The 142,391-nt window shown below is 46.3% G+C and overlaps 5 protein-coding genes and 1 pseudogene across 9 annotated transcripts; 4 read left to right on the top strand and 2 right to left on the bottom strand.

The window, feature by feature from the left end:
• Positions 1–41,507: 41,507 nt before the first annotated feature.
• On the bottom strand, positions 41,508–47,815 carry EXO5 (exonuclease 5). 2 transcript variants are annotated; one of them, XM_081088547.1, is made up of 3 exons: positions 47,633–47,815; positions 46,760–46,816; positions 41,508–43,347 (listed from the first exon to the last, which is right to left on the bottom strand). In XM_081088547.1, the coding sequence occupies exon 3, from the start codon at positions 43,319–43,321 to the stop codon at positions 42,209–42,211; it is 1,113 nt and encodes a 370-aa protein (XP_080944673.1). In that variant the 5' UTR covers positions 43,322–43,347; positions 46,760–46,816; positions 47,633–47,815; the 3' UTR covers positions 41,508–42,208. The 2 variants fall into 2 exon arrangements, with proteins under 2 accessions (XP_080944673.1, XP_080944672.1); XM_081088546.1 differs by lacking the exon at positions 47,633–47,815 and having other exon boundaries at positions 46,760–47,191.
• Positions 47,816–50,423: 2,608 nt separating this feature from the next.
• On the bottom strand, positions 50,424–62,536 carry ZFP69 (ZFP69 zinc finger protein). 2 transcript variants are annotated; one of them, XM_081085252.1, is made up of 6 exons: positions 61,922–62,536; positions 60,256–60,687; positions 58,351–58,436; positions 53,770–53,896; positions 53,348–53,446; positions 50,424–51,833 (listed from the first exon to the last, which is right to left on the bottom strand). In XM_081085252.1, the coding sequence occupies exons 2-6, from the start codon at positions 60,380–60,382 to the stop codon at positions 50,716–50,718; spliced, it is 1,557 nt and encodes a 518-aa protein (XP_080941378.1). In that variant the 5' UTR covers positions 60,383–60,687; positions 61,922–62,536; the 3' UTR covers positions 50,424–50,715. The 2 variants fall into 2 exon arrangements, with proteins under 2 accessions (XP_080941378.1, XP_080941379.1); XM_081085253.1 differs by having other exon boundaries at positions 53,348–53,443; positions 61,922–62,425.
• Positions 62,537–77,295: 14,759 nt separating this feature from the next.
• On the top strand, positions 77,296–96,122 carry NSUN4 (NOP2/Sun RNA methyltransferase 4). Its single transcript, XM_081087339.1, has 6 exons — positions 77,296–77,621; positions 81,401–81,744; positions 87,086–87,240; positions 89,866–90,026; positions 93,629–93,753; positions 94,349–96,122. The coding sequence occupies exons 1-6, from the start codon at positions 77,529–77,531 to the stop codon at positions 94,623–94,625; spliced, it is 1,155 nt and encodes a 384-aa protein (XP_080943465.1). The 5' UTR covers positions 77,296–77,528; the 3' UTR covers positions 94,626–96,122.
• LOC308516396 (sperm head and tail associated protein-like) lies at positions 78,052–80,529 on the top strand (the record flags this gene model as incomplete). The annotated part of the gene is made up of 1 exon (XM_081087338.1): positions 78,052–80,529. One exon carries the CDS (start codon positions 78,052–78,054, stop codon positions 80,527–80,529), a length of 2,478 nt encoding a protein of 825 aa, XP_080943464.1.
• Positions 96,123–99,545: 3,423 nt separating the features above from the next.
• Positions 99,546–101,264, top strand: LOC308515552 (protein disulfide-isomerase A6-like; annotated as a pseudogene). Its single transcript has 2 exons — positions 99,546–99,576; positions 99,943–101,264. The product of its transcript is annotated as a protein disulfide-isomerase A6-like (transcript).
• Positions 101,265–110,412: 9,148 nt separating this feature from the next.
• LOC308515217 (fatty-acid amide hydrolase 1) lies at positions 110,413–137,767 on the top strand. 2 transcript variants are annotated; one of them, XM_081085783.1, is made up of 15 exons: positions 110,413–110,961; positions 121,021–121,134; positions 125,897–126,031; positions 126,268–126,401; positions 126,482–126,688; positions 126,938–126,978; positions 127,232–127,356; positions 132,372–132,497; positions 133,017–133,114; positions 134,258–134,357; positions 134,663–134,703; positions 135,583–135,622; positions 136,114–136,222; positions 136,734–136,879; positions 137,361–137,767. In XM_081085783.1, exons 1-15 carry the CDS (start codon positions 110,767–110,769, stop codon positions 137,487–137,489), a joined length of 1,740 nt encoding a protein of 579 aa, XP_080941909.1. In that variant the 5' UTR covers positions 110,413–110,766; the 3' UTR covers positions 137,490–137,767. The 2 variants fall into 2 exon arrangements, with proteins under 2 accessions (XP_080941909.1, XP_080941910.1); XM_081085784.1 differs by lacking the exon at positions 136,734–136,879 and having other exon boundaries at positions 110,704–110,961.
• Positions 137,768–142,391: the final 4,624 nt, after the last annotated feature.

The raw sequence follows: 142,391 nt of genomic DNA, 5'->3' as shown, positions 1-142,391 counted from the left end.
GGGATGATCATGCCGGCAGGGGAGCAGTTAGGCGTCAATCAGGCTGGCAGGGGAGCAGTTAGGGGGCTATCCGGCTGGAAGGCAGAGTGGTTAGGGGCAATCAGGCAGGCAGGCAGACAAGTGGTTAGGAACCAGCAGTCTAGGATTGTGAGAGGGATGTCTGAGGGGTCCCAGATTGGAGAGGGTTCAGGCTGGGCTGAGGGACACCCCCTCCCCGTGCATGAATTTCGTATACTGGGCCTATTAAAAGCACTAACCCTAAAAAAAAAAAAAAGAGGGAGAGAAATTGGACTTCATCCAAATTAAAATTTCTTGGGAGAAACTAAGATGGCGGCATAGATAAACACCGGGAAATAGTCGCCTCCCACAACAATTGAGAAATATCCCAAAGGACGGAGCAAACATCGTCCAGAACAACAGGAAGGCTGGCTGAGTGTAATTTCTACAACTAGAAGAAAAGAAAAGCACGCTGAGAGCCAGAGGAGCTGCGGAGGCTGAGTGCAGAGGTACGGCGGCAGCTCACGCGCGCGGAAACGGGGTGGCACCTGAGGACGCGGCTGTCTTTTTGAATCACAAGCTCCCGACTGCTCTGAACTCCGGTTCTGGGAAGTCTCTGGGGACCCAGATCTCATACTGGGAGAGGCTGCTCTGTCAGGCGGCAGCGGGCGAACTTGAGGGCGGATTTCCCTCAGAGGTGCTTGCAGCCGGGACACTGAGATGCGCAACTCCGGGCGCGGAGAATCAGCCATTGCTTCTTTCTCGCCCTTTTGACTCCCTGAGACCCCGCCCCACCCAGGCTGCGGCAGAGGCTTTTGCATATGAATGTACCTAACTACAGCCCAGCCAAGCAGACCCGGAACTTCCAAGAGAAGGCCCAAGGCCCCACAGCGGCTTGCATTGCTTCACAGCTGAGCCTCTTCGTGGCTCCTGCTGTGTGGCCTCAGGCAGGGGCTGACTTAGCACCTCCTTAGATCCAGGAGCCACTGTACCCAGTGGTCAGAGGGGGACCATTCTCCCACTTCAGACACAGCTGCTTCCCACAGCCAATTGGCCTGGAGGTCAATTCCTCCCAGTGATCCTACAACAACCAAGGCACCAAGAGTGCACCAAGAGTGTCCACCCCAGGTAACTGGGGAGGCTGAGCCACTGGGCCCTACAGGACACCTGGCACGCAGGGCCACTCTATCAACACAAGGAAGCAGCCAAAATGCGGAGACAAAGAAACAGGTCACAATTGGCAGAAACGGAGGAGGACAGGCGACTGGATATAGAGTTCAAGGCCACGTTTATAAGGTTTTTCAAGAATTTTATGGAAACCGCCGATAAATTTAATGAATCCCTCAAGGAGTATAGTGAGACCATGGAGGACATGAAAAAGGACCAACTAGAAATTAAGCATACACTGACTGAAATAAAGAATAATTTACAGAGATCCAACAGCAGACAAGAGGATCCCAAGAATCAAGTCAAAGATTTGAAATACAAAGAAACAAAAAATACCCAACCGAAAAAGAAAAAAGAAAAGAGATTCAAAAAATATGAAGAGAGTGTAAGGAACCTCTGGGACAACTTCAAGCGTACCAACATCAGAATTATAGGGGTACCAGAAGGAGAGAGAGGGCAAGATATTGAAAACCTATTTGAAGAAATAATGACAGAAAACTTCCCCCACCTGGTGAAAGAAATGGACTTACAAGTCCAGGAAGCGCAGAGAACCCCAAACAAAAGGAATCCAAAGAGGACCACACCAAGACACATCATAATTAAAATGCCAAGAGCAAAAGATAAAGAGAGAATCTTAAAAGCAGCAAGAGAAAGACAGTCAGTTACCTACAAGGGAGTACCCATCGACTGTCAGCTGATTTCTCAACAGAAACCATGCAGGCCAGAAGAGAGTGGCAAGAAATATTCAAAGAGATGAATAGCAAGAACCTGCAACCAGGATTACTTTATCCAGCAAAGCTATCATTCAGAATGGAAGGTCAGATAAAGAGCTTCACGGATAAGAAAAAGCTAAAGGAGTTCATCACCACCAAACCAGCATTATATGAAATGCTGAAAGGTATTCTTTAAGAAGAGGAAAAAGAAAAAGGAACTCTTACCATTTGCCACAGCATCGATGGAACTGGAGAGCGGATAAATACCACAAGATCTCACTTATTTGTGGAATATAATGAACAACATAAACTGATGAACAAGGACTGATCCAGAGACGGAGAGGCTTTGATTGGACTGTCGGGCCTTGGAGGGAAGGTAGGGGAGGGTGGGGGCAAGGGGGAAGGATCAACCAAAGGACTTATATGCAAGCATATAGGCCTAACCAATGGACACGGACAACGGGGGGGGGGGGGGTGAGGGGATGAGCGGGGGGGGGGGGGGGTGGGGGGGTAGAGGGTACACATATGTAATATCTTAATCAATAAAAAAATTAAAAAAATTTCTTTTTGAAAAAAAAACATTATGACTCATAATAAGATGACAATTTAATTAGACAATCCAAGTAAAAAATTTGAATAGACATATCACAAAAGGAGATAAGTAATTGCCAATAAGCACGTGAAAAGATGCTCATCCCCCAAGTTCATCAGGGATCTGCATAACTCTAGAATGCCTAAAATTGAAGACTGGCAATATCACATGTTGGTGGATCTTTATGCATTTTTAATGGAACTATAAAATGCTACAACTACTTGGTCAATTTCTTATAAATTTCTTATACACTTACCACATGACCCAGCAATTCCACTCCTTTATCAGGAAAAATGAAAACGTATGTCCACCCAACGACAAGAATGCTCATGACAGCTTTATTCATCAACTGCCCCAACTGGAAGCAATACAAATGTCTAATGTGTCAATCAGAATGCAGAAACCACACAGCAATTTAACCAAGGAAATTTTAATGCTAAAAATTAACACTAGCAGGGGAGTAACTATGAAGGTGTAAGGGGACAGGAGAATACTCAAGGAAGGAACAAAATGAAAGGGGGCCTCTCCTTTAAGCTGGGAATCAAATCTTGTTGGGATACGTGTAATGTGATGTGAAGTGCGTTAGGAGCCCAGGCCAGGTCCTGGTCCAGGCTCCAGGTCAGCAGGAAACATCTCTAGGGGGAGCTGGTAGGCCAAGGTTGGCAGATTGGCAGGTTGGTGCCCAACGGAGTCAGTGTCAGGAGCCTCTCACCATTATTTACAGAATGCAAGCCTGAAGTGTGCAGAGTCCGCGATGGGAGTGAGGCGGGCACTGGGCGAGGCTGGGGCTGTGAGCTCACAGACATTGCGGGTTCTGGACGCACAGCAGGGGCGGAACGCTAATGGATGTCCCCCTGCACGTGCTCCTGGCAGCAGTGCAGTCGGAAGAAAAGCCAAGCAGCAGCAGCCTGTACCAGCAGTTTCTTTCTTCTCCAGCAGTGCCACTCCAGCGCCATCTACTGACAAAGCTCAATACTGTTCTCACTGCAAAGGAGAAATGTTTCAAGTGGCTATCCCACTATCGCTGGTAATGGAAGGTAGATTTGGAGTTTGCGAGGCAACAAGTGGATAACAGTCATATCTATCAACAGGCCCAACGTGAGAACAATCTGTGGTACATTAGTACAATGGGATACCTCTCAGCACTAAATAGAATGAACGACTGATATATGCTATAGCATAGATGGATTGCAAAATCAGCATGCTGAACGGAAGAAACCAAACATAAAGGGTAAATACTGTTACATGAAATTCTAGAATACAAGACCAATCTATAGGGACAAAAATGTCAATCAGTGTTGTCCAAGGATTGGGGGTGGATACTGATTGCAAAAGATCACATGGGAATTTGGGAGGAGGGTGGAAATATTCCAAATCTGGATTGCGTTACTGATTACATAAGTGTATACATTTATTAAATGGATGCATTTTATATAAATTATAGTAGTGTATATTATTAAAATATCATTTGTACATGAGATGCCTGTGATTGTGTAGGATCTAGACTACCATTGTCTTTGAAGCCCTGGTGCCTTGTAAATTCCAGGCCAAGGGCCAACTGAGGGGCACAGCTTCGATAGGAGCATCGGAAAACTTCTGTCTTGCTGAGGGAGATTGATTCTCTGACCTGGAAAGCCTCAGTGGTCGTGCAGGGTTATCCTGGATCATTCCTGAGATACCGATGAGATGGTGCACCTGGAAGTATGGTGAAGAGGAGGTTGAATTTCTGCAGGGGCCTCGGTTGAGAAATGAGGGTCTGTGCGTTGGGGTCAGTGTTCTGCATTCTTTCTTTGCTTGATTCCATTATGACTCAGATTCCATTAAAAGGGAGTCTAAGATTCTATGGCATTTTGACTTGGAAGATACCTTCCAGCTTCTTGAAGACAGGTTTTTCCGTCTTATAAATTAAGGGGCAAAGACACACAGGTTGTCCAGGTCATCCAACAGTTCATTAGGGGCACAGTTTGGGCAGAATCCAGCCCAGTGCTCATAAGAAAACATCAGGCTGACCGGCCGTGGATTAAAATGCAGACTCTTCAGGGAGTGAAGGGGGCCCCTCTGACCATCAGAGCTCACCCCAGATAGAGGCAACGGAAGGGATCACTCTCTCTCATCCTAAAAGGAGCCTTGAAAAGCACCTCTATTCCTGTCTAGCCATTGCCAGAAGCTGCAATAATCCCCTATTCCCTCACCAAGGGAAAGCCCACTGTATATACTCAGGGAGGAGACTGGACATGAAGAAGGAAACACCAATACGGACTTGCTCATCGAGCAATAATTGAGTTCAAATCCAGGCCAAGGGTATGGGACATAGGGAAGAAGGTTCTGGAGCAGGAAAGTGGTCAAGAAGAGTTTGGAGCTTTCCTTGAGGGTTGGTGGCCTTAGACACACCCTCAACTTTCTCCCTGTCTCCCTAGAAGTTCAGAGGGCAGGGATGTTATCTTCATTTTAAGGAAAAAGAAACTATGCCCAGAGAGAGGTAGACATTTGCCCAAGGCCAATCAGCCTTGGAGTAATAATACCAGGGCCAGAATTCCTGGCCCCTGGCTTGGTGCTCTTTCCATTAAATGACTACATTGGGAAATGGGATGGAAATATAAAGACTGTCAAGCTCTGCATTTATCAAGATCTCACAAATGAAGAAGATCACGGGATCGAGCAAAAGATCTCATCCGATGCTTTTGTGCTTCAAAGGGATCATATGACGCCTGTCATTCATATCAGCAAACTTTTGGGCCTACAACTATTTTTTTTTAAAATATTAGCCTTCTAGTCTATAATGGAAATTGCATATATTTTTTTAAATATATTTTATTGAGTTTTTACAGAGAGGAAAGGAGAGAGATAGAGAGTTAGAAACATCGATGAGAGAGAAACATCGACCAGCTGCCTCCTGCACACTCCCCACTGGGGACGTGCCCGCAACCAAGGTACATGCCCTTGCCCGGAATCGAACCTGGGACCCTTCAGTCCGCAGGCCAACGCTCTATCCACTGAGCAAAACCGGTTTCGGCGGAAATTGCATATTTTGATAGAAATTTTTTTCTCCTTTGGCTAAACTAGCATTACCTAAAATGTGTTTAGAAAAAAAAATAAGGAAACTACAAAACTGTTATTCGCTGAAGCATTTGAGACCGTGTTTTGGCTCAAATAAACTCATAAAAATTCTCTACAGCTTTGGACATTTCTTATGTTGATGAAAGCACTTAAGAGGTCTCTGTTCAATCATTAGTTGACTACTAAGCAAGCCAAGCAGAGACTTCAGTGGTCACACATCAAAAGTGATTGTGCCCTAGCAGGTTTGGCTCAGCGGATAGAGCATCGGCCTGCAGACTGAAGGGTCCCAGGTTCGATTTCAGTTAAGGGCACCTGTCCGGTTTCAGGGCTCAGTCCTCAGTGGGGGGCATGCAGCCGATCAATGATTCTCTCTCATCATTGATGTTTCTAACTCTCTCTCACTCTCTCTTCTCCTCTGAAATTAATAAAAATATATTATAAAATAAACGTGATTGTTCGTTCATTTAATGATCTGGGGGAAATAGGAACTGAAACTACCCATTTGAATGTGAAATAACATCTAGAAGTCATGTGGGGTGGTAAAATGCCTGAAGCTGGGTTGATTTTGGGTGTTCTAAGTCCAGCGCAAGCCTCAACATATAGGTGGAGATCACAGTCCAACAAGTCATTGAGCAAACATGGAAACAAGCATCTGGTGCTAGGCATGCCCACCTGATAGCAGCCCCACCTGAGGCTGCTTCCACCGATGTTAAGCAGAGTTTGAGCACATGTTCAACTTACCCGGCATTAGGCCCCTCCTTTATCCTGTCTCAGATCTTAAGAGCTCAGGCACCTAAACGGTCTTCCGTTTCATAATCAAGCACCTGAAGTTGGTACACTGAAGTTGTGGCTCAGCTGAAGTCACTAACAAGACCTTTGCCTGCAGCGGAAGGGCCTTCAGTGAATTCACCTTCAGCTGGGACTCCAGGCAAGTGCAGAAGCCTAACTAGAATGTCCTGACCCAAGCAGTGCACAGTCTGTCATCTTGTGGGGAATGTTTCTCTGACCTGCCAGAGAAATGGGAGTTTAGGAATCTGCAATCAAGACAAATGAGCATAAGTTAAAGGAGAAAGCCTCCCAGTAGTCTCGCTACCTAGTGTCAGAAAGCTCTCAGGAAGAAGCTGGCTTCCCCTTTCTGACTCTGCCTCCCCACTCTGCACAGACTCACGTTTCCCCATCCGTGGCCAAGGGCACTTCCAACCCAGTGATTCTTTCTCCAGCAGAGTGAGGGCGACCAGCTGGTGAAACCATTTCAGAAGGGCTGATTGATTCTCATGGCCCGAGGTGCTGTGAGACTTGTAACAAGTGTAGAGACCTCCGTGGAAATCTGGCTCATTTTTCTTATCGCCCACATATAGGTTTTAAGGTGAACAGATGACCGTGTGGAGGTGATTATTTGGCAAAGAAGGGACATCTGGGCTCTAGTCACAGCAAGTGAACCTCTTTAGCTGGTGAAGGGGGAGAGGAGACACACTTACCAGGATTTTGGTGGGAAAAGAGCATTTTGGGTTAATTTGTCTCAACAGGAGTTTCGCTAACTAAATATTCAAGTGGCAGCGTTTGAGAGCTATGATTCTAGAGTCTAGTCCAGGGGTGGGCAAACTTTTTGACTCGAGGGCCACAATGGGTTCTTAAACTGGACTGGAGGGCCGGAACAAAAGCATCGATGGAGTGTTTGTGTGAACTAATACATGTTAACACTGTTGCTGGTGAAGGAGCGGAGGGGAGAGCAAGAGAACCCTCCGCTCTTTCGGCTCCGCGGGCCGGATAGAACAGCCGAACGGGCCGGATCTGGCCCGCGGGCGGTAGTTTGCCCACGGCTGGTCTAGACTCTCAAAAGTTGCCTGGAGAAATCTGTCACCCTCTAGAATGGCTATGTACTGTAGCAGCTCCACCCCAGGGAGCGCCATACTGTCTTTGCTAGATCTAGATAGAAAAAACCAATGTGGGGGCGAGGGGGGCAGAGGGAAAGACATAGCCTTCATGACTTATATCTGGGGAAGACCTGATGGCCACCAGTTGGGTGAGTTTCTACCTTGGACCTGGATAGACTAGGGGCTTAACTAGCAGAGGGGAGAAGGGAGAGGGGAAAGGGGAGAAGGGGGAGCTGAGCTGGGAAAGGCCTGTGTTCAGACCAAGGACAGAGAGCCTGGTAAAGCTTGTTAGCCATCAAGGACGAGGGAAACACGAGGGTCTGTGCTGCCCTGCTCCTCATGGACACTGACCAGGCAACACCATTCCCCTGACTGGGAGGTGGAACTGGGCTATACCCTCGCTTACCCTACAGGCTACACACTTCAAATACCCAGCACTGAGAATAGTGCCAGGCTACTCCCCACAAGCATGTCAAGGAGAAATCAGTCTGACTGAACTTTTAAAAATATAAGTGTTTATTAAAAACCTAACCAAGAACAAACCCTGGGACACTGGAAAATCAGGGTTCCTTCTGTAAGTCAGCAGCAATCACTGGTGTTGGCACACCTGAGAAGTTACAGGTGCCTCAGTCCAAACGTCAGGTCTCAAATAGTCTTCTCAAATGCTAGTGGTCAAAACTAGTCTTCAACAATTGCTCAGGTGTGTGGGCCCTGATTATTGGCATAGACGACTGTTACAGCTGGACAGCTGGCTGCCCGATGTCCACTCCCACAACCTCAGCCACTCCCACAGCCTCAGCAGTTACACATCCTCAACCTTCCACTTGTGGGCCAGTCTCTCCGTCGCCTTCCTGCTGGCAAGCCTGGCAAAGCGCTTCTGCCCAGATCTACTGCGCCTGTACGTCCATCCCTGTGATGTCCAGGACAGAGGGTGAATCTGTCGGGAGGAGGTGCTGGGCAGCTGTAGTGATGTCTCACTTTCTTATTCCTGTTCTCCGTGGCATTATTCTTCCTGGTAAAGGTGGCCATGGGGTCCCCCTCTCTTTCTTGTTCTCTCAGCATCTGATCCACATCTTCATCACCCAGACAGTGGGCTGGAGGCCTTTCATTTTCTCTATTGCATCCTCCACATTTTGTTGCTGCTGCCGGCTCTGGACCAGCCCTTGTCCCCACTGGGCATATCGAGCATGTCTCTGAGGCCGTCTCTGCTTCTCTCCTTTGCTCTAAACTTTCCAGTTTCAAGTTTCTCTTATGACCAGGCTAATCTTAAAATATGGTTTCAGTAAATTGGAATTCAGCTTCAAATGCCATGTTTCTTGAATTTCTGCTGCTCTCGCTGTTTGTCAGTTAACACCAACCCAGTGCTGGCCCCAGAACACACCCGTGCAGCCTTCTTTCCCTGAGGCTGAGCGCGTCAAGGTGGAGACGGGTCTGGATCGGAAGAGTTGGCCCTCCTGTTTCCTCCCTGGTGGAGAGGGGTCAGAAACCGAGCTCTAGTCCTCCAGGTCTCCCTCATGGAGGTGCCATATCTGAATCAGAATCCTGGGCCCTGAACTTTGTTTCTTCCATGGAGTAGAGACCCAGAAGTGGGATCGGTGGACACACACACAGAGACAGACAGGGATGGAAATGGAGAGAGAGAGAGAGAATGAGAGAGAGATGAAGGGAGGGTCCCAGCTAGCTCTGGGCTGCAGGCACCGAGCTGGCGTGACTTTCTCCAAATCCAGTTAGGCAGCCTGGCTGGAAGGTGCTGGGATTTCCAGCTCCCTCTCTCCCTGGTAAAACGATAGAAAGGCCTCCCCAGTCCCCTGAGGGGTGGGAGGCAGGGTTTACAATTAAAATATATCAAGTGATGACAAGTCCTTTGGCCCAAAGAAAATAGCCCGGAGAAGCCCGGCTAGTTCTCACAACAGCACCATGTCTTCCAGTGTGAACTATCTGGTGGTTGAAGTTGGTTTGGATGGCTTCCTGGGGAAGTGCAAGTGGCTCTGGCTCAAGAGATGGACTCAGGCCTCTGTGCATCTGTGGGCGTGTGCACCTGCGCACGTGTGGTGTGAACGTGTGTGTGTGTGTGTGTGTGTGTGTGTGAGTGTGTTGCTGTTCGTGGCTCAGAATGAAGGACAGGTTCTGACTCCACCACCCTCACCAACATGGGCGCTGACAGTTTCCATTTGCATAGCAGTGCCTTCCCGTCTTCACGTTGATGCTCTCATCTGCACATCCAACCCCAGGAGATAGGCACTGAGACAGTTTTATAGAGGAAGAAACAGCCCCTCACAGAGGTCCCTTCAGGCACAAGCTGGGACGCGGTGGCCAGGACTGGTGCCCAGCCTCTAGGATCGGAGCCTCTGCTCTTTCCTCCACATGCTGCAGGCACATCCTGCCAGGCACTCCGCTCAGAAATAAGAGGGTACCTGTGCACGCAGAAAAGAGGATTTGTGAGCTAGAATTTAGCTTTGTCGGGAATACACAGACTGAAGCATGGAAAGGACATGGGATGGACAATACAGAGAAAGAACATTAGAGAAACATGAGGCACTGTGTAAAAGTGGAACACGTGTGAGATTCCGGTCTTGGGAGGAAAGGAGAGGATAAAACAGAAGTGATACCTGAAGAAATATAGCTGAGTGTTTCCAAAAGGCATCAAGCCTCAGACTCAAGCAGCTCTGAGAACCCCTGAGCGTTCCCTGCCAAACTGGTGAAAAATGAAGTTAAAGAGAAAATGTTAAAAGTAGCCAGCAGAAAAGACACCCTTGTGTTAAATGGAGCAAGAAGACCTTTTAGAAGGGAACATGAAGGGGTATCAGGATTTCTCACCAGCTCACCCGCACTCAAAATAAACATTAAAAGTTCATCAGGTAGAGGGAAAACTGTCCCCAATGAAGGGAGTAAATAGAGTAAGAATAAAGAGTGCCAAAGTAAAAGGTGGATAAAACTAAATTAATATGGACTGTTTTAAATAATATCTTGTGAGATTTAAAACATATAACCAATAGACATAATTAATAAAACAAAAGGAAAATTGTCAATGAGAACTGGCACTCCTGGAATCCAAAGTCTCATCTGAGACCTGGGTGAAAATAAACAGAGCACCTCCCCAAATACTGCGGTGTCTACTGCCACCTGGTGGCAGCGTACAATAATTGCAGGGAAACCTAGGAGAAAAGATTTACAAGGTGCAGTAACCAAAAACCTAGTTCACATGGCAAGCTGGCATCGAGCTGTTCAATAAATATTTGTTGAATGAATAGGTCACTGCTATGTACTCTTCCTATATTTCTTTTTAAGGAAAACACTGAAATAAAAAACTGGCATTTGTTTATTATAAAGAATTCAATAAAACATGCAGAAATCTCAAAGATGGAAGTCAAAAAGCACCCAGATCCCACCAGCCAGAGCAACCCAATAACATTCGGTGAACACAATGTAGGACAACTTAATATGCAAATACAAGAAGAGGAGCATGGATAGTGAATAGGTGGGTAGAGGTACTTTCATAAAACCATAACAATCCTATTTTGGATACAATTTTAAATTTAATTTTACTTGAATTTCGCAAAAGAACAAGACATTGATGTAATTGCTGAATTTATATACATCTGTGGTTCTCAACCTCCCTAATACCGCAACCCTTTAATACAGTTCCTCAGGTTGTGGTGACCCCCAACCATAAAATTATTTTCGTTGTTACTTCATAACTGTAATTTTGCTACTGTTATGAATCATAATGTAAATATATGATATGCAGGATGTATTTTCATTGTTACAAATTGAAAATAATTAAAGCATAGTGATTAATCACAAAAACAATATGTAATTATATGTGTGTTTTCCAATGGTCTTAGGCGACCCCTGTGAAAGGGTCATTCAACCCCCAAAGGGGTCGTGATCCACAGGTTGAGAACTGCTGATATACATATTTCCTCTAGGTAAGGGATACTTTCCCTAAAATATCCCTTCAAGATTAAAAAGAAGAAGAAGAAGAAGAAGAAGAAGAAGAAGAAGAAGAAGAAGAAGAAACTGTCAGAACATTAAAGGTTGAAGTCATTATGATTTTTACCAAGGACATATTTTCATTTTTGTTGGTATAAACTGACTTCTCGCTGTGAAAGATGAGTCTAGTTTCCTTGTGTACTTGTTTATCTTTAATTCTATACTTAACATTTCTATGAAAACTTATGTGTAGGAATAATTTACGGCCTACAATTGTAATGCGTTCCTCCAGAGATGATTTGTATTTGCTTTTGCCACGCATCCGGAGGCCTCAGTTTGAGACCACCTAAACACAAGATCAAGACTTGAGCCAGTTTGGCTCAGTGGATATAGCGTGGGCCTACAGACTGAAGGGTCCTGGGTTCAATTCCAGTCAGAGGCATATTCCTAGCTTGCGGGTTCCATCTCCTTTCACAGGGGTCGCCTAAGACCATTGGAAAACACATATATAATTACATATTGTTTTTGTGATTAATCACTATGCTTTAATTATGTTCAATTTGTAACAATGAAAATACATCCTGCATATCAGATATTCACATTACAATTCATAACAGTAGCAAAATTACAGTTATGAAGTAACAACGAAAATAATTTCATGGTTGGGGGTCACCACAACATGAGGAACTGTATTAAAGGGTGGCAGCATTAGGAAGGTTGAGAACCACTGTCCTAAGATGAAGGGAGCAATCAGAGAGGTGGAAGAAGGATCTTGCCCTTCACCAGAGGACGGTGAGAGCCATTTCAGTGCATGGTGGAAATGACTGGCCCGGGCCTAGGAGTGACATGTCCAAGAGCTCCTCAGAGGGCCTGTATCTTGTTGCTTTTTAAAGGGGCGCTGAGGCAAGCTGCTTTACACTCAAAGCCAGCCTACACTGGTGCATTAAAGAAAATTAGGCCCTATCGGCTTTGGCTCAGTGGATAGAGCATTGGCTTGAGGACTGAAGGATCCCGGGTTCGATTCTGGTCAAGGGCCCAAGCCCAGTTTGCGGGCTTCATCCCCAGTGGGGGATGTGCAGGAAGCAGCCAGCCGATCAATGATTCTCTCTCGTCATTGATGTTTCTAGCTCTCTCTCCTTCTCCCTTCCTCTCAAGAATCAATAATAATATATTTTAAAACAAAAAGAAGGAAGGAAATTAGTTCAGTGGATGAAATACTCCATTAAGCTACTTACCCTCCTGGGTATGTTTTAGGTAGGAGATCTGGGAGACACCCATAATCGAATCAAGTTGCTATAATCCAATCCAATTCAATCCAATCCAGGGCCGCCCTAGAATTGGCAATAACTAGAGCTGTGCAGAGCAGCGTGGGAGGCTAGGAGCCCTGGTTCAGCAAAACCACCCTCTGTGAGTGCCCCGCCCAGCTGTCAGCGGGCTCTGGGCAGTGTCAGCCTGGAGGAGGGGCCCTCCCTCCCCGCTTCTTTTTGTAAAATTATGCTCACTCTGCACAGATTTGCTCCTTGTTTTAGGCATGAGAAGGTGCCCAGAGAGGTGATTAGAAAAAACAAATACGGTTTCTCAGTGCCTTCTGGCTTGAATGGATTTCGATGAAAATGAATTGGAAGGTTTCTCCACTTAGGTCCCAGAGTAGCCGAAGTTAGGGATGGGGGGTGAGGGTGGGGGTGAGGGAAGGGGTGCGGCTGCTCCACCATGAGCTGTAGGTGCTGTGAGCAGGCTGGCTCTACCTGCAACCCGAAACCCGAAATATAGTCCTGGCACCCGCTAACCTGCGGCCTCACACCTCTGCTCACAGTGGATCGCAGGGCAAAGCACCTGGGTCTCGGTGACTCTTGTGTTTGGGCGGAGGCAGCAGGAAGGGCCGGGCCTCAAGGAGTACCTCTTCTTTCTTTTCTTTTCTTTTTTAAAAAAATACATTTTATTGATTTTTTTTACAGAGAGGAAGGGAGAGGGATAGAGAGTTAGAAACATTGATGAGAGAGAAACATCTATCAGCTGCCTCCTGCACACTCCCTGCTGGGGGGGTGCCTGCAACCAAGGTACATGCCCTTGACCAGAATTGAACCTGGGACCCTTGAGTCTGCAGGTCGACGCTCTATCCACTGAGCCAAATCAGTTAGGGCTGCACCTCTTATTTCTTGCTGAGGGGTTTCCACCTGCGGTTGTGGCAGAAAGCGGGGTTCCTGAGTACCAGGTGGGGGGAGGGGGAGAGCAGGAGGTTCCTCAGCCCCTCCGCCAAGGCAACGCCCCTCCCCACTCCCCCCCCCCCCACACACACACACTCATTTAAGTCACAGGGAACAAGCCAATGAAGACCTTTGGTTCCTTCAAAAAATAAGTAAAATTATTAAATACCTACAGCCACAGACTCTACCTTCATGGCGCTTACAGTCTAGTGGAGGAGACATAGGATAATAAATAAAGGAATGAAATAGTGTTGTGGACCAACATTCCCGAGAATAAGACCACCGACTCCAATTAGGTCTTAAACAGCAAGCGAGGATTTATTGAGCTGGCCAGCAACTACAGTTACAGCACCCTGCCGGAGCAGAGGCTGACTACAGGAGTTACATTTTATTATTAAATTCTGTGGAGGCCCAGAGAAAAATGTGTCTTTCCAATTCTGGGTCCCCCAATATGGAGGAAACTCTCTTTATTTATACTTTTTCCAGTCCTTTGTCTCCCAAATTTGGAATGAGACTTCCGGGCCTTCTGAGAAAGAAGGCCTGCGTGCTGGGAAGGGGCCATGAGACCGTATCTCAAGGCCTGGCCTGAGGTCAGTACCTTCCTATCTATGTGTTTTAGGAACAGACACTGCACAGCATGACCCGTCTGGCCAAAGCGCCAGATATGCAGCCCAGCACAATAGGAAGCATCAAGTCTATATCGTGTTGACTGGCGCTCCCGAGAAAAGGGGGGGAGGGTAAGGGGGGGGAGCGGGCGGTCAGGGACGGCCTCTCTCTAGGTGTCAGCGAGGGCCTGCAGGAGTGTCTGCGGCCTAGAGCCCCTGTGATGTCCGCGGCTACGGGAAGGGAGGTCCCAGCAGCTGGTTTTGGTGTCCTGCCTCCGCCTTCATCCGTGCCACCCACGCTCTGCACCCTCAGCTCCGGCCCACTTGGCCTCTGGAGGCTGCAGACGGAGACCCACACCCCGAGCAGGAGCCTGGGCTTGAGCGGAGTCCAGCAGGAGCAGCCCATGTGGCTGGTGAAGGTGCCCGGGTACCTGCCGCAGCCGTGGTCTGGCGCTTCCGGGAGCGGGCAGGTGGGGAAGCTGCAGGTGGCCCGGAACCCAGGGAAGTCCGAGTTGTTCTTTACTTTGCACGAGGGACTCACGCGCTCCCGGGGAGCATCCGGGGCTCCTGCGGGCCGAGAGGGCAGGCCCTCGCGGTGCTGGACTGGGACGCAGACCTGCCGCGGGTGAGCGCTCCTGGAGGCGGAAGAGAACGCGCAGAGAGCGGTCCCGGGCTCGCAGCCTGGCCCGCACCGTGCAGGTCCCGTCACGTGCCCCGCACGACCAATCACAAACCTGTCGCCAACCATCCGCGCGCACATGGAATATGAGAAAAAGAAAGAAAGTGGAAAGCGAGTGCGGGCGGACAAAGACCAGGGGTTGGCCTTGCTCTTCGCTGCCTTTGCGGAACGCCAGCGTTACTGCATGAAGGACTTGGTCGGCGTCACTCTGCAACCCGAGCTGTACCCGAAGGGAATCTTGCATGAAGTAGCTGTCCGGGTTGCACAAGGGCCCCACAGGAGCGCATGGAAGCTGAAGGCCGAGTACAGCGTTATCCCGCAGCAGCCACTGGGGCGGGAGACCACCTTCACCCGGGGAAGGCAGCACCACCTCCGACAGAACTGAGGACAACTAGCCTTCTTCTCATGCCCGCCGTGTCTTGCAAGTCCATGTTTGAGTTCGCTTTTCTTTCCATGATGCACGAGGCAATATGCGGGTGACAACCTTCCAATAACAAAACCGAGGCAGTGAGGTGATGAGTTGGAAGGGGTAGGGGACGAAATATCTTTTTGTTTTTAAGTATTCACTTTAGGTTGTAAAACAGGGCAATAAAAACAAGGGCAAAATGAGAAAACATGGTCTTTCTTTTCGTTCTTTAAAGTTCTCAGCTTATTTACATGCTAGTACTCACTTTGAGTAATTCTGATATGGTGGTCTGCAAACCACACTCTGAGAAACAAGAATATCTGTGTAAGAGATGTTAAAGTAGAAACCGTCACATCTCAAGACAAGATTTCACACAAGGCATAGACCGCCATCACCCAGGAAAAGCAGCGCTGGGGACCTATGTCCCTGAGCACTTACAGTCTTGGCAGAATCTTGTGCCCTTAATGAATCATGGTATGAACCCAACTCTTTTTTAAAAAATATATTTTTATTAATTTTTGGGAGAAGGAGGGAGATGGATAGAGAGATAGGAACATTGATAAAAGAGAAACATCGATCAGCTGCCTCCTGCATGCCCCCTATTGGGGATCAAGCCTGCAACCAAGGTACATGTCCTTGACAGGAATTGAACCCGGACCCTTCAGTTGGTTGGCCAATGCTCTATCTACTGAGCCAAACCAGTGAGGGCTGAACCCAATTCTTGATGAGTTTGGTTTTTTTTTCTCATCCAGGGACCATGATGGTTCACAGTGATCACTCTTTTAAACTCCTGTAACATTTCTCTCCTGAGTAGACATATCGATGAACTCAAGGCTAGTGCTCTTTCCAAAGCCCTTACTACATATATATATATATATATATATATATGGTTTTTCTCCTGCGGGAATTCTGCTCTGACTGAAGAAGCCCTGAACACACAACGTCATGTTGGTAGACTTTTCTTCAAGTGAGTTATGTGAATTTATCTTACATTGGGATCCCCAATTGTTGCCTAAAATCTCTTTTAAAGAGATTCTACTCTGGCAACAAGCACTGGAATAAAAATTTACACTCATAATAGCAACAACAATAATAATAATGGCTAACCTTTATGTGCTTGCTGTACACTAGATGCTGTGTACACTAGATTTGTAGGGGATGACATCATTTATTAGATAACTAGAGGCCCAGTGCATGAAAATTCATGCACTGGAGGGGGGTCCCTCAGCCCGGCCTGCCCCCTCTCACAGTCTAGGAGCCCTCAGGGGTGGGAGGCAAGCCTTGGCCAACCCTGGTTACTGCACCTTAGGCCAGCCCTGGGTGGCTGGGGTCTGAGGGGACTGGGCACCGCCATCTTGTGGCTGTGGGCACCACCATCTTTGAGGGTGGGGCAGTCAATTAGCATATTCCCTCCTTATTGGCTGTAGTTGCTACCATCTTTGCGATGGCGTGAAGGTCAATTAGCATATTCCCTCTTTATTAGATAGGATCTTTTTCTCTTAGTAACCCACAAGGGAGATATGGATTCTCTCTTCTGCTCCCCCCACCCCATCCTTCAAAGGCTGCAAGGGATGAGGGATTGAAGAAAGGTTTGGGGTTTTACTCTTGTTTTAAAAGATGTCAACATGCTGTCAACTGGGGAAACCAATGATACTGGAAATAAGGGAAGTCAGAGAAGTCCTTGAAGGTAAGCAGGCTGGGATCTTTAACCACGTTGGTGTGGAGGAGTTGGCAAAGATATTTTTCATGAGCAGAGGACAGGAAAAGAAGTATTAGTACAGATGCAGGCAGGCTTATAGATTTGGTAGCAGGAAGAAGAGGGCTTACCTTTCTGGTTGTCTTATTCTTGAATAAAATATGGGGCAGCCCTAGTTGTACTCTCTCTTCTCATTGTATACTGCTAGGTTAGGGCTCCATCAATCCATGACAGAAATACTAAATTTCTTAATAGCATTTACTGCTGCCACTCATGTTCTAAATAATCTTAATGTCTCTGCCAAATTTTCTACCTGAAACATCCAATTTTATTTGTCCCATACCTGGTATAAAACCTTAGGTGATTCTTTTAAAATATATATTTTTTTATTGATTTCAGAGAGTAAGGGAGAGGGTTAGAGAGATGGAAACATCAATGATGAGAGAGAATCATGGATTGGCTTCCTCCTGCACGGCCCCTATTGGGGACTGAACTCACAACCCCAACCTCTATCCTTGACCAAAATCCAACCTGGGACCCTTCAGTGCATAGGCCAATGCTCCATCCACTGAGCCAAACCAGCTAGTGCCCTTAATTGATTCTTTATTCATGACCTTAATTCCCAGACCTCTACCTATTTTTCTAGGCCATCCATACTCTATCCTGCCATTAATGAGCACCTTCTATGACATCTGAGTTCCAATTATTTGTAGGGGATGAATATGGGGAATCATGCTCTAAGTGATCTCATTGATATTCTCCCAGATGATAATTCTTATTGGAATTTCAGAATGCTCCAAGTGACATATAGAGTGCTGGCCAAGCTAGGCTCACTCACAGAGAGCACTGGCATTTCCAATTCACGCACAGAGGCACATGGAGGAGTAGTGAGCAGGCCAGCTTTTACACATCAGGTTGCCTGGCACAGGACCAGCACCCAACGAATGCTTTTTAAATGAATGAATGACTAAATGCAGGAACATTTACTAAATATAGCCATCCAATTAGACTGTCAAAGACAATTCATGCTTGAATTCAAGTCCATTTTAATGGATAAGTGAAGCTCTGGAAATTTTAAGCGCAAGTGAGTGAAGTGGCTCCAAGGACTTTATGGCTGGAAGGTTAACAATATTTGAAATGAAATGAATAATGGGATTATACACATTTATTTTTTAGGATTGCAACTCATTTAACTAGCACACTATAACTAAATTAAGCAAAGCCTGGCTTTGTATCCCAAATGTAGAGAGATGCTAAAAATTATATTCAGGCCTTAGTCAGTTTGGCTCTGTGGTGAGAGCATCAGCCCAGCGACTTAACAGTCTCAGGTTCGATTCCAGTCCAGGGCACATAACTCAGTTACAGGCTTGATCCCTGGCCCCAGTCAGGGTGTGTGTAGAAGGCAACCAATTAATGTGTCTCTCTCACATGATGCTTCTCTCTCTATGTGTCTCTCCCTCCCTTCCTCTCTCTCTAAAAATCAATGGAATAAATATCCTTGGGTGAAGATTAACAAAAAATATTCATATTCAGAACTGATGAAGAAGGAGATTGAATGGCTGGAAGAGATGGACAGCTAGCTGGTACCACCAACACTACCTTCTATACTAGTATATTATTTTCCTCTACTTATACCATTAAATAAGTAACTAATTCTATGCTTATTATTTTCTCCACTTAGACTCTTTGAAATAAGCCATGGTTATCCTTGATGTTTGGGAGAAAGAATTACAGTCAGAATTCCTGATGATGAAGGGACCAAACATAAGAAGCTGATCAAGCAACCAAAGGACTTACATGCAAGCATATAGGCCTAACCAATGGACACGGACAACGGGGGGGTGAGGGCATGAGCGGGGGGGCGGGGGGGGGGGGTTAGAGGGTAACGTGGGGATAAGGACACATATGTAATATCTTAATCAATAAAAAATATATTAAAAAATATTCAAGGAATAAATTAAAATAATTGAAAAATTTAAAAAAAAAAAGCTGATCAAGGATTACAGGAGCTACCCCTTTGGGGTGATTTAGAAGCAGGACAGCCCCAGCCTGCAGGATGTTACTCATTTCCAATGCTGATGGGCAGTGTGCAGGCAAAGGGCAGATGAGAAAGAGATCAAAAGTAAAGGTGACCATCTTAGTCACTTGAGAGTGACAGTTCCAAGATTCAGGAAATAGGGACAGTGGGATTTGAGAAAAGTAACTCCCTCAGTGAGACCCGTCAGCCATTCCAGAGCTCAGGCATTAATTTGACAAGGTTTAGCCTAAATGGAGATTTCAAAAATAACTGTTTTCTATTTAAGAGGAAATGTTAAGTTAGGAGCAAGGCTTGATAAATTGCTTGAGCTGTTTGTGGATGAATCTGAAAGGATGTTTTGGTGTTCCAGATGGGCCAGGTTAGCTGGAGGGATCAGAGGAGGGTAAGGGAAATGGAGGTCCTCATGCTCCATAATCTACCCAGGTGGACTGACCAATTAGTTGCTTAGTGGTAGATCATTAAAATAAAGGCATAGCCCTAGCCGGTTTGGCTGAGTGGATAGAATGCCAGCCTGCAGACTGAAGGATCCCAGGTTCCATTCTGGTTAAGGCACATGCCCAGGTTTTGGGCTTGATCCCCAGTAGGGAGCATGCAGGAAGCAGCCAATCAATGATTCTCTCTCATCATTGATGTTTTTATTTCTCTCTCCCTTTCCCTTCCTCTCTGAAAGCAATAAAAATATGTTTAAAATAATAAATAAATAAATAAATAAATAAATAAATAAATAAATAAATAATAAAAGCATATTCATTGGGGTGCAGTGGCCCTTCTAAAATAGTGACCTCCTCTATCTCCACCCTGAATTTTCCCACTGCTCAATCTTTTTCATCTCTTTGCCCTTCCTCAGCTTGTTTTCAGAAGCAGACCTGCTCCTTATTGAACTCCATTGAATGTCTTTGAAAAAGTAGCAGAGCCCCACCTTAAGGGTTCCATGGAGAAGCTGGGAGTGGGTGCTTGGGTCCTGTTGGTTCGCTCATACCTATGGTACCAGGACCAAAAAAGGGGCCTATTAACCACAGGACCAACAGCTTATTACTTATAAATTGTTCTAGTACCAGAAACATTTTCAGTGGGGATTGCTGACAAGTGCACGATTATTTTTATATTTTTATATGTGGAACATATTCATCATCCCTAAGGCAGGGTGATCAGAGGCTGCTTTAATAATGCCACTTGTCATTGCCTGACCATTCTTATGGTATGAGCACTCTTCTTGTCTAGTCCCTTTACTTCCCTTAATTGCTACCCCAGGAAACTCTGTAAGCATCAGTACTTTATAGGACATCCCAGGTCCCATCTTAACTGCCATGACCAAGATTCCAAATTAGCCAACCACTAGGAAGCCCAGGTTCTATTTTTAAAAGGTGTATAAAGCAGCAATTCCCAAACCTGGAACTCAGATGCTTAGTCAGGCCTTCTCACGGAAATGCTGACTCACAGCCTCCTGAGGTGGAACCCAAGATAGCTATATTTTTAACAAGCTGTAGAGTTGATACTGATGCCCAGCACACTTGGGAACTATTGATACAGATTCAGATTAGGGTATAAATTGCGTGTTTTGCCATCCCATACCACCGTTTGCAGTATATATGCTAGATATAGTGAAGATTATTTCAGGGACAGATTAATTTACCCCAATATTTCTAATTTAATCATTGTTGCACTAGGATAATTGAACCATTATCCTACTCTAGAACAGGAATTTCTCAACCTGTTTTTAATTGTTCATATATGTCAGACGCATACCAGATGGCCTTTATCAAGTTGTATATTCCCATGTCAAACCATTTTTAAAGCTTGTTGGAAGCTTTAGGAGAAGAGCATTTAAAAGCCCCGTTGTGGCTGCGTGTCCCCATTAGTTTTCATTTGTGGTCATCAACCATATCGTCTTGGGTGATGTCGGATAGCCATTTGTTAATATTTCCTTGGGCCAGTAGATACGCATTTTCTTTATCTTTTTTAGATGTGCATTTTCAAGTCTCCTCAATTTTACTTCCTATTTCAATCAATTTATTGGTAAAAATATTTGTATTCAGTGGACACAGCACTATAGCAAAAGTGCCACCTAAGATTTTGTTTTTTTCTTAACCTTATGCAAAAATCCCATAGAGCAGTAATTCTCCCACTGTAATACACATAATAGTTACCTAAAAGGGGAAGGAGGAGCTTTCACAAATGCAAATCCTTCGTCCCCACACTGACAGACTAAGCTTAAAACTTGGCATGAGGCCCAGATATCTGCAATTTTACAAATCCCCCCCCCCCAAATAAGTATGTACACGGACATTTTTGTGCACTAAATACTAAGGTATTATTTACATGCTAGTACTCACTTTGAGTAATTCTGATATGGTGGTCTGCAAACCACACTCTGAGAAACAAGAATATCTGTGTAAGAGATGTTAAAGTAGAAACCGTCACATCTCAAGACAAGATTTCACACAAGGCACAGACCACCGTCACCCAGGAAAAGCAGCGCTGGGGACCTATGTCCCTGAGCACTTACAGTCTTGGCAGAATCTTGTGCCCTTAATGAATCATGGTATGAACCCAACTCTTTTTAAAAAAAATATATTTTTATTAATTTTTGAGAGAAGGAGGGAGATGGATAGAGAGATAGAAACATTGATAAAAGAGAAACATCGATCAGCTGCCTCCTGCATGCCCCCTATTGGGGATCAAGCCTGCAACCAAGGTACATGTCCTTGACAGGAATTGAACCCAGACCCTTCAGTTGGTGGGCCAATGCTCTATCTACTGAGCCAAACCAGTGAGGGCTGAACCCAATTCTTGATGAGTTTTTGTTTTTTTTCTCATCCAGGGACCATGATGGTTCACAGTGATCACTCTTTTAAACTCCTGTAACATTTCTCTCCTGTGTAGACATATCGATGAACTCAAGGCTAGTGCTCTTTCCAAAGCCCTTACTATATATATATATATATGTGTGTGTGTATATATATATATATATATATATATATATATATATATATATATATAGTTTTTCTCCTGCGGGAATTCTGCTCTGACTGAAGAAGCCCTGAACACACAACGTCATGTTGGTAGACTTTCTCTCCAGTCTCACAAGCTGAAGAACAGAGCAGCCATGAATCAAGTCCTTGCCACACCCTCTTCACACGGTACAGTTTCCTGTGTGGACTTTCTGGTGAGCATGAACGCTTGTGTTTTAAGAGTTCCACGTTTAAACCGTTTCTCTTGTGCGGGCTCTCTGATGTGCTTGGAGATCCATGTTCTGACAGAAGCCCTTCCCATACTCAGCACATTTGTAGTTTCTCTCCAGTGTGGGCTCTCTGATGGATGCGGAGATTGGCGCTCTGGTTGAAGTCCTTGCCACACTCCTCGCACTTAAAAGGTTTCTCTCCTGTATGAACGCTCAGATGAACGAGAAGATTTGTGTTATAACTGAAGCCTTTGCCACGCATGTCACATACTAAAGGTTTCTCTCCAGGGTGGACTCGTTGATGATAGTGAAGATCTTTGCTCCGACTAAAGCTCTTGCCACACTCAGCACAGTCGTGACATTTCTTTCCTGGGCAGAAAACGGGATGCTTTGGGATTGAGAAAAGGTTTACAATGATGAAAAATATGATTGTCAAATTTTAAAATCTTAATGGCGGGTGCAAGCAATAGAATATCAGACTAAAAAATGTGGAAAACTCTGTTAAACGATTAAAAGACATATGGGGGGCCCAGGATAGGAAAATTAGAAAATACCTGGATAGAGGATGTTAATGCTGCCTTTTGTGTGCCTTTAATAACATGATCTTAGTGCAATGCATAGTTTAATTTTGTTAGTTTACATCGTCATCCCTCCACTAATCCGTAGTAAATATAGTTTATGGGTTTTAGTCTTCAGGGTAATAGAGTGAATAACTTCCAAATAGAAAAGTAAATAATCTTCCTTGATATTTAATAATATTATGGTTAATTCTAATTTAAAAGTACTTTGAATTCTAATTTTAAAATAAAAGCTGATTATTGTCTAGAACAGTGGTCGGCAAACTGCGGCTCGTGGGTCACATGCGGCTCTTTGGCCGCTTGAGTGTGGCTCTTCCACAAAATACTGACTTCTGTGTATGGGCCAAGAAGTTTCAATCGCACTGTACATATGCGCCCGTACGTGGTTTTTGTGGTATTTTGTGGAAGAGCCACACTCAAGGGGCCAAAGAGCCACATGTGGCTCGTGAGCCGCAGTTTGCCGACCACGGGTCTAGAATATTATGTACTCCTACTGACATGTCATTTATTTTGATAAAGAGCTATTAGGAGAGGAATGTATCACCAGAGTGCCCAAATTCCAAATTAGATACCAAAAGAATATTGATCATGGTCTGGAACCTGGGCATTGGGGGATATGCACAGGAAAAAACAAGCGTCATACCTACTTGAAGGGAAAGAAGGGATCACTTAATGCCTAATGCCCACGGGGCCCAATGATTTAAGTATAATGCACAGTTTAAAATTGTCACAATATAGCTCACCATTCCTCCACTAATTTCAGATTCAAATATGAATTTGAAAGTTTCCTGAGTGTTTAATTTTCAAAGAATGAGTGTATTTTGTAGTCAGTCATAAAGCACTGGGAATGTACTTTGCTGTCCAAAGTAGACTTTGATTCTGTAAACTATGGAGAATAAAAAGATAATCTGAAGGTGTTTGAGTCAAAGGCTACTTTCTCCCATGTATTTTAACCAGAAGTCTATTTGTAACTCTTCCTCTCCAGTCTTCCCCTGGGTTTCATTGGAACTAGCCCCCGCCTAGGACAAAGATGCCCACTTGCTGTGTTGTCCCAGATCTTGCCACATTCAAATCTCCTTGATTGCCTTAGATAGCTTTTCTGGTCAAGGCCTGGGAACATGCCAGAGGGAACAAAGTAATCCTGATGGATAGAACATTTGACTCTGGTTCTCCAAATAAGCCAAAAGCAGGTACAGAAATTTTTGGTTGTTGATTCCTGTGTTCAGAGTGGCCTTGACCAGTTCTGAACTTGATTGAGCACTCTATGTACAGGAAATTTTGAAGTCAGACTAGAATCTTCTTTGTCCTGTGAGATTTCTTTTTAAGGCAGTGTGCTCTTTCTTAAGCACTTTGTGAGTGAATAACCTTATTAAATTAGCTGCCAGTTCTAGAACCTTCCAGGAATTTTAACTAGTATGCTGCATTTGAAGCACTTTGAATGTATATTTAAAGTGACAGTTTTAACAATAAAATGGTGTTAAATTAATCACTGTGAAACTTGAAAGTGTGATGTTCTACATTTTAGGAAGCTTAAGTAGATTATTTTCCTTTATTAATTATAAAATGTGATTTGTATATTTTACTTTTCATTTTTGACAGTGGTTCAAATGATTGACATATCAGCAGGCAATTACTTTTAGGGTGTATGGTAAATCATGGTTGTTTAACTTTTCCAGAGAAAGTGGTGATGTGTTTACTTTTTCCTTGCATGGAGCCATGGGATTGGATTTATTGGCTAATTCATTTCCAGTGTTTCTACAATGCAAAATAAATGTAACCTTACTTTTTAACCTGCATCTAGTAATGTGCTTTGTTTTTAGTAAACAAATATGCAAAAGATAAAAAACAAAAACAAAAACAAAACAGCATAGTACTGGCATAAAAACACATATAGGTCAATGGAATAGAATAGACAGCCCAGAAATAAATCAACACCTTTATGGTCAATTAATATTTGACAAAGGAGGCAAACCCATACAATAGGGTAAAGATAGCCTATTCAACGAATGGTGTTGGGAAAATTAGACAGATACGTGCAAAAAAAAAAAAATGAAACTAGACCACCTTCTTACACTATACACAAGAATAAACTAAAAAATGGATTAGACTTAAATGTTAAAACTTGAAACCATAAAAATCCTAGAAGAAAACATGGGCAGTAAAATCTCTGGCCTTTGTCATAGCAATATTTTTTCCTGATATATTGCTTCAGGCAATGGAAACCAAAGATTTTAAAAATAAACAAATGGGACTGCATCAAACTAAAAGTGTTTGCACAGCAAAGGAAACCATCAGCAAAATGAAAAGGGAACCCACAGTATAGGAGAACATATTCCCCAGTGATACATCTAAGAAGGGGTTATATCCAAAATTTATAAAGAACTTATAAAACTCAACACCAAAAAAACAAAAACAAGAAATGGGCAAAGCTCATCTACAATAAACACTTCTCCAAAGAGGACACACAGATGGCCAATAGACATGAAAAGATGCTCAATGTCACTAATCATCAGAGAAATGCTAATTAAAACCACAATGAGATATCACCTCACACATGTCAGAATGGCTATGATCAATAAAACAAAAAGCAACAATGTTGGTGAGGATGTGGATAACAGGTGAGAATGGTTGGTGGCTATAGCCACTGTGGAAAGCAGTATGGAGTTACCTCAAAAAGTTAAAAATGGAACTGCCTTATGACTCAGCGATTCTGCTTCTGGAAATATACCTGAAGAAACCTGAAACACTAATTCTCAAGAATATATGCCCCCCTATGTTCATTGCAGCATTATTTACAGTAACAAAAATAAAATAAAATAAGGCTGTGTTACATTTAAGCAATAGACTACTACTCAGCTGTGGAAAAAAGGAAATCTTTCTTACCCTTTGCAACAGCACAGATCTACCTGGAGAGCACTAAGTGAGATAAGCCAGTCAGACAAAGACAAGTACCATTTGATTTCACTCATATGTGGAATCTAATGAACAAAAGAAACAAACAAAAGAAACAGACTCACAGACTGACAGCTATCAGAGGGGGAGAGACTGGGGGGCTGGGAGAGAAAGGTGAGGGATTAAGCAACACACACACACACACACACACACACACACACACACATCACAGACAGAAGCCTGGTGATTATCAGATGGGCCTGGGGTTGGGGAGAGTTAGGAGGGTAAAGGAGTGATATATGGTGATGGAAGGAGACTTGGCTTGGGGTCGTGAACACACAATACAATATACAGATGTTGTATTATAGAATTGTACACCTGAAACCTACATGATTTTGTTAACCAACATCACCCCAATAAATTCAATAAAAATAAATTTTAAAATTTGTCAACAGACAAGATTTAATTTAGATTTGTAAGTTCTATTGCGCTTGTTCAAAAAAGCACTATCTCATCTATAACCATTATTCAACATTACTCTTCAAAAAAATGGCTAATGAAGAAATAATGCAACATAGTTGTAAATGAGCTTAAGCCTGTGAGGAAGAGGCTCGATTTCTGAATTTAGGTTCGTTGTTTTAGCACCACTCAAGAAAAGGCATAATATTCCTTGACATTACCAAGGAATATTATGGACAATAAAACCTTTAGCCTAAATGATGGATGTTTCATTCTTTTAAGGGAATATGTGGAACTTACAAAAATGTCACATTGCAGCCCTAGCTGGTTTGGCTCAGGCCTATGGACCGAAAAGTCCCAGGTTCAATTCTGGTCAAGGGCACACGCCTACACTGCAGGCTTGATCCCTAGTAGGGGGCATGCAGGAGGCAGTCAATCAATGACTCTATCTCCTCATTGATATTTCTCTCTCTCTCTCCCTCTTCCTTCCTCTCTGAAATCAATAAAATATATTTTTAAATGTCACATTCCAAAGCAAAGTTGCTGTGCAGAAAAACTTGCTCTTTTCAACTTGATTAATGCTGCCTATGTTGTCATATAGAAAAGTCCAGGCACTCCTAGGAGATAAACCTGTGTCAATTTCTTGAGTTACAAGATATTATGACACCCTACTTTACTAAAATCAAATATAGATGACACTCCAGTTAGAAACTACTTGAGCTATGCTTACCTTATGTAAACACATCAGTGAAAAAGAACAGGAATGTTAGTGTGCAAATGTTTTATTTACATACTTATTTAAATACTTATTTTCCTCAATGGAATGCTTATTGTAATACAGAATACAACTGCTTTTCCCCCCCCTCAATTGGTATCTTGTTAAATTTTGTTTTCGTGTTTACATACATAGGAAAACGTCTCTATAACAAGTTTTATAATTAAAGAGGAGACTCTGGGATTCAGTAACACTGCTGTGCCCATTAAAAGTGCCAGCAAATGGATATAAATATTACTGAAATTCATACTTAATATTAAACACATTTTTCCCCTTGCATGTTATTGTTAGGATTGGAAGAAAAAATGGTGATACTTACTGCAGAAATGCAATAGATATAATTTAATATTATGTATAAACATATTTTATACTCACACATACATAAATGTATAATTTGTTATAAAAATAAAACAATCAGGGATAGTAAATGTAGTCTTCACTGATTCCTTGATTATTTAATTTATGCTTACTTTCGATGCTCTACGCTCTATTACTTATGGTTTAATGATTTCTGTGATCTTTTCTGTAAATAGTTTATCATCACTTCCAGAACATGATTGGGATTATCTTTTTATGGAAATCTACTCTTTCCAAATTCATTCTAATTCTTAGATTTCTCCTCACCATGAAATCTGTATTTAATAAAGACATTTGATATCTAAGACTTTCTCATATTTATAAGGTAAATATTACATATGAATTTTTTGATGCACAATAAGGTTTGACTTCTGGGAAAATGTTTTCCCACATTTGTTACATTCATAGGGCTTTTCTCCTGTGTGAGTTATCTGATGTCTAAGGAGATGAGACTTCTTGATGAAGGCTTTGCCACATTCAATACATCCATAAGGTTTTTCTCCTGTGTGAATTCTTTGATGCGTAACAAGCACAGATGTGTTGCCAAAGGCTTTGCCGCATACAATACAATGGTAGGGTTTCTCTCCTGTGTGAAATCTAGAGTGTTTATAAAGGGATGAACTATACCTAAAGGTTTTCCCACATTCCTTACATTTAAATGAGTTCTCCAGTGTATGAGATTTCACATGTTGAGTAAAGGAGGAGTTCCACGTGAATGATTTCCCACACTGACTGCATTCATAAGGTTTCTCTCCAGTGTGAAGTCTCTGGTGGACCATAAGCTGTGTTTTATGCATAAAAGCTTTCCCACAATCAATGCATACAAAGGGTCTCTCTCCATTATGAATTTTCTGGTGAGTTGCAAGGTGTGCTTTCCTGCTATAGGCTTTCCCACAGTCACTGCATTCAAAGGGTTTTTTTCTTGTATGATTTTTTTCATGTCTAATTAAATGAAACTTCTTTTTGAAGACTTTCCCACAGTCCTTGCATTCATAAGGGTTTTCTCCATTATAACGTCTATTATAACTAAGTAAGTCTAAAGTAGGTTGCAAACTCTTCCCACGTGATTTGCCTTTATATGATATTTTTCTTGCATTTATATGATTTTTTCCAACATGATCTGTGCTCATATTATAACTATGGAGTCTCTCCATAGTCAGAATTTTACTGAATGTGAACAAAACTGAATTCAAAAAATTGTCTTCACTTTCCTGGTGCTTCTCTGATTCATCAATAAATGGGCAGTCAGCTTCTAAAAAGGAGTACAATGAAACATTACTGGTTAATTTTTTCTATCAATAGTTATAGAAAGAAACTTATATGACTTCAAACCTAATCTCTCATTTTGAAACAAATCCTCCATTTGCCTTGCTCCTGAGCTTTAAGAATACTCTAAAAAGGAAATGGGAGCAGATGAATGACAGTAATGAGAACAGATGGCTTAACTTGTGACTTGTGGGAAAACAGTAAAATAGGCATAAGGTTCAGTGAGTAGGATACAAAGGAAGTCAAAGGTTGCTCAACAAGGGTGCCTTGTTAGCTCACAGAATGAAGAGAGCCATTGTGGAGATCGGATTAATGGAAAGGGGTCCAAGAGACAAGTGAGTTAAAGGAAAAAATATCAGAGGAAAAACTAGATTTGAAGGAGGCTGATCAGAATCACAGTCTTCACTACCTAATTTCTAGATTACCATATTAGCATAGCTCCGTATTTCCCTCATTCACATCTCCTTTTCCTCTTAATCACCTGGCACAATGTTACTTTCCTTCAGGAATATTCTTATATCTCTAGTACTCTAATCCCATCCAAACTAGAACTGAGAGATATCTGTAGACAGGGTTCCAACTTAACTATAGCTGGGATTCATTCCCCCATATACTTACTTGTAAGCACAGGAACACAAATATCCAAACGGGTCATTCAAGGGCAAGTTATCTTTAGCCCAAGCATAGATTCTGTCTGCATGCTATCATTTTTATTCTGGCTAGATTTCTATATATGAAAACTATGTCATTTGTATAGTTTTTTATTTGTATTTGACAAGAACTGTTTTTACATCCTATTTCAATCTGCCTAACAAACTAATCCCCAGAAAGCCGCCTTGGTCCTGAAGTCACCCCATAAATCCCAAATCCATTGCTCCATTTTATAAAAGAAGAAAAAAAAAGATAAAACCATAAAGAGGGGGTTATAATTCCGTTTCTGAGATTCCTTCCATGTGGAGTTTTAGCACAAAACCCTTAGCCTCTTGCTCCATGCCTTATCTTTCTCTATGGAGCTAGACTGAGTAGTAAGCTATCAATATTAATACACATGCCTTTATAGAGTGGTTCTAAGTATGGGTATTGGATTTCCATCTTCTCTCTCTTCAAGCAATGGGAAGCAGCATCCTGTGTTACCTCAATCAATAATAAACAACTGAAAATTCCAGGGTAATTAGCCTGATGAACAAACTATGCGATATAATGAGTTCACTCATGGTATCTAAGCATGTATTCTTCTAGTCCTCAACAAAGACTTTCTGTTCCAAGGATTCTACTTTTTAAAAAATGTTTTTATTGATCTGAGAGAGAAGGGAGAGGGTAGAGAGATAGGAACATTGATGATGAGAAAAATATCAGTGGGTTGCCTCCTGTATGCCCCTTTCTGGGCATCGAGCCCACAACTCAGACATGTGCCCTGACCGGGAATCGAACCAGCAACCTCTTGGTTCATGGATCGACACTCAACGGCTGAACCACACTGACAGGGCTGTTTCAAGGATTCTAGACTCTACATAACTACAATCTTTTGCCCTACTTCATCCACTCTCAACCTATCTAGTACTTAGATATTTTTAGGGAGGAGCCATTGTTCCATGACCTCAAAAAGAGACTCCTCCAATCCTTGCATACTTTAAACTTTTAAGCTCCATTTCTCTGAATGTCTAAGATAGTCACTGCTGCTTCCTAAATCATGCATTTTGACAATTAACTAGAACAAAACCGCAATGTTATCATGCATTGAACAAATGTTCCACACTCAACTTATATTTTACATGGCTATGTTTTGCCTTTTCAACTACAATTTACATACCTGGAAAAAGGTAATAGGTTTTTTTCTTTCTTTCTTTCTTTCTTTGAATGTTTCTCAGGAAATAACAAAAAGCTTTCTTGAAAGAAAGAATAAGAAATATCTCCACAATGCCTGACTTTACAACAATGAATTAATTAAATGTTCACTAAATACCCATTATGTGCTCAACAATGATAAAGAAGGAAAAACTGATATAGGTCTTTCTCTTCAGGGTGTTATCATAAGAAAACATGCCTTAGAAGCCATAGGGCTTTTAAGGATTAATATTATACCTATCTTATAAATAAAATTGTGCTACAGAGTAATTAGGCTAGACAGTGATTGGTGGAATAAGACTTCAAAAATCCACACAATCTGACTACCCTCTAAGATAAGCATGTCAAACTCGCGGCCCATACGAATATTTTTGTGGCCCAGCCAATATAACGGTATGTAAGAAGCATTTTAATAAAAATTATGTAACTTAATTTTTACAATATCCTGTTATACATAATTATTGATAACAAACTACAACATTCACTAATGACTGATTACTATAATCATGGTGCATTCATTTCCCTTACGCACCTTATGCACATGCACACCATTTCTCTCCACTAATACTAGCAGCATATATTTTAGCAGCAGATTGCCATGTCATTAGTCTTGTACTGACTTGTTTAGTGTGTGCAACAGGAAATATTTTGCTTTCAGGTAACAAGAAAAATAGGTACTTCCATTATGCTTATTAATTTGTGCAGTTATTCAGTGTCTGGTAAGTTAATGTTCAAGAAAAAAATATTAATTTTTATTAGAACGTTCTATAATTTTATGTTAACGATTACTCATTTATTTCAGCCCTTTGTATTCAGCATGTCTCTATCGAAATAACCTACGTTTCTATGAAAATTGAAGTTTTGTTTTTTTTGCAGCCTACATAAACTTAAACCTTGTTTATTTGGCCTGTGTTAGTCTTTGAGTTTGACATGCTTGCTCTAAGAATTACATGTATGGAAAAGATCTGTGATCATGTTGGGGAGGGAAGGAGAATGACAATTTTAGGAATTAAGAGACCAAAGCAAGGATCTAGAAGCAGGCAGTGTGAGAAGCTAGAGTAGAGAGGAGAGGGCCGTCCTTCGTACAAGAGCTGAGAAAAGAGAAAGAGCAGCTATGTGGGGAGAGTGAAAGTGTCATTTGGGGACCTGATGATCCAGTCACTTCCAAACGTGTGTGGCTTCTAAGAGATGCTTCCTGAAAAGTGTTTCAAAGGTGCCTGCCCCTCACTGAGCAATTCCAAAGACTCCCACCTACCTGGTTTTCTCTCACTCACCTGGGTGGCTCCAATGTGGATTCTCTCTCTCCACCACCTGCAGCTCTTGTCCTTGCTCCATCTTGAAGATCACTTTTGTTTTGGTAACTGCACCCCCTGTTCATGGGAAACAACACAGAACTGGGAACAAGGTGCTAGGGACAAACAACTACCTCACAACTCAGGTCTGCCTCCTTGAGTCTCAGGGCCTGTAAAGGATGACAAACAGTCTTTAGAACAGAAAGACTCTCCCCCTCCATTTGGGAGGTAGAAGCATAAACACACTATCTGACCCCCAAAGAGGATGACAAATCTTTGACCACTAAAACTCAGGGCCAAACCTACTAAAGCTTCAGAATGTTCACAGCTTTCACAAGTCTTCAGGAAGGGCACTATTCACGCATTCTGAGTTACGATGAGAAGTTACCACCCACTGTCCTTACCCACTGAGATGAGGTTTCTAAAGTTCTCCAACATCACATCCCAATATAAGGTCCTCTGATCACAGTCAAGCAGCTGCCACTCCTCCGAGGTGAAGTCCACAGCCACATCCTGGAATGTCACTGATCCCTGTAATAGCACATTGATCTTCAAACTAAAGTGTGAATCACTTGGGACTTCCAAGAGAATCATGTCAGCTTCTTATCGTCATATCATGTTCACTGTTGAGTTTCCAGAAAGTTATATATGATAACTACTGCATGTTTGATTCAGAAATAGGCTGTGATAAAAACAAAAATCATACTTAAAATATTCAACTACTGCCAGGACAATTCAATGAAGACAAGTATAGTCTTTTTAACAGATGTTGTTGGGACAACTGGATATACACAGGCAAAAGAATGAAGTTGGATAACTCTTCCACACACACCTCACATCATATACAAAATAAACTAAAATGGGTGAGACTTAAATGTAAGAGCTAAAACTAAAATTCTTAGAAGAAAAGATAGGAGTAAATCTTCATGAACTTGGATTAGCCAGTGGTTTCTTAAATATGACAGAAAAAGTGCAAGTGACAGAAGAACAAATAGATAAGTTGTAATTCATCAAAATTTTAAAAGGACACCATCAAGAAAATGAAAAGACAACACAGAATGAGAGGAAATATTTCCAAACCATATATCTAATGAGAGATTTATATCTAGAATATAAAACGAACTCTTATAACGCAACAATAAAGAGATAACCCAATTTAAAAATAGGCAAAGGATTTGAACATTTCTACAAAGACATATATAATCCATAAGCACATGAAAAGATGCTCAACATCATTAGTCATTAGTAAAATGCAAATCAAAACCACAATGAGTATCACTTCACATCCACTAGAATGGCTAAAATTAAAGACAGACAATGACAGGTGTTAGCAAGGATGTGAAGAAACTGGAACTCTCATACATTGCTGGTGGGATTGTAAAATTGTGCAGCCACTAAGGAAAGCAGCTTGGCAGTTCCGCAAAAGTTAACCATAGAGTTACCATATGATCCAACAATTCCTCATAGGCATATACCCAAGAGAATTAAAAATACATGCCCACACAAAAACCTGTGCACAACTGTTCAAGCAGAATTATTAATAGCCAAAAAGTGAAATCAATATGGATATTCATAAATTAATGGATTCATAAACAATACAGCATCATGTGCAATAAAAAGCTACCTATAAAATAGAAGAAAATAATGTGCGGGGTGAAAGAAGTTAGTTACAGATGATCACATATTGTATGATTCCATTTGTATAAAATGTTCAGAATAGGTGAATCCATAGAAAAAGTAAGTAACTAGCCTATCTGTGTAGATTTAAGTACACTATATCATGTTCACACAATGACAAAATTGCCTAATGGCACATTTCTCAGTCATAAGTGATGCATGACTATAAAGTTAAACAGATTAATCCATACTTTCCTATATAACAGAATAGCCAATAAGAAAATATGATGGAAAATACCTATACTAGTCTTAATAGCCACACTTATTTATTTATTTTTATATATATACTAGAGGCCCGGTGCACAAAAATTTGCACACTCGGAGGGGAGTGGGGGTCCCTCAGCCGGCCTGTGCCCTCTCTCAGTCTGGGACCCCTCGGGAGATAATGACCTGCTGGTTTAGGCCTGCTCCCGGGTGGCAGAGGACAGGCCCAATCCCTAGGTGAAGCCCCTGGTCAGGCTCAGAGCAGGGCCGATTGGGGAGTTGGGGCGCCTCCCCTTGTCATGCACAGAGCAGGGCGGATTGGGAGGTTGCGATGCCAACCTCAGTCACGCTCAGGTTAGGGCTGATTGGGGTGTTGGGGCACCGCCCCGTCACACTCAAGGCAAGGTCGATGGGGAGGTTGCGGCGCCACCCCGCCACACACAGAGCAGGGCCAATCAGGGGGTTGGGGCGCTGGCCCCTGTCACGCAGAGCAGGGTCGATCAGGGGGTTGGGGAGCTCCCCCTGTCACGCACAGAGCAGGGCCGATCAGGGGGTTGGGGAGCCCCCTGTCACTCACAGAGTAGGGCCGATAGGGGAGTTGGGACACCACCCTCTATCACCCACAGAGCAGGGCCCATCATGGGGTTGGGGTGCCGCCACTATCACACTCAGGGCAGGGCCGATGGGGAGGTTATGGCTCTACCCCGTCACACACAGAGCAGGGCCCATGGGGCAGGGGGGTTGGGGTGCCGCACCCTGTCACACACAGAGCAGGGCCGATCAGGGGGTTGGGGCGCCGCACCCTGTCACACAGAGAGCCGCAGGGCGATCAGGGGTTTGGGGAGCTCCCCCCTATCAGGCACAGAGCAGGGCTGATCAGGGGGTTGGGGCGCCTTCCCCTGTCACAAACAGAGCAGGGCCAATAGGGAGGTTGTGGGCCCGCCCGTCACACACAGAGCCGCAGGGCGATCAGGGGGTTTGGGCACTGCCCCCTGTCACACTGATCCCGGTGCCGGGAGGCCTCGCGGCTCCGCTGATCCCAGTGCTGGGAGGCATATTACTCTTTTACTATATAGGATAGAGGCCTGGTGCACATGTGGGGGTCGGCTGGTTTGCCCTGAAGGCTGTCCTGGATCAGGGTGGGGGTCCCCACTGGGGTGCCTGGCCAGCCTGGTTGAGGGGATGATGGCTGTTTGCAGCTGGTCACACACCCTTCAGGGTAGGTGTCCCCACTGGGGTGCCTGGCCAGTCTGGGTGACGGGCTGAGGGCTGAAGCTCCAAACTGCTCCTTTTTTTCTTTTTCTTTTTTATTCTGGGCCAACTTTAGCTCTGGCTCCAGCTCTGAGGCCTCTGCTGCTGAAAGCAGGTATCTGGTTTGTTTGTGTCCTATAATCGAAACAATGTATAACTCCAGCTCTGAGATCCCAGCTCGCTGAAAGCAGGTTTCTAGGGTTTTGTTTAGCTTCTATATTTGTAACAATGTTTCAAACTGCAGGCTCAGAGGCCGGCAAGGCAGGCGGGGAACGTTGGTTTCCTCCGTCACTGAAGCAAGCAAGCCTCATGTTCGTTTCAAGCTGCCTGGCTGCCGGCCACCAACTTGGCTGGCAGTTAATTTGCATATCACCCTGATTAGCCAATGGGAAGGGTAGTGGTCGTACGCCAATTACCATTACCATGTTTCTCTTTTATTAGTGTAGATATATATATATATATATATATATATACATATATATATATATATATATATATATATATATCTCCTATCTGGTGTCACTCTGCTACATCCATCAGCCAATCAGAGCAACCATGCAAATTAACCCAACAAAGATGGCAGTTAATTTGCATACGCAGGCACGGAGCGAAGACTGAAGGCTCCAGCCGGAGTGAAGACTGAAGACTGAAGACTGAAGAGGCTTGGCTTCTTCGCTGCGGCCGACCAAAGTCCTGGATCCCGGGTGCCGGAGGAAAACCGGTGCCAGCAGCCAGGGGAAGGAAGGCCTATTGCGCGAATCTTCGTGCAATGGGCTTCTAGTGTATATATATAAAAGCCAAGTGACCAGAATGAACGGAATGACCAGTTGCTATGACATGCACTGCGGCTGGCCAATCTTCTATGGCCTCTCCCCTCAGCCAGCCCAGCCCCCAATCACCCCCCACCGATCGGGGGCGGGGCCAACTGGCTGACCTCCCACAGCCCCTCTCCCCAGCCAGCTCAGCCCCCAGTTGGCCCACCCCAATCAGGGCAGGTCAGCCAGACCCCACCCGTGCACGAATTTGTGCACCAGGCCTCAAGTGTAAGAATAAACATTACAGCCCGGTGGCATAGCTCAGTGGTTGAACATCAACCTATGAACCAGGAGGTAACAGTTTGATTCTCAATCAGGGAACATGCCCAGGTTGAGGGCTCGATCCCCAGTGTGGGGTGTGCAGGAGGCATCGGATCAATGATTCTCTCTCATCATTGTTATTTCTCTCTCTCTCTCTCTCTCTCTCTCTCTCTCTCTCTCTCTCTCTTCCTCTCTGAAGTAAATAAAAAAATATATAGTTTTAAAAAAGAATAAACATTACAAAAAATGTACAAGAAATACAATAATAAAACTATAAAACTGTAATGAAGAACCTACAAGAAAATTTAAATAAATGAAGGACCCGTTATTGAAAAGTCATTCTCTCCAAAGTAATCTAAAAGTGTAATGCAATCACAACAAAAATACTTAATACACACTCCTTTAGGGACTTTGACAATCTGATTTTAAAATGCACAAGAAAGAGAAAATGATCAAGAATAGCTGGAAACCCTGAAAAAGGTACAAGGGTACCTTTTACTTATTTTTCTGGATAAACATTATAAGGGTTTATATAGAACTGCTTGGCACTGTGTTCTCTGTTTACTCTAGGGAACATTCTTAGAATGGCATAGGAAATCTGATGTTATGTTTTTCATTGGGTTCTTGCTATGAATGTTTTTAGTATTATCTCTATGAAAGCCCATTAGAAGATACTTTCTTCAAAGAACTGTGCCAGGAAAAACTTCATTTACCTGGGGAACTATTTTGCTTTATCCTCACAGACAATGCCAATACTTTAACTGGTTGGTTATCCATTTTCTATGATGGCCAGAAATATTGCGCACACAAATACAACTCAAATTTATTCCAACTATGTGCAAACCCTGTGACCTGAATATCAACTTACCTATTTTCTAAATTTCCTTTTGGACCTAATCTACATTTTCCCTGACTATACATTTCCTTTTTATATGGACTTTTGAGAGATTTAAATGACCGAATAAAGGAATTTCTTACCTGGAAGTTAATCATCTTCTGCAACTCTTGCACAGAGATCTATAAAAGTAAAAATTAGGAAGTAAATAGAAGGACAGGAAAACCAGGACTGCAATGCAGAACCCTGCTCTATCAGAATGGAGGCACCCACTCTACAGCCTCCGAGAATGCCACCTACTGGGAGAATGTTTCTAGCAAGTCAGAGAAGCCCCTATTTTATCAGCACCGATGTCTACTTGTAATTCTGTTATGGATATATGGATGTTATACATTCCTACTGAACTAAGAGCAGGTTGTTTAACCTTTGAACCAGTGGCATGTTTCCCCCCCCTCCCCCCCTAAAATGTATCCTAAGAAAATAATAATAAACGAGTTAAAAGACTAACTAAAAACCTGGTCTCTGATGCTCAGTGTCTCTGGAAGTCATTCCTTCTTGTGATTCTCTGGTGTCTACTCTGAAGTTGGTGTAAGAGATCTCAAGTTAGGTTGGCTTTATTGAGAAGGCTAAATCCAAAGACCCAGGAACTTTTTTTTTTTTTAAAGCAGTTTAGACTCCAAACTGTTTCTGTTTCTCTCTCTCTCCTCACCTCCACCCCCTCTGGAAACTCACCATCTCCTATGAATGCAGTCTGGGCTTTTTCCAATTCTAACCAGTACATCTGGGGCCCTAGAAAGACTAAAATGTGCAAGAGGGAGTCACGGCTTTATTTACATAATCTTCACTAGAAGATCTGTAGATTCACCTAGTGCCCCTTAAAAAATGCCAACAAATCAAAATTTACTCAATATTCACTGCTCAAATATTTCAAAAGAAGAATAAATCCAACTCTTTGTGTGTTTTTTTTTTTTTTTGCAGGGTGCTATCTTCTAAAAAAGAATGACATTTGGAGAAGGCTCATCTGGATTTAAATCTCAGCTCTTCCACTTACTAAGCTGTAGGAGTCTAGCCAAGTCACTTCACCGCTCTCAGCTTTAGTTAATTCATGCCGTAAAATGAAGATAAGTTACTTCAGGTGACGGATGTGTGAGAATACAGTTTCTCCAGAAACGCTTTCTTCCCAGATCCCCTGACACGGTTTAACATTTGCTACTGCAGGCTCTGGTAGGGCCAAAGGCGCTCCTGTAACCAAGAAAGGTGGTTTGATGCAGACTCCTTCCCACACAGTGAGCTTTACCAGCGAAGGCAGGAATGCAAACTAAGTCTGCGTCTGCGTCTGCCCCTGCCCCTGCCCCTGCCCCTGCCCCTGCCCCTGCCCCTGCCCCAGCCGGGATCTAGGAACCCACTGAGTGGCGCTCGGAGCCCTGCGCTTGCTCTCTCTGAACTACTCAGAACTGGAAGGCACACAAACACCCAGTGACCGCGTGTGCGCATGGCTGAGTTTATCTTCGGCTGGGGAAGCCAATAACCCAGCGCCTGCCATTCTCCCCGCCCTCCCTTAGTCTGCACGGTCGTGCTCGACAGCCTCTCACCTCTCCGCTCCCAGCATCGCCTCGCTCCAAGTCCTACATCAGTTTACAGGGACCTCCCAGAGACTCGGGAGCAACACCCACTGTCACTCACGCTACGCGGGCGCGAAGATAACTGAAGGCTGGCTACCTCCCAGCCGTGCGTACGCGGAAGTAACAGCCCATCTAGGGTTCCCAGGCTCCCCCGCGGGGTAGGCCATCCATCCGAGACTACATTTCCCATAAGGCACGTGGAGCTAGTTTCCGGAAAACCTCGGCTATTTCCAGGGTTGGTATCTCTGGGGCTGCTTGAGAGCCATGCTCATTTTTAAAAGTGTGGGGATCACTCTGGCTGCGAGTATAACTGGATGTACTCACCCCCGGGTAGTATCAGGGTGCCTGGTCAGGCGGGGACCCTAGGTAGTCGCTTGGTCCTCTAAGTTCTTGTCACCTATTGGTTACCTCCCTTGGTTAAATGCCCAGGATTTGGCTGTTTGCCTGGACATGGGTAGAGTCCCCTCAAAACGGGGTCAGTGATGCTAACTCCATGCTCTCTACCAAAAAAAGCAGGTGTGCATATCATTTTTATTTAAAAATATAGACATCAGAATTTTTAAATACTGGAAAATCTAAATCAGCAGTATGCTAAGAGAATAATTTACCCTGACTCAAATTTGGTTTCTTCTAGCAATGCAGTAGCTTAGGTCAGGGAAATGAAGAGGACCCAACAAAGAAGACTGAGAATGAATAATCCGTGAGATAGATGGAAAAGTAGGAGAGTTAGGATCTGAAAAATCAAGGGAAGAAAATGTTCCAAGAAGAAGGGAGTATCCGCTGTGTTCAATGCTACTGATAGGTCAACTAGGATGAGAACTAAGAACTGATCATTGAATTTAGCAACATGAAAGTTGTTGAAACAGACAGATTTGGTGGTGAGAGAATTAGGATTTCCTCTTATGAGTGCTTCTATTTTCTCAGTGAAATAGAAAACTGAAAGTGAAGATAGGAAGGTATTGGAGGTTGGGGAGCTGTGATTAACCCAGAGAGGGAAGGCATGAAAGCTCTGTATCCTTTCCCCTACACCTTGCCCTTATGCAGCTCTTCTATTTGGCTGTTCCTATATTATATTTCTTTGTAATAAACTGATTATCTAGTAAGTACAATGTTTCTCTGAATTCTGTGAGCCACTCTATCAAATTAGTTGAACATGAGGAGGGGATCATTGGAACCTCCAATCTATAACCTATAGGTCAGAAGCACAGGTGACAACCTAGACTTGCAATTAGTATCTGAAATGGAGGGGGAGGGGGAAATTGTAGGACTGAGCACTTTACCTGTATAATCTGACACTATTACCAGGTAGGTGGTGTCAGAATTGAGCTGAACTGTAGGATATTCAGTTGGTGTCAGAGAATTGGTCGGTGGGGGAGGAAAAAAATCACACTCATTGGAAATGGTGTGAGTGTAATTTTAGTTTTGTTCATGACATTGTCTCCAAAGCCTGGCACTTAATGGGTGCTAAATAATTATTTGTGAATACTGAATAAATGTGAAACTGTCTATAGTTTTATCCTTATAAGTGCATTATGGAACTTGTCTGGCTCAGCATCTTCAATCTCTAGATCAATTTGGAGAGAACCATGAGCCTGGTATGTCTCATTTATTTAAGTCTGCTTTAATTTCTCTCAGCAATGTTTTCTAGTTTTTGATGTAAAATACTTGCATATTTTTTGGTCAAAAATATCCTGAAGTATTCCATCTTTTTTATATTATAAACTGTATTTTAAATTTCCATTTGATCTTTTTTATTGCAACTGTACAATTTATTTTTGAATATTGATCTGACACATGCTATAACATGGATAAACTTGAAGACATTATCTGAGTGAAATACTAGTAAGACAGTCACAAAAGGGCAAATATTGTATTCCTTTGTGATAAACCAATAATCTAGTAAGTCAATGTTTCTCACAAGTCCAGCGTAGACTTCCTTTTGTGAACCTATAGCATCTTGTACCAACCTACCACTCTATGCTAGCTCTTATCACATGGCTCTGTCACTGCCTGATTACTTGTCTGTATTCTCTGCTAAACTATATAAAGCAGGAGGGCTGGAACTGAATCTCTTGGCTGGGTCCTCTCAAACCTGCTCTCTTCTTGGTGCCACAGGATGCCCAGAATCATTAGGTTAAGCCTCCAAGAATTTCATGTTCTTAAGGACCTGCCTCCTGCAGGCCTCCAATGGACTTGTATCAAATTCTGAAACTTGACCCTTTCAATCTGATGCTTTTGCCCCAGATTATGCAAGACAGGGAAAGAGTTGTCCAGACTCCATCTAGCAGATGACATCAGATTTTTAAAATTATGAGCCTTAAACTAAATGTTCTAACACATTTTGGTGCCGGGATGGGGTTGTGGGGACCAATTAAGGACTAGTCATGTTCATCTTTCCTCTTTCCCCCTAGGGCAGTGATGGTGAACCTATGACACACATGTCAGAGGTGACACGCGAACTCATTTTTTTGGTTGATTTTTCTTTGTTAAATGGCATTTAAATATATAAAATAAATATAAAAATATAAGTCTTTGTTTTACTATGGTTGCAAATATCAAAACATTTCTATATGTGACATGGCACCAGAGTTAAGTTAGGGTTTTTCAAAATGCTGACATGCCAAGCTCAAAAGGTTCACCATCACTGCCCTAGGGTTTAGGGTCCTTAGCAAGGCAAAAATTGCAAGCTCTGTTCCTGAAAATCTCAGTGGGGCAGAGATGTCAAGTTGTCACTCAATATCCATTCTCCCTTTTTTATAGTTCATAGGATTTTCAGTTTTTATCTGGATATATGCTTTCCCAGACAAAATTTACATATGGAGCTAGCTATGACCAGGTAACCAAGTTTTGGCCAGTGGGATGGAAGTGGAAGCAGTGGTACAAATTTTAAGGAAGTGTCCTTAAAATGATGCCCTTTTCCTATTTCAGCTCTATACTGAATGTGTAATGGATGACTGGAGCTTGGGCAGCCATTTTGGACTATGAAGTAGAAAGATACCTGCTGATGTTAGAGAAGTAAGAGAGAAGGAATTTGGGCTCTGAACACCATGGGGTGCCACATCAGAACTAGACTGTCTTTTTCATGAGAGAAAAAAATTCTATTTTGTTTAACCACTATTGTTTTGGAAATTTCTATTATGAACGGTTGTACCTAATCCTACTATCCTACTTAAGGTACTCAATCCATTCTCTGGCCCAGGAAGCATGTTTTTAAAAAATCAAGAAATAGCTTTGTTGTCACATCTCTTTTTATTTAGCCATTCATTGAACAAGCATCCAAGAGGTCCATAATTTGGGGTTTAGACACCTTAGGCAGAATTCAAAAGGGAGAGATAAAATTATTTAGACATGTCAAGGCTGAAAACCAGGGAAGTATTTGTAGAAAACATCATTAGTGATCCTGAGGTGATTCCAATTACAAATGCTTCAACTATTTTGTAAGAAACCACAAAGTGCCCAGCCGATGATGGCTCAGTGGTTGAACATCAACCTATGAAGCAGAAGGTCAAGGTTAGCATATACACAACCATTTATAGTGGTTACCTATGAAGGATTGAGATTATGAAAAAAAAAAAAACAACCATCAGTTAACCAATCTGGACAGTATTTCATTTTATTTTATTATATAAAATGCAGAAAGCCTTGATTGAGAAAAAATAGGGAAGAGACTTAACAGAAACTGAAGAATCTTCTTAGGAAGGCAATGATTGCTGAAGGATACTGCTCTTCCAGCCATGATGAGCATCTGTCTTCTTGGCAATCTATGGTGAAGCTCCAGGTACAGTATAATCCCAGATCTCCCACTCACCCAAGCATTGGTCCTAGATTTGAGTGGTTAGAGGTTGAGAAAATATGAAAGCCAAAGATTGGCCCCGTTTTACTTTGTGAGTACATCAGGAGCAGGAAGGGTGAAAGTTCCTTAAGGCACACCTTCTGTTCATTTGGCTTTTTTGGCTTGGGGCTCTCGCGAGGAGCTGTGCACCCCACCGCCCTTCCTCCACTCACAGATATCTGCATAGTTGCATGTCCGGCATTTCCAAGCCTCCTCCACATCAACCCCTTGAGGCTCTCGGTGGCCTACCCAGTAAGCCATACAGTGCTGCACTTTGCTTGTCAGCTCCTTCTCTTCAAAGGCCACAATCTCTGAACCCAGCACAGTGGCAGTCTCTTGGTGGATATACTCAATCTTCAGAATATCAATGACTGGAAGGTCACACAATGTTAGAGACAAGATGACCAGCTCCATGAGGTCACCCAAGGACGTCACAGAGAAGCCTCCCTGTTGGGCATGCCTCAGCACTGCAGGCCCGAGTGGCTTTTCTGGATGCAATTTTGTGTGGTGGATTAGGCTAGCCGTGGTCACCTTCCCTTGTACCATGGCATCAAAGATATACTTGTATAGGCTGACTTGAAAACAGTCTTTTTTCTTCTGAGCCTCCAGAGGGAGCACAGGGCGTCTGCGTGTCTTGAGTTCAACCAGTTCCAGTTCCCCCTTGAGCGTATAGTGCAGCTCATCAATCACTCCAACAAGAAGCACCCCCTCCACTTCTCCAAACACTGGGAACTCTCTGATGCGCCCTTCTGACTGCAGGGTAGGAATCATTGATAACATATTCAGAAACTTAACTGCCCACGCATCTTCTTTGCTAGTGATGGAGACAGTCACAAGATCATGAAGTTCTAGTTCTCTAGCTAGGTGGATACTGGCACCAGTGTCCAAAATAGCTGCCTTCTCAGGTGCCAAGAAACCAGGAAGTTCCCTCCCATATACCATTTGCTGTTCACACCAGTTCTGAGTAGACAGGTCAGTCACATACAAATATTTAAGGTGGAATCGCTCCATGGGTGATAAGACATCCAATCCCTTTTTCCACTTTGGTAAGCTTATGAACTTGCCATCCTTCCCAGGGAGTTCAGAAGAAGGGCCAGGCTTGCTAAGTGGATCACTCAACTCTTCGGTATCCTCCAGATCCAAAAACTCCGAGTCACTCAAATCCGAGAACCCTGAGGCCTCTGCTGACACCTTCTCCTCTTCCTCAGTCTCTGCCATGGCACAGCTCTGGATTGGTCTAGGCCCTGCACATCATGTTAAAGAAATGTATTATCCAAATAAAGAAACAGAATTATGACTATTTATTTACATTCCTTAAAGAAGCCTATTTGTTTATAACCAATTAGTAATGCTACAGAGTTGTAGTACAGGTACAGTTTACAATATGGCTCCTTGTATCATCCATACATGAACACTTAAAACATTTTTTAGGTGCAAAATGGTTTTATTCTTGAATCTGGCACTAATACATTATGTGTGACTTTAAGCAAATTACTTTCCTTGGCCTCAATTTCTTCATTTAAAAGATTTGAGTTTGAGTGGGTGGGGAGGGGTCAATGGGGGAAAAAGGAGACATATGTAATGCTCTCAACATTAAAGAATTTAAATTAAATTTTTTAAAAAAGACTTGAGTTTGTCTTTTCTACTTCAAAATTCTACTGACTTGAGCCCTAGCTGGTGTGGCTCAGTTGGTTGGACGTCTTCTCCTGCACCAGGAGGCTGCCGGTTCATTCCAGGTCAGGGTACATGCCCTGATTTCAGGCTTGATCCCCAGCAGGGGGCATGTGGGAGGCAGCAATCAATGCTAGTTCTCACACTAATATTTCTCTCTCCCTCTCCCTATTCCTTCGTCTCTCTCTAAAAATCAACACACTATTCTTTTTTTAAAATCTATTTGTATTAATTTCAGAGAGGAAGGGGGGGGGGAGAGAGAGAGAGAGAGAGAGAGAGAGAGAGAGAGAGAGAGAGAGAAACATCAATGATGAGAGAGAATCATTGATCAGCTGCCTCCTGCACACCCCCGATCATGGGATAGAGCCCATGATCCAGGCATGTGCCCCAACCTCCTGGTTCATAGGTCAACCCTCAACCACTGAACCACACTGGCCTGGCTATAAACTATTCTCTAAAAAAAAATTCTACTGACTTGGGACATTATTTCATTATTTTAAGTGTATACAGATCTTTGTAAATGTTGGAACGATGTTTGAAAGTTTACCAGGGATCACTTCTATAATTCCATGGATACAAAATCTTTGACTATGAAAATAAATCTCAATTACAAACTGTTTCTTGAGAAAAATCAGCTCTACAATGACTGTTTTCAAATGTAGTTTGCAGGATTAAAATTTAAAACTAACTACTGATACAAATAGATCTACTCATACACAAAGTAATAGCATAAAGTAATGAGAGAGGATATTCACAGAGACATGTGGAAACTAGTTGCTTTTTTTATATTTGAGATGTTAAGGAAATGGCAGACAGAAAGCTCTTTTTGGGTTTAATTTTACCCTTACTGACTGTGATTTATACTACTAACATTTTTATTTGGTCCCTCAAGACATTAACTTATGATGGAAAATATCTGTCAATAAGCACTATTAATATTAATAATATAATCAATCATATAAATAGTGATATTTATTGTGTAGTTATTGTGTGCTAGACACTGAGACAAGTATTTCACAATGCAATATCTGAATATTCTAGTGTAGGACAGGTACTTTAAAAAATTTTACTATGAAAAATTTCACATACAGAGAAACAGAACAGAACAATGAATGGCCATATACAAGCCAATTAGATAAACAACTATTGACATGTTGTTACATTTGTTTCTTTCGTGTGCACTTTTTTTTGGCTGAACTATTTTAAAGTACATTATAGACATCATAACACTTCAAATATAAATATGTATATTCTCCCACATTAACTACACTATTATCACATCTTACATAATTGGTAATACCCTAACATTCCGGTCCTCATTCAAATTTCTCCAACTGCTCTAAAATGTCTTGGATAGCTTTTCCTTAAACCAGGAAACAAAGACCACACATCTCATTTGATTGTTCTGTTTCTCAAGTATTCTTAATCTTAAAAAACCAGGCAAATTATCTTGTGAAGACACTCTGTTTACGCCTTCCTCATAACCTCACATAGCTAACCTTGCATAGAGAGAAAACAAAACAAGGCATGACCAGTCCACTAGTACTTGCCTCAGGGTGCCAGAAAAAATAAGGAATCTGACACAGAAATTAAGTCAATTGAGATAACTATGGGCCATTTCCTCCTTGCTATTCTAATAAGCAATGAATAAGCTGAATGCACCAACTCCCAGGTTTAAAGCTTAAGAACTGATGCCTTGAAAATGGTATACTTAAATAGAATTAAAACACAGAAGCTGCATATTTGCACGTGTCTGAAACTGCAAATGTGCCTTAAATGATGACAATTTCAAAATGAGTAATGTTATTTGGAGCATGAAGGCCCTGAAGGTTGGAGAGTATCTTTTCCCTCCACCAAGAAACTAAAGTTAAATGACAATGAACAGGTATACTTTGGGGTTTTCCCCAACCACCAGGGACAGGGCACAAAATCCAAATCAACTGACCTTGAAAATATTTCATTTCAAATATCTAGACCTGGGTTGTTCAATATGTACCCACCAGCCACAAGTGACTAAAATTAAATAAAATTTAAAACTCATTTTCTGAGTTGCATTAGGCACATTTTAAGTGCTCAGTAGCTACATATGGCTAGTGGGTACCACATTATAAGGCACAGATTTAGAACATTTCCCCTGATGACAGGACGCTCTATTGGACAGTACTGTTTAAGGTATGGACTTTCTACTTGTTTGTCAGGCAACATCAAGAACAGAGTATCCCTGAACAGGTAAGTGAAATGTTTTGTGGAGAAGACACAAAGAGGGGAGAGAGGTGGATTGTGTGCGGAATTATTCGCTTAAAAGAAGAAAACAATGTACCGGGATGGATAATTTAGACTCAGTTGGGTTGCTTAGACTTTCCCATGCAGAAAATATCTCAGCAAGAGCATGATGCAGTGCACGGGGTCCCAAAATGCAATTTGTATCTTTTTGACATGAGATGATTTTATGTGGTATGTTGATCAATATTTTTATATGTATCTTAGAATACATGTAAAGCTATTAGAGCATCCATCAAATGTATGTCATAGGTAGTATTTCTTAGGACAAGTTTGATTTTGAAATAAGTGTAAAAAATTAAAATACAAGAATAACAATACAGAGAGTACATAGGTATAGCAAAATCACTAGGTGGCAAGTGAATGAGATGTTTGGGAAACACCAGTATTGTATCAAGAGTCTGGGAGCCTACAGATCTGGATTCTGAATCTGATCCTGACTAGGTCAGTCGTTATTTAGTAGTATGCTGCTTGCTTTAGGAAGTACTCACTCTTGGGCAAGTTTTCCCGTGGCTACTGATACATCTTTAAAATTAGAGTATTCCTTCCAGCTGTACTCGGCTACCCACACGATTGAGTGACAAAACTGTATATACAGTAGCACTGAACAAATGCGGATCTTCTTCCCCTTCCCAAGGATGAGACAGTGTGTCTATTCCCTCTGACAGACGAGATTAAACCTCAGGAGAGAGGGAAACTACTCACCGGGGACTTGCTCGCTCTTCCTCCGCACGGGGAAAGGCAGAAGCTGAAATGACAAAGCTGGGGAGGAGAGAGGAGCTCTGAAACACCAGGTCTGCATCCGTGAATCCAGATGAGCAACTCCGGGCTTTGCCGTGGCAGAATGGGGGCTCTTTGTCCTTTCTCGCCTGACCGTTCCCTCACTTTGCGGGGTTTCCCCTCTCGGCTCCACACTGCACAAACCGTAGCCCACCCCAGGTCCTTGCAACGCTTGCCTCTCTCCAGGGGCAAATCCTCCGCGACTTCGTTTTCCCCATACCTTGGATGCAGCTACTTGACCCAACCCCTGCGCCCTGCAAGTAAAAGGACTTTTTTAAAAAGGTCCCCGGGAGCTCCGCGGTCAGCTTCCTCTTCCAGCCTCAAGCTCCTCCCGGAACTCGGCAGAGACCTCAGGTCACCCAGAGCGTTCTCTGGGTCCGTGCTGCTTGCGGACGGCCGCTGCCTGCACCCTAGCATCCCGCTTGTCTGCAGCAGCCCGGACGCACGGGCTCCGAGAACGCTGGCCTTCAGGAGGCACCTTTCCACCGGCCCCAAACCACGGTCTCCCCGAGTCCCATGCTCGCCCTGAACACTTCTGAGCGCTTCCTAGTGTCCTGGAGCAGCCATGCATGACAGCCCCCCGGAAGGGGTCCCAGCGGACCGCAGGAGCTTCCGAGAGTGAGAGGTCCAGAACCCACAGAAGCCTGGCCGCGCGGGCAGCCGAGGCACACCGCTGCCAGGGAGCCGTGCCCCCCGGGGAGGCGGGGCGGGTGAGGGGCGTGGCAACCGCGGGGACAGACCCCTGAGCTCGAAACGCAACCGTCCGTCCGCCACCCCACTCGCCGGCCTCCCCCTAACCTCGGGTCCTCCTGCGAATCCCGGACGCCTCTCGGCTCCGCGGCGGCCTCGGAACTGCTCCCGACTCCACTCTCCACGAGCAGGAGCAGGTCAGGCAGCGGCGCTTCCCTCCCGGGATTCACACAAAGCCGCCGGGAGACCGGGCTCGGAATGCCCCGCGGCTGCGCAAGGCCCGCCCCCTCCCAGAGGCCTCAGCGGCGCCGCCGGGTCCTCGCCCAACGAGACAGCGGATCCGCCCGGAGTCCCTCCCGCCGCAGCGCCGAGTGGAGAGCTCCAGGGCACGGGCCGCCTTTGGGCAGATCCCACCTGCGCGCCGCTGGCTGCGCGGGCGGTTTCATTGGTTGGTGACGGAGCTGCGCTGTCACTTGACCTGGAAGCGCCCCCTCGGGCGGGTTCCCTGGCTACTGTCAAGCCAGGGACCGGGAAAGGTCTGGGCATGTTCCTTAATCCCTGGCACGGAGCCTCCGTCCGTTCAATGGCGCGTCTTCGCTTTGCCAGCTTGGATGCTCTGTCCCCCTCTGCACCTCGCACCAGCTTTCCCAGCGGAGAGAACAAGCGCGAACTCGCTTTTCAAAGATGCTGGCGCTTGTCTCATCAATGTATTTCTCTTTTCTATTTACTTAATTTTTAATTAACCTTTTTATTGGGAAATGTAACAGTTATATTTTAAAGTGCAAAATAAAGGTAGGTGTAATAATTATTGAGCAGACATGTTATCATTAGAGCAAAAAATGAACGTTTCAGGCCCTTCTCAAATGCACTCCTATGCCTCCTTCTTGAGAAACCACGAGCCTGACTGTTATGACATCACTTCTTTGCTTTGCATGTGCCCTGACCAGGAATTGAACTGTGACCTCTTGGTTCTTAGGTTGAGCTCAACCATTGAGCCACACCGGCCAGCCATAAGGTCTTTATGGCTGAAGCAAAGTATGCTTTCTTGAGTATGCTTCAGAAAACATTGAGGAATTTTTTAAAAATAATGTGGTTTGATTAGATATGTGCTTTATAATGATCACTCTAGCAGCAGTGGGGAGGATAGAGAGATGAGTCCAGACTAGAGAAACCAATTGGAAATCTAAGAAGTTAGGAAGTACTACAAGTCTAATTAAAGTACTGCCAGTGGGAATGGAGTAGATAGACTTAAATCCTACATACAATATATAGGACCTGATGGCATTGGGAGAAGTAATGAATGAAAAGAAGAGGAAAAAGTTTAAATGGGAATATTAAATAGGCAGTGGTACCACTTCCTGGGTTAAGGAATACAGATTTTATTGAAAAAAAATGTGAGGTGACTATGGGATACCCAAGTGAAGATATCCAGTGGGATGTTGAATATGATGTTCTGGAGCTCAGGGGGTATTTCTAAAACATAGATGTCAGAAGTGTGGGGTGTTAACAAAATCAAAATGTGTGGCCGAAACCGGTTTGGCTCACTGAATAGAGCGTCGGCCTGCGGACTGAGAGGTCCCAGGTTCGATTCCGGTCAAGGGCATGTACCTGGGTTGCGGGCATATCCCCGGTGGGAGATGTGCAGGAGGCAGCTGATCGATGATTCTCTCTCATCGATGTTTCTAACTCTCTATCTCTCTCCCTTCCTCTCTGTAAAAAATCAATAAGATATATATTTTTTAAAAAAATCAAAATGTGTGACTTGAGAAGAGAATATGTCTAAGGACACAGCTCTGAGGAAGAATAATCCCATGATCAGTGGAGGGAGACGTTCCTGTGAGTAAACAGAATGAATGACAAAAGGCAAAGGCACTGATAAAAGGCAAAGGCAATGGGTAGGCTCTGAAGTATAACTTACGAAGACTTCCTGGGCAGCAGATCTAAGTAAACCTTTTAGAAAGGCAAAGAGCAGCTCAGCTATGTTCAGCCATTAATAGTAGGTGTTTAGAAAGCTAGGCTAACAAACTTAGAGGGAAAAAATTTTCAAACTCAGGTTTGACTCAAGTAAAAGGACATGAGTAATTAAAGAAGATTCTCCATTTCTTCATCTATAAAGTGAAGTTTCAATTAGGTGAATTCCTAGATCCTTTCCAGTTCTAAATTTCTGATCTGGCGAATTGGCATCTCTTAATACCCACCAGAGAATCTTGAAGAATGGATAAGATTTGGAATTCTATGAATAACTCTTTTCTTTCCCACCCGTCCAGTTCCTCCCTCCCACCACCATCATGGTTCTCATAGAAGCTGAGATTTCAGCCTACAATTGACTCTAGAGGTGGGCACAGACCTAGCTGGGCCAATAAGAAACCTTCCTCAAGATTTTGAGATAGAAATGAGAAAGAGAAGGCAGCTTTATTCTGGGTGATAGAACCTGAATATATGTAAAATCTGGAGTTGCTGGTAGCCATGATTTGCAATGAGGTGTTTTTTTGTTTGTTTGTTTTTTAAAAAAACAAACAAACAAAACAAAACAAAAAGCCAGAATGAAGACCCAAGAAGGTGAAAAATGGAGAGAAAGCTGCCTGGGTTTTCCAAAGTACTCATCCCAGTCCACTATTAGAATGTATTGCAGCCCCTGGATTATATGAGCTAGTTGCAGGCTGATCCCTGGCCATCCCCTACCCCAGGGGCATGTGGGAGGCAACCAATCAATGTGTTTCTCTCACTGCGATGTTTCTCTCTCTCTCTCCCTCTTCCTTCCATTCTCTCCAGAAATCAATGGAAAAAATATCCTTGGGTGAGGATTAACAAAAAATTAAAAATTAAATTTTAATTTAAAATATGGGAGTGGTGACATTTTAAATAGTAGTTCCCATATACTGGTCTGTAAATCACTGAATGCCCATGAATAATAATTTATTAATCCACCATGAAGTCAGAAAAATAATGTGTTTAATTTTCCACATTGTTGAATTTAGTTGGAAGGACCATCCTTTATTTTTAAGTGCTTTGTACGGAAGAGTAGATAGTAGTTATCAATGTAGTGTTTATTTAAACAATGGGCAAAATTAGAAGTTGGCATCATTATATCAATAACTCACATTTCGAGTTCTGAAAATTAAAAGCATAGAATCACTGATTTAAACTTGGCTTTTGTTCTCATGTTGGATAATCTGTTTTATAATCTATTTTTACACGTTATTTCTGAAGGCATTCCTCCTGTGTATTTCATGGTGCCGAGTAAGTGATGAATTATAGCTGAAGGCTTTTCCACATTCATTACATTCATAAGGTTTTTCTCCAGTGTGATGTCTCTGATGTTTCTTAAAGGATGAGTCATGCCTATAGGCTTTTCCACACCGTGTGCATTCATATGCTTTCACTCCTGTATGAACAATTTTATGGTTGCTAAGGTGGATCCTCTGTCTAAAGGCTTTCCCACATTCTTTACATTTGTAGGGTCTCTCCCCAGTATGGATTCTCTGGTGATGTGTTAGATACGCTCGATGACTAAAGGTTTTACAACATGCAGTGCACGCATAGGGCTTTTCCCCAGTATGAATTCTTATATGTTCACTTAAGTGTCTAATTTGTCGAAAGGTTTTCCCACATTCATTGCATGTAAAGGGTTTCTCTCCAGAATGAGTTCTCAAATGTTGGATCAAGCTAATGTTCTGGCTGAAAGCTTTCTGACATTTATCACATACATAAGGTTTCTCTCCAGTGTGAGTTCTGTGATGCTGATTAAGAGAGGAGCGGTGTCTGAAGGTTTTGCCACATTCTTCACATTCAAAAGGTTTCTCACCAGTATGGATTCTCTGGTGGGTATTAAGAGACGCGCTTTGACTAAAGGCCCTTCCACATTCCTTACATCTGAAAGGTTTCTCACCAGTATGAATTCTCATGTGTTCAGTAAGATGAATGGTTTGCTTGAAGATTTTTTCACATATATTACATTCATAGGTTTTTGTTCTTATGTAACTTGTTGGATGATTAATCAGATTTAATTTGTATTTGTTCCTCTTTCTAAGTGTGTCATATTTACAGTACCTCTGTTCTATAATAACATTTGAACTCACAATATTTTCCCCAAATTTGTTAGTTTCTTGGCCCCTCTTCTTGTGGAGCAAGAAGGCTTGTCTTACATCTCTTCCATTGGTGACCTGATGCCTTTCTAACTCATCATATTTGGAGACTTTTCTCAATGTGGAATCAATTACATCATCCCTCATGAGCCTTTCAATTATAATGCCTTGATATAACTGTTCCTTTGCAGCTGACATACTGGTTTCTGTTTTACTCTTTAAGTCTGAAAGAAATGGAAAAAATACAAAAAACTCAAATACTTTATGCTCTGAAAACTCAATTACTATAGAGATTTAGATAACAATACATGTAAAGTACATGAGATTTTCATTATATTTAAATATGGTTATGTATCCTGGAGAGGTAATGGGAAATTAAATTAAGAAACAGTAAACAGTAAAAGTATGATTTTATAAAAAGAGTAAAATTTGAGCATTTTAGTCCTGCTCTTTCTAATAATACTAAATAATGAAATTTTTGAGCTGTCTTTACAACGTCTTTTTAATTGACAACTACTTTTAGAAAACCTTCTCAGAAAAATTAAAAAACATGTTCCTTCCTCACTCCAGCAGCAGCCAGAGACACTAGTTCAAAAAATAATGTTGGTACTAAGAAAATTCACAACAACACTGAGGTGTCTTTTATTAAAACTTCCACATTGTTCTATTTCCTAAGCTTATTCATTTGTCCCTGGAAGTGTTATCTTTGCAAAGAAGACTTGTAAGAAACCCAGACTGTATTGCTGCTATTACAATGTTCAATGAAAATATCCTTTAACCTTTAAAATTTTGACTGGTTTTCTCAGCCCATGGACTGAAGGGCCATGGGTTCGATTCTGGTCAAGGGCACATAACTCGGTTGCAGGCTCATTCCTGGCCCCAGTCGAGGCCTGCAGGAGACAACCAGTAACCAGTCGATGTGTCTCTCTCACAACAATGTTTCTCTCTCTCTCTCTCTCTCTCTCTCTCTCTCTCTCTCTTTCTCTCTCACTCTCACTCTCTCTCCCCTCCCCCCCTTCTCTTCCCTTCCACTCTCTCTAAAAATCAATGGAAAATATATCCTCAGGTGAGGATTAACAACAAAAAATAAAGTAAAAATAATAAAATTCTGACTGGTTTTCTTACTTGATAATTTGTTGTACCCATTACTAATATTTCAACTGACAGCTTTGTATTCCTAAAAGGTATAACTTCTTATAAAAATCATTAGTATTTCCAAATTCTAAATGGAGGCAAGAATAGAGTCTACATTCTGTAGGCCCCAGATTCTGGTCTTGCATAGTGGGGGAGGAAGAGAAGACAGGGAAAGACAGAGAAGCCATCTATGTCCCCCTCCCCAATTCAGTATCCAGGACTGAAGCAGCCCAAGCTAGGGGAGAAGAAAAGATTTCACTTTGAATGAAGTTTCACTGAACTAAACATTTTACTAAAATCAGACTGTTGTTATTATTTAAAGGGACTAGACCATTTATGGGATCTCTTTGAGATTTTACCCAGAGGTAGGGAAAGAACACCATTGCAGCTTTTATTATTCTTTTCATTATTATAAGTTGAAAAAGAAAACCCAAGAGAATGTACAAACAAATTATTGAAATTAATAACAGAATGAAACAAGGTGGATGGCTATAAGATCAATATACAAAACCAACTATATTATTATACCAGGAACAAACAGAAAACATAATTTTTAAAAATATACTATTTACATGTGAAAAGGTTACCACCTGCCTTGCCTCACCTGCACTGGGATGTCCTGGGCCTTCTTTCTCTGTTATCCATGGCTCTTCTCCTTTCTCCAACTGGGAAATCACCCTAGGTTTGGAAAATTCATATCCTGCTTATGCAGTAAAAAAAAAAGAAAAAAAAAAAAGAATATGAATGCTTATGTTGAGATCTAAGAACCATCCCCAGAATTAGTTCCAGTCCTAGGATTTCTGAAAATGGAAAGGGGCACCTCAGCATGTTTTTCTATTTTAGCTCTACAAAGTAAAAGGTAAAAGAAGGAGAACCAGATATGCCCCTGGCTGGATTTTCAAAGAAATAAGACATCTCTAACACAGAATCCAAGGCCAAGATCCAGGGAACCCATGACATTTAACAATTTAGAAACAATGGCTCTCCTGCAATGAGCAGGTTTCTGGATAAACAGCCCAACCTTACCCACTGAGACCAGGTTCCCGTAGTTCTCCAGCATCACCTCTCGGTACAGATTCCGGTGAGCAGGGGTCAGTTGCCCCCACTCCTCCTGGGTGAAGTTCACAGTTATGTCCTTAAAGGTCAACCGTTCCTAGAATATAAAATACATTGCTTTTGCCCAGCTGGCATGGCTTGGTGGTTGAGCATCGACCTATGAACCAGGCAGTCACGGTTCCATTCCCAGTCAGGGCATATGCCCTGGTTGTGGGCTCAATCCCCAGTGTGGGGTGTGCAGGAGGTAGCCAATAAATGATTCTCATCATTGATGTTTCTCTCTCTCTCCCTCTCCCTTCCTCTCTGAAATCAATAAAAATATGTTTAAAAAATAAAATAAAAATATATTATTTTAAAAAAAGAGTTCCAGAATTGGTAAATATGTATCTACATATGAAAGGCTCATTTTCTTTTCCTTTTCTTAACTTTCCTAATTTTTTATGACAATTTACTATTAAAAACTAAAATAAGAACAATGTATTGTGGGATCTATAACATGTAAAGTGAAATGTATTGTGATAATACACAAAGAATGGGAGAGAATTAATGGAAATACAAGACTTCCATATTATATGTGAAACTGTATAATATTAATTCAAAGCAGCTGTGATATGTTTAAAATTTCATATTGTAGTGGCTAAGCAACCACTAAAAACAAACCAAAGAAGAATAGCTAAAAAGTCATTAGGGACACAAAATGGAATACACAAGAAAACTATTTAATCCAAAAGATAGCAGAAAAGAAGGAACAAAGACTAGATGGGACAAACAGCAAACAAAGAATAAGAATATGCACTTAAATCTACCATATCAATGATTATGTTTACTGTAAATGGACTAACCAAGCAAGATCCAGCTATATTTAAGAAGGTCATACTTTAAATATAAAGACAAAGAGAGGTTGTCGGTTTGGCTCAATGGATAGAGCATTGATCTGTGGCCCGAGAGATCCCAGGTTCGTTTCCAGTCAAGGACACATACCTTGGTTGCAGGCTCCTGCACAGGCCCTGGTCAGAGCATGCAGAAGGCAACCAATCAATGTGTTTCTCTCACATTGATATTTCTCTCTGTCTTTTCTTCTCTCTTCCACTCTCTCTAAAAATCAATGGAAAAATATCCTGGGTGAGGATTAAAGAAAAAAAGACAAAGAGCTCCACATTCCCCTGGTGCACTGCCATGTGAGGACACAGCAAGAAGGTGGTCACCTGCAAGCCAGGAAGAGAGTTCTCACCAGGAATTGAATCTGCCAGCACCTTGATCTTGGACTTTACAGCCTCCAGAATGTGAGAAATAAATGTCTGTTGTTTTAAGCCACCAGTCTGTAGTATTTTGTTATGGCAGCCCAAGCTAACAAATCAGTTGGGCCACAGGTAACACAATGTATGCATTTGTTAAAATTCATCAAATAATACACTTAATTTTTGTGCATTTTTATATTAAATTTTATCTTGAGAAATACTGAACTCCATTTAGTAGGTTTGCCTGTTACACTGGTATGGGTTATCAACTTTGAAACTATTTTTCTTATATTCCAAGCTTGAGCAAATGAGTTAAAAATGGGAGCCTGATTTCTCATTGTTGAAGGAGAACATATATACAATAATCCACCCGCCCCCCGCCTCCCATCCATGGGGAATATGTTCCAAGACACCCGGTGGATGCCGGAAACCATGGATAGAACCAAACCCTATATACAATTTTTTTTCCAATTCACTTAAAAGAAAGCACTTATCTGAAATGCCAGCATCACTAATCTTTCACTTTGGGGTCATTATTAAGCAAAATAAGGGTTACTTGAACACAAGCACTGCAATACCATGACAATTGATCTGATAACCAATTGCTACTAAATAGTTAATGGGTGGGGAGTATACCGTATATAGGCTGAATATGCTGGACAAAGGGATGGTTTACATCCTGGGCAGGATGGAGCAGAATGATGTGAGATTTCATCACACCACTCAGAAAAAAATAAATAAAAAGACAAAGAGAGGTTAAAACTAAAAGAATGGAAAAGGTTATACTACGCAAACAATAACTAAAAGAACACTGGAGGATCTACATTAAATCAGACAAAGTGGACTTCAGAAAAAGAAATATTACTAGGGAAGAGATTGGACAATAATCGTGCACCTATGGATGAGGACAGTGGGTGGGGAATGAGGGCGGAGGGTGGGGTGGGAACTGGGTGGAGGGGAGTTATGGTGGGAAAAAAAGAGTAACTAATGTCATAATCTGAACAATAAAGATTTAATTAAAAAAAATAAAAAGTAAAAAAAAAAAGAAATATTACTAGGCATAAAGAGACATTTCATAATTATAAGGATCAGTTCATTAAGAAGACAACAATCCCACATGTTTATGCATCTGACCACAGAATTCAAAATAAAGCAGAAATGACAGAACTAAAGGGAGACAGAGACAAAATCAAGATAGAGATTTTAACATTCTTCCCTCAATAACTGACACAATTAGACAAAAATTCATCAAAGATATAACTTTGAACAACCTATCAACCAACTTAATCTAATTAACATTTATAGAACATTACTGAATAGATTATTTTTATTTGTTTTTTTTAGATTATTTTTAAAATTACATTTATATTTCAAGATGACTTTAACATGATCATTAAATCTATTTTGAGAAGATTTACTTGCAGTTATCTATATACATAAAAGGCTAAATGACCGACTGTATGTCCATCCCTCTGACCCACCAACTGGGCTCACGCATGCACGACACATATAAAGCTCTTGCCAGTGTCAAGTGCATGCGTGTGTTTCGATCTGTCATTGTTGACTATGAATTTGATTGACACTTCTATTATAGAGAAAGGGCAAATAGCAATATTAAAATATTTCTTGTAATTAACTTCCTTTCAATGTGCACAAATCCGTGCACCGAGCCACTAGTAAGAAATAAACAGAGATCCCATGTACTAACTACTGGGAGCAAAGCAGAGTAAGGGGCATGAGGGAACTTTCTGAGATGGTGGAAATGTTCTAGATCTTGATTGCAGTAGATGGTGTATGCATATGTCAAAAAGAGCTATGCACTTTCTTAAGTGTTTTATCCTATGTATAAATTATACCTCTTTTTTTTAATCCTCACTGAGTATATTTTTCCCATTGACTTTTAGAGAGTGAAAGGGAGGGAAGAGAGAGAGAGAGAGAGAGAGAGAGAGAGAGAGGGAAACATTGATGTGAAACACATTGACTGGTTGCCTTCCACATAGGACTGGGGATTGAACCTGTGACCGAAGTACATGCCCTTGACCATGAATCAAATCTGTGACCTTTCAGTCTGAGAGCCAATGCTCTAACCACTGAGCAACTGGCCAGGATAATATACCTCTTTTTTAAAAATTTTAATCTTTTCCCAGTGCTAAGTTTAAATCTTATCAGTTTCAATAAATGTCAGGTAGTGAGGAATTCTAAAAAGTGGAATGCAGAGATAACCCCTTAAATAATTAGACTATTATTACTTTCATATTTCTCTAACTCTGGAATGCATTTCACTCCTAGAAAGTATGAGCATCTGAATTAGTTGAGGAACCTGGGATTTTAAACAGCTAAAAAATATTGCCACAGATCACCAAGCAAGTAAATTCAAGAGCTAAGTTCAAATCTTGTACCATCTAATTTTAGAACCCAAGTTCTGTTCACTTAAAACTCTTCTGTCCTCGAATAACATCTCCTCTTTAATGATCTTCCTTTTCTGTTTATTCAAAAATTTTCCTTCTGTCTCACCTATCCTTCCACCAGGTGGTGAGGACACCCATTCTGACACCTGTTGTATCTGCCCAGGCTAACGTGTGCACCTATGGCCAGACCATTTCTTCTCTTCTTGATTCTTTGGCTGCAGTTTGATCTCTGCTCCCAATACTCTAAGGGTCACCTCATTAAGTTCACAAGTGATATGTGTACACCATTAAGAATGTCATCCTGGTCTGTGTGGCTCAGTGGTTGAGCACAGACTTATGAACCAGAAGATCAGTTCAGTTCCCAGTTAGGGTACATGCCCAGGTTATGGGCTCAATCCCCAGTGTGGGGTGTGCTGGAGGCAGCCATTCAATTATTCCCTTTCATCATTGATGTTTCTATCTCTCTCTTTCTCCTTTCCTCTCTGCAATCAATAAAAAAATATATTTTTAAAAAATATATAAAAATAATAATAAAAGAATGTCAGAACTTCTCATTTACAAAGTTTGTTTTTCAGTTATAAATACTAAAAAATAAATTAAAAATGAGACTTATCTTAGGTCCCAAGTGGTATCTGTTGGTTTTTAGAGGCTAAAATTCTATCACTCATTTTGCATTCTTTACGGAAATTAGCAACACAATGTTAGAGTTACATGGAGGAAAGTAAAACTTCTATGAGCAAAAAAATTGCTACTACCGTTGCCATTTTCTGTACAAGAGCAATATTCTCTAAGCTCCCTAGGTTAAATTCGTTAGCCTCAACAACCTCCCACTCCAAGAAAAGGGGCGTTATGCCCTTAAAAACCAAGAAGCATGTCAAAAAAAATGAGAGGAAATTCCAACTCACCTGGAATTCTGCTGTCTGGGCCCCAGAAGTCCCTTCATCCTTTAAACTTTCTCCCTGGGTCTCATCAGCATCCTGAGATAGCAGAGCTGAGGAAGGAAAAGAGCCATAAGGTTTGCACTTCCCAAACGCCCCCAAAACTGCCTGCAGACCTGCTGAATATGGCTCCTCTCTCAATATATTCACAAAGAGGGACATTTGGAGCGACGCAAGCAGACTGGAGGCCGCTTAATGAGGAGGATCTGCAGTGTGTTCTTTTGGGCATTCGTATTTCCCAATGGTCAATGCTGGTCCAAAAGCACAGATCTACAAAGCCATTCCTTTGTTCACTTCCCAGGGCTTCCAGGCACTCTACGGTCCACCTGAAGCATATCTTTCCAGCACTAGTTTCCTCTAATCAACATCCTCTATCTGTTGGACTCGAACACCAATCTCAGACTACAATGGTCCCCATTCTCTGACTCTTCGACAAAAAAACTTAGACATCTTTCAAGGCCCAATTCAATGCTATCTGCTTTGTGAAAATTTCTCAGATGAGCATAACTGGAAAAATGTTTCCTATCTTTTGTCTTTCAAAAGAACTTTATCATAGCATTTTCCTAGGTTACCTTCTATTATGGGTATGTGGTCTGGGTATGTGTCTGTCTCCATCAATTAATAATTAGCAACCTAGCTGGTTTGGCTCAGTGGATAAATCGAACCTGAAGGGTCCCAGGTTTGATGCCGGTCAAGGGGACATGCCCGGGTTGCGAGCTCAATCCCCAGTAGGGGACGTGCAGGAGGCAGCTGATCAACAATTCTCTCTCTCCATCTTCCTCTCTGAAATCAATAAAAATATATTTTGCCTTAGCTGGTTTGGCTCAGTGGATAGAACGTTGGCCTGTGGACTGATGGGTCCCAGGTTCTATTCCAGTCAAGGGCACAGGCCCGGGTTGCAGGCTCGATCCCCAGTAGGGGGCGTGCAGGAGGCAGATCAATGATTCTCTCTCATTATTGATATTTCTATCTCTCTCTCTCCCTTCCTCTCTGAAATCAATAAAATATATATTAAAAATATTTAGCATAGAGATTATTATTCATTTTTCCATCTGTCAAGATGCTTAGCAAAGTTCCCGCCTGACACAGCTAGAATACAATAAATATTGACTGAATCTACAGTGTTAAAGGTATGAATTAAGAGACTACACAAATTCCTCTATCCATCTATCTATCCTGACCAGACCACTAAATAATGTGTAGTTTTGGACATATTTCCCACTGAACCTATATTTCAAGGTAAAATAGGAGTAATCAAGCATGTTAAGAACTGATATTGATTTGAGGCTAAAATGACTGAAACTTGTAAAGAAAAAGCATGGGGTGGGAGGGCTTAAGGGTGCAAAAAGCTTTGACTTTGCTATCTATAAGTCACATTTACACACTCAGGAGTCGCAGGTGGGGACCATCTTGTGTTCTGTTTTCCTGTCCTGTGTAGTACTGAGGACAGGAGATGGAAGCAGCATGGGGCAGGGTAAATGAGAAGTTCTGACATTCTCTTATTATTATTTTTAAAAAATATATTTTTTTATTGATTGCCCATGTCAACAAGAAGCCTGTGCTGAGAGCACAATAGTAAGTACTGCCTCCTCACGAGGCAGCCGGTTGAGTATGGTTGAGTGCATGCCTCTATTCTTCTAGAGGAGCAACAAGGCAGGAGAGGAGGGATCCAGAAGCAACAATCACACAGCCAGAACTCCAGAACTCTCACAGCTATCCCCTTCCCAAAAGCCACAAGCATGAACCTCAGAGACCTGCTTTCCCCTCAACTTTCTCCCCGAGACCAGAACAATGAAGTGCACCTATCTTTTGACACACAAATGAGATCTCCTAGTTCCCCATCCATTCCCCCCTTCATTAGTCTATTCTCACCTTCTCCTTCAAACATCTTAGTCACATCCTCCCATAGGGGCACCCCCTCCTTGGCCTTCTTTGGATGGTGCAACTTCACCCAGGGGCTGGCCTCAGCGGGCAGGGTGATCAAGAGCTGCTGCAGCATAACGATGTCCACCTGATCGGGCTTGTCCACTTCTGGTGAGGAAACGGCCAGAACCTCTGCTGAGAGGCTTCACAGTTGTGTGGTCCTCCTCTGATCACAGTCCCCTGCTCTCAGGGCTTTGGCATGTTCCTGCAGCACCACAACCTGGGGGCTCCTGTGACTTGGACAGCTCTGAAACACTGACTCCTCTCTTAAATTAAGTACGGCCTCCCTGGGAAGCAGCCGGTTGAGTAGGCAGGAGAGGAGGGGCCCAGGAGCACCCTCGTACAGCCAGAAATCCAGAACTTGCAGAAATATCTTTAGAACTGCAAAAGATCCAAAAACAAAGATTTGGCATCAATGTGGGAATAAGTATAATCAATGCTCTTGGAGGTGGCTCTGTCTCCCGGTTCCATACACAAACACAAACAGCCAAAGATACACAGACACACACCAATCCTGCCTTGATTTCCCACCTTAAAAGCCACATGGCATCTTCTGCCTGGATATAGATTTGAAATCAGACAGCCTGGGTTAGAATCCTGACTCGAAGGCACTTAAAAGCTCTAAGGCACTTCAACTTCAGTTTCTCCATCTATAAAATAATAATCGTACTTCATAGGGTTGTAAAGTTGATTAATTGAGACAATGTTAGGCAAACAATAAACCTTTAGTAAACAGTATTATAAACCTTTTGTTTAATGCTGCAGGAGAGCATTATCTTTTTAAAAAGTTTTTTTCTTCCACTTTTTTTGAGAGACAGAGATATCAATTTGTTGTTCTACCACTGAGGATGGAACCCGCAAACTTGGCATATCGGGATGATGCTCTAACCAAGTGACCTACTGGGCCGGGTCTTCTCAAGTTATTTTTAAAAACAATTAAGAAATCTCAATTCAAAGTTAATTTCTAGTATTTCAACTGATGGAATAATCATATAGCTGCATTTTCACAGGGGCAAATAGTGACAGACACACCCACGTAGATGCCTAGCAGCTAGCAAGTCCTTTTAACCTGTTAAGAGGTATCCTGATTTCAAAAATGTTAAAATTTGGGGAAAGGGGTATGTCTGTAAATGGAGAAAATACAGTACTTCGAGTACAATTGAGGACTACTGCAGAAGTGTTTGTAACAGGCAATTTTGGAAAAATGGAACAAAACTCAAATACATCCTCTGGCTCATCCCGTCCCTGTCATTTGAGCAGGTAGATCGCTCCACAGCGACCAGGCCCAGTGTATCGGGGGCCCCAAAATCAGTCCTAGCTCCCTGGAAAGGAAGCCGACCCAACTTTTTGCAGTTTGTGGGGGCAGGGTATGTGGTTAATGGGCACCTCTCTTTTTCAGCTGTGACTGGTGCAGAGAAAGGGGCTGCATCCTACCGACTGGAGCATGTGGGAAATCCTGCTCCTGAATATACAAAAAGTAAATGTCCTGTTACCAAAGTGGAGAAATTTATGAAACGGTTAATGGCAGAGAAGCTTCTTTGAGACGATGCCCCCGTTCTCACTACCCCGACCTGCCTCTCTGGACTGATGACAGGCAGGGTGGCCTCCTACTCACCAGATCCGCCTCGGGCGCGGGGAGGACCGGAGACGGGGCGTGAGAGCGCTCGCTCTCGAGGCTTTCAGCTGCAGAGCGTGTCTGTTTGGAGGAGGACTGGTGCCAGATTTTGTTCTTTCCCAGCCTTCTACAGACAGACCACATTCTCAAGCGAAACAATCATTCTTCAGAACACGCCCAGCGTTCACGGCGGCCTCCGGAGTGGCAGTGGGTCTTCTCCAAATTCCCAAGGAGAAGCGGCCTAGGGCGGGTCTGCTGCTCCCGATCGACCAGCGTGGCCTCTCCCGCCGCACCTCTCGGAGCCGGGCTCTGGGCGCCGCAAAGGGAGAGGCTCCGGAACCCGCACCCCGCACACCTAGGCTAGGGCACATCTCCTAGGAGGCGGCTTCGGTGCCCGGTGGCGGCCAGGTCCTCCCGCACCCCGCCTCCTGGGCCGCAGCCCGACGTCTCCGGCGCCCCAGCCTCGGACGCGCCCCCGCCGTTGCCCGCGCTACCGATCGCCTCCGCGCAGGCCCCAGTGCAGCCCGGGGTACGGCCCACCCAAGGCGGCCGCCCCGCAGGCCCGCCACCCAGTCCCGCGCCCGCTAGTCTTCCCGCGGCTCCACCCGCTCCGCCGCTGGCTCCGCCCACGATGGCCGGGGAGGAGCCCGCCGGCTCCAGGATGGTGGGGCGCACGCGAAAACCCGGAAACTGGATGCCGGGCATCCCCCCCCCCCCCCCCCCCCCCCCCGCCAGCGGACTCTCCAGACCCAGGGGCAGCGACCACCCGAGTGGATCTGCGGCATTTCCTGACAGCGGTCCAAGAGACCGCGTGGACTGCCACTTCTTCCGGTGGGGAAGCCCCTTCTGTCATTCATTCATTCATTCATTCATTCATTCATTCATTCATTCACCAACTGTCTCCTTAGTGCCTACGATCTGCCACGCATTGTCTCAGGATCTGAGGCTACAGCAGTTATTAAAATGCAGCCTGCTTTCTTGTATATTAATTCCAGTGAGATTAAACAGACACATAAATAGGAAAATAGATAACATTCTAGGTGATGGTAAGGGGCTATGAGGAAAAGGGAAGCAGCGTGTAGAGTGGAGAGTAGAAGATAATTAGAGTTCCTCTCTGGTAATTGTGGGCTAGGATATTTGTATCAACGCACCTCAGAAAACAATATTAAAAAGTAAAAGTCTGGCCCGGCTGGTGTGGCTCAGCATTGATATGAACCAGGAGTTATGGCTCCATTCCTGGTCAGGACACATGCGCGGGTTGCAGGCTCTATCCCCAGTAGGGGGCATGCAGGAGGCAGCCGATCAATGATTCTCTCTCATCATTGATCTTTCTATCTTTCTCCTTTCTCTCTCTCTCCCTCTCCCTTCCTCTGTGAAATCTCTCTCTCTCTCTCTCTCTCTCTCTCTCTCTCTCTCTCTCTCTCTATATATATATATATATATATATATATATATATATTTAAAAAGTAAACGTCTGAAATATATGTATTGTAATGTTTTTAAAGTTGACTAAACTAATGTTTTAGTTTACTAGGGCAGTCATAACTGGATGGCTTAAATGACAGAAATGTGTTGTCTCAGTTGTGGAGACCAAAAGTCCAGGATCCAGGTGTCAGCAGGGTTGACTTCTCCTGAGACCTTTCTTCTTGGCTACAAACGGTTGCTTTCTCCCTGTGACTTCCCTGGGTCTTTCCTCTGCGTGCCTTCATGGCCCTGGTACGTCTCTATCTGTCCAAATTACTTCTTCTTATAAAGACACCAGGCAGACTGGTTTAGAGCACATTCTAATGCTTCATTTTAACTCACTTATCTCTTTAAAGTGATTATGTTTAATCACCAAAATATGTGATTAAATACAGTCACATTCTGAGGTACTGGTGGTTAGGGTTTCAACATATGAATTTTGGGGACACACAATTCAGCCCATAACACAGTGTCTAAGAGATGACAAGATAGAATTATCAGACCAAAAGCTGGAAAGCAAGATCCAGGGAGATAATCCAATTGGGAACAGGCAATCCAACTTGAAACACTGGAAGATGCTTTTGCCCTGAGACATTTACCTAAATGGAAATTGTGATCTTCCTTTTACACTTCAAAGAAGATAAACATAAATAAAACACAATGTGTAGGGAATGTAGTCCAAGACCTTCTGTGCAATAATGGGACCTCAAAAGGCCACACCCTCAGGATGAGGATGAGTTGGAAATGGAATTGCTGGGGTTAAATTACCTGTCTCAAGTCATACATATATATATATATGGCCCGGCACATGAAATCATGCACGGGTAGGGTTCCTAGGCCTAGCCTGCATTCAGGCCATCTTCCTCCCACTGGCCAGTCCCTAGTCCCACCCCGCTGCTGCCACTTACCTCAGTTCCCCATTCACAATCCAGTGATCAATAGTAGCCTGCAGGTCAGGGGGAAGGACCAAGAGGTCAGCCATTCCACCTACTGGCCAGTCCCCAGTCCCGCCCCACCGCGGCCACCCACCCCAGTTCCCCGTTCCCCCATTCACCATCTGGTGATCAATCATAGTCTGCGGGCTGGGGTGGGGTGGGGGGGCAAGAGGTTGGCCATTCCACACACTCACCAGTCCCCAGTCCCCAAACCCACCCCACTGCCACCACACACCCCAGTTCCCCGTTCACCATCTGGCGATTGATCGTAGCCTGCAGGGGGGCAGGGGGGAGGGAACCAAGAGGTCGGCCATTCAGCCCAATCACCAGTCACCAGTCCCACCCGACCCCACTGCCACCACCCACCCCGGTTCCCCATTCACCATTCAGTGAGCAGAGCCTGGGGGCCAGGGGGAGGGACGGAGAGGTGATCAATGCACCTCATAGCGACTGGTCAAGCAGCCGTTCTGGTCATTATGCCATTATGGTAGCTGGGCTTTTATTATATAGGATTTTTTTAATCAATTTCAGAGAGGAAGGGAGAGGGAGAGAAAGATAGAAACAACAATGATGAAAGAGAATCTATTGGAGATGGAATCCATAAGCCACGAATATGCCACTGACCGGAAGTGAATCCAGGACCCTTCAGTCTGTAGGCCCACGCTATATCCACTGAGCCAAACTGGTTCAAGTCTTGATCTTGTGTTCTGGTGGTCTCAAACTGATGCCTCCGATGCCTGGCAAAAGCAAATACAAATCATCTCTGGAGGAACGCATTATAATTGTAGGCCATAAATTATTCCTACACATAAGTTTTCATAGAAATGTTAAGTATAGAATTAAAGATGAACAAGTACACAAGGAAACTAGACTCATCTTTCACAGCAAGAAGTCAGCCTCTACCAAGGGTAGGCAACTTGCCAAACATGGAACGCCAGTAACTTTTGCCAGCACACGAAACCCTCTCTTATAATATCCCATTTACAATTTTTTTCTTAATATTGACTTTTTATTTTTCAGATAAATTCAGTGTAGGTGCATCTTAGATAACTAAAAAATTTTACATAACAAGTTATCTTAAAGACCATAGACATGAATGACTTAAATGTTAAATTACAAGGAACTGGCAAGACATTTGATGTTATGTTTGGTTACAGAAAGGCTTTTGAAAAGAAACTGGAAATCTTTAAGAGGGACGTGGATGGTGAGAGATTTAGATATTTCCCAAACCTCAAGAGGCACATCAAAGACCTCCCAAAAGATGACAGAACAGACTGTCAAAGCCTTCAAAAGCTATTTTTAAACATCATTGAGTCAACTATTGAGCAGTTCTTCTCAAGATTTGCAAAATTCAGAGAACTGGAAGAGACAGCAAAATTCATGAGGTTTCTAGACAGCATGAAACTGGAGGAATTAAACTTACAAATGTTTTCATGGATAGACATGGCTGACTTTGAAATGCAATTGATTGAATTTCAGAGTAGCTCAATTTGGAAGCAGAAATTTATTGACCTTAGAGTTGACTTGGAAAACATTGGGGAAAAAAAAAGCTATTAGAGACAGGAGTACCAGAGAGAAGTGTCGAAAACAAACTATTGAGGACTTGGAATGCCATTCCAGAAATTTTTTTCTGTTTAATAAACTTTGCAACAGCGTTACTCTCCATGTTTTCATCCACATATGCTTGTGAATCTTTGTTCTCAGTGATGAATTTTGTTAAGTCTCATAATAGGAGCAGCCTGAGGAATGAATGATGAGAGAGAATCACTTGATTCTTAGATTCACTTGTTGATAGATGCATATTTGTTGTTCATAATTTGTATCTTTACCTTTTTCTTCCTCTTCCTCTTCTTAAAGGATACCTTTCAGCATTTCATATAATCCTGGTTTGGTGGTGATGAACTCCTTTAGCTTTTCCTTATCTGTGAAGCTCTTTATCTGACCTTCAATTCTGAATGATAGCTTTGCTGGATAAAGTAATCTTGGTTGTAGGTTCTTGGTATTCATCACTTTGAATATTTCTTGCCACTCCCTTCTGGCCTGCAAAGTTTCTGTTGAGAAATCAGCTGACAGTTGTATGGGTATTCCCTTGTAGGTAACTGAGTTTCTTTCTCTTGCTGTTTTTAAGATTCTCTCTTTATCTTTTGCTCTTGGCATTTTAATTATGATGTGTCTTGGTGTGGTCCTCTTTGGATTCCTTTTGTTTGGGGTTCTCCGTGCTTCTTGGACCTGTAAGTCCATTTCTTTCACCAGGTGAGGGAAGTTTTCTGTCATTATTTCTTCAAATAGGTTTTCAATATCTTGGTCTCTCTCATCTTCTGGCACCCCTATAATTCTGATGTTGGTACGCCTGAAGCTGTCCCAGAGGCTCCTTACACTATCCTCGCATTTTTGGATTCTTTTTTCATTTTGCTTTTCCGGTTGGGTGTTTTTTGCTTTCTCGCATTTCAAATCATTGACTTGATTCTTGCGCTCCTCTGTTCTGCTGTCGGGAGTCTGTATAATATTCTTTATTTCAGTCCGTGTATGCTTAATTTCTAGTTGGTTCCCCAATATAAGATCGAGGGTCTCATTAGTTTTCTTGTAGATCTCATTAAGTTTATCGGCGGCTTCTAAACAGTTCTTGAGAGACCTTAAAAGTGTGGTTCTGAACTCTAGATCTTCCATTGACAATTTTGTCCTGTTTCTTTGTCTCCGCATTTTGTTATGCTTCCTTGGTGCACCCCCTAGTGGTCTTTGTTCGTGGTTTTATAGTTAAATCTTGATTGTTGTAGCTAATTCCAGGGAGGGTCTGACCTCCAGGCCAAGTGGCTATGAGAATCAGCTGTGTCAGCAGTGAGAGAACTTCTGTCCTCTAGGGAGGTGCTAATCTGGCGTTTGCCTGAGGCTATCCAGCAAATGCCTCTGTGCAGGGCTTGGGCGGGGCGGGTCGCACAGGATCCACAGGGTGGGCCGGAGAGAGCAGTTATGGCGGCTCTCAGTCCTGTCCCCAGGGGCTCTGCCTCTCTGAGTCCCAGCACCCGCTGCAAAGCTCGGAGAGAAAGCTGCACTCGCTCTGACCGAAACCAGGCAGTCCCGCTTCTCCCGTTTGAGTCTGGGTCCCTAAAGACTCGCCTGTATCTGGAGCTCAGAGTCTGCGACTCCCTCCCGATTGAAAACGCCAACCGCGCACTCCGCACCTCAGAATTTGACTTCAGCACTGCGCCTCCTCTGAGTGTCCGTATGCGTTTCTCTTTCCTCCTAGTTGTAGGACTTCCACTCAGCCAGCGTTCCAATGGTTTTGGGTGATGTCCGTTCCGTCTTTTAGTTTCACTTTTGAAGTAGTTGTTCAAAGCAGCAAACTCCGGCGTTAACCTATGCCGCCATCTTGGTTCTCCCAGCGTTTTTCTTAAAAAGAAATATAGGAAGAGTACATAGCAGTGACCTATTCATTCAACAAATATTAATTGAACAGCTCGATGCCAGCTTGCCATGTTAACTAGGTTTTTGTTTACTACACCTTGTAAATCTTTTCTCTTAGGTTTCCCTGCAATTATTGTACGCTGCCACCAGATGGCAGTAGACACAACAGTATTTGGGGAGGTGCTCTGTTTATTTTCACCCAGGTCTCAGATGAGACTTTGGATTCCAGGAGTGCCAGTTCTCATTGACAATTTTCCTTTTGTTTTATTAATTATGTCTATTGTTTATGTGTTTTCAATCCCACAAGATATTATTTAAAACAGTCCATATTAATTTAGTTTTATCCACCTTTTACTTTGGCACTCTTTATTCTTACTCTATTTACTCCCTTCATTGGGGATAGTTTTCCCTCTACCTGATGAACTTTTAATGTTTATTTTGAGTGCGGGTGAGCTGGTGAGAAATCCTGATACCCCTTCATGTTCCCTTCTAAAAGGTCTGATTGCTCCATTTAATACAAGGGTGTCTTTTCTGCTGGCTACTTTTAACATTTTCTCTTTAATTTCATTTTTCACCAGTTTGGCAGGGAACGCTCAGGGGTTCTCAGAGCTCCTTGAGTCTGAGGCTTGATGCCTTTTGGAAACACTCAGCTATATTTCTTCAGGCATCAATTTTTTTTTTTTTAAATTAAATCTTTATTGTTCAGATTATTACATTTGTTCCTCTTTTGTCCCCCCATAACTCCCCTCCTCCCAGTTCCCGCCCCACCCTCCACCCTCACTCCCCACCCACTGTCCTCATCCATAGGTGCATGATTTTTGTCCAGTCTCTTCCCGCATCTCCCACACCCCTTTCCCCCCCAAGAATAGTCAGTCCATCCTTTCTATGTCCCTGATTCTATTATGATCACCAGATTATTTGTTCGCTTGATTCTTAGATTCACTTGTTGATAGATGCATATTTGTTGTTCATAATTTGTATCTTTACCTTTTTCTTCTTCTTCCTCTTCTTAAAGGATACCTTTCAGCATTTCATATAATACTGGTTTGGTGGTGATGAACAACTTTAGCTTTTCCTTATCTGTGAAGTTCTTTATCTGACCTTCAGTTCTGAATGATAGCTTTGCTGGATAAAGTAATCTTGGTTGTAGGTTCTTGGTATTCATCACTTTGAATATTTCTTGCCATTCCCTTCTGGCCTGCAAAGTTTCTGTTGAGAAATCAGCTGACAGTCATATGGGTATTCCCTTGTAGGTAACTGATTGTCTTTCTCTTGCTGCTTTTAGGATTCTCTCTTTGTCCTTTGCTCTTGGCATTTTAATTATGATGTGTCTTGGTGTGATCCTCTTTGGATTCCTTTTGTTTGGGGTTCTCTGCGCTTCCTGGACCTGTAAGTCTATTTCTTTCACCAGGTGGGGGAAGTTTTCTGTCATTATTTCTTCAAATAGGTTTTCAATATCTTGGTCTCTCTCATCTTCTGGCACCCCTATAATTCTGATGTTGGTACGCTTGAAGCTGTCCCAGAGGCTCCTTACACTATTTTCGTATTCTTTTTTCATTTTGCCTATCCAGTTGGGTGTTTTTTGCTTCTTCGCATTTCAAATCTTTGACTTGATTCTTGCGCTCCTCTGGTCTGCTGTTGGGAGTCTGTATAGTATTCTTTATTTCAGTCAGTGTATGCTTAATTTCTAGTTGGTTCTTAATCATAACATCGAGGGTCTCATTAGATTTCTTGTAGATCTCATTAAGTTTATCGGCAGCTTCTAGACAGTTCTTGAGAGACCTTAAAAGTGTGGTTCTGAACTCTATATCTTCCATTGACAATTTTGTCCTGTTTCTTTGTCTCCGCATTTTTTTTTATGCTTTCTTGGTGCACTCCCTAGTGGTCTTTGTGCTCAGTCTTGTTGTAGTTAAGCCTTGATTGTTGTAGTTAATACTGGGGGGATTTGACCTCCAGGTCAACTGGCTGTGAGAGTCAGCTGTGTCTGCAGTGGGAAAACTTCTGTCCTCTGGGGAGGTGCTAATCTAGCCTTTGCCTGAGGCTAGCTGGCAAATGGCTCTGTGCAGGGATTGGGCGGGCAGGTCAAACGGGATCAAACAGGGCGGGCGGAGCCAGCAGTTATGGCTGCTCTCAGTTCCGTCCCTAGGGGCTCTGCCTCACAGAGTCCCAACAACCGCTGCAAACCTCGAAGAGAAAGCTGCCTTCGAGTTCTGACCGAAGCTAGACAGTCCCGCTTCTCCCGTTTGAGTCTGGGTCCCTAGAGACTCGCCCGGATCTGGAGCTCAGAGTCTGAAACGCACTCCCGATTGAAAACAACAACCGCGCCCTCCGCCTCCAGCCCGCTCCGTGCGCGCACTCCGCACCTGAGTATTTCACTTCAGCACTGCACCTCCTCTGAGTCTGGGTATGATATTCTCTTTCCTCCTAGTTGTAGAATTTCCACTCAGCCAGCCTTCCTGTGGTTCTGGATGATGTCCGTTCCGTCTTTTAGGTGTACCCTTGAATTGGTTGTTCGAGGCAGCAATCTCCAGGGTTATCCTATGCCGCCATCTTGGTTTCTCAGGTATCACTTCTGTTTTATCCTCTCCTTTCCTCCCAAGACCGGAATCTCACACGTGTTACACTTTTACACAGTGCCTCCCATTTCTCTAATGTTCTTTCTCTGTATTGTCCATCCCATGTCCTTTCCATGCGTCAGTCTGTGTATTCCCGACAAAGCTAAATTCTAGCTCATGAATCCTCTTCTCTGCGTGCACAGGTACCCTCTTATTTCTGAGCGGAGTGCCTGGCAGGATGTGCCTGCAGCATGTGGAGGAAAGAGCAGAGGCTCCGATCCTAGAGGCTGGGCACCAGTCCTGGCCACCGCGTCCCAGCTTGTGCCTGAAGGGACCTCTGTGAGCGGCTGTTTCTTCCTCTATAAAACTGTCTCAGTGCCCATCTCCTGGGGTTGGATGTGCAGATGAGGGCATCAACGTGAAGACGGGAAGGCACTGCTATGCAAATGGAAACTGTCAGCGCCCATGTTGGTGAGGGTGGTGGAGTCAGAACCTGTCCTTCATTCTGAGCCACGAACAGCAACACACTCACACACACACACACACACACACACACACGTTCACACCACACATGCGCAGGTGCACACGCCCACATACACACAGAGGCCTGAGTCCATCTCTTGAGCCAGAGCCACTTGCACTTCCCCAAGAAGCCATCCAAACCAACCTCAACCACCAGATAGTTTGCACTGGAAGATATGGTGCTGTTGTGAGAACTAGCCAGGCTTCTCCGGGCTATTTTCTTTGGGCCGAAGGACTTGTCATCACTTGATATATTTCAGTGGTGAACCCTGCCCCCTCCCCTCCCCAGGAGACTGGGGAGGCCTTTCTATCATTTTACCAGGGAGAGAGGGAGCTGGAAATCCCAGCACCTTCCAGCCAGGCTGCCTAAATGGATTTGGAGAAAGTCACGCCAGCTCGGTGCTTGCAGCCCAGAGCTAGCAGCGGCCCTCCCTTCATATCTCTCCCCCCGCATCCCCCGTTTCTTTCCATCTCTGTCTGTCTCTGTGTGTGTCGAGCGATCCCACTTCTGGGTCTATACTCCATGGAAGAAATAAAGTTCAGGGCCCAGGATTCTGATTCAGATATGTCACCTCCATGAGGGAGACCTGGAGGACTAGAGCTCGGTTTCTGACCCCTCTCCACCAGGGAGGAAACAGGAGGGCCAACTCTTCCGATCCAGGCCCGTCTCCACCTTGACGCGCTCAGCCTCAGGGAAAGAAGGTTGCGTGGGTGTGTTCTGGGGCCAGCACTGGGTTGGTGTTAACTGACAAACAGCAAGAGCAGCAGAAATTCAAGAAACATGGCATTTGAAGCTGAATTCCAATATGCTGAAACCATATTTCAAGATTAGCCTGGTCATAAGAGAAACCTGAAACTGGAAAGTTTAGTGCAAAGGAGAGAAGCAGAGACAGCCTCAGAGGCATGCTTGATATGCCCAGTGGGGACAAGGGCTGGTCCAGAGCCGGCAGCAGCAACAAAATGTGGAGGATGCAATAGAGAAAATGAAAAGCCTCTAGCCCAGCCGTGGGCAAACTACGGCCTGCGGGCCGGATCCGGCCCATTTGAAGTGAATAAAACTATTGAAAAAAAGACCGTACCCTTTTATGTAATGACTAGAGGCCTGGTGCACAAAAATTTGTGCACTCGGGGTGGAGGGGGAGTCCTTCAGCCCGGCCTGTGCCCTCTCACAGTCTGGGACCCCTCAGGAGATAACGACCTGCTGGCTTAGGCCTGCTCCCGGGTGGCAGAGGGCAGGCCAAATCCCTAGGTGCAGCCCCTGGTTGGGCTCAGAGCAGGGCCGATTGGGGGGTTGGGGCACTGTCCCCTGTCACACTCAAGGCAGGGTCGATGGGGAGGTTGCGGCGCCACCCTCGGTCACGCACAGAGCAGGGCCAATCAGGGGGTTGGGGCACTGCCCCCTGTCACTCACAGAGCAGGGCCCATCAGGGGGGTTGGGGCTCTGTACCCCGTCACGCACAGAGCAGGGCCAATCAGGGGGTTGGGGTGCCTTCCCCTGTCACAAACAGAGCAGGGCCAATAGGGAGGTTGTGGCCCCACCCCCTGTCACACACAGAGCCGCAGGGCGATCAGGGGGTTTGGGCGCTGCCCCCTGTCACGCTTATCCCGGTGCCGGGAGGCCTCATGGCTCCACTGATCCCGGTGCTGGGAGGCATATTACCCTTTTACTATATAGAAGGGAGGCCTGGTGCACAGTTGGGTGCTGGCTGGTTTGCCCTGAAGGGTGTCCTGGATCAGGGTGGGGGTCCCCACTGGGGTGCCTGGCCAGCCTGGGTGAGGGGATGAGGGCTGTTTTCAGGCTGTGGGTGACTGAAGCTCCCAACTGCTCCTTTTTTTCTTTTCTTTTCTTTTTTTTTTATTCTGGGCCAGCTTTAGCTCTGAGGCTCTAGCTCCTAGGCCTTCGTGGCTGAAAGTAGGTTTCTGGCCTTTGCTTACAATGTTGCAAATCTGCTGGCTGAAGTCCGGCGGTATTTGTTACAGAGTTTCTTAAACTGCCCCCTCAGAGGCCTGCAGTCGCAGGCGGGGAACGTTGGTTTCCTCCCTCACTGAGGCAACCAAGCCTCATGTCAGTTTCAAGCTGCCTGGTTGCCGTCTGCCATCTTGGCTGACAGTTAATTTGCATATCTCGCTGATAAGCCAATGAAAAGGGTAGCGGTCGTAAGCCAATTACCATGTTTCTCTTTTATTAGTGTAGATGTTTACTTTGAATTTATATTCGTTCACACAAACACTCCATCCATGCTTTTGTTCCGGCCCTCCGGTCCAGTTTAAGAACCCATTGTGGCCCTCGAGTCAAAAAGTTTGCCCACCCCTGCTCTAGCCCACTGTCTGGATGATAAAGATGTGGATTCGATGCTGAGAGAATAAGAATGAGAGGGGGACCCCATGGCCACCTTTATCAGGGAGAATAATGCCACGGAGAACAGGAATAAGAAAGTGAGACATCACTACAGCGGCTCAGCACCTCCTCCCGACAGATTCACCCTCTGTCCTGGACATCACAGGGATGGACGTACAGACGCAGTGGATCTGGGCAGAAGCGCTTTGCCAGGCTTGCCAGCAGGAAGGCGATGGAGAGACTGGCCCACAAGTGGAGGGTTGAGGATGTGTAACTTCTCTGAGGCTGTGGGAGTGGCTGAGGTTGTGGTAGTGGACATCGGGCAGCCAGCTGTCCAGCTGTAACAGTCGTCTGTGCCAATAATCAGGGCCCATACACATGAGCAATTGTTGAAGACTAGTTTTGACCACTAGCATTTGAGAAGACTATTTGAGACCTGATGTTTGGACTGAGGCACCTGTAACTTCTCAGGTGTGCCAACACCAGTGATTGCTGCTGACTTACAGAAGAAACACTGATTTTCCAGTGTCCCAGGGTTTGTTCTTGGTTAGGTTTTTAATAAACACTTATATTTTTAAAAGTTCAGTCAGACTGATTTCTCCTTGACATGCTTGTGGGGAGTAGCCTGGCACTATTCGCAGTGCTGGGTATTTGAAGTGTGTAGCCTGTAGGGTAAGCGAGGGTATAGCCCAGTTCCACCTCCCAGTCAGTGGAATGGTGTTGCCTGGTCAGTGACCATGAGGAGCAGGGCAGCACAGACCCGAGTGTTTCCCTCGTCCTTGATGGCTAACAAGCTTTACCAGGCTCTCTGTCTTTGGTCTGACCACAGGCCTTTCCCAGCTTGGCTCCCCCCTCTCCCCTCTCCTCTCTTCCTTCTCTTTTCTCCCCTCTGCTAGTTAAGCCCCTAGCCCAGCCATGGGCAAACTACTAAAAATAAATAAAAACATATCTTGGAATTTAGATTTAAAAAATTGAAATAGCCCTATATCAGGTTTTCTCAACCTCAGCACTATTGACATTTTGGTCTGGATAATTCTTTGTGTGTGTGTGTGGGGGGGGGGGGACGGTGGGTGGGAGGAGGACTTTCCTGTGTATTATAGGGTTTTCAGCAGTACCTACCCACTGTAAGAAATACCACTCAGTTACAACAACCCAAAATATTGCCAGATGTTACCAACTGTCCTTTACAGAAGGGGTAAAATCACTTCTGGTTGAAATCAGAATACTATACTAAGAAATTTAATTCATAATGAAAAAACCATCCTGGGTGCTCCTTCATTGTAATGTTGATATATACCTTTGATTGACTTTATATTGATTAGACAGACTATCTTACAACTTTGTAGATAGAGGTTAACTTATAGAAAAACCATCGACAATGTCAATCAATAATTATTGTCTGCAAGTAATGCAAATGATTCCCATCCATAGTAATGAGCATGAATTTTTCCCAGCAGAGATGGAATTGATTTCCATCTGGTAGAAGAGGTAATTCTAAATATTATAGTTTATTACTTAATATGATATTAATCATTTTGCTACTATTAGCAAATTCATTTCAGCATTCAGATAATCTAAATCTCTGAACCTCAAATTCTTATTTGAACAAGTACTACCATCTTACTAGCTCCCTCATTATTTAGGATAATAATGAATAAGTAGTTTATTATGATGAAGAAAATCTTTGGCGATTGTTCATTTTATATTTGTACTAGAGGCCTTGTGCATGAAATTCATGCACGGGTAGGGTCCCTAAGCCTGGCTGGTGATCAGGGCTGATCTGGGTCTTCCTGCTGTCGGCCAGGGCCTTCCTTCATTCCACGCTGCTCCCTGGTGGTCAGCACATGTCATAGTGAGCAATTGAACTCCTGGAGTCCTAGTGGAATAATTTGCATACTAGGCTTTTATATATATAGACTAGTGGCCCGGTGCACGAAATTCGTGCACGGGGGAGGGTGTGTTCCTCAGCCTGGCCTGCACCCTCTCCAATTTGGGACCCCTCGAAAAATGTCCTGCCAGTTTACAGGGATTTGGCCTAAACCAGTAGTCGGACATCCCTCTCGTAATCCAGGACTGCTCTGCCCACACTGCAGCCACCGCTACTGCCTCAGCCACTGCCTGCCCAAGATCCATGGCTGTGGGGACAGTGCCCGTGCCCACACCTCGCAGAGAATCAGCTGGGAGGGAGTGCTGTACGCTGGCAGTGGGGCCAAGTGGGCCCAGCTGCAGAGAGCCTGGATAAGAAGCTGGGCGAGCTAAGCAGCCAGAGGAGGAGCAAAAGGAGGGAGAAGGAGATGTGAGCGGCCCTCACACCCTCCGGCCTTGTCTTTGCAAATGCGGGTGGGAGCAAGCGGCTGTCCATGGTGCTTTCTGTGCCTTACAGCTGCTCCGGTGATGTGACCAGGGCTGCATGCGCAAGCGAGGGGCCTCTGGGAGGGGGTGGGTCCTCGGGCCCAGCGTGCCATGCCTTGCGCTGGGGTGGGGGTGGGCTGCAGTGGCTGTTCTCTGGACCTTCTGGGGAGAGCGGCCTCGGGTCTCAGTTTTGGTGGCACCAGGGCTCCCGGGGCTCTCCGAGGTCCCTCGCCAACTGCCTTAAGAGAACCTTTAAGAGAGGTTCCGGGAGTCTGGGTTGCTTCCTGGCCTGCAACACGGCCCTCCCGCCCTCCGATCACCATGGCAGAGGTCCGGGGTTGCTGCCTGGCCTGCACCCCGCCCTCCCGCCCTTTGATTGCCATGGTGGGGGTCCGGGGTTGCTGCCTGGCCTGCCCTCCGTCCCTCCTGCCCTCCAATTGCCATGGCGATCAGGGCCACAGGCCAGCCGGCAACCCCAGCTTTCCCATGGTGATCCCCCACTGGGGGGTGGGGAAAGGCAGCCGTTGCCCGCCCCCCAACTCTTGCCTGCCGCCTGGGTTGCCAATCACCATTCTTCAGTCCTTCCCCTTTCGCCTTTCATCATTGCGAGTATGCAAATTAACCACCATCTTTGTTGGCGGTTACCGGCCATCTTGGCTGTCAGTTAATTTGCATATCTCGCTGATTAGCCAATGGGAAGGGTAGCGGTCGTACACCAATTACCATGTTTCTGTTTTATTAGATAGGATGAGTTATTTTTTTACCTTTTTAATTGACTTTATTGGGGTGACACTGGTTAATAAAATTATATAGGATTCAGATGTACAATTCTATAACACATCATCTGTATATTGTATCATGTGTTCACCATCCCATGTCAGGTCTCCCATCACCATTTATATCACCCTCTTCTACCTCTCCCCCTTCCCTCTGATAATCACCACACTGTTGTGTGTCTATGAGGTTGTTGTTGTTGTTGTTTTTGGTTCATCGCTTCACCAGTGGGGCAATGCTCCTCCTCTCTGACAGCTGTCAGTCTTTTCTATTTTGTTTGTTAATTTATTTTGTCCATTAGATTTCACATGAGTGGAATTATGGTTCGTGTCTTTCTCTGGCTGACTTATTTCACTTAGTTTAATGCTTTCCAGGACCATCCATGCTGTTGCAAAGGGTAAGATTTCCTTCTTGGGTTTTTTTTAGGGCATAGTAGTATTCTGTTGTGTAAATGTACCACAGCTTTTTTATCCACTCACCTACTGATGAACACTTGGGCTGCTTCCAAATCTTGGCTATTGTAAATAATGCTGCAATGAACATAGGGAGTGCATGTTTTTCACCTTTTGGAAATGATCACTTGCCCTGGCTGGTGTGGCTCAGTTGGCTGAGCATCTTCCCATGCACCAAAAGGTTGCTGGTTCATTTCCTGGTCAGGGCATGTGCCCAGGTTGTGGGGTTCGAGCCCCAGTAGGAGATGTGCAGGAGACAGCTGATCGATGTTTCTCTCTTTCTACCCCTCTGCCTTCCTCTCTCTCTAAAATCAATAAAAATATATTTAAAAGAAGAAGAAATAACTTTGCAGGCTATAAGAAAATAAATACATATTAGGTGGTAATAAGTTATAAGAATAAAAGTAGGGTAAGAGCACAGCTATTGACTGGTGGTGTAGTGTGCACTATTAAATATGGGGCCAATCAACCAGCAAGTCCTGTGCTTTCTCTCTTTTAATTACAAGTGGGACCTAACCCCTTCAGTACCAACTGCTAGCTCCCAGGCCTCCCTGACACCCCCTTCTGGGATGAGGCCTTCACGGAGTCTCTCCCAATGCACCAAGCATCCAGGCGGAGCCACCATTCCGGGCGAATAGTTGCTCTGGTCCAGCATCCTCAAGGGAACCCTGGAGGGGCCGGTTGGCCCCGGAGAGCCCGGGTGGGCGGAGCCTCCTCCAGCCCCGCCCCTTACGGCGGAGCGCGCGCGCCACCTCGGAACACGGTGTCTCGCGCTGCAGTTCCGGTCGGAACTACCCGGCGGGGCACGCTGACATGGCTTCGCTGGTAGTGAGCGGGGCTCGGCACCTGCTGAGGCGAGCGGACTTCGCGAAGGTCCTGCGGAGACACCGACATAAGAAGAAATGGGTAAGGGCTAGCCGGAAGCCCAGGAGGGAACGGTAACTGCGGCCCCTGGCGGCCGCTCCCGGGAAACTTGCCGTGAGGTTCGTCACTCCCGCCCCGTGGGGCGCCCTTGGCCTCTTTCCCCGCCCCTCGGGGGGCGTCACTAGCCCCTCCTTCTCGCGTCTGTGCTGTCCGCGCCCGTGTCTTTTGTCCGCCCTTTTATTTCGCCTCTAGTCCTCGACTCCCCCTCGTGTTCCGTCTGCAGCCTCCTGTCTCCGCCTCCGTCACTGACGTCATCACCGCCGCCCTCATTCTTCCAGTTACGTCACGGCCTCTTGTTCCCGGCGCTCGGCCATCTTCCCCGGGACGCCCGCTGTCCCGTCCACGTCCCTATCCCCCTTTTCCTCCCCCCTTCCCTCCCCTCCCCCCCTTCCCTCCCCCCCCCCCTTCCCACATGACTTTCTCTCCTTTCCGGGTAGACTTTTCAGCCCGGCCGCCCGCGCCTGTCGAAAAAGGCCCTAGCAACTTCCCCTTTCTGCCTGGGTCCCCGCCGCCCTCCGGGAAAGGACTCTCGCCCTTCCTCACCCTCGAGCTGCCTCTGGGGCCCAGGAAAGGTTACAGCGATCCCCCTGCCCATCCCGCCAGCCCTTCCCCAAACCAGGGCAAAGGGTGCGTCAGCTCCACTCACCCTCCGGGTTCCCCCCAGTTCTCCAGAGACCCCTTCTCTGGCCTCACCTGCGGCCCTGGGATTTCTTCTGACACGGGCCGGCCCGGCTCCCTGCCGGAACCGGTGCCCTCCCGGCCCCCACCGCCCCTCTCCCCACCCCCACAGCCTCCCCTACGCCTGGCGAGATGTGCCTTTGAACCCTGTTTGCCCCTCCTCGGAAGGCAACCCTGCTGCGAGCCTGTCTACTGGGGGTCACCCCCTCCGAGCCCTTGTTTTGGCCGATTCAGGCTCAGGGGGTCACCCCCTCTCCATCCGCAGAGCCCCTATTGCAGCCTGATGAGTCCCCCGAGAATACCGTGGCCCGGCCCCAGAAGCCCGTACATGGACCAGAGCCCCTACCTCTGTTACTCTGCGCAGTACCCTGCAGCCCTGGTCACATGCCCGGTGACTGGCCCCGTGATTTCCCCTTACCTTGCTCACCGGCCCATGGAATACAGACCAGTAATTTACCCACCCGTTTCTCACGGGGTTTTGCACGTCTCGCGGATCTCCCCTCTGTACCCTACCTGGTCCTCAGGGAGAAGTTACAACGATTCTCCTTCTTCAGCATCTCCCCCGCCCACTGGCCCGCTGTACCTGGGTCATCTGAGGCCTCCAGACTCTCGTAAACCTCAACCCCCGCTTGACCCACCCCTGGAGAAAAATCATTGTGGCTCCCTGTTTTCCCAGGCAAATGTGCCCGGCTGTCCTCGCTCCCCTCAAGAGGACTCCCATCACTATTCCCATCTTCCCCCAGAGGGCCCCGTGTCTACCCCTGGGCGCCCCTATTGTGGCAACCCTTTACCAGCCGGGATGATTGATTCTTCTTGCTCACTCCAGTCCCAGGCTTCCAGGAAGCCTTGCTTAGAGTCCGTTTCCTCCTGGGAGACTAATGGGAACTCGTACCTTGTTTCTGGCACCCCGATTTCTGGTTCCCCCTGTTCCAAGGAGCCACCTCTCCCTCAGTCTGCGCAGTATCCTAATTCTGCCTTCTCTTTCCCTTCACCCCTGGGCAACCAGTTTATATCTCCACCGCAGTCACCTCCCCGTAGAAGCTATAATGAACCCTCTCTCCTTACCCCAGTTTATCCCCAAGTGAAATCCCCCAGATCTCCAGAGTTAAAACAGCCATGTGCTCCCTGCAGCCCTGACCAGAACACTCCTTCTGATCAGCCCAAGCCCCCTGAGGATAGCGCCTCTCCTCCACTTCCCTCCCACCCTTGTGGTCTCTCTGATCCTTCTTGTTCCATCACAGCTTGTTCAAATTCCTGCCCCCAAACACTTCCCCAAGGGGCTATCTTACCTACTCTGGTCCCTAGAACCCTGAAAACTGTTAATCCCACATCACCTCCCCCCCGCCTTCCTTGTGATTCTATCTTACCTAATGTTTATGCTCAGAGCTACCCCCATGGACCACCTCTGGGAACCCCTTGCAATGCCCATATATATTCTGTGGTTCCCTCCACCCCTAATCCCTGCCCACTCTCTGGTTCCACGGGGCCCCCTCAGTGTCCTAACCAGCCCATGGTGCCTCCTTGTGGCACTTACGGCACCCCTAGGGGCCCACCCCAACCCCCTCGACAGCATGTAGGACCTCCATGTTCTACCCACATCTATTCATTTATCCCTTTAAGAACACCTTTTGACCCCCAGAGTTTACCCATTGCCCCCCGACCCTGCCGCCACCCTGATACTACGCCCTGTGGCCTCCATGTATACTCTGTGGCTTCTCAAGGCTCTTGCAAAGAGCCCCCCCAGATACCCTACAGCTCTCCATTGCCTTCATCCACGAGTTCCAGCTGTAGTAGCAATATTCCCAGCTGCAGTTCAACTGTTATAATTAATAAATGCCAGAGTAGTGACAACCAGAACAAGAATACCCACCAAAGCAGAAGTCGAAGCCAGTGTGAGAATCCCAACCATCTTAGCAGAAGTCGGAGTAAAAGCAAGTGTCGCCATCTTAGCAGAAATCAAAGCCTGACCAATCGCTCCAACCAAAGCTTAAATGAGGATCAGAGTGAGAATCTTCAACTTGCTATATTTCAAAGACAGAGTGAGAGTCCCCAATATAGAAAAAGTCAAGGTCCAAACATGAGTTCCCACCATCTCAAAAGGCAGGGCAAGAGCCAAAACAAGAGTTCCCACCATCTCAAAAGGCAGGGCAAGTGCAAAAGCTCTCATCACAGCAGGAGCTGGAGCAAGAGTCCCCACTGTAATAAGAAATGAGAGCCAAGAGCAAGAGTTCTGACCAAACCAGAAATCCAGGCCAAAGCAAAATTCACAGACAGGAACAGGACTGCCAGCCATAGTAACACTCAGCTGTGGCAATCAGGACCAACTTATGGACTCCTCAGTTGATACCTTCATTTTCCTTTTAATCTACTTTTATGCTCGTCAAGCCTGACTGATGTCCCTCTCTGCTACTCCCATAGAAGTCATCCTAGAAGTTCCCAGTTTGGTTTGAACCCTAAAATTTCAATGAACTCTCCTTTTCCTACCTTCCTGGGGTCTGGAAACTCTCCAGAATTACCCTCCACCCTGTGATCGCATTATGGTTTTTGCCACTGCATAACCTTAGGTAAGTACTCTTATCTCCATCAAATGTGGAAGATTGATGTTTTCGTATCCCACTGAACTATCTGTTGTGCTCACATAAGCTAGGAGACATGAAAGTGCTTTAGAAAATGGAAGGGCTAGTCAGAGAGAAAGGGTCTTTTGCTTTTCAGCCTGATACTTTCCCTAAGGGCTCCATAATTTCTTCCAATCTTCTGTAGATTTTCCTCAAGTCCTCTTCTGAGCTCTCATTCTCTTAAGTTCCTCTTACTCCAAGGCCTGGAGGAGTGCCCCTTTCTTGGTGACCCCCACATGCTATTGTGAGAACTACAGCTGCCTTTCTCTCACACCCCTGAGATAGACCAGCTCCTTAGTACTTTTCTCTCCCACACTTCTCTGGCTGGCAGAAGAAGGGTCCAAAGGCAGGAGTGGGCACTAACTGGATCCACATTATCTCTAGAGATCTGATTTATTGCTGGGGTCGGGCAGTAGGGGATAGAGAGGTAAGACTGGAAGACAAATAAGTCTGTTCTTTCCCTTGTAGGCTACCACAGAGCCCAAATTTCCTGCCACTCGCCTGGCTCTGCAGAATTTTGACATGACCTACGGTGTGCAGTTTGGAGATCTTTGGCCATCGATCCGGGTCAGTCTTCTCTCAGAGCAGAAGTATGGTGCACTGGTCAATAACTTTGCTGCCTGCGATCATGTGAGTGATGACCTGGAGCAGCTGCATGCCAGAGACTTTGTGAATAAAGCCCACTCCCATGGGGAACTGGAGCCTGAGAGTGGCCAGATGGCAGCTCCATCCCCAGCTTCCTGGGCCTGCAGTCCAAACCTTCGATGCTTCACTTTCACCAGAGGGGATGTCAGCCGTTTCCCTCCTGCCAGGTAGTATCTGGAGCCATGGCTGGGGCTGTCTTGAGTGTCTGCTGGAAGCAGACAGGAAGAGACCCAGCTTTTGCCGTCTTAAATAGAGATCATAATATTGCTAGTATTTAATGAGTGCTTATACATGTTAGCCTTTTTTCTAAGTGCTGCACATATGTGATCTCCTTTTGTTCTGTTAATAGCCCTCAGAGGTAATATTATTTTTCTTCTTTACATTTGAGGAAACAGGTGCAGAGAAGTTGAAGTCCTTATTTGCTTTAGGTCCCTTAGATAGTAAGTGGTACAACAAATAGATTCTGGTGGTCTGACACCAGAACCTGGTCTTTGAACCTCCTCTGATCTACTGCCTCCTACAGAAAACAACCACCTCTGACTTGAGCATTTACTACATCCTCTCCAGTTAAAATTTGTGTTATTTACAACTGCTTTCTTATAATCACCCATTAAAGTGAGTAGGACAAGTAACCTCATGGTACCAAAGAAGAAGAGGGACTTGCCCAGGAAACAGGGCTTGCACAGAGTTAGCACTCCAGGAAAAAGAAAGGAAAACTTCTGGTCTTCTGATCCAATGCTCAGATGTGTATGAAGTTGAATGGAAAAGAAGCTAATCAAATGCTAAATTGTGCTTTATAAACTGAGAAAAGAACAGATTAGAGTTAGTTGTAGAATGGGGAATTCATCTTTGAAGGATTGATTCATTCAATCAACAAATTTTTATTGTATACCAAATGCCAGGCATTCTTTTTTCTTTTTTCTTTTTTCTTACAAACCCTTGTGTTGAGGGCTGACTTTCAATAGATCGCAGTGAGGGAGCTGATCTGCTACATATGAATCCCCAACCAGAAGCAGGTTGTCCCAGGCGTTCTTAAGTGCCTGGATTATGGATGCACACAAGCCCTCATGGAGCTAACAGTCTAGTGAGGAAGACAGCTATTAAAACACTACTTATGGCCCTGGCCAGGTAGCTCAGTTGGTTAGAGTGTTGTCCCAATATGCCAAGGTTGCAGGTTCGATCCCCTGTCAGGGCACATACAAGAATCAACCAATGAATGTGTAAATAAGCAGAACAACAAATTGATGTTTCTCTCAAATCAATAAATAAAGAAAAACAAAATAAAAATAAATTGACCTCCCCCCTCCCCCCCATTTATGATTTTGATAAGTACTACAAAGGAAAAGTGCAAGATGCTATAATTAGGAGATATAACCCAGTCTTTTCTGAGGGTGTTAAATTTAAGTTAAGACCTGAAAACAGTAGGATTTAAAGCTGATGACATGGGTAAGAGTCTAAATATGAGGCTACTACAGCAGGCAAGAGCCATATTATAAAGGTATTGTAGGTAAGATGGGATTTTGGACTTTTTCTCTAAGGGTAAAAGGGAACTATGAAAGGTTTTAAGCTGGTGAATGATATGACCATATTTGAATTTTTAAGATATCATTTTGGCTGCTGCATGGGAAACATTGGAGAGGGGCAAAGCTAGAAATGCGGATGTAAATTAGGAGGCTTTTGCAATAGGCCTAGCAACTGGCTTGAAGGAAGGCTGTATTCTTTTTTTTTTTTTAAATATATTTTATTTTTTACAAAGAAGAAGGGAGAGAAACAGAGAGTTAGAAACATCGATGAGAGAGAAACATCGATCAGATGCCCCCTGCACACCCCCTACTGGGGATGTGCCCACAACCAAGGTACATGCCCTTGACCGGAATCGAACCTGGGACCTTTCAGTCCGCAAGCCGACGCTCTATCTACTGAGCCAAACCGGTTAGGGCAAGGCTGTATTCTTTAGAGTAGTAAGAGCTTGGCCTGCGTGGCTCAGTGGTTGAGCATTGACCTATGAACAAATAGGTCACGGTTCGATTCCTGGTCAAGACCATGCCCGGGTTGTGAGCTCGAACCCCAGTGTGGGGTGTGCAGGAGGCAGCTGATCAATGATTCTCTCTCATCATTGACGTTTCTGTCTCTCCCTCTCCCTTCCTCTCTCAAAACAATAAAAAAATAATTTTTTAATAAAAGAGTAGTAAGAAATGAGGCTGGAAAAGTATATGTGGGCCATATGTGGGAATCTTGGATGTCAGGAGCTTGTAGGTTGGGGAAAGGAAATTTTTTTCTGGTGGCCCAGTGTTGCTTAAAAATAGCTGAAATTGCCAGGGCTGGGTGGCTTCATACTATGTGCCCTTTAGTGCATACTGCTGTAAATTGCCAAGGTTTGTTTTAGAGAACCACCAGAAAGGGTTTCTGAGTAGAAGAGAAGAACAATGCACAGAATGGGCTTTGGAGTCAAGAAAACCTATATTTACCTCCTGCCTTCATCATTTATGAGACATGTGGCATTGAATAAGTAGAGTTCACTATGTGCCAGCTGCTTTTCTAAGCATTTGACTTATATTAATTTCTTTACTCCTTACAATAATCCTATCTGGTGAGTATTGTTTTTATAGATGAGGATATTGAGGCACAGACAAGTTGAGTATTTTCTGAAGGCCACACAGCTAATGAGCAACTGGGCTGGATTTGAGATCCAGGCAGACTGGCTCTCGAATTTGGGTTCTCCTCATAGGGTTGAAAATTAAATGAAATTATACATGTTAAACACCTAGTTCAATATAGCCCTAATAAGTACTATATCTTACTATTGACATATTCTCATCAAAGCTATGCTTCAGGAAGATTATTTTTATTATCATTATTATTATTATTTTAGAGTGACAGTTTATTTTACTTTTTTAATCCTCACCCAAGGATATTTTTCCATTGATTTTTTTTTTAGAGAGGGTGGAAGAGAGAGGAAAAGACAGAGAGAAGCATCGATATGAGAGAAACATGGATTGGTTGCCCTCCTGCACGCTCCCCACCAGGCGCCCCACCCGGACCTGGGCCTGGGAGGAGCCTGCAACCTTGACTGGTATTGAACCTAGGACCCTTCGGTCCACAGGCTGATGCTCTGTCCACTGAGCCAAACTGGCTAGGGCTTTAGGAAGATCATTTTAGTCACTGTGGTGGTGAGTGCATAGATTGGAGTAGGTTTGGAGACCAATTTGGAGGCATTAGCTTTAGGCAGAACCATGGAGTAAATAAGAACCGTGTAGTTTCCTAAGTTGTCTCAGGTGCTCTGCTGCCACTCAGGGAGGACACCTTGGGAGTAGTTGGGGAAGCAACTATATGACTTGGTTGGCATTTTTTTCCTTCTTGTCTTAATGGGCTCTGTGTATATCAAGGGAATCTTAACCTCTCAGGAGTTCAAAGATGTATTCAGGGAGTCCAGGAAACTCCTGAAATTGTCTGAAAAGTTGTTGTACTTTTTTTTTGAAAAGCCACTGTAGCTTTTAGCAGATTTTCAAAATTGTCTGTGAACTAAAAAGGTTAAGGAGTGATGCTTCTAAAGGAAGGAACTTGAGAATGGGTTTTGTGGGCCAGTGCTGGTGTGTTAGCATTCTATGCTTTTCTCAGATATTTCAGTTTTCTTCTCATTCTCCTTTGTGAGGCATGAGGTACACAGTTTCACAGACAGTCCCAGCATGATTTGACTTAAAATATCCCATCATAGCCCTAGCCAGTTTGGCTCAGTGGATAGAGCGTCATCCTGTGGACTGAAGGATCCCGGGTCTGATGCCGGTCAAGGTCATATGCCTGGGTTTTGGCCTTGATCCCCAGTGGGGGGCATGCAGGAGGCAGCCAGTCAGTGATTCTCTCTCATCGATGTTTCTATCTCTCTCTCCCTCTGTCAATTGATTCCTCTCTGAATCACTAAAAATATTTTTTTAAAAATCCCATTCTGGCTTGAGCCTGAATGCGGGAGGTGTCACAACTTCACGACTGGGGATTTGTAGCTGTTGTAGCTTACTGTCAGTGGTGCTACCTATGTCTTATGTCTTGTCATATATTTCTCCCAGAGTCTTCCTGTCAGGGCACCAGGACCAGGTTTCTGTCTCCTTGAGTCTATTTCCAGTGGCTGTCATGCTGAGCTGTGTCTCAGGCAGGGGAATGGGGAATGGCTGTACCACCTTATGACAACTAGCGTGGAAGTGAGGAGTCCTTTTATGACTGTTGGATTGTTGTCTTTTGTCCCTTTGTACCCACACCATTGCTGCCTCTCTTCATGCCTTGTCAGCTCTCACTTGGACTCTTGTAACAGCCTTTTCACTAATATTTCTAATTTGTTCTTTCTAGCCCACCTAGCTTTCTAAAACTCCATCTAGATGATCAGACACATACTTTTCCTTAAGCTTTTGGTATCTGCCTACAAGTTGTAGTCCAAACTCGTTAGCAAAGGGTTTAAGACCTTTTCCAACCTGGCTTCCATCTGCTTTCCAATCTCAGTGTCATGTACCTTGTATTTCTACTATACCAGATTATCAGATTATCACTGCTTCTGAAAAAGCTATGAGTTTGCACACTTCTGTTCCTTTGTGTCTTCATTTTTATTCAGCTTGGAATGCTTCTCTTCCTTTTTTTTTGGTATTATGGTTACTTTTAATTTTTTAATTAATTTATTGAGGTGACATTGGTTAATAATATTACATAGATTTCAGGTATACAGTTTCTGTAATACATCATCTGTGTATTGTGTTTGTCACTCCAAGTCAAGTCTCCTTCCATCCTTTTTTCTTTATTTTGTATATTTTTTACCTGATGAAGGAATGGGCCTTCATCAGGCCTAACTCGGGACTCCAGCAGGCACAAGTGATGACACTCCTCTCTGAGCCTAAAAAGTACTTTGTATCTCAATATGTAACCCAGTAAAACTGGGTTCCTACTATATGCCAGGCACTGTTTCAGTTTATGATAAAGAAAGCAGGCAAAATTCCTTCCCTCATTCTAATAGGGAGGGACAGAGGGAAAACACATACACACATCTGTATATATAAAGTGAATAGTAAGTGTTTTAAAGAAAAATAATGCAAGATAGAGAGCTAGAAGGGGATGGGAGGAGGTGGTTTCTATTTTTAGATAGAGTAGTCAGGGAATACCAGTGCCTTTGATGAAGTAACTTGTGAGGAGAGATCTGAAGAAGTGAGGAAACAAGTGAGGGATATTGGAGTGTTGCAGGTAGAAGGTACAGCAACAAAAAGTCTGAGACAGGAGCAGGCATGGCTTAATTAACAAATAGAAAGATGGCTAGTGGGGCTGGATTAGAGTGGATTGAACTGTTTTAAAAGGATTACTCTGGCTGCTATGTAAATGAGTGGGTGAGTGAGTAAATAAATGAGTGTGGGTCTGAGAAATGAGTTGTTGCTGAGTAGAGCTTAATAACCCCTGAGGACATGGACTTGGTGACCTTGACTCCCATTGGATCTTCTGACTTTTAATTTGACAATAAGGTGCTCTTCTCTCTTCCAGGCTTGGCAGCCTAGGTGTCATGGACTACTACCTGATGGATGCTGCCTCCTTGCTGCCTGTCCTGGCCCTTGGCCTGCAGCCCGGCGACACGGTGCTTGACTTATGTGCAGCCCCCGGGGGAAAGACACTAGCATTGCTTCAGACTGGCTGTTGCCGTAAGTCAGAGGGCTGGTGTCTTGGGTAGCGAGAGCTCTCTACTTCACCCAGTCAGGGGCACACTGAATATGATGTCTTTGGTCCTAATGTCAGAGCGGGGACAGTGCTTGCTGGTGTATTTTTTCTGTCGTTGATTATTTCCTCTATTTCTCTATCAATTGGCCAAGGAAGATTGCCAAGCAGAGCAAGGTCTCTGAAGGCAGATTAAATTAATGCCCTAGTCCCATGGTCGGCAAACTGCGGCTCGTGAGCCACATGTGGCTCTTTGGCCCCTTGAGTGTGGCTCTTCCTAAGCCTTAGGAGTACCCTAATTAAGTTAATAACAATGTACCTACCTATATAGTTTACGTTTAAAAAATTTGGCTCTCAAAAGAAATTTTAATCGTACTGTTGATATTTGGCTCTGTTGATAATGAGTTTGCCAACCACTGCCCTAGTCAGTCTACCATATGATACTTTCACCCCTATTTACTTCATCTCTAAGATAGTTGCCAGCTAAAGTAATAAGATCTGGCTGCAGTGAACCTTTATAGCAGGAGTGGAGAACCATTTTTTATGCCAAGGGCCATTCAGATATTTATAACATCATTGGCGGGCCATACAAAATTATCACCTTAAAAATTAGCCTGCTATATTTGGGCAAACATTTAATTTACTCACCTCCAATGCCTTAGTAGGGCCAGACCAAATGATTTCACGGGCCGTATAGCGTCTGTGGGACGTTCCCCACCCCTGCTTTATAGCTTTATGTTATTCCCCAGGCTTTATGTGCTTCAGCCATATCCTACTACTCTGTTGCCCAAATTAGCCTCCCCGCTTGGTTCATGTTATGTTTTCTCTCTAGAATACTCCTACCCGATCCCTTTTAACTTTCAAGCCTCAGCTCAAGTGTGCCACCTCCTGGAAGTCTTTCCTCATGACCTCTACTGGCCAGTTGAAAAGTGATGCTCTGTCTCCTATGTGCCCAATCCTGGGCATCACCCTTGCAGCTGTTAGCACATTATTAGCCTTGCATCAGAGCTTTACCGGTATGCATCTTCTCACTCTTCAGAATTATTAACTCTTTGGGAACAGGCCCAAGTCTTACCATTTTAGTAGTGTAGCCTAGGTTGGGCCTTGTGAACTACAAGTGTTCACTTCAGCCATTCACTGGCCTACATCCTGCCTTAAATAGGCAGTATTTTCTCCTTAAGGACCTGACAAATATCCACAAGGGGGCTGTGTTTTTCACATTCACCCTGGCTCTCAGGCAGGCTTGTCTTGCAATATGTCCTACCTTTTTGTTGGGCCTGGACCCTTTTTTCCAGTTCTCATCAGACAACTTGTACAACTTGCATTAGCTTCCAGCCTCGTGACAGGCCCCATGGATGATTCTAGAGAGGCACCACATTTGATCTCAGCCTTCTGGAAGTCCAGAGGGAAAGGAGAAAAGATGTTGATATAGCATAATGAGGTCAGTGCCAGAGAGCCCAGCCTGTGTGTTGAGCTGCGCTAATCTTACTGAGTGATGTGGAAATCCATCAGAAGAGGGATGGAAACAAGTAGGGTTGCTTGGAAGAGGAGGAACTTGAACTAAGAGAAGCAAGAAGGGCCAAGGAGACGTACTTGAGAGTTGCTCTTAGGTGTGCTGAATTACCAGCAACTCCTTGATCCCAGGGAGACAGGAATTTCAGTGCCAGAAGGGAACTTAGAGTTTACCTAGTCCGGCCCTCATATTTTATGGAGGGGGAAATTGAGCCATTGAGAGATTAAATAACTTAACCTTTTATGTAAATTGAAGGTAGAGACAGAATAGGACTCAGCTTTTCTGTTCTCAGTTCACATCCAACTGCAAATTCCTCTTGAACAGAGAATACAATTTTTACTTCCTTGATGTCCTCAAAAACTGGGACCATATTTCCTTGTGAGAATACTAAACTGTTTTATGGTAGTGACCATTCCCATTAGATAAGGTATGCACTCTCTAGTTCCCCCTTCCCAATTAAATTTATTGCGGTAACCTTGGTTAATAACATTACAGTATATAGATTTTAGGTGTATATTATACTTTCATATTTGTATACTCTATTGTGTGCTCAACACCCAAAGTCTAGTTTTCTTCTGTTGCCATACATTCACTCTCTAGTTCGTAACCACACTTCCCACCTCCATTTCTCTCCTTGACTCTGAGGCCAGGTATCAATTGCCATTTATCAGCAAGCTTGCAGTTAATACTTTTTCTTATTGTAGAACCAAGAGCAAAGTGTCTGTTACAAAAGGGAAAATAAAAGATAGATGGTGAATCAATTAGGATTAGGGTCGGTCATATACAATAGAAAACTCAACTAGCTTAATGAAGAAAAGTTTACTTCTCTCTTACATGAGTGAAGTTGGGATATAAGCGGTCCAGGGCTGGTATGGAGGCTCCACAATCACCAGGGACAACCTATTTTATTGTTGACTTTAGCACCATTGCTTGTGGGATGTTTTGTTGGGCCATGACCTTTGAAGTTCCTTTATTTCCAGAGGCATAAAATGTCCGTACTACCAAAAGCCATCTATAGATGCAGTGCAATCCCTATCAAGATTCCAATGGCATTTTTTACAGAAGTAAAAAAACAACCCTCAAATTTATGTTCCTACAGGCAATCTTGCTGCCAATGATCTCTCCACTTCCCGAACAGGCAGACTTCATAAGGTCCTTCACAGCTATGTACCTCAAGATGTTAGGGATAAAAGTCGAGTTCGAGTCACCTCATGGGATGGCAGGAAGTGGGGAGAACTGGAGGGGGACACCTATGACCGGGTGAGTGATTCCTGTCCTGGGATATTCAGCCAGCCAAATCTGGCCTCCTCATCCTGACTCCAGGCCCTGGGCAGTAGGATTGAGCCCTACATTTTTGAGCATATAAGGTCAGCTCTCTGCAAATTCCTCTTGAACAGAGAATACAATTTTTACTCCCTTGATGTCCTCAAAAACTGGGACCATATTTCCTTGTGAGAATACTAAACTGTTTTATGGTAGTGACCATTCCCATTAGATAAGGTATGCACTCTCTAGTTCCCCCTTCCCAATTAAATTTATTGCGGTAACCTTGGTTAATAACATTACAGTATATAGATTTTAGGTGTATATTATACTTTCATATTTGTATACTCTATTGTGTGCTCACCACCCAAAGTCTAGGGGATTTGGAGAAAACAATCATCTACAGAATTGTCAGTTTAGCTTACATGACTGGCTACTACTATCTTCATTAGAGACTGCAGCAAAAACAAGTTTGAACCTGACTGAGTATAAAAAATGTATATTAGGCTTATTTTATTTTTCAACTTGGTTGCTCAGAAACCCTTAAATTTCTTGCTTCCTTAGTAGATCTCTAATGATTTCAGATAGGTATTTTAAATATTTTGTTAAGCATTTCTAGTTGTTCCAGCTTGAGGGCTGGTTTGCAACAAGCTATTCTGCCTTGAGTAGGATTGAGAAAACGATTTTGTTTATCAGCTTACTAGAGGTCCGGTGCATGAAATTTGTGGTGGGGTGGGGGGGGGGGTGGGGTTGGGGGAGGGCGTCCCCTCAACCCAGCCTGCACCCTGTCCAATCTGGGACCCCTTGGGGGATGTCCAACTGCCAGTTTAGGTCTGATCCTGGGGATCAGGCCTAAACTGGCAGTCGGACATCCCTCTCACAATCCTGGACTGCTGGCTCCTCATCACTCGCCTGCCTGCCTGGTCACCTCTAACTGCCCCCCTGACCCCCCGCCAGCCTGATCACCCCTCACTGTCTCTGTGTGCTGGCCTGATCACCCCTAACTGCCCCCCGCTGCTGGCGAGGTTGCCCCCAACTACCCCCTCCCTGCCGGCCTGGTCGCTCCTAACTGTCCCCCCTACCGGCCTGGTTGCCCCTCACTCCCCCCCTGCCAGCTTTAATTGCCCCCAACTGCCCCCTCTGCCGGCCTGGTTGCCCCAACTGCCCCCCCTGCTGGCCTGGTTGTACCACACAGCCTGCTTGTTCAGTCGTTTGGTTGTCCCTCACTAACTCCCCTGCTGGCCTGGTCATAGGCAGCCATCTTGTGAGGGCATGAGGGTTAATTTGCATATTACCTCTTTATTATATAGGATAGGATGATCATTCCCAAGTTAATTATAGAGCCCTAGTTAATTAGAGGATTTGCATTCCTCTAGCAAGGAACCTGCATTTCCTTTTCCCAGGTGTTTGGTGGATCTGTTAACCCAGGACCATTAATTATTCTGTGTGGGATTTTCTGGATCATGCAGGCATTCTGGATTTGAACCTTCTATTTTAGTCATTAAAAATTATCAGGGAGATTTTTTTTTTCTTTTTGCCCAGAGTTAAGCGAAAACAGACAAGTTCTCTTGTCCATTGTGGGCTGATTTTTTTTTTCTAGTTTATTCTTTGATTGACAGTGTAGCCCTTTGAGGATTTTGGCTTTGTTATGGATTTCCATCCCAATTCCCTATCTCAAATGGGCCCAGTGCCCTGTTTTCTGGGGGGTTTTTTGTTTGTTTTTTGTTTTGTTTTTTGGTGTGTTTGTGTTGGTTACTAGGGATTTGATAGAAGATAGAAGCCATTGGCTTCAGCTCCAGCATGCCTCCCTAGATCTGTGCTCCTACATTTAAAAAATATATATTTTTAGTGATTTCAGAGAGGAAGGGAGAGAGAGATAGAATCATTGATTGGCTGCCTCCTGCATGCCCCCCACTGAGGACCAAGCCCGAAACCCAGGCATGTGCCCTTGACTGGAATTGAGTCTGGGACTCTTAAGTCTGCAGGCCAACGCTCTATCCAGTGAGCCAAACCAGCTAGGGCTTACTTTTTTTTATTTTTAAACTCTCACCTGTGGATATGTTTATTGATTTTAGAGAGAGAAGAAGAAAGAGAGAAACATTGATGCGAAAGAGTAACATCGATTGGTTGCCTCCTGTTCATGCTCTGACCAGGATTGAAACAGAAACCTAGGTATTTGCCCTGAACCAGAATCAAACCCACAACCTTTTTGGTATACATGACGACACTCCAACCAGCTGAGCCACCCAGCTGGGGCTATGCTGCTTTTTCTTTGATTTTTGAGGATTTCTCTAATTTTATTTTTAATCCTTACCTGAGGTGTGAGGATATTTTCTCCATTGATTTTTAGAGAGAGTGGAAGGAAGGGGGGAGGGAGGGGGAGAGAGTGAGAGAGAAACATTTATGTGAGAGAGACACATCAATTGGTTGTCTCCTGCAACTGAGGTACGTGCCCTTGACTGGGAATCAAACCTGTGATCCTGAGTCTGAGGGCCGACGCTCTAACCACTGAGAAAAACTGCCAGGGCTATTTTATCCAGTCTTTAGGTGTTTTGTATTGCAAGGGTTTTCAGGACATCTAGTTCACTACATTGCTGGAAACAGAATTATTACTTTTCTGTGATGTGTTTTCTAAACATCCCAGTGGCCCTTCTCTGGGCATCCTTATTTAATGTTGCTTTTTCTTGCGAAGGCCAGCCCTCTCATAGTTCTTGAGATATGGGACTCTATGTATTGTGTCAATTCATGCAGCCTAGGAAAACATCGAAGTATTGAACACTGGGTCATTATTAATTTACTTGGAGTTTCTGTTTAGTTAAAAATGAACATATCTTTTCTTAGATGATTTTATTTTTTTGAAATATAAACATAGGACAATTAAACATTTTTCTTTTTGTTTTTGTTTCTAGTGCCTAGCCCAGGGTAGGCTCTTAGTAAATGAATGATTTTACATTTCTCACTTTAAAACTTTTCATATCAGATATGACATTGTTTTAGCATAAGATTTTTTTTAAAAATTATTGATTTTAGAGAGAGGACGGGAGGAAGAGAGAGAGAAACATTGTTTGTTGTTCCATTTATTCATTCATTCATTGGTTGATTCTTGTGTGTGCCCTGAACTGGGGATTGAACCTACAACCTTGGTGAATTGGGACAACACTAACCAACTGAGCTACCTGGTCAGGGTAGCATAAGATATTATAAATCCTGATCCTGTTATTGAGTATATTAGTTACCCCCTGGGCACTGTATGATCTGTAAATTGGATGATTTTATTCAAATAATTAAGGACTGAACCAAGGACAGAGCTTTGAAGCACTAAAGACTTCTTGTAGGTTGATATCAATTATGTAATTATAGCTATTTGTGTGTTGGTTTTATTTATTTATTTTTTACCAGCCGTGGGTATACCTAAACATACTGTTTTCCCACTCAATATTTCACAATTGTCTATTGGGTTAAAATGAGGAGTTTTGTTAGCTACTCTGCAATGGAAGCATTGGCAGAGGGAGCTCTCTGCAAACCCCCCAGATCAGGGACCTAAAATAGCCCTGGCCTTAAGGAGCTCTAATACTTTACCTTTTAACACTGCTGGGCAGGTGCTGGTGGATGTGCCCTGTACCACAGACCGCCACTCCCTTCATGAGGAGGAGAACAACATTTTTCAGCGGTCGAGAAAGAAGGAGCGGCAGATGTTACCTATGCTGCAGGTGCAGCTTCTTGCGTGAGTGATAGATTTACATACCCCCAGGACTTTGTGCCAGAATGCTCTGGGGTTCTGGTTACGTGGGGGACTGGAAGCTCTTGCCAAGACCATCACCCATAGAAGGGTCTTCTGTCTGAGGACCTGCCTGAAGGAGTCAGACATCAAGAGGATATTACTTCTCTGGAACATAAAAACCCTATGTAGTAGGATATGCATAGTATGGTAGGCTACATAGATTCACTTACTGGTGTGTCCACTTTTCTCCATGCTAGTCCCAGTATCAGTAAGTAGCTCAAGTTTTAAGCATAGTTAGTGAGGTCAAGATTCTGTAGGACTGCGGTAAAGACTCAATCCATAGCCAGCATCAGGGTTTGGTTCATAACTAGAGCCACAACTCAGGGTCATTTCAAGAAGGCTTTGAGAGGAGAGCTCATGGAATAAGATTGGGTTGCTCTCTGCCTTGAGAATGACTTTTCATTGTGGAAGAGACTTCAGAGGCTAACACAGCTATCCATTCCACAGTAGACACCACTATCCATGCTTCTAGCTCTTTCTGTTGTTGTCCTACTCTGGGAAGCTCACTAGTCACTGTTTTGTCTCTTTCTGGTTTCAGGGCTGGACTTCTTGCCACAAAACCAGGAGGCTACGTTGTCTATTCCACCTGCTCACTCTCACACTTACAGAACGAGTATGTGGTTCAAGGTGCCATCGAGCTCCTGGCCAATCAATATAACATCGAAGTTCGGGTGGAAGATCTGACTCATTTCAGAAAGCTTTTCATGGACACGTTCTCTTTTTTCCCATCCTGCCAGGTTGGGGAGCTGGTAATCCCGAACCTCCTGGCCAATTTTGGGCCTATGTACTTTTGCAAAATGTGTAGACTGACATAGCATCACCCTGTTCCTGGAGCCCTGGTGTGTGAAGACAAAGGGTGTACTCCAAAGAGGCACCGGAAACTGAGACCATTGGCAAAGATGCACTCTGGGTCCTATCTCCATCGTGTTCAAGTCTTTCTATAGATAGTTTTTAGCAATAGGAAGTAGGAGTTTTTCTGTCCTGCTGTCCAGTTGTGGAGCATCAGCAGGTTTCTAACTCACTTATACTCCACCTGCCACTTTCCATCTCTAAGCCTATACTAAACGTTCCTGCTCCATTGGGGGCTTAGGAGGTGGAGCCAGTGAGCAGGCCCACAGTTTATACTGTAAACTTGGGAAGAAGCATTTAGTCAATAAAATTGTTGAAGCTCCAAAGAGCTGAGGCTGTGATTGGGGGCCTCATATTAATCCAAGTACTGTTAGTTCTACTTGTACCAGCTGCTGCTCCTGAGCACTAGCTGCTAGGTGGCTCAATGTGTGGTTCCAGAGCCCCTCTTACACTTGAGGAGAGGCCTGCATGATCAGTCTTGAGCAGTCGGCGGGCCAGAATAAGGCTCCCTAGTTTCTCCATATGGCCTGTGATCTAATGTAAGAAACAAGTAACTAAAAATGTTAAGCCACTGCAATCAGCTTACTTAAATTGAGGAAGCTCTTCTGAGCTGAATAATTCCAGCTATTCCTCCTGCTCGCCACAGCACTGCTGCCCAATTGTGGCTGGGGAAGTGTCTTTACCACAGGGTTGTGTTACTCTTGTGTGTGTCTCTTCTATTGTTCATTCCTCTTAGCAAGTATTTCTTGAGTTCATGTATGACAGGTAGCCAGGGAGATACTGGAGATGTAGTAACTGGGATTGTGGGGGATAATGAGGCCTCTTCCTTGGGAATGGCAGTGCTCCTCCTTTGCCTTCTGAGCACCTAGGAATCTCCTAATGTCTTATTATGTTCTGGTTTTTTCCCCTTGTTCCTGGTCTGTGGCTGAGCTCTGCTGCCATTTGTTTGACCCACCCTACATCACTCAAGAGCTCTTCCTCCCACGATCATATGGACTCACCTCACACAGTGTGTTTACTATTTGCATGCCAATTATGTTATTACTAGATGCCTGGTGCACTAAATTCATGCACGGGGGAGGGCGGGGCATCATCCCTCAGTCTGGCCGCCCCCCCCCCCCCCCCAGTCCGGGACCCCTCACAGAAGTCCTACTGACGGCTTAGGCCCCCTCCCAGTAGGGAGGGGGCCTAAGCCACAGTCTGGCCTCCCCCTGTGGGAGGGGACTGGTCAATCCGGTATATAGGTACTTTCTGGAGGCAGCATGGACTCCTTCCTTATTTCCTCTGTGGTTGGAGAACAGGGGACTAAAAGGTGGAGATGGAACTGTGGCTGGGCCTGGGGCATTTGTAGGCAGTGGAAAGAGGGAGAGGGCTGGGGAAAGTCTAGACCAGCCTTGGGCAAACTATGGCCCGCGTTTGAAATGAATAAAACTATTGAAATAAAAGACCGTACCCTTTTATGTAATGATGTTTACTTTGAATTTATATTAGTTCACACAAACACTCCATGCTTTTGTTCCGGCCCTCTGGTCCAGTTTAAGAACCCATTGTGGCCCTCGAGTCAAAAAGTTTGCCCACCCCTGGTCTAGACACATTTCCTTTGATTGTCCTCCCTTCCTCAGGGCCCCTCCCTCCGTTTTTTCCTTCTCATGATGGGTGCTTGGACCGACTGGAGCCCAGTCGATGGTGGTGTTCAGTCCCCTCACTTCTCAGCTGAACGTACAGCCAAGTGGGGCTGTTTTCAAGTGACTGAAGTGCTGGGAATCCACAGCTCCCAGCCTCTCCCCTCTTGGTTTCCTTCTTGGGTTGGTTGCAAAGTTCACCAAGACACAGAAGCAGCTCTGCCCTGGTAGTTCTGCACTGCTCCCTGCCCAGGCCCCACCGGCACTCTTCTCGAGTCTCCAGGCCCACAGTCTGCGCTTGGGGAGGTCGCCTGGAGCCCATTCCCCCTGGGCAGTGGGGCAGGAGGGCTAGCTTGGAGAGCTGGAGGAAGATGGCAGAGTAACAGTTTGTATGAACTGGCTGGTGAGCCAGACCTCTTAAGCTCCCCACCAGGCCCAGGCCGGGCCCCTTCCCTGCGCCGGGGAGGACCCCGGCTGAGGTACCCTCCCTGCACCCAGCGCCCTCCTCCCTGTTCCACCACTGAGGGCGGGAGCAGCTGGCCTGTGACACCCTGGTCCCTGCCAGCTAGGCAGGCAGGTGGCAGCACAGGCTTTGCGGTGGTGGACTCGAGCCTCCTCTCCCTGCCTGGAGCACAGGGTGGGTCTGCGGCTCGGATGCAGGCTCAGGGCTTGGGCGGGCACAGCAATAGCAGGCTGGTCAATCTGTGCACGCTCACTCCGGCTCCAGCCTGCTGGGCACCCACTGAGGAGCAGCGGCAGCAGCAGCACCCCTCAGCGAGGCCCTGCGCCCCTCGCAGCTGCCCCTGGGCACTGTGCATGGAGACACTGCTGAGCCACTGTCCAGCCCAGGACCTGCGGGAGCTGGGGTGGACTCAGGCTTGGCCGGCTGTCCCTGTCCCTGCCCATCAGTTGGGAGCAGCCTACACCTCCGAGGCAGCTCGATGTTAGCACTTGACTTCTGCCCCTGTCCCTGCCCACCAGCTTCTGCCGGGTCATGACTCGAACACCATTAGGATCAAATTAGCATAGTACCTCTTTATTATATAGGATTGTAACTTTAGCACAAATAAGGCAATACCGTAATGACAGGGATATTAAAAATTGCTTGTGGTCACATGTAGCTATTGCTTTTTTAATTTTATTTTTTTCTGAAAAACTGGTCCTTGTGCAGAAAGGGTGCATATTTTTAGTTCTTCCCACTAATCCTTTCTCTTCCTCTTCTGTTACTCTATTTTCTCTTTATGCCTTTTCTGCTAGTCCTTATTTGGATATTAGAGGTACCAGCTGAGAAAGATTTTAGGTGCGGTTAAGGCCTTCTCCTTTCTTGGGATTTGCATTATAACTGAGGTCCCTGGAAGACCTTCCAGACTCAAAATCCTGGTGAATCTAGGAAGATGGGTCTCTAGGGAGTAGGATCATCATTAGCTTCTTGTGTGGTATGTGCTACTGCCTGTTCTTTACTCAGCTACCTGGCCTTCTGCCCTTGGCCTCCTGGGTGTGCAAGTTGTGCTAGTTGAAAGCAAAGCAGTGATAATCCAAGATGAGAGGGTTTTCTGCCCCTGGAGTCCAAGTCTAATTGGAGACAGAGATACCCAGGTAAGAAAAGCAGAGAAGTACTTTTAAAAAGAGTTTATCTCCTGTAACTGAATAGTAACCTACTCGACAACCCAGTTATTTTAGTACTTGGGATAAAAATCCAAGAGAAATGCATAAATGTACACTGGGAGACATGTACAAGAACATTTATAGCAGCCCTGACCTCAGAAATCCAAATGCCCATGAACAAGAGTAGACAAATAAACTGGTATATTCACACAATGGAATATTATACAGCTGTCAAAACAAATGAACTACAGTGAAATAAAGTATGGATGAATCTTAGCAATAAAATATTAAAAAATGTAGTCCCAAAAGATTAAATGTAGCATGATGCCCTTAAAAAAAAGTAACGTGATGCCCTTATTTAAGTTATTTACATACAATATAATTTATTAACCAGTTAATTGCCACATGTCCAAAATGGAAACCATCCCCACACGCCACAATATTTTGAATTTAATTTAAAAAATCAATTTGCAATGAATATTTTAAAAATAAACATTACAATTTGGGTGTTCTTGAATATTTTCAGTTGGACATTCTCACAAAAAATTAAAGTTAATCTGTAGATGCTTATGGCAGGGAAATGGTTAATTTTAAATGTATTGCTTAATAGCATTTGGTAATTGTACATAATAGATCAAAATACAGAAAATAATTTCTATCATCACCATCAAAATATGGAAAATAATTTCATCTCCTAAAAAGTTACCTTGCGCTCCTTTGCCCTGAATTACCTTTCCCCCATCCCTGGTCCCAGGGAATCATTGGTGTACTTTCTGTCACTATAGTTTTGCCTGTTACTGGACTGAAGGGGTCCTTTTGTCTGTTAGCATCAAAACCAAATAAGACATGAACAGGAGTTTGCAGCCAAGAAAGTAAGGATTTATTGAGATGGTGTCATGCCCAGAGTCTTAAGTAGCTTATGCTCATAGACCTGGCTCCCTGATGGCTTCTAGGGGATGGGTTAATATAGGGAAAATCATTAGTCATGGTGACTAAGGGAGTTAGGGTCATGGCCAGGGTTGTGGTTTCTACTGATTGGTCAGCACTAGGGTGTCTGGTCCTTATCTCAGGGTTGCTTCATCTGTTTTCACAATGATGTGGTCAGTGAGATTGTCGAGCTGAAACAACTGAGGCCTACATGTTCTTTCTCGTTTGAAACTCTTTCTCTGTGGTCAACAGACTGAGGCTTGCTTTCTTTTTTAAAAAAATGTATTTTTATTGATTTTAGAGAGGAAGGGAGAGGGATAGATAGAAACATCAATGATGAGAGAAAATCATTGATCGACTGCCTCCTGCACGCCCCCTACTGGGGATCGAGCCTGCAACCTAGGTATGTGTCTTTGGCTTGAATCAAACCCTGGGACCCTTCAGTCCACAGGCCTACGTTCTATCCACTGAGCCAAACCAGCTAGGGCGAGGCTTTGTTTCTAAGACTATTGGATGCTGACCAGAACCTCACTGTTCTGAGGGCCTAAAGATTAAGCAAGGGAGGTGGGTGAGTCAGGGCATTGGTGAGACCAGTTTCAGTCAAAGGTAAAACATCAAAATAACAGGGCAGATTAAAGAAAATAAGGTTCTTGCTTGGTTACACCTATTCTGGATTTCCTATTGTGGAATATAAAATTGATTTACAGTTGGATTGCAAGCTCTTATCTTTATATGGATATCTGGTTTTTCACGCTTTGCCAAGGTAAGGGCACTGGTTTAACTGGTTACTTGTGTATGGCTTGATTATATGGTCAGAATAGCATGAAAGCCCTGCTGGGAACTTCTACCTTGAACTCTTCCAAAGTCAAGAATCACAGATTATGATGATTCAGTCCAAAGATAGTGCTTTACTTAATATCTTTGCATAAAACTTGGCATTATAAGTTTCAAATTTTATTCTAGAATAAGAGTGGGGAAGCTTTTTTTCTCCCAGGGTCCATTTGGGTATTTATAAAATCATTTACTGGCCATACAAAATTATCAACTTAAAAATTAGCCTGCTAGAGGGGACGTGGGGCAGCAGGAGCGAGGCACAGCAGAGCTGAGGGGCGGCAGGATTGTGCAGCAGGCCAGATTCTGGGCCTGGTGCTGGGTCTGGTGAGCTACACCTTCTTTCTAATAGTAAATGGGCTATATTCCTCTAGTGATGATGTCATCTAATTAACTCCATCAAATTTCAACCAAGAAGTTACTCAAAGTAATAGTTTGTGGCTTATAGAATTCTTTGCTCCATGGTGTGGCCACTGCCAATGGTTAACACCAGAATGGAAGGAAGTAGCAACTGCATTAAAAGATTTTGTAAAAGTGGATGCAATTGATGCAGACAAACATCAGTCCCTCGGAGGTCAGTATGCAGTGCAGGGATTCCCTACCATCAAGAGTTTTGGTTCCAACAAAACAGACCATAAGATTATCAGGGTGGCAGGACTGTGAACACTATTGTGGATGCTGCTCTCAGTGTCCTGCGCCAGCTCATCAAGAACCGCCTTTGGGGAGGGGATACAGTTCTGGAAGACAAGGTAGAAGTAAAAGTTAAAGTAAGAAAGATGTGATTAAGACAACAGCTTTGATAAGAATGTTCTTGACAGTGAAGATGTTTGGGTGGTTGAGTTTTATGCCCCTTGGTGTAGACACTGCAAAAACCTAGAGACAGAATGGGCTGCTGCAGCTACAGAGGTGAAACAGCAAACGAAAGGGAAGGTGAAGCTAGTGGCTGTGGATGCCACGGCCTATCAGATGCTGGCCCGCCAGTATGGGATTAGGGGATTTCCTACAATCAAGATATTTCAGAAAGGTGAGTCTGCTGTGGATTATGATGGGGGGCGGGGGAGGGGGGGCGGGGCAAGATCCAACATCGTCTCCTGGGCCCTGGATCTGTTTTCTGATAACACTCCACATCTGAGCTGCTTGAGATCATCAGTGAGGATGTTACCAAGAAGATGTGTGAGGGTCACCAGCTCTGTGTGGTGGCCGTCCTGCCCCACATTCTTGACACGAACTGCAGGCAGAAATTCTTATTTGGAAGTTCTTCTGAAATTGGCAGACGAGTACAAGAAGAAAATGTGGGGGTGCCTGTGGACAGAAGCTGGAGTGCAGTCTGAGCTTGAGAATGCATTGGCGATCGGAGGGTTTGGCTACCCCACCATGGCAGCCATTAACGCATACAAGATGTTTTCTCTTCTGAAAGGATCTTTTAGTGAGCAAGGCATTAATGAGTTTCTCAGGGAGCTCTCTTTTGGGCAAGGATCTACAGCACCTGTAGGAGGTGGGGCTTTCCCCACCATCAGCACCAGAAAGCCTTGGAATGGCAAGGATGGCGAGCTTCCTGTAGAAGACAACATTGATCTCAGCGACGTGGAGTTGGATGACTTGGAGAAAGACGAGTTGTGAGTCTCAGCACAACTTTCATCTTTTCGTGGGAGCAGATGTTTCCAGCAGTGGAGGAACATGCTTTACAATCAGACACATCGACCATGGCCTTTTAACCAAGAAGTAGCACCTGATTGGTCATTTGAAAACACTGCAGCAATGAACTTTTGCATCTCAAGAAAACAATGAAAAATTCTATGAATTGTAGCCAGTGGATTGAGTGATATTCTGTCAAGTACTATTTTGAAGAAAACTGCTGGGCTGTTGAAACACTTTCCCTCCCTCTGACTGCTGCTTGGGTGTTCTTGGAGGCTGTTTCTTATATCAGATTTTTTTTAAAAATATATTTTATTGATTTTTTACAGAGAGGAAGGGAGAGAGATAGAGAATTAGAAACATCGATGAGAGAGAAACATCGATCAGCTGCCTCCTGCACATCTCCTACTGGGGATGTGCCCGCAACCCAGGTACATGCCCTTGACCGGAATCGAACCTGGGACCTCTCAGTCCACAGACCGACGCTCTATCCACTGAGCCAAACCGGTTTCGGCTCTTATATCAGATTTTTAATGAGATTCTTTCATTTGAATATTAATGGCTTTTTTCCATTAAAGAATAAAACAGTATTTTGGACCAGTGGTCCATGAGGTCCGAAAGGTTGGTGACCGCTTTTTTGGACAATACCAAAAAATAAAAAAATTAGCCTGCTAGGAAAAAACAAACAAACAAAAATAATTCGCCTGCTATATTTGGTCAAACATTTAATTAACTTATCCCTAATGTCTTAGCAGGGCCAGACCAAATGATTTTGAGGGCCTTATATGGCCCATGGGCCAAATGTTCCTCACCCTTATTCTAGAAGGTAAATCTTGGTCTCTCATTGCAGTTTACATATTTATTTATTTACTAGGGGCCCAATGCACGAATTTGTGCACCATGAAAAGAACTGTGGGTTGCGAGGCTGCGGTGGGCACAGGGGCGGGTCTCGGCCCATCCTCTGCGCCCTCACCCAGCCTCTCCCCCTGTGGCCTCCAGTCCCCTTTCTGCTGGCAGCCCCGCTCCTGCTGCTGCTGCTCCAACACGTTGACAGCAACAGACCCGCTCCCACCCATTGATGGCAGAGTGATTGGGGCTGGTGCCAGCAGTGGGTGTGAGTGGTGGCTGTGAGCAGTGGCTGCTACTCCAATCACCCATCAGGAGCAGGGGGAGGTGGAGAAGCCCTGAGGGGCGGCAATCAGGGCTGGCAGCCACTGCTCACACCTGCTGATGGCACTGAGCGGTCGGGGCTGGCATCCGGCACTGGCACCAGGTGCGAGTGGGGCCGGTGCCAGCAGTAGGTGCGAGCATCGGGCAGGACCGCGGTACGCAGGAGCAAAGAATTTCAGTAACCACCAGAGGCTTGCCCTGATGGCCCCACTCACCTGCTCCACCATCCCGCTGTGGCTGATGCCTGCCATGCTCCACATCCACCCCCTGGTGGTCAGCACACATCATAGCAACCAGTTGTTCCATTGTTTGGCTTATTTGCATATTAGGGTTTTATATATAGATAATTTTTTTAAATCCTCACCTGAGGATATGTTTTTATGGACTTTCAGAGAGAGAGAGAGAGAGAGAGAGAGAGAGAGAGAGAGAGAGAGAGAGGAGAGAGAAGAGAAACATTGATGTGAGAGAAACATTTATTGGTTGCCTCCCACACCCACCCTGACTAGGGATCGAACCCACCACCTTTTGGTGTATAGGACAATGCTCCAAATAACCCCACCACCTGGCCAGGGCTCATTGTGGTTTTAATTTATATTTCTCTGATGACTAGTGTTGTTATCAAGTTAAATACAACTAAGAATGAAAAAAAAACTTTTTTTATGCAAAGATTTTTTCTCCCCCCCCTCGGCCCCCCCCCCCCCCATTTATTTCCAAGAGAGAAAGGGAAAGAGAGAAACATTGATGTGACCCGTTGCCTCCTATACATGCTACAACTAGGAATCGAACCTGAAATCTGGGCATGTGCCCTGACAGGAATCAAACCCATCACCTTTTGGTACAATGTATGACACTCCAATCAACTGAGCCACACCAGCCAGGGCTGAAAAAACAGTTTTAAAGAACATATTCAGTAAAACTATGTAAAAAGAAAAAGATTGATCTCATTGTGGGATTCAGTATAATGGCTCCCTCTGGCAGGAGGATAGGGTGGGCTGGATGGAATATAGATTAGGTTATTGTCAGGATTCTGTGTCATGTTTGCTGCTTATTACATGATCAAAACAACAATTCTTTGCATCCTGTCTTGTCTGCTTCCCTCATTAAGAAACAGAGTTGATTTCCCCACCCCTTAAAACTGGGCTGACCTTATGATTTGCTTTGACCAGTTAAAATTTCCTAGTTATTAGCTTGGAAACACACCAATCACACCTCACCTTAAATATGTTTTCCTTGTCGGTTTTGCTCAGTGGATAGAGCGTTGGCCCATGGACTGAAGGGTCATAGGTTCGAACAATTCCGGTGTAGGGCACATGCCCAGGTGTGGGTCAATCCCCAGTAGGGTGCTTGCAGAAGGCAGCCAATCAATGATTCTCTCTCATCAATGTTTCTATCACTCCTTCTACCTCTCTGAAATCAATAAAAATATATTAAAAAAATAAAAAAATAAATGTTTTCCTCAACCCATACCCTCTTTGGAAATATACAAAATGCTAGGCTTTCTCTGTCCTGAATTTATCTGAAACTGTGGGGTAAGTTCACCATTCTGCACCTAAGTTTCCTCATCTGTAAAATGGGGTTATTGTACTACTTCATTGCTTATTAAGATAATTAAATGAATTAATGTTAGTAAAGTGTTAAGAACAGTACCTGACATATAGCAAGGGTTTTATAAAATAATAATGTGACCAAAAATGAGTCATAGCGATTGCAGTTTTATTAGGGAAATATTTTTATTTCTTTAATATTTTTTATTGATGTCAGAGAAAGGAAAGGAGAGGGAGAGATAGAAATATCAATGATGAAAGAGAATCACCGATTGGCTGCCTTCTGCACTCCCCCTACTGGGGATTGAGTCTGCAACCCTGGCATGGGTCCTGACTGGGAATCGAACCCTGACCTCCTGGTTCATAAGTCAAAGCTCAGCCATTGAACCACACCAGCCGGGCGGGAAACATTTTCATTTCGTTCCTGAGAAGTACGTATTTTTCACTGGGATCTGGTGACATTAGGATGAGTGTGGAGTCAGCTTGTATGCCATAAACTCTTCTATACAAAAAGGTGTGGGAGACAACATCTCGTGGGTGGCAAACCGGTTTTTGAAAACTGACATGCAGAAAAGCACATGCTTCCTTTCTTGAGAAGCACTGGTAGAATATATTCTTGGTAGGTTGTGTGTAAATCAAATCCTAACATATAGCGATGTTACTTAAAGAACTATCTGGGGAATCATTCTTTAAGTGAAGAGGGCTTTTACCGGTATAAAGCAAATCAGTAGCCCTCTGGGGGACATTCAAATTTTGACTAGAGATGGACTGAATTTTTTTGTGTCTAAATCTGTCCACCCTGGGTACATTTCCCCCAGGGAACTCTGGTCCTCTCTCTTTCCAGTTAAATTTGGTGGAACCAATGTTGTGCAGGTTCTAAAATTAGGCCTCAAGAGAGCTTTCACTCTCACCTTGAAACCCTTATTTATTATTCTCCAAGTTTGCTGATTTGGCTGATGGTTCTGCTGAGATAAGCTGGGCCTGGCCAGGCTCACTGATATATCTGCAATCAGTGGCTCTGCTCATCTTGGCTGGGCTCTCTCACCCACGGAAGGAAGGATCCGAGCAGGGACAAATGGGCTGAGTAGGTTCTACTTCCCGTGGCCTCATCCTCAGGCAGGTTAGCTTAGACTTGTTCTCATGGCTGAGGCAGGGTTTCAAAAAAGAGAGAGAAAACAATTCTCTTGCCGCCTAGACTCAGAACCAGCACAAAGTTCTTGGCACTGTTTTCTATTAGTTTAAGCAAGTCACAAAAGTCAGGCCAGACTCACGGGGGTGGGAAAATGGACTGCACCTTCTGAAGGGAGAAGCTACAAACTCTCTCCTAACTCAGGCAGTAGGGGCCTCTGAGGTGGTAGTGGGGCTCCAGAACTGAGGGCAAAAACCTGACCGTGTTTTGAAAATTATCAAGTGCCCCACAGACAGCGATTCTGTGTGTGGTGTCCTACCTGACCTGTGTGACCGTGAGTTCCTTGGAACTGGGCTGGGCCCGCCTCCCCACCTCCCTTTCAGTACTGAGGAGAGACTCACAGAAGTGAAAGGAAACAGAGGCAAAGCAGTTACTGAGGACAGAGGCACACACACTGTTCTCTCGTCCCCAGAACAGAGACAGAGTTCAAACCCGCTGGAATCTGAGAAGCTCTCTTCTGCAAGCTTTCCTTCCACTCCTTGCAGCCCCGCCCCCACTTCGGAAGGAACTTGGCTAGGTAATACCTGCCTTTCCATTTGGCAGCTGAGGGCACATTAGGATGACTTGCTTAGAGTCACCAGCTCATGGGGAGAATCCCCTATCCTGCTCAAGGAACCTACCAGGCCTGCTTGAGGGACTGCAGGTAAGAGTAACCCTCTTTTACATGCAACATCTGAGTGCAGGTAGATGCTATTCAGATTCACGGTATGGTGTGGCATTGGATCATAGATGCTTTCCTGATCACACAACTGGAGCCCTGGAAAGCCATCCCCACCGGATCCTTGCACCATCCTGCTCTTTCACTCCATTTGCCTCTGCCTCCAGCCTGCCTCTCCCCATACCCTCCTCCTCATTGCCTTCCCAAAACACTGGTAGAAATGCATCACATCTCTGATTAAAATAATGAGCTAATGTTTACTGAGCCCTTATCATGGGCCAGGTGCTGTTCTAAGCTCTATAATCTTCACAATTCTGCAGATGAAGAAACAGAGGCACAAGAGGTTAAACTGACTCATTCAAGGTTACACAGTAATTAAGTGGCCAAGTTAGTATTTGAACTCAGGCAGTCTGGCTGCTGAGATAGGCTTCTCAGGTCAGAAAGCCTCTCTCTGTACATTTCTATTTTTCAAATACTAATATAATGAATAATATGCATGGACTGCTTACTATTATTGCTAGGCCCTGTTCTGGTTGTGTTACATGTGCTAAGTCATTATATTCTTATAATAGTACTAGATCATTGGGGTATAATATTATTAATCTCTCTATATAAAAGCCTAATATGCAAAGTGTCCCCTTGGGAGTTAGACCGGGAGACTGGGAGTTCGATCACTCGCTATGACGTGTGCTGACCACCAAGGGTGGCATGGAACGTAGGAAGGCCCTGGCTGGCAGCCGGCTGCCAGGGAAGGGAGGCCCTGGCCAGCAGCCAGAAGGCCCTGATCAGCCCTGATTGCTGGCCAGGCCTAGGGGCACTACCCATGCACAAATTTTGTGCACCAGGCCTCTAGTATATAATAACTATCCTCATTTTACAGGTAAGGAAATTGGGGCACAGTCACATAACAAAGATGGGTTACCAGACACTCCACCTTCAGAGCTAAGCTTTGAATTGTGTTGTCTGGCTTCCCCCAGGGTGTGCAGGCCGAGGTCCAGCATCCAAGGCTCTTTGGGTTCATGCAGCATGATCTCTGAATTTCCACCAAAGCATGCCTTTTGTTTCTTGGTCTATGAATGCTTTTATCCTTCCCAACCAGACCTTAAGCTCCACAAGGCCAGATTTGAGGTCTGGTACGTGTCTCAGTTTTTCCAGTTCATAGTAGGAGTCAGTAGATATCTGTTGAGTTGAACTACAGAATGTCAGAGCTCACTTGTCTTGGGACCCTCTCTCAGAGTGAGACAGGTCAGTAAGCCAGGACAAGTGGAAAAGGGAACCTGAGACAGATAGCTGAACAAACTGACAGCCATTTACAGCAGGTACAGAAGGTCACCTCCCTAGAAATAACATCCAGACTTCAGTTGAATTTCAGCTCCAGACCGAGAAAAACAGCAAAACCAGGTGGGTGACACCAAGACCAATTGCAATGAAGATCATAACTCCGAAGTACACCTAGAAAACTGATGCATATTCTGTTGAAACCTTCCTCTAAGACCTCCCTAGGATTTTCACCTGCAAGAGAGAGATAAAAGCCTCAAGACAAAGGACCCAGAGTACTTTCTCCTTCCCAGGAGTACCCCTTCTTCCCCCACAGGCATGTGTCTCCTAAACTAAGGGACCCCATGAGGCTTGCAATCAGGGCAGCAATGGGCAGTGGCAGTTTATCCCTGGCAATCCCCCTGAACCTATCCGCAAAGCCCCTTTTTCTGACTTCTTAGCCAAAGCAGCCCAACTTAGGCTCATTTCCCCAGCCTTTCCTTGTTTCACTGCCTCCAACTTTAATAAACATCCTCTAAAATTTGCCTGGCCTTGTGTTGTGAAATTTTTCCTGCACGAAGTCAAGAACCCACACACTACCGTGTGGCCCTAGGCAGACCTACTTAGGGCCAGGTCTCCTTTCTGGTAACAAGAGGAATGGAGTGATCACCCACTGTGATCTGACATTAGATACCATCTGTTTCTGATTCAAGGTTTGTATGCCTGATGCTTCAAAAGGCCAATATTCAAGACATCAGTTTTTAGTAAGGAAAGGTGTATTGATGGAGAAGTTGCCGCCAGCTCAAGAAGAAGTTTCCCAAACCCATATTAAGAGAGCTCAAAATTCAGGCTTCTTTTATGTCAAGGGCAGGGAGAATGGGTGCAGGAAGAGGTATATGACACCCAGGTGCCAACATGGGTCCAAAGAAGAGAGAGCAATCTAAATCTCGTCGTTCCCTAGTCCTGACCCCCACTGATCTGAATCCAGTCTTGAGGCTCCTGCAAATCTTTACCAAAAGTTCAAGGCTCAAGCAGAAGTTGTCTAATAATTAGCAGGCCTATGGCAGGAGCTATTCATCTGAAGGTCATGGGAGAAATGCAGCCTAGAATTAAGACAGAATCAGAGCCAGGTCAGCGCGACCTTGGTGTTCAGAAGCGTTGACCTATGAACCCAGAGGTCCCAGTTTGATTCCCAGTCAAGGCACATGTCTGGGTTATGGGTGTGCAAGAGGCAGCGGATCAATGATTCTCATCATTGATGTTTCTATCTCTCTCTCTCCTTCCTCTCTGAAATTAATACAAATATATTTTAAAAAAGAGAGTCAGAGAGTGAGCATTTCACTCTGTTACAAGCCCAGGACTTGTTGCCTTGGCCTCAAGACCCCATCCAGATCCTCCAGATCCTTTTTTAAATTAAATCCTGTTCAATATGCTCCCAGGAAGCTACTACTTAGAGAAACCATTATCACAGGAAACAAACAGAAGTCAATATTTTGTTAATGGAGTTCCTAAATTAACAAATTTTGGCCCAACTCATGACAAGTTATCAATTTGGTGATTGAGCCTCAGGAATGGCCAGTTTTTCCATAACTATAATCTTATTTTCTCCACCTTGAAAGGGCGAAGGGGTCATTTACAAAAGAGAAAATTGAGTTACTCAAGGTCACCCTCAAGTGATGAGTGTCTCAAAGGCCAGAATCCCTTTATTCCATAGGGAGATGAAGGGAGGTGACCTTGCAAGACCTTCCGATTCGAGTTTCTATCGCCCTGCCTCTGTCAGCTCTCCTAGGAAAAAGGAGGTCCGGGGATTTGAAACTACAAAGGGTCATCAGTGCTGAGCTGGAACTCAGCAGCACTCAACAGGGATTGAAGACTTAGAAACACAAGGCCTTGGGCCCCTCTGGAATTTGCTCAATGGCCTGACAGTGACTCTGAAAGCCCTCAGGTCCAGATTCTTCCAATAACATTCAAAGCTTTCCACCGGGGGCCTTTAATGCAGTCACTAAACACTTATGGAGGGCTTACTGTGTGCCAGGCAACGCTTCGCTTGTAAAGGACCTTACAAGACTCCTCCTAACAATCCTGCGAGGTGGGCATTATAGCCAGTCCCCTTTTAAAGGCACAGATTCAGAGAGGTGTTTCAGCAAATAGCATTTCCAGTCACAAGGCACTTTCCTATACCCCATCCTACAGGGCTCACTTCCAGGGGCAATGATGGTGGTACTGCTTCATGGGTATGAGCAATGGGTTAGGAACAGACCTGAGATGGAATCCCCACTCAGCCACCTGTGTAACCCACAGAAGTCATTTAACTTCTGGTCCTCGGTTATCTTATCTATAAATTGATAATAAAAATGTCTTCCTCATAGGTCTATTGGGAGGACAAATGAGATAAAGCACATAAAGGTCTATGAGGCCTAGACGGTGTGTGTCTGTGTGTGTCAATCCCACCCCCTAATGAAGGGTACTAGGTGCCCACACTCCTCCTGGTCGGGCATTCTTTCTGCTTGAACTCCAGGAGGGCCCAGGAGTGGAAAAAGATGACCTGGGAAGGTCAGTCTGTGGGGTGGCGGAGAAGGACAAGCGGTGGAGGGTTTGGACAATAAGAAGAGCCCAGGGTGACAGACACGGGATCCTGGGGGTTGGAGAAAGAGAAAGGGGAACTTCCTGTGCTGGCCCTGCTGTGGGTTCACTCAGCGAGATAGACCACCGACTCAGAATTTAAATTTAAGAGCCTTTATTAAGCTGGCCACTGACTACAGTGCGTACCTCTCCACAGAGAGCCTCGCAGCTGGAGCCCCGACCAAGGGTACAGCAAAGCTTTTTATCTGCAAAAACTACAAAGTATTTAAAAAAAACAAAAAACCTGCAAAGCGGTTCATTAGCCATTCCTGGTAATGGCAGGGTAAAACGGTTCACACAAAGTTCACAAGTACAAATGGGAGGAAAGCAGGGTCACACCTGGCTGGTTTAATTATAACACATTGTTTTTTCTAAGATAATCAGTAATTTTTCTCTGCTATGGGCCCTGCCCCTCAGCCCACTCAGTAACTCTTCTCTGCCAGGCCCCTGCCCCTAACACAGCCCCAGGGTGGCCCCTCTCAGGAGCCTCCCGCTGGGAGAGGTGGGCGTCCTACGGTGCCCGTGGTGGCAGGTTCTCCAGGAAAAAGCTGCTAAACTGGTTGCGGGCATTAATCAGGTCCGCGAGCCCAGCCTGTCTCCGCTCCCAGTTCTCTTGGCTGGCCTTTCCCGCAGGGACTCCGGCTGTCCCCGTCTTCAGGGAGTTGGGGCTCGGGGTGCGCGGGGCTGAGGCGGGGCCGGGCCGAGCCGTGGCGCCAAACCGCTGCGCTCGTGCTTCTGAGGACGCCCTCGGGAAGCGGGTGCCCCTCGCGTCCCCCCAGCTGAGCCTCACGCCCTGCGCGAGGACGCGGGAGCTACCCGAGCCCGGCCGCCCAGCTGGACCTGACCGTTGCGCGCCGCCAGCCGCGGGCCCGTTGCCCGGCAACGGCGCGCTCCGAGCGGGCCTGCGGCGGCGCAGCTCTCCTCCCGCTCCGCCCGCGCAGAGGAGCGCGGATCCCCGGCGGATCCAGGCCGGGTTTTGCGGCGAAACCGGCGAGTGCCGATTCTTGTGTCGCTAGTGGTCTAGGCAGCTCGGGGCGGCGGGGGATCATGGTGCTGGAGGAACTGTGGGCCGCGCTCTCGGGCGCCTCCGGGGCTGCCCTGGCCTGCTGCTTCGTGGCGGCGGCGGTGGCCCTGCGCTGGTCCGGTCGCGGGAGGGCGCGGGGCGCAGCGGCCCGGGCGCGACAGAGACAGAAAGCGGCCCTGGAAAGCATGGACAAGGCGGCGCAGCGCTTCCGGCTCCAGGTGACGCTCGGGGTCGGGGTCCGGGGGTCGCCGGGTGGGAGTACCCCCGCAGCACTGTCAGCTGCCCGGACGCGCGAGGAGGCGGGGCGGCGGGGAGAGGGGCGGGAGACAGCGCAGGTGTGTGGGCAGCGCAGGTGTGTGGGCAGCGCAGGTTTGTAACTTTCGGAACCCCTTCTTGCTCAAATGCATCCCGTGCTCTTCCTGAGCCAGGTAGGGCCAAGGGGAGGAAGGGAGAGGAAAGAGACAGGGAGGGTAGTTTTGGAAGGCCATCAGGGCGCTAGGTCCAAAGAGGAGCTTTGCTCCTTGGCAAAAGAATCTCAAGATCACTTGCCGATTAGAATGCCAAAACGCTGGCATGGGAACCAATAGGATGGCCAGGGTTAGGACTTTGGAATCGCCCGGGATGGCCAAGTGAAAGCGGAGAGCTTACAGTTCACACTCATTGATTTGTGCGTTAGGAGCCGGAGAAGGGCTGGCCCAAATGCACCCGGGGTTATTGACCGAGCCCGGCTGGAATGGAAGTCTCCCCAGCTCCTACGCTCAGGTTGTGGTGGCCGGCTCCTGACAGGCCCCTTCCGTGAGCAGGTTGAGTTCCAGCCCTTCGCTGGGTGATCTGTCAACAGCTCCCTCTAGATCAGATCAGTGTGTGTTTGGGGGTGGAGCAGGGGCTTAGAAGAGAGGGCTTTCTCTCCGAGTATATGAGACAGAAATCAAAATGCTAAACGGTGGCAGTTGTATGTGCTGAGGGAGAAAAGACTTGCCAGGAGTGTTTGTGAGGGTATGTGTTTTGATAGGATTCCCATCTGACAGGTAGGAAGGCGGCCCAGGTGATGGGGACAACAGGAGGCAGGAGGGTGTGCCGAGGTGGGAGACTGGGAAGGAGTCACAGAAAATTGCATGTAACAGATTCTCAGATGCAGCAAGTGATTTCTGAGTTGGAGTCGAGCTGGGACCAGAACCTAGATGTCCAGTGGGGCTCTCCAGCCTCATTGCAGTGGAGAGGAGCAGTGGAGAGATATTAGGAAAGGAGACCGGACAGGCCCAGGGTATGGCCTTCGTTGTGGTGAGGTTTTGGCTAGATGATGAATTCACTACCATCAATTTTAGAATTCCCCACACTCAGATTGGGAGACCAGGGTGTTCAGTCCAAACTGGTCACTCCCCCTACTTGAGCACAGGTACTTCACTGTCTCGTCCTTCTCTGCCCGAGCTCCTAGGTGCCCCACTCAGGGATCCACCAAGTCCTTCTGTGCAGCCCTCTAAGTTCTGCCAGCTCCAAATGCTGCATGGGACAGCTGCAGGAATCTGCCCACAGTGTCTGCCCACAGAGCTCCTCTCCCAGTCCCAAAGAACCCACCAGCTGGCAGGAGTGTGGGGTGGTTGAAAGGTGGGTCTTCCCTCACTTCAACTCTGAGCATTAGTAGTTTCCCTCTGGAGAGGCCACCTTGCATTAATTCTAAGAAATGGATTTTCTAGGGCAGAAGTTTTGGCCTTGACATACAAAGAGCTGTTTACACACCCTCCTTTGAGCCAGAGAGCTTGACCTCAGAACCGCACAGCTTGGCTCTTCCAGCAGGGGAAGCCAGGAAATTACCTTTTGGCTTTGCAAAGACTGGAGAAGAAAGGAAGAGCTACCTCAGGAGTCTTACTGTTTTGAGCTATGAGCCAAGGGTTGAGATCTTGATGACAATAGCTTTGTAGGCCTTTGGGGCAGGTAGGAGGTGGGCTGCAGTCAGTCCCGCCTGAGCCTCCCGGACCTTAACACACCCTCTGCTTGGCTCTGGAGTCACTGTATGACAGGGAGGTGGGGTTTGAGGCTGTCTCAGCAGCCTTCCTTCTGAGGCTTTCTCTGCCCAGCCCTGACTGGCAAGGGGCACTGAGGTAAGCAGGCCCTAGGAGAGTCCAGCAGCTTGAAGTACAGCTCCCCCCTGATGGACTCCAAAGCTTGTTGGGAGCCCAGATCCTGCGTGTATTCCAAGGCAGTGCTGGAGCAGGGGAGAATCATAAACATTTCCTGAGTCATTACAAGATAGTTATCTCTCTAGATCTAGAACAACTCTGGAGTAAGGCATGTTTATGGTAATTCTCTGTTGACAAAGTGAGGCTTAATGACCTGTAACAACTATTTGTCCATTTGCCTCCTAAATGAGTTTTGATATCCATTCTAGAGGGAAGAGAGCATTAAAATTATGACAGAGACTTTAACCAGGACATAACTGGGAGGGTCTGTGGGAGGAGCTGGGGCTTATGGGAGGAGTTCTGGCACTTGGTTATTGGATAGCCTTACATGGAAGAACCTTATGTTTATAACAGAGTTCTCTCATTGCAACAACTCCCTCTACCCTTAACTTCCACTGCCTCTTTATAATGTCTCCTCCATAATGGTTTGGTTCAGCATGTGCATGGGGTTTGCCATTTTGATTCACCCTAGAATGCAATCTTTCTTTTTTTAAAAAAATATATCTTTACTGATTTCAGAGAGGAAGGCAGAGGGAGAGAGAGATAGAAACATCAATGATGAGAGAGAACCATCGACCGGTTGCCTCCTGCATGCCCTCCCATAGGGGATGGAACCCACAACCTGGGCATGTGCCCTGACCAGGAATCAAACCGTGTTCTTCTGGTTCATAGGTTGGTGCTCAACCATTGAGCCACACCCAGCCGGGTGCAACTGCCGGGAACCAATTCCAGCATGTTATACCTTCAAGAGTTTCATCAAAAACTTGGGGACTCAACAGGGTTGAGTCACACATGTAGTGACCTGTTGGGAATGGCTAAAGGCATTTCCCCAAACCTGAATAGGAAACTGATTGTGGCTGCCAGGCAGTTAAAGGGCATCTTAATCTACATGTTATTGCCTCCTACTGGCCAAACACCTGAACAGCATCGTAGGCTAATTCCCCCAAACTGACAATGCTTCTGTACCCTTTGAAACCTTACCCTTTGAAGTGTATTATCTCCACCTTGCCTTAGGACACATTGTGTTAATAAAAGCAAGGGTCCAGGACAAGGAGGGAGTCTTCAGTTCCATTAGCTCAAGGTCCTCTGACCCCCAATGCCTTTCAAAATTATATCTCATCTCCAGATTCTTTATTAGTCTCTGGATTCCTATGTCATCTACGCACAGCGCCTTTTCCAGATTCCTGAATCCTTCTTGATGCTGGGACAAGAACCCCAGCATGCAACCCATTCTTTTTCCTGAGTAAACTCTTTTTTGTTGGTGGAATACCTTGTTGATTCCATTGTTTTCAGTCTATAAGGGGGAGCACTATAAATAGAATATTATTGTGGGGAAAAATATCACAGAAAGTTCAACTGCTCATGCCTCTGTGTCTTGGCATTTGTAATTTTATCTCGAATGCCTTTCCCCCACATTTATTACAACCCTCTTTGTCAAAATCCCATTGGTCTTACTTCCTTCAAGTGGATCTGACCTGTAGTTCTATCTCCTGGCCTTTTTCAAAGCCCACCTTGAACCTGATTTTAACACAAAATAAGTCAGTAGATGAATTTGTTACTGACAAATTTGGGTTCTTGTTTCTTGATATAAAAGAATTGAGACCAGGGACACTGATAAAACCAAAGGCAGATATATTGAGGCTCTGCAGAGGGAAAGATAGGTTCTCAGGTTCTGTGCCCTAAATGTGGGGCTTAAAGGTTTTTTTTAAAAAATTAAATCTTTATTCTTCAGTTTATTATAGTTGTTCCTCTTCTTCCCCCCCCCCCCCATAGCTCCCCTCCACGTGGTTCCCACCCCACCCTCTGCCCTTACCTCCCTCCCACTGTCCTCATCCATAGGTGTACGATTTTTGTCCAGTCTTCCCACACCTCCCACACCCCTTTCCCCCGAGAATTGTCAGTCCACTCCATTTCTATGCCCCTGAATTTTTAAAGCATGCAATACCTGACGGTTCAGTCAGCAGCACTGACTGCTTTTCCCTTAGGTTGTCAAATTTAAAAAATGACAACAGCCCTGGCCAGTTTGGGTCAATGGATAGGGTGTCGGTCTGCAGACTGAAGGGTCCCGGGTCTGATTCTGGTTGCAGACTTGCTCCCAGGCCCCAAGCCTCGACAGGGAGGCAACCAATCAATGTGTCTCTCTTACATGGATGTTTCCCTCTCTGTGTCTCTCCTGCTCCTTTCCACTCTCTCTAAATAATCAATGAAAAAAATATCGTCAGGTGAGGGTTAACAACAACAACAACAACATGACAACAGCCAACACAACAATAGCTGTCCAGTGTGAATGTCCTGTCTTGAACCATAAATATATAAGTCGAATAATAGAGTTGCATCTTATTGGTCACATTGCATAATAAGGTTGTGTCTGATTGGTTAGTTCTTGGTACCAGAAATCCTTATATACAAAGTATAGGCAACTGATTTTTAAAAAAATCACTTTGGAGAAAAAGAAACAGGTCACAAATGGCAGAAGTGGAGGAAAGCAAACTACTGGATATAGAGTTCAAAACCACGGTTATATGGTATTTCAAGAATTTCCTAGAAACCGCCGATAAATTTAGTGAGACCCTCAATAAATCTAGTGAGACCCATGAGGATATGAAAAAGGACCAACTAGAAATTAAGCATACACTGACTGAAATAAAGAATATTATTCCGAAATCCAACAGCAGACTAGAGGATCGCAAGAATCAAGTCAAAGATTTGAAATATGAAGAAGCAAAAAACACCCAACCAGAAAAGGGAAAAAAAAAAAAGAATCCAAAAATATGAAGATAGTGTAAGGAGTCTCTGGGACAACTTCAAGCGTACCAACATCCAAGTTATGGGGGTGCCAGAAGAAGAGAGAGAGCAAGATATTGAAAACCTATTTGAAGAAATAATGACAGAAAACTTCCCCTACCTGGTGAAAGAAATAGACTGACAAATCCAGAAGTACAGAGAACCCCCCAAAAGAGGACCACACCAAGACACATCATAATTAAAATGCCAAGAGCAAAGGACAAAGAGAATCTTAAAAGCATCAAGAGAAAAACAGTTAGTTACCTACAAGGGAGTACCCATAAGATTGTCAGCTGATTTCTCATTGGAAACTATGCAGGCCAGAAGGGAGTGGCAAGAAATATTCAAGACAGAACCTAGAGACAGAACCTAGCGAGAGAACATGGCAAAAGATCCTGGACAGAAACTGGCCACAGAACCTAGAGACAGAACCTAGCGAGAACATGGCAAAAGATCCTGGACAGAAACTGGCAACAGAACCTAGAGACAGAACCTAGCGAGAGAACATGGCTGAAGAACCTAGAGACAGAACCTGGCTACAGAACCTGGATAGAACATGGCAAGAGAACCTGACTTGAACCTGGCTGGAGAACCTAGAGAACCTGGCTGGAGAACCTAGCAAGAGAACATGGACACAGAACCTGGCTGGAGAACCGAGCCAGAACTTGGCTGGAGATCCTAACCAGAACTTTGCTGGAGATCCAGACCAGAACTTGGCTGGAGATCCTGGCTTGAGATCCTGGCTAGACTGCTGATCAACTGAACGCTGTCTTCGTGTCATTCCTTCTTCGCCGACTCCGTCCACACCTTTGGGGACCCCTGGACCTGCTGGGGTTGGACCCCAGCAATAAATGGATATTGAATAAAAATGTATGTATTTAAATTAAAAAAAAGAGAAATATTCAAAGTGATGAATAGCAAGAACCTACAACCAAGGGTTGAATGACCCTTTCACAGGGGTCCCCGAAGACCATCAGAAAAACATATATAATTACATATTGTTTTTGTGACTAATCACTATGCTTTAATTATGTTCAATTTGTAACAGTGAAATTGTGGGTCATCACAACATGAGGAACTGTAATAAAGGGTTGCGGCATTAGGAAGGTTGAGAACCACTGGGTTAGAGCGTTGGCTTGTGCACCGAAGGGTCATGGGTTCGATTCCTGATCAAGGGCACGTAATTGGGTTGTAGGCTCTGGTCAGGAGTATGCGGGAGGCAACTGATACATGTGTCTCTCTCACATCGATGTTTCTCTCTCTTTCTCCCTATCCCTCCTTTCCACTCTCTCTAAGAAATCAATGAAAGCCCTAGCCTACCTGGTTTGACTCAGTGGATAGAGCATCAGCAAGAAGGGTCCTGGTTTCGATTCCAGTCAAGGGCACATGCCCGGGTTGCAGGTTCGATCCCCAGTAGGGGGTGTGCAGGAGGCAGCCAATCAGTGATTCTCTCCATCATTCATGTTTGTATCTCTCCCTCTCTCAAATCAATAAAAATATATTTAAAAAACCAATGGAAAAAAATATCCTTGGGTAGGATTAATAAAATAAAAACAATGATCACATATTTATATAATTGGGGGGAAAAACAGCCTTGCTATTTTTATTGTGAAGTGAGAAAGGGAAGGTGTAGTACTGTGTATATAGTATGATCCCTCTGTGCAAAATAGAATATATGCCAACAATTACATACATTGTTGGTTTTTCATAAACTTTTTTTCCCCTATAAGGTTAATCAGAAACTGTTAACTATGGTTTTGTTTTCAGAAGAAGGACTGGACAGGATGGTCCCAGAGATGAGGGAATGTTCACTTTTCATTTTTATACCTTTAAAATATATATATATATATATATATATATATATATATATATTGATTTCAGAGAGGAAGGGAGAGGGAGAGAGAGACAGAGAAACATCAATGATGAGAGAGAATCATTGATCGGCTGCCTCCTGCACGCCTCATAAGGGGATCAAACCCACAACCTGGGCATGTGTCCTGACCGGGAATCGAACCATAACCTTCTGGTTCATAGGTCAATGCTCAACCATTGAGCCATGCCAACTGGGCTTATTTTGTATGCCTTAAAAAAAAATATCCAGGGAAGAGCTAATTGTTGCATCATCATGATGGGCTAGCTAGAACATGTGATGTCTTTATTTGAACTGTAAACAAAGAAGTTAAGCCTTTAGAATGAATTATAGGTTGTAAAAGTAAATGAATTGTATTGCATGTGAAAAAAAAAATCCAGGGATTATTTTTTTTTTAATATATTTTATTGATTTTTTACAGAGAGGAAGGGAGAGAGATAGAGAGTTAGAAACATCGATGAGAGAGAAACATCGATCAGCTGCCTCCTGCACATCTCCCACTGGGGATATGCCCGCAACCCAGGCACATGCCCTTGACCGGAATCGAACCCGGGACCCCACAGTCCGCAGGCCGACGTTCTATTCACTGAGCCAAAACGGTTTCGGCCGGGATTATTTAGTGTGTATAGAGAAATCATGGATCCATTTTCTTTAAAAAAAAATCCCAAATAAGTATTGTATCTGTTTAACAAATTAAGGGAAGGGTGCTGTATGATGGGTGCATGTGGAGGGTATGAGTGGTGGTGTCGCATTGAGGGGTGCAGCGGAGTCTGACAAGATCGTGCCTGGAAGCACCTCCCGGAACATGCTTGTGGTGTAAGGAGGTTTTAAGGGGAAAGGCAAGCCCTGGTTGAGCTTTGCACAATCTGGGCAGGCAAAAAGGAAGAGTGGGTGGGAGTGATAAGACTTTGGCAGGGCGGCCAGCTAGGTGGTCCCTGGGTGACCTGGGAGAGAAGGGATGAGCACCAGTGAGGATCTTGGTAGAGGAGATGGAGAGGTGGCATTTTCCAGAGCTGCTTATGGGGCTTGGTGAGTGATTGGATGCAGGTGGGAGGGTGAGGGAGGAGTCCAGGCTGACTCCTGTTTTCTCACTTGAGCACCTGGATGGATGCAGCACCCTTCCCTGAGTGAGGGTCTACACGGAGGAGGATGAGAGGGAGCTGGTGGAAAGTAGGGGAGCAAGCTCAGGGGGAAGGACACGGAGGGGTGGGCACCATTGGGAACAGCCCTGTGACTGGGTTGAGCTCAGTTGAATCAGGCTGGGTGGAGGAATGGGAGGTCATTGGGGGAGGTGGAGAGCCGAGAGAGCCACCAGAGTGAATGACTTCTCCCAGCATCAGAGAGGGAAGAAGAGGTGCCTCAAGGGAAACTCAAGGAGTCTCTGTCTGGCACCTTCTCATCCATCAAATCACAGCTGAAATGTCACCCCCTGGAGAGGCCTGCCCAGGCCATCTGGGTCAGTTCTCTGCTGTTTCATCACCACACTCTGTTTATTTGCTTTGTTACACTGTGGTCTATTTATTACTTGTTTATTTGTTTATTTTCTTGAATGTAAGCGCTCTGAAAGCGGGGACTTGCCTATCTTAGTTACTTCTAAATTCATAGCCTCTAACAAAGTTCTTGACACATAGAGGATGCTCAGAAAATGTTTGTTGATGGACCAAGTAGATGACAGAAGTAGCCAAAGGGCAGGAGGAGAATCAGAGAGGGTGGTATCTCCAGGCCAGGAGGGAATTGAAGAAAGCTGGTGTGTGGTCAGAGAGACATAGAGCAGAATAGAAAGGAGAAGTTCCTGTGGGATTTGGCAACAGGGAGGCCCCTGAAGACTTTGACAAGAGCAGGAGACCATAGAGGTGAGAATTGGTGGCTGTGGCTCGGATCTCCTCTAGCCCCTGTTCACGAATTAGTCCAGTGCCCTGGAGGAGGAAGTGACTGTGTTTGCCGGTAGGGGCTGATCCCAGGGACTCTCGGAGCCTTTGAGGCCAGGCAGTGAGGCGTTTGATCAAATGTCTCCTTCAGAGAGCTCTTCCCTGACCACCCTCTACCTGTATGCTGCCCGTTTCCCTCACCCAGTTTTATTTTCTTTAAATTATATCTCACTATCTGAAATGTCTTATTTGTTAACTTATTATCTGCTCACTCGCAACCTGCACCTGGTATAAACCCCGGAAAGCATGCACATGCCTTCTTTGTTCACTGGTATCACCCTGCTTAGTGTGGCACCTGGTACAGAGTAGGCACCATCTCTGTGGAATGAATGAAGAAATCCTCTTCTGTACGTGGCTCTCAGCTGCAGCCTAAGCACGCAGCATGGGCTCTTCTTGTTTTCACCCTCCCCTGCTGGTTGGGTGGCCAGGTGCAGGTGGACAGCCAGTGGGCAGCCTGTGCTGAGTGGGCAGAGAACTGGAGTTTGCCCGTATGGTCCTAAGCAAGGCACTCCCCCTCTCTGAGCCTCAGTTTCTTTTCTGTGCAAGGGGAACGGTAATAAAAACATAGAGCACACAAGCACAGCGCCTGGCACACAGTAGGCAGCCATTGAGGGTGGTTTAATAATCCTCCTGGGCCAGGACATTCCAAGGGCTCAGAGGTTTCCTCCTGGAGCCAGGCCCGTCAGACCTTTCTCTGTAATGTGCAGGTTCTGACTATCCCAGGCCTGCTGAGTCAAGCCGGGAAAGCACACGTTTCATTGAGGGAGAGGGGAGGGTTGCGGGGGTGGGGGGTGGGGGAGGGGGGAGTAGATGCCCTGGGTTGAGTTGCTGGGATGTGTAACAATCGCATGTTCTTGTTATAGAAGTTTGTTTGCTTGCGTTTTGAATTTACTGTTTTCTAGAGTGGACATGCCATTTTTATCACCACCATCGATGCACGATGCCCGCATGACTGTTTTTTTCACATCCTCATCAGCAGTTGGGACTGTTCTTATATTTAGTGTGAGGTGTTCTGATATATGAGCCTCACTATGGTTTTGATTTTGCCATCTGTATATCCTCTTCCATGAAGTGCCTGTCCATGTCTTTTGCCTACTTTGTAACTGGATTGTTTTCATTTTGAGTTTTTTTGGTGTGTGTGCATTCACATTCTACCACTTGGATGTAAATGTGGTTTCCAATATTTCCCTCCAGTGTACATTTTGTCATTTCATCTTTCACAGAGCCTAGGTTTTTAATTTTTATAAGTTCTAATTTATTAAAAAAATCAGCCTGGGCATGGCTTCTCCCTGGGTGTCTGTCCAGGAAGCTTCTTGAAGAGATAATATCTGCACTGTCCCAGGTGGCAATGGCTGGGTCACGGTGTCAGATTTGTGGATGGGCATGTCTGGCGTGGATTGGCATGTGACGGTGAGCATCTGCTTAGTAGATGTGGGGTTTTGAGGACATGGGACAAGGTGTCTGCTGCACGCATGTAGGGCCTGCAGGGAGCAGGACTGATCTGAGGTGTCTCCCCAGAACCCCGACCTGGACTCAAAGGCACTGCTGGCCCTGACTCTCCCTCAACTGGTACAGAAGTTACACAATGGGGAGCTGTCCCCGCAGGCTGCACTGTTCACCTATGTGGAAAAGGTAAGGGTGGCTGGCCAGCCAGTGATCTTGCCTGCTCCTTCCTATTTGCTCTCTCAGTACAGGCTGTGGGGGAAACCTGGCCTGGAGTTTATCTTGCTGAGGGCCATTGTGGGACCACAGTGCTAGGGGCTGCCAGGGAGGAAAGGAGCCAGAGGGGTGTGTGTGTGTGTGTGTGTGTGTGTGTGTGTGTGTGTGTGTGTATGAGAGAGAGAGAGAGAGAGAGAGAGAGAGAGAGAGAGAGAGAGAGAGAGAGAGGCGCTGAAGAGGCTGATTCTGTGTATGAGGAGGAGGGGACACTGATCATGTTGTCTTTGCTAGAAACCTGGCTTTCAGCCCAGACTTCCTCTCCCTCCGGCCCCCACCCCATTGGTCACCAAGTCTAGTCTGTTCCTTTTCTGTGGCTCACTCTAGTCCACCCCTTGTCCCCACCCCTCTTCAGCCGCCCTGGTCCTCCAGCACTGTCTCCCTCCACGCTCAAGCACCAGCCTCCTGGACAGATCCCTTTCAGGCCTCCATTTCTTCAGACTCTGATTCTGTTCCGCCTTTGTCTCCAGCATCCTCTCTGGCCAAAGCCTTCTGGAGCTTGGGGCATCAGTGTAGCTCAGCTGCTGGCAGTTCCAGGGCCTGGCATGCTCTGTGCTGGCTTGTGTGGAGTTCCTTTTGCCGGACGGCTCTTCCCCCTCTTCTTTGCCCTGCTCGGCACAACAAGCTCCCCTAGCTGAGCCTTCAGGCCTAGAGGACTCCCCTTTTCCAAAGGCTTCCCTGACCCTCCTCCCCTCCCAGCCCAAGTTAGGTTTCCTCTTTAGTGTTCACTCTCTTTGGTTTGTTTTGTTAATCCTCACCCGAGGATATTTTTCCATTGATTTTTAGGGAGAGCTGGAGAGAGAGAGAAAGACAGAGAGAATTATCAATGTGACAGAAACATCTCGAGTGGTTGCCTCCTGCACGAGCCCTGACCAGGGCCTTGGCTGGGGAGGAGCCTGCAGTCAAGGTACGTGCCCTTGACTAGAATCGAATCTGGGACCCTTTGGTCTGCAAGCCGATTCTCTACCCACTGAGCCAAACTGGCTAGGACTGTGTTCACTTTCTTTCTTTCTTTTTTTAAATGTAACAATAGCATCAAAATTTTATTAAAGTTTTAGTTGTTTTTTTTAAGTTAATTTTATCTTTCTGGGACTCCAAAGATATTTTGTAGTGCTGAATGTATTTACTTGTGTATTTGAATTTGAATTTTCTATTTTTACTTTTTTTAAAATTAAATCTTTATTGTTCAGATTATTACATTTGTTCCTCTTTTTTCCCCCCATAACTCCCCTCCTCCCAGTTCCCACCCCACCCTCCACCCTCACTCCCCACCTACTGTCTTCATCCATAGGTGCACGATTTTTGTCCAGTCTCTTCCTGCATCACCCACACCCCTTTCCCCCCCAAGAATAGTCAGTCCATTCCCTTTCTATGTCCCTGATTCTATTATAATCACCAGTTCATTCTGTTCATCAGATTATTTATTCATTTGATTCTTAGATTCACTTGTTGATAGATGCATATTTGTTGTTCATAATTTGTATCTTTACCTTTTTCTTCTTCTCCTCTTCTTAAAGGATACCTTTCAGCATTTCATATAATACTGGTTTGGTGGTGATGAACAACTTTAGCTTTTCCTTATCTGTGAAGCTCTTTATCTGACCTTCAGTTCTGAATGATAGCTTTGCTGGATAAAGTAATCTTGGTTGTAGGTTCTTGGTATTCATCACTTTGAATATTTCTTGCCATTCCCTTCTGGCCTGCAAAGTTTCGGTTGAGAAATCAGCTAACAGTCGTATGGGTACTCTCTTGTAGGTAACTGAGTTTCTTTCTCTTGCTGCTTTTAAGATTCTCTCTTTATCTTTTGCTCTTGGCATTTTAATTATGATGTGTCTTGGTGTGGTCCTCTTTGGATTCCTTTTGTTTGGGGTTCTCTGCCCTTCCGGGACTTGTAAGTCTATTTTTTTCACCAGGTGGGGGAAGTTTTCTGTCATTATTTCTTCAAATAGGTTCTCAATATCTTGCTCTCTCTCTTCTTCTGGTACCCCTATAATTCTGATGTTGGTACGCTTGAAGCTGTCCCACAGGCTCCTTATACTATCTTCGTATTTTTGGATTCTTTTTTCATTTTGCTTTTCCAGTTGGGTGTTTTTTGCTTCTTCGCGTTTCGAATCTTTGACTTGATTCTTGCGCTCCTCTGGTCTGCTGTTGGGAGTCTGTATAATATTCTTTATTTCAGTCCGTGTATGCTTAATTTCTAGTTGGTCCTTTATCACAACATCGAGGGTCTCACTAGATTTCTTGAGGATCTCACTACATTTATCGGCGGTTTCTAGAAAGTTCTTGAAAAACCTTAAAAGTGTGGTTTTGAACTCTATATCCAGTAGTTTGCTTTCCTCCATTTCTGTCATTTGTGTTCTGTTTCTTTGTCTCAGAATTTTTTATGCTTCGCTGTGTGGATAGGGTGGCTTTCTGTGCTAAGTGTCCTATAGGGCCCGGTGGCTCAGCCTCCCCAATTACCTGAGGTAGACACTCTTGGTGCCCCCTGTTGTGGGCTTTGTGCACAGTCTTGTTGTAGTTAAGTCTTGATTGTTGTAGGTAGCACTGGGAGGATTTGACCTCCAGGCCAATTGGCTGTGAGAATCAGCTATGTCTATGGTGGGAGAACTTCTGTGCTAAAGACACCCTTCTGGGGCAAGACTTGCTTCAGTGGGACTTTGGTGCTCACTGAGTCTGCCCTGTGAGTGTGTCCCTTATGGACCTGCTGAGTTTTAATTGGATGGTCCCACGCTGACCACTGAGTACACTGGCTCTTGGATCTAAGGAGGTGCTAATCTAGCCTCTGCCTGCGGCTACCCAGCAGAAGCCAGCTGTAAAGCAATGCAAGTTGCCCTGGGGCCTTGGGCAGCTGCAGTTTGTTAAGTAATTTTCAGATTACAAAGGGCCATGCCTTTCATATGCAAAAGCCTCCGCACATGGCTTGGGCAGGGCGGAGCCCCAGGGGATCAACTGGGCAGGCAGAGCAAGCAGTTTGGCTGCTCTCAGTCCTGTCCTCAGAGGCCCCAGCAATTGCTGTGTGTGCCTCCGAGAGAAAGCTGCCCTCGAGTTCCGACCAATGCCAGACAGTCCCATTTCTCCTGTATGAGCCTGGGTCCCCAGAGACTCACCCGGAACTGGAGCTCAGAGCCTGAGACTCCCTCCCGATTGAAAAAGACAATTGTGACCTCAGCCGCCAGCCCTCTCCGCGTGCACCTCCGCATCTTTGTATTTTACGTCTGCACTGCGCCTCCTCTGAGTCTCAGTATGCTTTCCTCTTTCCTTCTAGTTGTAGAATTTCCATTCAGCCAGCCTTCCTGTGGTTCTGGATGATGTCCGTTCGGTCTTTAAGTTGTATTTTTGAAGTGGTTGTGCGAGGCAGCAATCTCCGGGGTTTACCTATGCCGCCATCTTGGTTTCAACCTCTGTGTTCACTTTCTAATAGCACATTTCTCATCGCATTCTAGGGCCTACTTTGTCTTTCTCTTTCCCATGGCAAATGTGAGCTTTCTTGCGACAGAACTTCTTATTCGTCTTTGAACCTTAGTGCTGGACGCCATGTCTTTTATATAGTAAGTGCTCAAGAAATGTGTTTGAAATATGTTTGTGCTTTATGAGTGTGGCTTTTGCATGATTTCTTGAACGAGATCATAAGAACCCTAACTGGTTTGGCTCAGTGGATAGAGTGTCGGCCTGGGGACTGAAGGATCCCAGGTTCGATTCTGGTCAAGGGCATGTACCTTGGTTGCAGGCACATCCCCAGTAGGGGGTGTGTAGGAGGCAGCTGATGGATGTTTCTCTCTCATCAATGTTTCTAACTCTCTATCTCTCTCCCTTCCTCTCTGTAAAAAATCAATAATATATATATATATATTTTTAAAGAAAGAGATCACAAGAAAGCATTCTGGTTACAGATTGGCATCCTACCTTCATGCCTTGGGTAGCCCGGAGACAGATTTCATGAGCCTGAGTGTGGTAACAGGACCGACACCCATTTTCTCAGGTGTTTCACAGGAACAAGAGTATTTACTTAAACTGCACCTCACTCTTCCCTGACCTTTCCCTCCTGTCGGGCCCTGTTGAGTGTGTGTCAGCAAGGCCTCATGGCTGCCAGCCACAGTGAGGGTGTCCTTACTCCAGTCAAGTGCCCACCCCCTTCACTATGAGTCAGTGACTCCTCCATGTGACTTGATTATCAGACTCAAGAGCTCCTGGGAGAGGGGAAGCTTAGCTGGGGGGGATGTGGGCCAGGCCTGGGGCAGAGGAGCGTGTGCTGGGCTCTGCGAGGCGAGAGCCTGGGTCTAGCCCTGCACTGTGCTGACTCCCATTATGGTCTGAGATGGGGATCTGCCCTGACTGCCTCACTGGGCAGAGTGTGGCTTGAAGGAGGAGGAGAGTGGCCAAGGGTCATCTCATTCCCTCTGGGGGGCTTCTGACGCCAGTATCTTGCTCTTTCGAGTGCTCTGCTTGTGCCTTGCCCCTGGGACGACTCTCTTTCTCCGTCTCTGGGGGGCTGAAGGCCAGAGACAGCCAGGGTGAGGCTGGGGCCAGATGTCCCCAGTGACATGGATGCTGGGCCCTAAGTTATCCTCTGCGCTCCTGGCTCCCTTCCCCTGAGTGTAATTCAAAAGGCCAGTTTTATGTTGTGTATATTTTAAAGGCCAGCCTCCCTCTGCCCTGTGTCCATTTCTGCCTCCCCAAGGCCTGGGAAGTGAACAAAGAGACCAACTGTGTGACCAACTACCTGGCAGACTGTGAGACTCAGCTGTCCCAGGCCCCCAAACAGGGCCTGCTCTACGGTGTCCCTGTGAGCCTCAAGGAGTGCTTCAGCTACAAGGTATGCCCTGCCTTGGCGTCAGGCCTCAACTCCCCCCATCCCTGCCAGCCAGCTCTGTGTCCTGGGTTAGTTACCCTGGGCCCTCAGAGGAAATGTCAGGTTCAGAGGCCTTGAGCGGGCACCACGGTGTGCTTTGTCTTGGCCTGTGACAGGGTGGTGGGAGTGGACCCTCTGCTGCTGGAAGGGCCCTGACTCATCAGCCATGTCTCTCTCTCGGTGTCCATCCTTCCTTCTAGGGCCAGGACTCGACCTTGGGCTTGAGCATGAATGAGGGGGTGCCCGCAGAGTACGACAGCGTGGTGGTGCAGGTGCTAAAGCTGCAGGGTGCCGTGCCCTTCGTGCATACCAACGTGCCCCAGTCCATGTTCAGGTTGGGTCTCATGAGTGTGGGGTGGAGGCAGGGTCACCTGTGCCAGGGTGACATGGACGATCCATCCCTGCTTCCTCCAGCTATGACTGCAGTAACCCCCTCTTCGGCAAGACCACGAACCCGCGGGATCCCTCCAAGAGCCCAGGTGGCTCCTCCGGGGGAGAAGGAGCCCTCATTGGAGCTGGAGGATCCCTGCTGGGCTTAGGCACTGACATCGGGGGCAGCATCCGCTTTCCCTCCTCCTTCTGTGGCATCTGCGGCCTCAAGCCTACAGGGAACCGCCTCAGGTATGGTGCAGGAGGTGGGTGGAGGGAGCTTCTGGGTCCCTCGTGGTGTGTCCTTGGCCTAGCTTCTCCCCTCTCTGGGTTCCTGGCAGGGGTTCCCTGCCTGGGGTTTTTCTGGGAGGGAGTGCCACAGCTCCACTGGCCCTGGTTCCTAGGTGCCACGTGGTAAGAGTTCCGAGCTACGGTGTGGGTGAGGAGTGGGACAGAGGTTGGCTCTTTCTTGTTCCCAATTATCTTGTGTTTCTTATCCAGCAAGATTGGTCTAAAGGGCTGTGTCTACGGACAGCTGGCAGGTGAGGTTTGTGGTTCCCTTAGTGCCCTGGAGGCGGCGGTGGTGGTGGTGGTGGTGGGGGTTGGGGGGGCGGGTTGCCTCATCCACCCCTGCCCCTGCCTCTTCTGAGGACAGAGTTTGGTCCCCAGGCCACTCTAGGTCTGAGCTCCTACCTCCTTATCTCTGTCCACACTCCTGGGCCATGGCCCAGCCCCTTACTTGGACCCAACCCCAGAGCCGAGTGATCTCTCTTCCCTCCCCTCCCCACCTGACAGTACAGCTCTCAGTTGGCCCCATGGCCCGGGATGTGGAGAGTCTGGCGCTGTGCCTGCGAGCACTGCTGTGTGAGGACATGTTCCGGTTGGACCCCACCGTGCCCCCCCTGCCCTTCAGGGAGGAGGTGAGCAGGGATGGGGTGGGTTCAGTTGTCACTGGTGCTCCTGAGCCCAGAGGGCAGCCCCCAGGCAGTGTGGGCGGCTTGGGGGCCCTGTCTCCTAAAAACCAGCCCCTGGGGGCCTGAGACCACGGTCAGCTGCTGCTCCACAGATAGCCACTAGATGGAGCCCTTGCCTGTATTTAGAAACTCAGTCTTCCAAATTGTCAGCTGGCAATCTTGGCTGAGGACAGGTCCAGCCTTCTAGCCCCAGCCTCTGCTGCTGCCCCCGAGGAACCACTTCCCAGCACCAGAACAACTTGAGGGAGAACTGATGTGCCTCCTCCGTGATTGACCCGCAGCAAACAGGAGCCTTTCTTCAGTATTTGTGTCCATATCCCCAACCTCCTTTGTGATGCTTGGCATGTAGGCTGAATAAGGACAGTTAAAGGCAGACAGTCTGAGAAAGCTGGGATCCGTGGGCAGTGTTGAAAGCTGGCTCCCCAAGTACTACCAAAACAGCCTGTGGATCTGACAAAGCTGAGTTTACTAGTTCCTGTGGTGAGGGAGAATGCTGCCCCAACAGAACCTTAGTGGCACTAGGGCGGGGAGGGTGGAGGGTAGAGGGGGACAGAAGGGACAAAGTGGGGATATTTGTTGAGATTTCGAAGTATGGTTTTTTAAGGTGAGTATTTCAATGTGGGGGTTTGTAAGGATCATCCTATCTAATAAAAGAGAAACATGGTAATTAGTGTATGACCGCTACCCTTCCCATTGACTAATCAGGGAGATATGCAAATTAACTGCCAACCAAGATGGCGGCCGGCAGCCAGGCAGCTTCAAGCTAACATGAGCCTTGCTTGCTTCAGTGACGGAGGACTCCAATGTTCCCCGCCCACCTTGCCGGCCTCTGAGCCTGCAGTTTGAAACATTGTTACAAATACAGAAGCTAAACAAAACCCCAGAAACCTGCTTTCAGCCCGCCGGGATCTCAGAGCTGGAGTTGATACTGTGTCGATTATAGAACCCAAACAAACCCGATACCTGCTTTCAGCAGCAGAGGCCTCAGAGCTGGAACCAAGCTAAAGCTGGCCCAGAATAAATAAAAAAAAAGAAAAAAAGGAGCAGTTGGGAGCTTCAGTCACCCGCCAGCCTGAAAACGGCCCTCAGCCCCTCACCCAGACTGGCCAGGCACCCCAGTGGGGACCTCCACCCTGAAGGGTATGTGACCAGCTGCAAACAGCCATCATCCCCTCATCCAGGCTGGCCAGGCACCCCAGTGGGGACCCCCACCCTGATCCAGGACACCCTTCAGGGCAAAACAGCCGCCCCCCACCCGTGCACCAGGCCTCTATCCTATATAGTAAAAGGGTAATATGCCTCCCAGCACCGGGATCAGCAGAGCCGCGAGGCCTCCCAGCAGCAGGATCAGCGGACCTGAGAGGTCTCCCGGCACCGGGATCAGTGTGACAGGGGGCAGCGCCCAAACCCCCTGATCGCCCTGCGGCTCTGTTTGTGACAGGGGGCGAGGCCACAACCTCCCTATCCGCCCTGCTCTGTTCGTGACAGGGGAAGGCGCCCCAACCCCCTGATCAGCTCTGCTCTGTGCCTGATAGGGGGGAGCTCCCCAACCCCCTGATCGCCCTGCGGCTCAGTGTGTGACAGGGTGCGGCGCCCCAACCCCCCACCACCCCCCCCCCAAGGGCCCTGCACTGTGTGTGACGGGGTAGAGCCATAACCTCCCCATCGGCCCTGCCCTGAGTGTGAGAGTGGCGGAGCCCCAACCCCCTGATCGGCCCTGCTCTGTGGGTGATAGAGGGCGGCGCCCCAACCCCCTGATCTGCCCTGCTCTGTGTGTGACAGGGGGCGGTGCCCCAACTCCCCTATCGGCCCTACTCTGTGAGTGACAGGGGGGAGCTCCTCAACCCCCTGATGGGCCCTGCTCTATGCGTGACAGGGGGGAGTTCCCCAACCCCCTGAGAGGCCCTGCTCTGTGCGAGACGGGGGGAGCTCCCCAACCCCCTGATCGACCCTGCTCTGTGCGTGACAGGGTATGGAGCCCCAACCCCCCTGATGGGCCCTGCTCTGTGCGTGACAGGGGGCAGCCCCAACCCCCTGATTGGCACTGTTCTGTGCTTGACAGGGGGTGGCGCCACAACCTCCCCATTGACCCTGCCTTGAGTGTGACAGGGGGCGGTGCCCCAACCCCCCAATCGGCCCTACCATGAGCGTGACAGAGGGTGGCATCGCAGCCTCCCAATCCGCACTGCTCTGTGCATGACAGAGGGCGGCTCCCCAACTCCCCAATCGGCCCTGCTCTGATCCTGACCAGGGGCGTCACCTAGGGATTGGGCCTGCTCTCTGCCACCCGGGAGCAGGCCTAAGCTAGCAGGTCGTTATCTCCCGAGGGGTCCCAGACTGCGAGAGGGCAGAGGCCGGGCTGAGGGACCCCCACACCCCCCCTGAGTGCACAAATTTTTGTGCACCGGGCCTCTAGTTCGATCTAATAAAAGAGAAACATGGTAATTAGCGTACGACCGTTACCCTTCCCATTGGCTAATCAGGGCGATATGCAAATTAACTGCCAGCCAAGATGGCGGCCAGCAACCAGGCAGCTTCAAGCTAACATGGGGTTTGCTTGCTTCAGTGACGGAGGACTCCAATGTTCCCCGCCCGCCTTGCCGGCCTCTGAGGTTGCAGTTTGAAACATTGTAACAAATATAGAAGCTAAACAAAACCCCAGAAACCTGCTTTCAGCCTGCCAGGACCTCAGAGCTGGAGTTATACATTATTTTGATTATAGAACACAAACAAACCAGATACCTGCTTTCAGCAGCAGAGGCCTCAGAGCTGGAGCCAGAGCTAAAGCTGGCCCAGAATAAAAAGAAAAAAGAATAAAAGGAGCAGTTGGGAGCTTCAGTCACCCGCCAGCCGGAAAACAGCCCTCAGTCCCTCACCCAGACTGGCCAGGCACCCCAGTGGGGACATCCACCCTGAAGGGTATGTGACCAGCTGCAAACAGTCATCATCCCCTCATCCAGGCTGGCCAGGCACCCCAGTGTGGACCCCCACCCTGAAGGGTGTGTGACCAGCTGCAAACAGCCATCATCCCCTCACCCAGGCTGGCCAGGCACCCCAGTAGGGACCCCCACCCTGATCCAGGACACCCTTTAGGGCAAACCAGTCCACCCCACCCATGCACCAGGCCTCTATCCTATATAGTAAAAGGGTAATATGCCTCCCAGCACCGGGATCAGTGGAGCCGAGAGGCCTCCCGGCACCAGGATCAGCATGACAGGGGGCAGCGCCCAAACCCCCTGATTGCCCTGCGGCTCTGTATGTTAAGGGGGCGGGGCCACAACCTCCCTATCCACCCTGCTCTATTTGTGACAGGGGAAGGCGCCCCAACCTCCTGATCAGCCCTGCTCTGTGCCTGATACGGGGGAGCTCCCCAACCCCCTGATCGGCCCTGCTCTGTGGGTGATAGAGGGCGGCGCCCCAACCCCCTGATCCGCCCTGCTCTGTGTGTGACAGAGGGCGGTGCCCCGACTCCCCTATTGGCCCTACTCTGTGAGTGACAGGGGGGAGCTCCTCAACCCCCTGATGGGCCCTGCTCTATGCGTGACAGGGGGGAGCTCCCCAACCCCCTGAGGGGCCCTGCTCTGTGCGAGACAAGTGGGAGCTCCCCAACCCCCTGATCGACCCTGCTCTGTGCGTGACAGGGTATGGAGCCCCAACCCCCCTGATGGGCCCTGCTCTGTGTGTGACAGGGGGCGGTGCCCCAACTCCCCTATCGGCCCTACTCTGTGCGTGACAGGGTATGGAGCCCCAACCCCCCTGATGGGCCCTGCTCTGTGTGTGACAGGGGGCAGCGCCCCAACCCCCTGATTGGCACTGTTCTGTGCTTGACAGGGGGTGGCGCCACAACCTCCCCATTGACCCTGCCTTGAGTGTGACAGGGGGCGGTGCCCCAACCCCCCAATTGGCCCTACCCTGAGCGTGACTGAGGGTGGCATCGCAACCTCCCAATCCGCACTGCTCTGTGCATGACAGGGGGCGGCGCCCCAACTCCCTAATCGGCACTGCTCTGAGCCCGACCAGGGGCTTCACCTAGGGATTGGGCCTGCCCTCTGCCACCCGGGAGCAGACCTAAGCCAGCAGCGCGTTATCTGCCGAGGGGTCCCAGACTGCGAGAGGGCACAGCCCGGGCTGAGGCACCCCCTTTTCCCCCCCGAGTGCCCAAATTTTTGAGCACCGGGCCTGTAGTGATGTAATAATAGTTTAGGATTGGTGGACACAGCAAGGTGAGGATTTTGAGGTGAGGGATTTAAGGAGTCTCAAAGTATAAGGTGTCATTTTACCTTTCTGTTGAAGAGTTGAAGGGTCTTTCAAGAACGGAAAATCCTTTGCACTTTATGTATAAAGCATTCAGGAGAAGTCAAGTTAGATGGATGCAGACAGTGGCATAGAGAAGCCATGCGAATGCAGACAGTACACTGAGCAGTGCAAGCTCCATCGCTCCCTCACGCAGCCCCGGTCGCCTTGGGAAGGCTGGAGGTCCCGGGGCAGGAGAGAGGGTCTCGGTGCTCCTTGGCAGGTGGGACATCTGGGCTGGATGGCGTGAGCTCCCCTCCCCAGCAGCGGAGGATGTCCTAATGGACCCCCTCCCCGAGGAGGAGGAGCGGTGGAAATGAGGTCTGGGACAGTTTATCATGGGAGTCAGGTCTTGCATTCTTGACACAGGCAGCAGACAGGACATCGTATTGTCACTCTGCATTGGTGGCCTTGGACCGGTTTCAGCACCCCTCTGGGCCCATCTCGTTATCTGGATCTGAGCCTTAATTTCCTCATATGAACGAAGGAATCTGCAGGGTCATCGTGAAGTTCTTCTGAGAAAGGGCTGGCCTTGCTGGCAGTCTGTTTTCAGGGGTTGCGGGCCTCAGCCTAGCAGCTGTGTGAGGCTGAGTGGCTTCGATCTCGGGAAGCCCCACCTCGGGCCACCCTCTCCCGACCTGACTCTGACTCTTGTGCTTTGTCTCCAGATCTATGCAAGCTCTCGGCCCTTGCGTGTGGGGTATTATGTGACAGACAAGTATACCATGCCCACCCCAGCCATGAAGCGGGCCGTGCTGGAGACCAAGCAGAGACTGAAGGCGGCTGGCCACACGGTAAGGCTGCAGGGGCCCAGAAGCCCTGGCATGGCCTTCCTTCAGGGAAGCCTTCCTGGCCACCACCCGTGGCCACCACCCCTTCCTGGCATCCTTGCACCTGGACTGTTTTGTGGTTGGGGCTGGGACCTGAGTCCCTGTGGCAGCAGTATAGACAGGGCTAATGAGGAGTGTTGGGGTAAGTAATTGATGGTGGACTCAGCCCCGTGCTAGGGATGTGTGATGGTGGCTTTGGGAGGCCTCATCCACCACATGGTGCACAGCTGCCCGTAGGTTCCCGGGGCCCTGAGATGGTGGGCCAGTGGGTGTTGGTCTGCTAATCTCAGACCAGTTCATGTGTGGCTCCGGGAAGTAAGGCCACCTTTGTGGCTGCAGTGAGAGCTACCGTGCGGCAGAGTTGGTCCAGTCCATCCTCAGGGCCATCTGGGCAGCACGGGGGTGGACAGACCCAAGAGTTTCTAGGGGTGGACAGACCCAAGAGTTTCTAGGGGTGGGGGCTCACACCTTCCAATCCTGCAGCTGGTTCCCTTCCTGCCAAGCAACATACCCTACGCTCTAGAGACGCTATCGACCGGTGGGCTGTTCAGTGATGGCGGCGGCAGCTTCCTACAGAACTTGTGAGTGATGACTGTCTTCGGGGTCTGCAGTGGAATCAGGACAAGGGTAGACCCAGGGAGAGCAGTGGAGTGCTTTGACCCCCAGGGACGGGCCACCTGGGGGAAGAAGGGGGAAGAAAGGGGACAGGCCTCAGCTGAACACAAAGAAGGACGACGCATCCTGGGCAGGGACCCCGCTGCATTTCCAACTGCAGGTTGAGCCTGGGGATACCTTACCAGGGACAGTTTGGAAAGGTGCCAGCGCCAGGGGAGGCTGGACTGAGCATGTGTGGTCTGGCCCTGGGCTGAGCTCTTTGGGAGGTAGGAGATGGGCAGAGGGCTACCTGCCTGTCAGGAAAGATGAGAGATAAGGGCAGGATCAAGCAGGAGGGCAGGGGTCTAGACATCATGCTGTGATTTGAGGCTCTTCTTTTTCTTTTCTTTTGTCTCTTTGGAGAAGAGGCCCTTCTGACTTGAGCCATATCCTTCCCTTTCGAGTAGGACCTTGGTTTCCTGTCAAGTCGGTGGGTTGGACCAGACCCGCTTTAAGGGACTTTGCAGAGCTCACGTTCAGAGAGGCTGGTTCCACTTGAATGTTTTCAGACCTTAAAGACTGACAGAGGCAGAGGACAGGCCTGCGAAGGTGCCTCTGGTGACACGCCTGGGCTTACTGGACTTCCCCCAGTGGTCGAGGATGGCCCAGGTTTCATGGAAGGTGCTACGTTTTATTCTGGCCATGGAACGAGCCCCAGGCTCAGCCACCTGAGACCTTTCCCTGAGATCTAGAACCAGGGACAGCCTCAGAGACAAGCGTCATGGGTGGCCCACTCTGGACAGCCCCACTGGTGTCTCCAGGCTGGCGTCAGCAACAGGGGGTGTCCTCAGTATCAAGCCCTGGCCAGGGAGATGTTGCCCTCAGTCCTTATTGCTCTGAGCTGCGTTTGCCAGGGAGTGCGACCTGCTAGTCCTGAAGGATTAGCAAAAACCAGTCAGACATTTGAAAGGAGGCAGTTGAAGGGATTGGAGACCAGCAGTTACCAGTGTGTGATGAGGAGAGAGATGGACAAAGGTTGCTGAATAGAAAATGGAGGACCCAGTGGGTGGGGGTAAGCCAGGAGGGATGCCTGGGGTGGAAGTACCTGGACTGGACCCTTTGTCTCCCAGCAAAGGTGATTTCGTGGACCCCTGCTTAGGGGACCTGATATGGATTCTGAAGCTGCCCGAGTGGCTTAAAGGACTGCTGGCTTTCGTGCTGAAGCCTCTGGTGAGGGCACAGGGAGTGGAAGGGGTGGGGTGGGTGAGGGGGAGCTTCTGGGGCTCTTCCCCTTCTCCTCAGCCTCTCCTGGTAGGCATGGCCTCTTCTTCCAACCCCCCCCCCCCGGCTCCCCACCCCCAGACTCCTCTCCTCCTCCCACCCCTCTGGTCTTTAGTCGTCCTGCATGCTGAAGGGGGTGCCACTTGGGACCTGGAGGAGGGACAGAGAGAGGAGGCATGGTGGCTTGGCCTGAGGAAGATTGTTGTCAGCACCTGGCCCAAAGCGGAGTCACTGACTCTGTGTCTGTCCTGCAGCTCCCACGGTTGGCAGCCTTTCTCAGCAGCATGAAGTCTCGGTAAGAAAATTTCCATGTCCCGATGCCTGCCTCTCTTCCTCAGACCTGGGTTGAAGTGGTTTCCGACAGGAAAAGAGGTGGAAAGTGACTTCTGAGGCTGAAAGTGGCCCAGACAGGGTGGCAACTCTGTTACTCAAGATTTCCAGCTTGACCAGTGCTGAGGACAGGAGCTTCTTGTCCCCAACACTATTCAAGTCGGAGACCTTGAGTTGGAGTCTATTCCACAGTCCCTCTGTGGCCTTCAGGTGGGACCTGCAAGTTGTCTTAGCGGGGCCCAGGTCTGGCTGGAAAGCAGGGGCTGGAGGGAGATCACAGGATGGGAGTGGTGGGGAGAAGATTGCCCTGGCTGGGGCATGGGTGGGAAGGACCAGGAAGGAGTTGCTGTGCGGCAGGGGACAGGGGGATGCTGGGGACCCTGTGAGGATGCTCCTCCAGAGAGGTCTGAACTGAACTGAGCTGCACTGGGTCTTGCCTGCCCCTTAGTGGCTGGAGCGGGAAAATCAGGGCAGTGGCTGCCCCATTTCAGGCCCTGGCATCCTGTGGACTTGCTCCTTTTCTCACCACGGGGCACTTAGGACCTTGGAAAGCTCTGCCCCCTCCTAAGGGTAGCTAGGAATCAGGCCTGGTCTGGTCCTGGCTCTGCAGTGGAGTCACTAAGTCACTCAGCCCAAGTCCCCCGTGGGGCCTGATCTTCTCAACAGGACAGTAGGGATTTGAACTTCTGCCCTGCACTGCTTCCCTCTCAGAGCCCCCATAATGCTGAGAAGGGTCTGCAGGAATGAGATCTGGGAGGTGTTAAGAGTAGGGGTCTGATGTTGCTCACCCCCTGATCCCCATGGTTGTGACCATCGTGGCTGGTGACTTCACTCCCTCCGCCAGGTCCACTGGGAAGCTCTGGGAACTGCAGCACGAGATCGAGGTGAGGCACAGCCCCGAACTAGACTAGGGTGGGGAAGGGGAGGGCTTGGGAGGGGAATGGGAGCCAGTGGGCTCTCTTGGGCACTGGTTTTATTTGTCTTCTGGAGCAGCCTGTTATTCCCCCTCCCCCTCCCTGGACAGGCCTGCTCGGGTCCAGCTCTGTGACCCTCACTTGCCCAAATGCACATCCTTGGGGGCTGGGTCAGCCCAGGGCTCATACTCCGGACGCCTCTTCTTCCGTATGGTGCTGCCTGTCACCAGGCACTATGTGGCCCTGCCCTGGCCAGAAGAATGGTGTCTACAGTTCCTGTAGGAGGCGGGGAAATCACTTCCCCTGAAAGCAGCCCTGCCTGTGTGCCCTGAGGACCTCCATCCCACTGTGGCTCCCCAGCCCCCAGCCACCCCAGCCCCAGCCACACAGTGCCTGCATCGAAGAGCTTATGGGTTGGGCTGGGTCTGAGTGCTTCACCCGCTGTGCTGGACCCTCCCCAGGTGTACCGCAGCTCTGTGATTACCCAGTGGAGAACACTGGACTTGGATGTGCTGCTCACGCCCATGCTGGGCCCTGCTATGGACTTGAATGCCCCAGGCAAGGCCACAGGTGAGGCCTGCTTCCCCACCATGCCCCTGACAGCCCCGCCCATCCCTTCTCTTGTATGAGTTCAGCCTTGGCCAGGCTGCTGGGAAGTAGAAGAAGCGGAGTCCTGGGGAGGATCTGGCTCTTAGGCGACTCATCGCCTGGCTGGCTGCAAAGATGGGATATCCTGGGAGTGATATCAGTAGACATCATTCTTCTGGCCAGAGTCTATGGTTTGGGGAGGTGGAATTTGAGGTCCAGGTGGGATTAAATAAACCAAGAAAACAGGAGTTACATTCCAGCTGGGGAAGCTACATGGGCAGAGGCTTGGGGCAAACCCCAGCAGGCTCTCCAGCCTGGCCTGAATCTGGGTTCCTGGGCTTTGTCATTCACTCAAGTCTCAGCCCGGGGAGAGAGCCTGTCCCTGTCTGTGGAGGTCGGGTGCCACTTCACAGGATGGGAGACTGAGGCGCAGACAGGACAGTTGGCACCGAAGGTCACCTGGCCTGCTCCAGCCACTTGTGCTGTGTCTCAGGGGCCGTCAGCTACACTCTGCTCTACAACTGCCTGGACTTCCCAGCGGGGGTGGTGCCTGTCACCACGGTGACGCTCGAGGATGAGGCCCAGATGGAGCATTGCAGAGGCTACTTTAGAGATACGTGGGACAAGGTGCTGTGGAAGGTGAGGTCATGGGGACTGGCCTGGCCAACTCCAGGTCTCCCTTCTCCTGGACTCACCCATTCCCTAACTCTAGCTGAAGCGGAGGAAATAGTATAAGCACATATAGGTCTTGCTTGTCTTTCTTTTCTTTTCTTTTTAAATATGTTTTTATTGATTTTTAGAAACAGAGGAAGGGAGAAGGATAGAGAGATAGAAATATCAATAAGAGAGAAACATCATCAATCGACTGCCTCCTGCACGCCCCCACCCGGGATCGACCTTGCAACCTGAGCATGTGCCCTGAACATGACCTTCTGGTTCATAGGTTGATGCTCAACCATGAGCCACACCAGCCGGCCCTGTCTGTCTTTCTTAACACAAGACCCTGAAGGATGCGGCTGGGCTTGCTGTGCTGCCCCTTCTCTCCATCTGGGGTGCTTCCTGGACCTGGGGTGGGGTCCTGCCTTGCCGCCTCCCATTCTTATCCCTGTGTCCCCGGCAGGCCATGAAGAAGAGCGTGGGGCTGCCTGTGGCCGTGCAGTGTGTGGCTCTGCCCTGGCAGGAAGAGTTGTGTCTGCGGTTTATGCGGGAAGTGGAACGGCTGATGACCCCTGAAAAGCAGCCATTCTGACTGCTGCCTGCCCGGCCACCCAGCCGGCTCCAGAGGACCCACTGGATCTGCGTCCAGCCTGGTCAGAGCACAGCTGCCATCCTGCAAGGAAACGTTCACTTGGGGCAGAGGCTTCCTCCCCTCCGCCCCCTTCCAAGAAGCCAAGACCCCCTGAGTCTAGACCTTGCCCCTCAGTCTGGTCCCCAGTCTCTGCCCTAACCCCCTCCCCATGTGGCAGCCAGTGGGTATGCCATAGGCAAGGCCCCACTAACAGTAAAAAATGGTTTCTAGTCTGTGTACTTTCTGGCCGTCACTGTAGGGCACTGGGGGTTGGAGCCTTGACCTTTCAGAGCCCGATTCCAACCATGTCAGTTTCCTGCTCCCAAACCTCCCCTGGTTCCCATCATACAGGATGGGCACAGGCTGCTCCGAGTGGGTGTTGCACACCCAGCACTTCACTCTCCCCCGCGCCCTGCCTTCGATGAAGTCCTGCTTTGCTAGACATTGCCCTTTCTCTTCTTCCCTCCTTTGCTCCTTCCTTCTGCTGAGGAAGCCCTTTCTGCTCCTCTACCTTTGGATACTCTGAGGCCCAGCTCAGACCCCTTTTCTCCAGAAGGCCTTCCCTCCTGCCTCTGAGCCTTGGAGTAGGTGGCCAGTTTCCCAAAGTCTTCCCCGTATGCGGGGCATCTGTGTGTGGGGAGCTGCCTCTCAGCACGCTGGCTCTCCTTGATGGCAGGGACTCTATTGTATATCTTTGTCCTCAGTGGCCAACCCCGGGCTGGGCACAGGGCAGCAGGGAGTCTGGAGTGCTGACCCTGAGCTGGCACCATTGGAGTGCTGACCCTCTGGTAGTGAGTCCACAGGCCTGGGGAGGTGAGCACCAGGCCGGCGATGTGGTAGAGAGTGCTCACGGGCCGGCCAAGGCATCCTGAAGGAGGAGGGCCTCTGTTGAGTCTAGATGATTCCCAGAGGCTGAGATCGGGGACGAGGACATCCCAGGGAGAAGGAACAATAGTACGCCCAAAGACCAGGATGAGTTTGGCAGATGGAGGCATGTTGAATGGGTGCAGGAGAAGGAGCAAAAATGTAGGTGGTGTCAGATCCTAGTGGATTTGAGGGGCCAGTTCAGGAACTGGAATCCTATCTCAAGGGCAATGGGGAGCTCTTGCAGGGAGGAGAGTAGACTGGATGGATAGAGGCTGCAGAGAGATAAAGAGGTTGCTCCATTTTCCTAATCGGGAAGGAGGCCTGAAGCCTGAGCTAGGGTGGGGGTCCAGCAGCAGAGAGAGGTGGTTTGGGAATTGACAGTGAGATGCAAGTGAGCTATCAGCTCAGTCTGCCAGGTCACCTCTCGCTGCACTGCGTTGCTTGACAGGTGGAAGGTTGGCTGGCTTGTGACAGACTTCTTGGCCCTACCAGCAGAACCCACTCACTCCTTCTTGCCCCCACCCCCCAGCCCTCGTGCTAACTCCCTGCTTGCTGTAGAAGGTGTTTCTGAGCCTGAGCCTCTGGTAAGGTAGGCCATAGGCCTCACCTGGCCTACTTCAAATTCTTTTCCGGACCAGCTGCCTTGCCAAGGAAGGCTTGCCTCTCCATTCTGTTTCTCTAAAGGTGCTTCCCCTCAAGGTTGTACAACCAGTGGTAACTGCATTCTCTGCCAAAGGTGTCTCTGCCTTGGTGGGGCCCCACACCTTGGAGCTGACTAGAGGGCCCAACCCACATGGATGCCTGTACCGGGATGACCTAGTAGTTGCTGTACTTTGCCCTGGTTCCTTGTAACAGCTGTGTCATCTCACCTCATACTATTCCATAAAGCTACCTGCCATCTGCCCAGTTTCCTCCTGACCAATTTCTCTTTTTGGTTATTAATATTTTTGTGCCTTCAGACGCAAGGCTGCATTCCTTCATTCCTTCATCCTAAAGCCCCAGCATGGGCATACCACCCTGTGCTGAATGGTCCTGGAACTCAACCAAGCCTGGTTTCCATCCTTGGGCCCCTGGGCTTGTGGGGGTGGTGGACATTGACACAAACACATCTGTTCCCCGGGTGATCAGCGGTGGGGAAAAGGGAAGATAAGGCACCATATGCTGCCAAAAGGCGGAGGAGGTGGTCACTGTGCAAGTATCATCTCCACTGCTTCACTCTAATCCAAGCAACCTACCTCCTGGATGCTGCAATAGCCTAACTTGGCTCCCTGCGTTCATCGACACCTGTCCCCCAACCTACTTTCCAGATAGTAGCCAGAGTGCTCCCTTAAAAGTGTATATCAGATTGAGTCACTTCTCTCAAGACCTGCCAACGACCCATCCCATCCAGAATAACATCCAGCGTCCTTGTTTCCCATGAGGCCCTGTGTGAAGTGGCCCTTGCCCACCTCTCCAGCCCCACCTTGGGTGTCTCCTCCCATTCACTGTGCTCCAGCCACATGGGCACCTTTTGGTTTCCTGATCATCTCAACCAGGTCCGTGCATCACAGCCTTGGTGTTAGCTGTCCCTGTGCCTGGAACACTCAGCGCCAATGTCACCTCCCCTGATCACCCACTGGTTAAGCAGTTGCCCTGACCCTTCCTAATGTCACCCTTTGTACTTGGCATTATCACTGTCTGGGACCATATGATTTTTTTTGTCTCAACTCGAGCTTCCTGAGAGCTGTGCTTTGTCTTGCTCATCACTGTATGCTTGGTATGTGGAATGGTGCTTATAAGGCGCTCAATTCTGTGAACATTGAGTGAGCGTGCACTAGGGGCCAGGCTCGTACTGGGTGCTGGGACTGCGGTGATGAGTGATGGGTTCTTGTCCTCTTGGAGCTTACATTCTGGAGGGTACTTGCTGAATGACCAGAGGGCGGGAGGCACCTGGTGTGCAGTGAAGACCCTCACTAATGCATGGAGTGATGCATTTACTCTTCATAGGTAAAAAGGGGTGGGGGGTGTATTGAATGGCATTTACCAAGTACTTATTATTACCCTTTTAGGCACTTAATGGTTATTATTTAATTCACCTATTTACCAAATTGTAGGCATTGTTGGCTTGCTTGTGACAGACTTGTTGGCCCTACCCTTGCCATGTCCCATTTTATAGAAAGGTGACACACTTTGCCCAAGGGCCCACAGCTAGAAGTGGGGGAATGGGAATAAAAAAATGGTATCAGTTTATGTCAGAACCTATGCAGTGAGCTTCCTAGTATCCGCTGGTGCTGAGGCAGAGAGGAGTGACAGCATAAGCCAACCACTTCCTCTTCCTGTCTGACCACTGGTCCGGTGGCATCAAGACCCTTTAAGTCATATGGCCACTGCCTGTTTTCGCCTTTCCTCCCTTCCTGGGTGCACTGCCACAGCTTGTCTGGTCTTCCCTATCTCCAGGCTGGTCTCCAATGGTCCGTATCACAGTTGGGTGGCCCTTTAATTTTTAAAGAAATCATACATGATGCTCAGTTGACTTATTTTAAAAAATACATATTTTTTATTGATTTCAGGGAGGAAGAGAAAGGGAGAAAGAAAGAGAAACATCAATGATGAAAGAGAATCATTGATTGGCTGCTTCCTGCATGCCCCTTACTGGGGATCAAGCCTGCAACCTGGGCATAGCCCTTGACCAGAATTGAACCCAAGACCCTTCAGTATGCAGGCTGATGCTCTATCTACTGAGCCAAACCAGCTAGGGTGATGCTCAGTTTATTTCTGTATCATATGTTCTCCATTTCTGTTGCCGGATCCACAAGATAATTAAGTGGTAGTGGTAATAATTTTCTAATAGTTTATCTTGTTACCTCAGATTATTATTCAGTGCTCTGATTATTGTAGTGTTAAAAAAACAAACAAACAAAAAACAACCTAAAACATAGTGGCTTGAAAAAAATCACAATTTCTTAAGTCCAGAATTCATGCAGAACTTGGGTGGTTAATACTTCTGCTCTATGTGGCATTAACTGGAGTCATTCTCCAATGATAGTCAGCTGACAGATGACCTAGGCTGAAGTGACTAAAATGATTTCACTTACATTTATGCTGCTTTGGTGGGCACAGCTGATAGGTAGGTTCAGCTGGGCCCTTCCCCACTCCATGCAGACTCAGGGTCTCTCCACATGGTCACTGAAGCAGGGTGGTCAGACTTTTTACATGGTAGCTCAGGGCTCCAAGAGTGAGCATTCTGCCCTGGCCAGTGTGGCTCAGTTGGTTGGGCATCATCCCGTGCACCGAAAGGTTGCTGTTTGATTACTGGTCAGGGCACATGCCCTGGGTTGTGGGCTTGATCCCAGTAGGGGGCATGCAGGAGGCAGCTAGTCGATGTTTTGCTCTCACATCAATGTTTCCCTCTCCCTTTCTTTCTCTCTAAAAAACAACAAAATAAATATTTTTAAAAAGAGTGAGCATTCTAAGGAGGCCTTCCAGAAGCTGCAAGTCTTCTTGTGACCTAACTTCAGGAGTTCATAACATCCTTTCCATAATCTATTGGGCCAGTAAGTTAGTAAGGCTGTCCAGGTTCAAGGAGGGTGAGGAAGGGACTCTACCTCCCAATGGGGGAATGGTATATGCGTACAAGGAGTTGAAGGGATTGATGGTGGCCATCTTAGAGAACGCTACCATATTCGGGGAATGGGGGACCTTTGTAAATACGTGAATCTGTTCACACCTAAGATCTTTAGTATCACTTGTGTCAGTCCAGATGCTTGGCGATGACCTACAAGGCCATGCTTGAGCTGCGTGCTGCTGCACACTCTGTTCTCCTTCCTGAGTGTCCACATCCTAGCCACGTGGCCCGCAGGTGCACACCTCCCACCTAGAAGCCCTTTGCTCACCGTGCTTGCTCTTCCTGGAGTGCTCTTCCTATATTGCCAAGACTTCTGCTTATCCAAGGCATGGGTGGTTGTCCTCTTACAAATGTCAGGTGTCTTGAAAGGGCTTATTGAAAGCAGGGGCTGT

Source organism: Myotis nattereri (genome assembly GCF_964212035.1).
Source record: "Myotis nattereri genome assembly, chromosome: 3".
Lineage (NCBI taxonomy): Eukaryota > Metazoa > Chordata > Mammalia > Chiroptera > Vespertilionidae > Myotis > Myotis nattereri.
The sequence above is the reverse complement of the archived record's forward strand: the minus strand, read 5'-3'. Positions and strand labels throughout refer to the sequence as shown.

Coding starts and splice junctions, on each gene's coding strand:
- LOC308515217 (XM_081085783.1), top strand. CDS start 110,767: ATGGTGCTGGAGGAACTGTGGGCCGCGCTCTCGGGCGCCTCCGGGGCT. Junction 135,623..136,113: donor AACTGCAGCACGAGATCGAG/GTGAGGCACAGC, acceptor GACCCTCCCCAG/GTGTACCGCAGCTCTGTGAT. Junction 136,880..137,360: donor GGGACAAGGTGCTGTGGAAG/GTGAGGTCATGG, acceptor TGTCCCCGGCAG/GCCATGAAGAAGAGCGTGGG.
- ZFP69 (XM_081085252.1), bottom strand. CDS start 60,382: ATGCTGCAGCAGCTCTTGATCACCCTGCCCGCTGAGGCCAGCCCCTGG. Junction 53,447..53,769: donor CGGGAACCTGGTCTCAGTGG/GTAAGGTTGGGC, acceptor TTACTGCATAAG/CAGGATATGAATTTTCCAAA. Junction 51,834..53,347: donor CCCAGGACATCCCAGTGCAG/GTGAGGCAAGGC, acceptor CATTTCTTTCAG/ACTTAAAGAGTAAAACAGAA.
- EXO5 (XM_081088546.1), bottom strand. CDS start 46,856: ATGCAGACCTGGTGTTTCAGAGCTCCTCTCTCCTCCCCAGCTTTGTCA. Junction 43,348..46,759: donor GAAGAGCGAGCAAGTCCCCG/GTGAGTAGTTTC, acceptor CATGATGTGCAG/GGCCTAGACCAATCCAGAGC.
- NSUN4 (XM_081087339.1), top strand. CDS start 77,529: ATGGCTTCGCTGGTAGTGAGCGGGGCTCGGCACCTGCTGAGGCGAGCG. Junction 77,622..81,400: donor ACCGACATAAGAAGAAATGG/GTAAGGGCTAGC, acceptor TTTCCCTTGTAG/GCTACCACAGAGCCCAAATT. Junction 90,027..93,628: donor AGGGGGACACCTATGACCGG/GTGAGTGATTCC, acceptor ACTGCTGGGCAG/GTGCTGGTGGATGTGCCCTG.